Below are 144,179 nucleotides of genomic sequence, written 5' to 3' on the forward strand. Positions count from 1 at the left end.
AGATACTCCCAAAGGGAAATCATGTCTAAAGGGATGCAGACCCTGCCACTTTTCTAATTAGAGCCCTGCAAGTGCCGCAGCTGATTGATGATTATAAAACCACTCCCATACACTTGGACACAGACAAACAAACAGCTATTTCTTCAGAATGACAAAAGGTAGGAATCTGCAACAAAGTTTGTTAAAATGCTTGCAATGTACATAGATCACCCAGAGGGGAAGAGTTTTTTCTCAACAAAAGTGGAGCTACTCTTTAACCACTTGCCTACCTGGCACTTTTACCCCCTTCATGCCCAGGTCAATTTTCATTTTGAATGACAATTGCGTGGTCATGCAACACTGTCCCCATATGAAATTTTATTATTTTTTTCACACAGATAGAGATTTCCTTTGGTGGTATTTAATCACCGCTGGGTGTTTTATATTGTGCGTTAAAAACAATAAAAGAGCGAATATTGTGAAAAAAAAGTTTTCTTTGTTTCTATTATAAAATATTGCAAACGAGTAATTGTTTTCCTTCACTGATGTGCTTTGATGAGGCTGCACTGATGGGCAGAACTGATATTATTATTATTATTATACAGTATTTATATAGCACCAACAGTTTGCTCAGCGCTGTACATTATAATGGGAGACAATACACGAGACAGTACAGTAACAATGTAGTTATAGGCAGCACTGATGGACACTAATGAGGTGGCACTGATAGGCAGTACTGATGGACACTCATAAAGTGCACTGATGAGGTGGCACTGATGGGCATTGATGAGGAGGCACTGATGATGCTGCACTGATATGCGGCACTGATAGGCAGCACTGATGGGCACTAATAGGTAGCACTGAACGGCACTGACTGGCAGCACTGATAGGTGGCACTGACTGGTGGCACTGAAAGCACAGATTGGCAGCACTGCTGGGCAGCACTATTGGGAACTGCTGGGCAGCACTGTTGGGCACAAATGAGCAGCACTGTCGGGCACTGATGGGCAGCACTGTTGGGCACTTTTGGGGCTGCACCAGGGGTGGACTGACAACTCATGGGGCCCCCGGGCAACAGGGGATCATGGGGCCCCTGTGTCCTTGCCCAAACTCAAAAAAGCCTATGAAAAAGGTACCAGGGGCATCTCATGGGGCCCCCTACTGACCCCGGGCCCTCGGGCAGTGCCCGAGTTTCCAAATGGTCAGTTCACCCCTGGGCTGCACTGATAGTCAGGGCACTGATAATCACTGCCCTGATTGTCAGTGCAGATGTCTCCTTTGAGAGTTGCCTGTTATGTGAAAGCATGAGGAAATTACTGCCAAAAACAGGCAAGTGTATTTACATGGTGGTCAGCTGTGATTGGACATATAAAGTCCTCCCAGAACTGGACGACTGTGCTGTATAAGTCTCTGATCACTGCCATTACTAGTATAAAGTGTCCAGGTCCGTATCCTGGTCACCATCAGAACTATACTAGTGTCCCCAAAAATGCAGTGTTAGCAAGATTAGCTTCAGTCACTACCAGCACTTGTGAAATGTAGCAGAATACATTTTGGACTAAATGATGAAATTTGATTTTACTGGATAGGTTTTATAACAGAAAGTAGAAAATATTTTTTTCAACATTTTTGGTCTTTTTTCTTTTATATAATAAAAAATAAAAAACCCAGTGGTGATTAAATACCACCAAAAGAAAGCTCTATTTGTATGGAAAAAAAAATTAATTTGGGTGGTGTTGCATTACCGCGCAATTGCCAGTTAAATTTCACAGTGCGGTATAGCAAAAAATGATCTGGTCATATATAGTAGGGGGTCAAGCGTTAGACTGACTTTTGAGTTTACATTTATTTTAATTTACGCATATTCCTCTAGAAATGTTTTGTCATATTTTAAAAGTGTATTTGTAAAATAAATATATGATTTAACCACATGACGCCCAGCCACTGTACATATACGGCGGCAGGGCGGCACTCGCAGGCAAAACCACGTTTTAAAACTTGTGTTTTGTAAACAAATAGGGGGCGCGCGAGGCGCGCCGCCGCCCTATCTGTCCCGCGGATCACCGCCGCAGATGTCAGTCGCCGGGTCACAGCCGCTCCTTAGCGGCTATGTCCCGGCGATCGGCGGCAAACAATGACAGACAGCACAGCTGCAGTAGCTGTGCTGTCTGTCACTTCCCTGTCAGCTCGAGGATGAGCTGATCAAGAAAGAACAGTTTCTCTTTCTCCATCAGCCTTGTCCCGTCCAGCGCACACCCCGCCCCCTAGTAAAACACTCCCCTCACTCCTATAACCCTTCCCTGCAAAATAAAGTTAACCCCTTCCTCCCCATTGCCATTAGTACAGTGTTTTTTTTTTTTGCACTGATCACTGTATTAGTGTTTTTGGGGATGTCAGTGACCCCAAGTCAGTACCCCCCAATGTCAGAATGTCCGCCGCAGTCCCGCAGTCCCACCATAAGTCTCTGATCGCAGCCATAAGTCGCTGATCGCCGCCATAATTCGCTGATCGCCGCCATTATTAGTATAAAAAAACCCCTAAAAATCCCAGTATCTTTCCCGCCATTTGTAAACGCTATAACTTTCACGTAAACCAATTAATTTACACGTATTGGGTTTTTTTTTTAGCAGAGACATGTCGCAGAATGCATTTTGGCAGAAATTTATGACTAAATTAGATTTTTGCACTTTTTTTTTACTGGACATGTTTTATAGCAAAAAGTCCAAAATATTGTTTTTTTTTCCTCAAAATTGTCAGCCTTTTTTTTTATAGCGCAAAAAATAAAAACCACACAGGCGATCAAATACCACCGAAAGAAAGCTCAATTTGTGGGGAAAAAAAGAATGTAAATTTCATTTATGTACCATATTGCATGACCGCGCAATTGTCCGTTAAACTAGCACAGCGCTGTATAGCAGAAAAATGGCGTAAATTGCAGTATCTATACCATAGTTTGTAGACGCTATAACTTCCACACAAAGCAATCAATATACACTTATTGGGATTTTTTTTTACCAAAAACATGGAGCAGAATACATTTTGGTCTAAATTTATAACCAACTTTGAGTTTACTATATATTTTTTATAGCTGAAAGTAAAAAATATTGTTTTTCTTCAAAATGTTTGGCATTTTTTTGTTTATAGCGTGAAAAAATAAAAAGCGCACAGGTGATCAAGTTACACCGAAAGAAAGCTCTATTTGTGTGAAAAAAAGGCCGTAAATTTTGTTTGGGTGCAGCATTGCATGACCGCGCAATTATCAGTTGAATTAGTGCAGCGCCGAGTAGCAAAAAGAGGCCTGGTCATTAAGGGGGGTAAATCCTCTGGAGCTCAAGTGGTTAATTAAAAAAAAATCATTTATAAACATTAATAAAAAAACGTAATGATTGAACTAAAACAGTTTTCAAATCGGTTTAGGTTCAAGCCTCAAAACCTTGATGAAAACCCAAGTTGGTCGGCATTTTCCATGCCTCTATCTGTACTCTGTCTATCCAATAATATTTCCATTACTGTATTGTTTTTGTTTATTAATTATGGTGGAAAATCCCATTCTTCAAGTCTTCGGACTAAACTGGACTGTGAGCAATCAGTGCAAGTCTATTTGGTGATGGAAATCCCCAGATTATTTTGGGAATGTGAATAGCATTGTCACAATGACTGAAAAGATTTGTCAGCTTCGGTCCTTCTACTCTCCTTTAAAAAAACACGGACTGCGTGACATGGGTTTAAACAGCCACAGCAGCCTTTTAATTTTCATAACAAAATCAAACAATAAACAATTTCCACATGTAGCACTACCCCCTGGTCGCTGATGATTTGGGTCCCCCTCAGGGGCGGACTGACAACTCATGGGGCATCCGGGCAATAGGGGATCATGGGGCCCCTGTGTCCTTGCCCACACCCAAAAAAGCCTATGAAAAAGGTACCAGGGGCATCTCATGGGACCCCCTACCAGGGGCGGACTGACAACTCATGGGGCCCCCGGGCAACAGGGGATCATGGGGCCCCTGTGTCCTTGCCCAAACTCAAAAAAGCCTATGAAAACGGTACCAGGGGCATCTCATGGGGCCCCCTACTGACCCCGGGCCCTCGGGCAGTGCCCGAGTTTCCAAATGGTCGGTTCGCCCCTGCCCCCTACTGACCCCGGGCCCTTGGGCAGTGCCTGAGTTTCCAAATGGTCAGTCCGCCCCTGGTCCCCTACACAGCCAGGCAACACACATTTCCTTCTAGCCTCACACTCCAGAGACAGTAAACAGTCCTTCAATTTGTTTTTTGATGTTTTATCACAGGGTTATGAACTTGGATGCGAATGAGGGGTCCATGGGATGCCCAAGGAACTGTTTAACTGAGGACAACTTCCTGGAACTATGTACAAGTCTTCAAAAGGGTTTTCTCTTCTTGGAGAGCTCCAGCCTCTCCTGGCATACCATCTCAGACCCCAGATGAAATCTCCTCTTCACCCAGCTGCCTGAGGGAATCCCTGGCCGAGAGGAGATGTTAGAAATGTCCCAGAAGCTGCCACTTTAGATGAAAGCAGTCCCAGATGGGGGCTAGTCAGGTTTCCCACCCGAATGCCCTTTCCCCTTATCCAGCCCAGGGGGTTACTCACTCAGTCCTCTCCTGTAAACTTGTGGGATGGTGGCTGCCTTCAGTCCTTATGCTGGACTGTGTCCTTCCCTGCTTCCCAGGCTGTCCTCTCTAAGGGGACGGTGAGGCTGAGAGATCCTGCCTTCCAGCTCCTCCACCTGTAGGTAGGCCGCTCTCCTGCACCCCCTTCCAGGGGGGGCTCACTCCATTTGCCACCCAAACTCTCCCTGCTACTGAGCACGCTCAGTCACTTTAAAGGGCTGTCCTGAACAGGGGCGGACTGACCATTTGGAAACTGCTCGAGGGCCCGGGGTCAGTAGGGGGTCCCATGAGATGCTGCTGGTACCTTTTTCATAGGCTTTTTTGAGTTTTGGCAAGGACACAGGGGCCCCATGATCTCCTATTGCCTGGGGGCCCCATGAGTTGTCAGTCCGCCCCTGGCTTAGACACAATTTATTGTAAGTACAATGATATTTTTTAAATAAATTCTTTGTTATACGTTGCTGCACTATGAGTCTCTCCTCTCTTGCTTCCTGAGTACTATTCGAAGTATATGAAGAAGGGGGTGCCATACTAAATTTTTCCATATATGCTGAGAGTCATCTGCAGACCATCGCTCCCAGAGCACAAGCGCTTTTGCTGGTTTATAATTTGACCAGCATATTGCTCTGGTGAGTTTATTCAATCTATTCGGTGGTGGATTTGTACACGGTGGTTTTGTGTTTTTTCACATGAAAAATTTTGAATTAGAAGATTTTGTTTATTGATACAAATGCAACAAAAAAAATTTTCGGTGTTGGACATTTGCACACTTCATTTGGACACTATTAATAATTGATTTATACAAATATTTATGTATTCACATTATAAGTACTAATTTTTATAAGTTGTGTGGGATTATTAGTGCAAACCTGTTTTTTTTTATTTATATGCACACCATGAGTTGTCAGTCCGCCCCTGGTCCTGAACCCATGCCAATTCTCCTGCTTGGGGATTAGTCAGGATCCCCTAAGAGTGCAGACCAGCTCCTCCTCATCCCCTCCCACTGAATTCTAGAGACTTCTCCAAGTCTATAGATCAGGAGGAGGTTTCGGAGAGCTGATCTGCAGAGCTTCTCAGCCCTGGCCCAAACTTGACCCTCTGACTGTGACAGCACCCAAATATTGTAGAGTTCCCCTTAAGTTTTAACATTTCTAACAGCCTCTGTTTGCAAACCAAGGTCATCAGCTCACTTCCCCCCTCCCTTATTTCCTGTGAAATAATGAGTTCCAGTCTGTAGCTGGCACCCTTATTTTCAGCTGAAGATAATTTTTCTAGCAAGGCCATATTCTGCACTGCTTAGAAAGTCTTTTAAATGTACAGAAAGTGAAAGAGGAAATATATGCATTGTGACATCGTTTCTGATACGTATACCCTGTAAGATGCTTTTCAAGGCACTTAGCTTTGCAGACATTATTCTGGCTAGGTCACCAGCTGGTTAATAAAGCTTGTTTTCCTCAAGCTCGTGTCCAGAGTTTTACCTGGAATTCCCAAAGTTGCCATTACATGACTATTGCACAGGCTGCTATTCAGCCGCCATTAAAAAATAATTATCTAACTCTCCCTATCTTTCCTAGGAGGGTGCTACACACAATACAATCAGGAGGGGGTCTTTGGGTGTCATTAACCCCTTCATGACAGTAAAAAAACTTTTAATGTCTGAACTCAGTTTTACGACGTTGACATGTATTAGTAAAATTGTGCATATCATCACAACTACTTAGTTCTTCCAAGTGAATTATGCCTTTCTTTTTTCAGAACAAATTGGACTTCAATTCGGAGGTAAATGGTAATCAGTGTCTCCTGATTTTTTTTATTAATGGCACAAAGTATTTAAAAAAAACATTTTTTTAACCTCTTCCGGTCCGCCCATTCTACATAGATGGCAGACGGGAAGCTTTGCTGATGCGGGCTAACATACTTATACGTCATCCCGCATTGATATCTCCTGCGCAGCTCACAGAGCGCACACAGCAGATCACATTAGCGCACAATTTTTAATAATTTTTTGCTATATAAATGAAAAAAATATTTTTTTGCTTAGCTTTTGTTATAACATTTTGCAAATAAAAAATCTTTCTTCATAAATTTAGACCAAAATGTATTTTGCTACATTTTTGGGGTAAAAATAACCCAAAACAGTGTATATTATTTAGTCTGTGTGAAAGTTATAGAGTCTACAAACTATGGAATATATATTTGAAAATTGATCAGTTGAGACCCTAAAATGCCAGAGACTGATATGGCGTATGGCGGTGATTAGGACTCTGGTATGAGGTATAGTGGTGATCAGGATGCTGGTATGGGGTATGGTGGTGATCAGGACGCTGGTATGGGGTATGGCAGTGATCAGGACGCTGGTATGGGGTATGGTGGTGATCAGGGCACTGGTATGGGGTATGGTGCTGATCAGGATGCTGGTATGGGGTATGGCAGTGATCAGGACGCTGGTATGGGGTATGGTGGTGATCAGGGCACTGGTATGGGGTATGGTGCTGATCAGGATGCTGGTATGGGGTATGGCAGTGATCAGGACGCTGGTATGGGGTATGGCAGTGATCAGGATGCTGGTATGGGGTATGGTGGTGATCAGGACGCTGGTATGGGGTATGGTGGTGATCAGGGCACTGGTATGGGGTATGGTGCTGATCAGGATGCTGGTATGGGGTATGGTGGTGATCAGGACGCTGGTATGGGGTATGGTGGTGATCAGGATGCTGGTATTGGGTATGGTGGTGATCAGGACGCTGGTATGGGGTATGGCAGTGATCAGGACATTAGCATGAAGTATGGCGGTGATGATAACACTGGTATGGCAGTAGCCAGGAGGCTAGTATGGGGTATGGGGGTGATCAGGATGCTGGTATAGGGCATTACAGTGATCAGGATGCTGGTATAGGGCATTACGGTGATCAGGATGCTGGTATAGGGTATGGCGGTGATCAGAGTGCTGGTATGGAGTATGTCAGTGATCAGAACGCTGGTATCAGGTATGGCAGTGATCAGAATGCTGGTATGGGGTATGGCAGTGATCAGGATGCTGGTATGGGGTATGGCAGTGATCAGGATGCTGGTATGGTGTATGGTGGTGATCAGGGCACTGGTATGGCATATGGAGGTGATCAGGGTGCTGGAATGGGGTATGGCGGTGATCAGGATGCTGGTATGGGGTATGGCGGTGATCAGGATGCTGGTATGGGGAATGTTGGTGATCAGGATACTGCTATGGGGTATGGTGGTGATCAGGACGCTGGTATGGGGTATGGTGGTGATCAGGATGCTGGTGTGGGGAATGTTGGTGATCGGGATGCTGGTATGGGGCATGGCGGTGATCGGGATGCTGGTATGGGGCATGGCGGTGATCAGGATGCTGGTATGGGGAATGTTGGTGATCAGGATGCTGGTATGGGGCACGGTGGTGATCAGGATGCTGGTATGGGGCATCGCAATGATCAGGGCATTGATATAGGGTATGGTGGTGATCAGGGCACTGGTATTGCGTATGAAAGTGATCAGGGTGCTGGTATGGGGTATGCCGGTGATCGGGATGCTGGTATGGGGTATGGTGGTGATCAGGATGTTGGTATGGGGTATGGTGATGATCAGGGCATTGGTATGGTGTATGGAGGTGATCAGGATGCTGGTATGACATATGGCAGTGATTAGGGTGTTGGTGATCAGGATGCTGGTATGGGGTATGGTGGTGATCAGGATGCTGGTTTGGGGCTTCGCAGTGATCAGGGCATTGATATAGGGTATGGTGGTGATCAGGGCACTGGTATTGCGTATGAAAGTGATCAGGGTACTGGTATGGGGCATGGCGATGATCAGGATGCTGGTATGGGGTATCGCAGTGATCAGGACGTTGGTATGGCATTTGGAGGTGATCAGGACATTGATATGGTGTATGGGGGTGTTTTTGTGCCCACTGGGACAGATGATGGGTTTGCTGCATATTTTATTATGTATATACTGGGGAAGTATATATATTTTATAGCACCATCAATTTTCGCAGAGCTTTACATATACAGTTGTGTTTAAAATACTAGCAGTCAGACATCACTAACCGGATCAATCACTGTTTTTGGTAGAAATTATATTTCTACATGGCAAATAATTTACTAGCAGGTGTAGTAGAGTAATAGAAATCCAACAGACCCAACAGTCATGACATGCATGCTGCTGATTCTGTGTAATTCAATAACTAATTGAAAGGGGCATGTTCAAAATAATAGCAGTGTGGAGTTCTATTAGTGAGGTCATTCATTCTTTGAAAAACAGGTGGCAATTATTGCCCTTATTTAAGGAAGGAAGGCAGCAAATGTTGTACATGCTGGTTACAGTGCATTTCTCTCTGAAATTCTGAGGAACATGGGTCGTTCCAGACATTGTTCAGAAGAACAGCGTACCTTGATTAAAAAGTTGATTGGAGAGGGGAAAACATATAAAGAAGTGCAGAAAATGATAGGCTGCTCAGCTAAAATGATCGCAAATGCTTTAAAATGGCAACCAAAACCTGAAAGACGTGGAAGAAAGCGAAAAACTACCATTCGAATGGATAGAAGAATAGCCAAAATGGCGCGGACTCAGCCAACAATCAGCTCCAGGAAGATAAAAGAAGGTGTAAAGTTCCCTGTGAGGACTGTTACAATTAGAAGACGCCTATGTGAAGCCAAGCTATCTGCAAGAAGCCCCTGCAAAGTCCCACTGTTGGGAAAAAGACATGTGCTGAAGAGGTTACAATTTTCCAAAGAGCACATTGACCGGCCTAAAGAGAAATGGCGCAACATTTTGTGGACTGATGAAAGTAAGATTGTTTTTGGGTCTAGTGGGCGGAGACAGTTTGTCAGACGACCCCCAAACACTGAATTCAAGCCACAGTACACTGTGCAGACAGTGAAGCATGGTGGTGCAAGCATCATGATATGGGGATGTTTCTCATACTACGGTGTTGGGCCTATTTATCGCATACCAGGGATCATGGATCAGTTTGAATACATCAGAATACTTGAAGAGGTCATGCTGCCTTATGCTGAAGAGGAAATGCCCTTGAAATGGGTGTTCCAACAAGACAAATGTCAGGGCAGGGCTGTGGAACGGACAGGTAGGCCTAGTGGCAGGGTAACGCACTGGCTGACGACAACCACCACCAACAGACTGAAGTCCCTCAGGGCGCGGAGTCTAAGTCCCAGGCTGCCCTTCACCAGGGCCCCTGATGGTGGGGATGGACTTGACGCAACCAGGGACCAGGTCGCGGCCCCCAAGACACCCCAGCTGCGGTAATGGCCGCCGCCAATGGCGTGTAGCTGGTGAGAATGACAATAGCGTAGTCAGACAAGCCGGGTCAATAACAACGGGACAAAACAGTACAGAACAGTAGACAGAGAATCACAGGTCACGGGCCGGGTTCAGCAACGGAAGGTCAGATCAAAGGGAAACACAGAGAATGGTCTTAGTACAAGCCGAGTCAGAATACCAGAAGAGTCACGAGCGTATACACAGAGCTGTAGCAAGACAAAGACACAAGACACAAGTGCAAAGAGCATGTGCAGATCCCAGGCTTATATGTACTCAGCCACACCCCTCTGGGGGATGGACCTCAGAGACCTGAAGGCATAAAAGATTCCCATCATGCTCAGCAGAAATCCAAGATGGATGCTAGCACATGGAGTAACAAAACCTCTGGGAAAAGGTAGGACTTTGACAACAACGACCCCAAACACACCAGTAAACGTGCAACATCTTGGTTCCAGACCAACAAGGTTGACGTTATGGAGTGGCCAGCCCAATCCCCGGATCTTAATCCAATAGAAAACTTGTGGGGTGACATCAAAAATGCAGTTTCTGAGGCAAAACCAAGAAATGGAGAAGAACTGTGGAATGTAGTCCAATCATCCTGGGCTGGAATACCTGATCACAGGGGCCAGAAGTTGGGTGACTCCATGCAACACAGATGTACAGCAGTTCTCAGAAACAGTGCGACTACAACCAAATATTCATGAAGTCATTCAAAGGAAAGCAAAATCTTCAAACATTTCTCAGTTTATATAGTGAATGTTTGAGTTTGTAAAGAAGAATACAAACACTGCGATTTTTTTGAACAGTCTAATATTCACTTTTCTTCAATTTTTTTAGAGGAACAACACAAATTTGATGTATTTTTCTTCATGTTTTGATTTGGAATAGAATGTGTCGTGTTCCCAATGCATTCGTGTGGATGGAAATAAAAGCTATTAGAAGGATTTTGAGCTTTATTCACTTTTTTCAACACACTGCTATTATTTTGAACACAACTGTATATTGTACATTCACAACCGTTCCCTCACCCTCAAGGGGTGTATTTAATAATTCAAGCACTTACTGACCCCCCCAAAGACCCCCTGACCCACCTAGCTGCTGTGACTTTTTTTTAAATTAATACCTCCCCACAACCAATGACTTACGGTGAACCGCGAATCTAGGGTGGACGGGTGGGGAAACTTCCTCTTTGTCTGAACTTTCTGGAATGAATACCCAGCATCCTGGGTTTTGGTTGTTTTGGGCCACTACAAATTTATGATTTTGGTATCTTCCTCTGTCCTTCCCTTCCTTTTAGTGCCAGTTGAGCTTAGTCCTAGCTAGACCCTCCCCACTTCTTTTATGTTCCCTAAGTCAGTATTAGTTATTTGCAGAGACAGGATTTAGGAAAGTCATTGTCCTCTTACACTTCAAAAGGCAGAAAAAAACATCTTCTATAGTGCAATTACTTGACATAAAATTGTGTTGGATTCAATTTCTGCGTCCTAATAAAGCTGCCTGTGGATAGTGCCAGGTCAGTCGGTGAACCTTACTGTCCACACAGACTGGATGTTACAAGGTATGTTATTATTATTATACAGTATTTATAAAGCTCCAATAGTTCGCTCAGCGCTGTACATTACAAAGGGGGACAGAACATGTGACAGAACAATACCAATACAATGCAAAACATGAGGGGATTGAGGGCCCTGCTCTTTCGAGCTTACAATCTAGGAGGGAGGGGATGGTGGCACAGGAGGAGAAAGCTGTGGGGGATGGAGTGGTAGGAAGAGTGGAGGAGGTCGGCATGTTAGCAGGGGGTGGGGTAGGCTTCCCTGAAGAGATGGGTTTTCAGGGTGCGCCTAAAGGAGAGGAGAGTAGGTGATAATCTGATGGGTTGGGGCAGGGAGTTCCAGAGGATCGGTGACACCCTGGAGAAGTCCTGGAGGCAGGCATGGGAGGAGGAGACCAGGGACCTAGAGAGAAGGAGTTTTGTGAGGAGTGGAGTGTGCGTGCTGGGCGGTACTTGGATATTAGGTCAGTGATGTAGTACGGGGCAGCATGGTGGACAGCTTTGTACGTCAGTGTTAGGATTTTGAATTTGATCCGTTGCGCAATCGGAAACCAGTGGAGGGATTGGCAGAGGGGGGTGGCGGAGATGGAGCGGTTGGAAAGGTGAATGAGTCTGGCAGCCGTATTTAGGATTGACTGAAGCGGGGATAGCCAGCGGCGAGGCAGGCCAGTGAGGAGGGAGTTGCAGTAGTCGAGTCGTGATATGATGAGGGAGTGGATGAGCTGTTTAGTGGTTTCTGGGGTTAGGAACGTGCGGATTTTGGCGATGTTGCGGAGGTGGAGTCTGCACGAGTTTGTTAAAGATTGGACTTGGGGCTGGAAGGATAGGTTGGAGTCCAGAATGACACCAAGTACTCTGGCCTGCAGGGCGGGTTTGATGGTGGCGTTGTTGGATGTGATGGAGAAGTTAATGGGGGGTGGTGTCCGGGCTGGGGGGAAGACAAGAAACTCGGTTTTGGAGAGGTTCAGTTTAAGAAAGTGGAGCGACATCCAGTCTTATATGTCGCTCAGCAGGTGTGTGATTCCGGCGGAGACCGAGGGGGTGAGGTGGGGGGTTGAGAGATAGATTTGTGTGTCGTCGGCATAGAGGTGGTAGTTGAAGCCGTGAGTTTTGTTTGTATGCCTTGCGAGCCAAATTATATCCACCCAATATCAACCTCCCAAGATCACCAAAAAATGGACACAAACTGTCCCAAATGTAAATAGGATCGCAAACACTCAACACACAACTACCTCTGTGTCCATAAAGTTAATAATTCATAATGTGTTGCGCTCCCGGTAATAATCTCTATTGTGTTAATAATTCTATTTACCTATGGTAAACATATATATAATCAAGTGATGTACAAAAATATATGAAAATAAAATTATATATGGTGATGCAAAAAAAAAAAAAAAAAAAATTTAAATATATTATCCACTAATATAAAAAATATGTAAATGTGAAAATAATATCCCCAAAGAAATACGTGATATGATGATGTGTACTTGAAAATGAATATATATAAATCAATATAACATCATGATTGGTGAATAATCAAAAAATGTGAAATATATAAAAAAATAAAAATGAAATATATATATATATATATATACTGTAAATAAATAAATAAATAAATAAATGAAGCCGTGAGAGTGTATGAATTGGCCAAGGGAGGAGGTGTAGATGGAGAAGAGAAGGGGCCGGAGGACAGAGCCTTGAGGGACCCCAACAGAGAGGCGGAGTGAGGGGGAGGTGGTAGCATTATAGGTAACGCTGAAAGAGCATTGTGACAGGTACGATGACAGCCAGGAGAGAGCAGAATCTCTGAGGCAGAGGGAGTGTAGTTTTTTTGAGGAGGAGCGGGTGGTCGACTGTGTCGAAGGCCGCAGAGAGGTCAAGGAGTAGGAGCACTGAATAGTGGCCATTAGCTTTAGCGGATAGCAGGTCGTTGAAGAGTTTGAGTAAGGCAGTTTCGGTGGAGTGTATGTCAATGAATAAAGCAGCATTTCAAATGAAATAGCTATGGTGTGCCTTTGTGTACTGGAATGCTAGATATCTATTGATTTTAACATGACACTTAGTGGTCTATTTAAAAAAAAAAAAATGCTGTGTGAATGCTTAAACATTCACACAGCCAACACAAACAATCCCAATAGTGTGTCTATTTCTTATGTTCATTAGCCCCATCTAGTGGTTATAGCACAAAACCTCAATCTGAAAAATAGCACATTGTGGCCACAAGATGGAGCTGAAGATCATAGGACATAAGCATATTAGACACATTATGAGGACTATTCGTGATAGCTGTGCAAATGCTTAAACATTCACACACATTTTTTTATAAATAGACCCCCTAGTGTGCCAACCCCTTCTTTATTGTATTGCTTTACCTGAATGTGGCATAATTACACACTTTTTTCTACCTGTGATTTATAAAATGCAAACAATTTTTGTTGGAAAAACAGACACAAACACAAACTTTAGTCATAAATAGGTTTATTTAAAAATTTTTTAGAAATATATATATAAATGCAAACACAGAAGAAAAACAAAAGGCATAATGAAAATAAATGCATACGCAGAAATTAAGAAGGAATATGTAACATTGCAACAATGTCTGTACTCTAAAAAGACGTAGACACAGTTAAAAACAGACATAGATTTATATCCTTCATATGTGAACAAAAAACTGTAGCAGCTGCCAAAAATGCTATTTTGATCATCAAGACAACAATAAACAGGATTTTCTTTATATTAAAGTCTAGTCTACAGCTGATTTGGAACTTTCCATGATGTTTCATGAGAACCTAAGAAACACCAACGCCATGAAAGTCTGTTAAGGTTCTCATTAATCAAAGTCAAGGTATCGGTAGTTTTGGTTGGTCACACTGGACCTAATCTGTAATTCTGAAGAGATTTCGAAGCTTATTCAAGCAGCTTTTTCAGTTGGAATGCATCGACTTTAGTTCCTCTTTAGAACCAAAGAGGCTTCTTGAATAAGGTGTGAAACATCTTCAACATTACAGAACAAGTCCAGTTGTGTGTGACCAACTGCTAGTAGCAACAACACTGATCTTCACTGGTACTAGTACTGTACATCTGATACCTGCCTGTAACCAATCATGCCATTGACCATTCACATTACAGTGACATACATACAATTGATTTTTACATAGATTTTCACAGCTGCTATCTAGGGGCTTTCATTGAGCTGTGATGGGCTCTTCACTCCAAGCGCCACATCTTACACCTATTGGCCAACAAAAAAAAATCATCAATATATCTGCAACAGCAGAATGGAATAAAATTTGATAGGCTGCCGGCAGAGGGGGCTGAATGGTGCACCTACATTCTCTGACCTGCACCTAAACACTGGAGCCTCATGCAGTGGAGCTAAACTTTATCAGTCTCCCCAGTTATTTGTGTTCCCTTCAGTCTCCCCTTACATTTGTGTCCTCGTGACTCATCAGAGTCTCCCTGCACATTTGTGATACCATCAGAAATCCCCCTGAACATTTCTGTCCTCATCAGAGCCCACAACCTCTTCATTTTTGTGTCCACATTAGAGCTATCGCCCTCTTCCTGCATGTTTGTGTCCCCTTCAACCTGCCCCACAATTGTGTCCACATCAGAGCCACATATTTTCTTCCTTCCCGTCTGTCTCCCTGCACAAGTCCACAGCATATTTGTATCATTGTACTTTACAGCTGTATAGTCTACCTTGAGTACAGACCTGCTGCACCTCTTGACTCCTGCCACGCTGTGTGCAAAATCACAGCACTAAAGAACACTGATGTTAATGGCTGGGCTAGAGCTAGAACATGCAGAAGGTCTGTACTGTAGTACTTCATTGGTTGCTATGATGCTGGCAGTCCTAGCAACCAACACATCGAGGCGCTGGGAGGGGAAGTGAGAACTGCGCTGCATACTACCAGGGGGATCAGTATGCAGCGCAGGTTCTGCAACCCAACAAAGCTTGAACAGAGACTGTCCCTGCAGTGAGTCTAAGGACTCTAGCTGTGGGTAATAAAAAATGTCCTAGCAGGCTGGATGTGACCCTTGGGCTGTACTTTGGAGTCCTCCGTGCTAGTGGGAGTAATAAAAAGCTTACAACGGCATTTATGTACCGGTGCTGTTAGAAGGGATAGCTAACTCACATTAAGGAAACCCTGTCTTCCACACCATTAATTTAAACAAAAAAAAAATTTCTATAAGATTGTAGGGGCATTGAATGTATTTTATGCATACTATTTACCTGTACAATCCTCCCTTGTGTAGGCATCCAAAAGCCCTGGGGCTGCTGCAGGGATGTGATCTCAGCAGCTGCAGCAGGCTCAGAGCTCTCACTCATATTCTATAGCAGCCCTTGAAAAAATGTTCAGATTTCCGGGAACCCCTAAAATAATATTTGTATATTGTCTGCAGCACATGGACCAATAATGTGATCAGGGAATGGTATAATAACATAAAAATATTAATAATAATACACATTAAACCATACCCTATTTGCAGTTGTGTTCAGTGGAAAAGTTGAACTTTCCATTCAATGAAAAACCCATTCCAAATTGGTTTGCAGTGCAAACTCCACTCTGCATGGGCGTTCATTGCAAATACCAGTGTTCAAAGTTCAAAGCTGAATTGGGCTTAACATTTCAGTTTTTGGGCAGGACTATAATATTGAAACAAGGAAAGTATATATACAGAATCCATCTATAATCTTTTAATTAAAGGTTAACAATTAAAGGTTGAAATAGAGTATGATTACTGGGACCAGGTCACATCTACCTGTATGCATTTGAAAACACAGTTTTTGTTTTTTTTTCAAAGCATGTAAATGCATAGACTGCTCACTAACATTACTTGGATTGTTTTATTTGCATTTTATACATAAAAACTGTAAATGTTTAATATAGGAGGCATTGAAATATAGTTGTTAGCTTTTATATTTTAGCTTTACATATTATAATGATGCTTTGCAACAGTGAAATGTATATGCATTGAAATTTGGACTATATATATATATATATATATATATATATATATATATATATATATATATATATAAATATAAATAAAATTTAATATATAAAGCAGTGAATGTGACATTCATCAATACCTCACTCCAGGTGTGTCTTTGTTGTGCTTGTGTTTTATTTATAGTGATTGTATGGTGAATGCCACATTTGTCGCTTTATAAGTAATTCTCAAAGTGTGACACTATTTTACAACTCTTAAAAACAATCTACAATAAAAAAAATATATATTATGGATAGGAAATGGCAAGAAGCCAGCTGAGGTGTAAAACTTCAGTATATCGTTAAACAATAAACAATTTATATACTATAATAAACATTTTGGTCAATCACATTCCCTTTATCCCACCACCACCACCTTCTGCAGTCTATCTCAGTATTGCACATGAACCTTTCTTTGCTTTAAACCTATTTTTACCACCACCTCTTGATAGTAATTAGGAATGAGGGGAGTGATTTTAAAGAAATATATTTTGCAGCCAAATTATTGATTTTGTTGTCTGAAAATTTTTCCAGAAAACAGAAACAGTCAATTTTATGGATAATTTTCAATTTTATTTTATTATTTCCCACAGTCTGTTTTTTTTCTTTCCATGAAGGAAAAGTAAAAATAATGAGGGGCTGCTCTTTGGCACAAAAACAGATAAAAGACATTTTTTATTTGATTTTATGATCCTGGGATATGCCTAAAAGTTGATGCACGGATAAAGTGCTGTTAAAGAAGTATGTGAAGCAGATTAATTCCAGATTAATTATAAAATATTGCTAGATGATGAAAAACACATGGCTCAAATAGTTACTATAGAATGGAAAGGTAATACATGAAATTAAAAATGTGGGCAAAAATTGCCTGTGACCCCAATTGGGAAGAATTTCTCTCAATTCATGTCCCTGTGACACCTTTACAAGAAATCAGGAATCATTTGTGATCATAACAGAAAGCCATAGAAAGAAAAAAAATGCAAGTGTGCTAATCCTTCCTCAATGTTTTTATTTTTGTCAGTGTCCATTCTGGCAAGATTTCCTGATAGGAAGTGAAGGGTATTCTCCCCAATAAGGACATACAGTAGATTGCAATACATTAATGGCAATGACTCTTCCCCGCTGCATCTAAAACAAAAAGTTTAAGGAAGGAAGAGAGAGAACAGGTGCAAAAGTAAGAAAGCAAAAGGAAAAAGTAGGCTATTTAAAGGTATTTTTTAAAACTGAGGCAAGTGCCCCAAAGACACTTCTATTACTAGTTCCCAACTCCTTTCACCATTAATTGATTAGAGAAATCCACCTGCTAAATCTTGTAAAGGCAACATTTCCTGTTGAGAAGACCTGTCAACTAAACCGGCTAGCTGTGCATTGGATGACCGGTCTTCTCAAAGGCATCAACCGGCCTCCTGAACATCTAACTCCAGCTCTACTAGAGTTGGAAGATCTTCGAGCCAGATGAAGCCAAGGGATGACGTAACTAGACTAGGAAGAAGATTTTCCAGCTTCACAGGCAAGTTAGGTACAGGAACAATAACGGGGATTTCTCTACAGAGAAGAGGGGAGTGTTGGCCTGGGGGGTGAAACAACTTCCCAGAGTTGGACTTTAATACTAGGCTGTTTGATTGAGTATAGTATTTTCCTTTTTCAACACATATACTAATGGTTACAAATTTGTTCAGTAGGTGAGTGATATTTGACCAATTGCTAATTGTAATGTCACAGATAATTGCAACATTCAGGCAAGAGAACATTACCCAGAATACTGTCAGAAAGAAAGAAAGACACAAGGGAAAGCTTTGGTAATAAAAAAAATAGCTTACATATCTTTATATAGATAAAATACAGTTAATATTTTGAAAAGACATAAGTTAAAGAGTTCACCAAAAACTGGAGATGCTAACGGTTTCTTGCTTGGGAAAACAGTGGCAAGTTCTGCTTAATTCCAGGTTCTTTTCACCTCCTTTGGTTGCCTGAGCACCTTAATTAAGTTACAAATATGAAGAACGTAAAAGGAGAAATGGAGAGACCCAAAACCCCAAGGTGGGAGTGAAGAGAACGTGGAAGGGGAGCAGGAATAGTCCTTGCTACTGGAGTCTCCAATACATATAAGCAGTCACTGGGTGTATCAGACCCAGGGGCGGACTGACCATTCGGGTGTTCGGGCACTGCTCGAGGGCCCAGGGTCAGTACGGGGCCCCATAAGATGCCCCTGGTAACTTTCATAGGCTTTTTTGGGTGTGGTTTGAGTGTCGGCAAGGACACAGGAGCCCCATCATCCCCTATTGCCCGGGGGCCCCATGTGTTGTCAGTCCACCCTTGATCAGACCACTAGATTTCATAATCAAAATTTATATTTTATATGGCTGATCATTAAAAATACAATCATTATGACCATCTATATATGTCAGGAAATGGGTGATGCTTATAGTGACACCCTAGTTAAAATGGAACCTGCATCAACAGACAACTGTCAAAGTTTCTAACTCCTAGTGAAAGATCTTAAGCTGGAGGTCAGAGAGACTTTGTTATGTTGATTCATAAAATCACCCAACACCAAAAATAAAGTATTTAAAAGTGCAAAAATATAATAAAAAAGCAAACATAAGAGCAATAATATAACTGAAAAATAGCAGCTAATACAAGATAGCAGAATATAGCTATACAATGAATTGAACTTTGCCTATTATAAAGGGGCAAAAAAGGTGAGAAGGTGAGTGGGGTTGTATTGGATCACCCACTGTGCCAAAGGCACACACTGAAACTTACCCTGATTTCAGGGGTTAATAACTTTCAGAAGCTTGAAAATGTATTGTAAAAGACATTCAAGCTCACCCTTTCCATAGGAAAGGTTACATTTTATTTGGGTTAGCAGTGCTATCAGGTACACTTATCCATACAAGGGCTGCTCGAGTACTTTTTTGACCTGTTGGCTAGGAAGTAATTTTATTGGGGGTCAATATTTTAGAATGAAATTTTAACTCAAAGGTGCTCAGAGACACAGCAATTGCCTTCCAGGGTCTAATGTACTGAATGTTGGTTCAACTCACAAAATTCCTACCATGAGGTTGTCACTGGGTGCGGTAAATAGTGCTATTCCAGAACTGGAAAGGCTCATGTCAAATTTAAAGCAAATCCCTTTATCCAAATAACCCAAAGTATCCAGTTTTTTTGCTGCATGCCCATTCCCTTTTCTTGGTTCACATTATAAGTACAAGAGACCTAAACAAAAATCCCTTGGGAAATGATCAAAGTGCAGTATACAACACCTAGAACTCTTCTTTTATCTTGGCACATGATGATGATGTTGAGTCTTGGTTCCTCCTTCCACAACACCTCCATGCAAGTCTAAATCCATGAAGATGAACAAAGAAACACTCCAGAAAAATAAGATACTTCTTTGCAAATCCAGCTTATTAATGTTAACAGAACATCTCTAAGGTGCTGCTTTGTTTTTTCACAAAATTTAAAAATTTCCGGACGTCAGTCTCTTTACACACGTGGACATCCCCTGGATACGAACCAAAGAAGCTGCTTTAATAAGCAATAAATAGCCTTCAACATTACTGAACAAGTCTAGTGGAATGGGAAGAACGAATACTAGCTTCTCCTCTAGAAATGGTTCCTTTGAACTGAGAAATGTGTGCAAATTGGTGTCCCTTGACTTGTAGAGGGTCTTTGCTCAAAAATGCTTAAATATGGAATTAGAAAGTCATATGTTGTTTTGAGGATCATTTTTGTTAAGTTTCCAGATTGTCTTGCTTTCCCAATGACCCTGCAATTCCCTTTTGATAACTATGGAATATTAAAACAGAAGAATACAGCATAAAGGTTTGAGAATATTCCACAGTAAACTGCAGTTTCTATTCACTTCCAGTCTCGGAGTTTCCAGGCAGAATGGCTTTCATGAACATGTTATTTTATTTTTTTATGGAATGGTCCATAATTTGTGTGGCTCATATGTCTGCAGTGATTCCTGGAATCTCTATGAATTTGTAAAATTAATTATTGACTCCAAAGATGACGTCACAGTTCAACTTTTAGAATATTAACTGATGTTTTCCAAGACATTCCTGAAATGTAAACATACTGAGAACTAGGAAAACAAAACAAAATTGTCCTAATATGTCTTGATTATTTGTATTCATTGTTCATTAGCCAGTCGTTGCCCCGTGTTCAGTAGGCACCAGTGTGTAAATCTCCCTGAAAGAACAAAAAGGGGTTTGTAATTAATGGAAGCTTGTCATGTAGACTGCCATTGTCAAGGTCTCTTTCCAAAAATTTCTAGCACCTATTCTGACCCTCTTGAATCAATACAATTAATTGGGGGATTCATTTATATGTGCTGGTGTAGGGTGTTGAGCTACAGTTTTTCTGTCGACCTGAAGGTGATACTGTCAGGAAACTGTTGGGGACTAGTTGGGGTGTCCATTCAGCCATCTTGAGGAAGCTGGCATCTCCAATTAGATGCCAAAACCCCATGAGATTTGGGCTGCCATCTTGACACGGAAGAGCTTAAGTAGCAGTTTCTGTGTCATTCAGCTCATCTGCAACGTGGGAGTAGTTCAGGGCCCTGCTTGTTAGGGAGAGTTTATGGGCAGTGATAGGGAGCAGCACCTGAAGAGGAGGGGAAGAGAAGGTTTCCCCTTACGGGGTGTATCTTATTCTAACTTCTTGGAACAATTTCCCACCATTAGTAAAATAATCTGCAAGGACTCTGTGGATCTCATGATGACCCAATAATCTGGATAGCTCCTCCAAGGATGTGCTCCTCAGGCATTCTGTGGTCTGTAAGCTCATTTTATATTGCTGTGGAAAGGGTCCCTTGTCGATGGACAGTACATTTCTGCTTGAACAAGTGTGTAATGTGGTGCCATTTCTGTAAATTTATTTTTGTGACCATTCAATCTCTACAATGTAAAGTGATGTTTAAGATAGAACCAAAGGCAATTTTTTTTTCAAAGAAGAAAGGGAAAGTTATAAACCTCTGGGTTTTTTATTGTTTTAATTTATTTTTTTTGGGGGGGGGGTCTCATAACCAAAACAAGAAGTAAGAGGAAACTCCTGCGAAGTGAGGGAATCCCTGCTTGTCACCAGACCTGGTGTCCCCATTGGAAGATATCCTTTCAATTACTGTTCTGGGAACCACCCAAAATTTGGGATTTTCTCTCATTTTGACTAATGTGGGGTGGGGGTGGATCTCCCTAACCGGGGCACAGACAGGAGTAAAACGTGACAGGTGTTCTAATCCCTCTCCATTCTATCCAAAACTATGAAAAAAGTTTTGCCTTTAGTTATACTTTAAGCATCAACATGTATTGACTTCTTGGGTCCATTGGTTGAGCCCTGCCCACACTGGCAATTACATGCTGACAGGAGGAGGGAGTAGAATGAACAGAGGGGCAGCTCTTTCATGTTTAATCAGGCTAGGGGCGGGGAGGTGACCAATCTTTATTGTTTAACTGCAGCAGAGAAAAGGCAGGTCACCAACCAGGTCGTACAATTTGGCATGGCCAAATGGTAAAAATGGTAGAAATGGTAAATCTCAGGACTAGGTGGGTAGAATTACAAAAAAGTTGACCGATAAAACAGTTTCCCTATATGTATTACATCTGTGAATTAACCACTTCCTGCCCAACCCTTTCAATGGGCTCTTCAGCCTGGGGGGGCAGAAAGGTCTGCCTGATCACGTGACCACTGTGATGGGCAGCCACAGTGGTCATATGCAGGGGCGGACTGACCATTCGAACACTCGGGCACTGCCCGAGGGCCCGGAGTCAGTAGGGGGCCTAACATAAGGGTCATAATAGTTAATACAGCGCTACCTTACTATTATAGTAGGGGGCCCCATGAGATGCCCGTGATACCTTTCATTGGTTTTTTCATAGACTTTTTTGGGTGTTGGTGAGGACACAGGGGCCCCATAATCCCCTATTGCCCAGGGGGCCCCATGAGTTGTCAGTCCGCCCCTGGTCATATGATCAGGAACCAGCTCCAATGGATCTCGATCATTACTAGAGACCAGGAGCACGCTCCAAACATAGAAACCTCAGTTGCCCATAGACACATATGTGTGCTGTGAAAAAAAGAGAAAAAAGGAGAGAAGCGCCTCTAAGTGCAATAAGTCTTTTAATTCAAGTCTAAATGTAGAAACACTCACATGTGTGAAGTAATCATAAGCATAAAAACCGTGGTTAACAATAGTTAACGGTGGGGTGGTAACCCGGGTGAATAGCCGACATCTTACTGCGATGTGGGGAGGTCAGCTCTCGGCTGGAACAGCGTGGTGGCTAGAGGGGAACAGCGGTGAGGCCGGCCTGCATGCACGTCCTCCCTCAGAGCCGGATGGAACGCACGCTGGAACGTAGCGGCGGCGTGGCCGTGATGACGTCAGATCCCAGGGTGCACTGCAACGCGTTTCGGAGCATGCACTGGCCGTGGAAGGCGGAAGTGCACTCCTTTTTCACTGCTTGAAAAAGGAGTGCACTCCTTTGTATACAGTGTTTTATAGTTAACAGAAGTTAGCTGGAAGAACTGATTAAGACCAGGCCTTTTCTGACACTTTTTGTTTACATGTAATGATCTGTATTTTTTGCTTACTTAGAACCCCCAAACATTAGAAATTTATTTAAAGCAGCTGTCTTTAAGAATAAAATGGTGGGTGTTGCAATTTTTTATGTCACACAGTATTTGCGCAGTGGTTTTTCAAACGCAGTTTTTTTTTTAACAAATACACTTTTTTGATGCACAAAAACACAATATAATACCCATTTGTTTGGTAAAATCTAAATGATGTTAAACCGGGTAAATATATACCAAATATGTCACGCTTTAAAATTGCACCAGCAGATGCAAAAGCGACAATATACATACATTTTATGTATGAATATTTATCAAACACCAGCCAATCCCCGGGGAGGAGGTGCCCAGAAGGCAGGCTGGGGAAGCAATAAATATTTTGGAGGCGCAGAGTTTTCCTCTACCAAGAGGGTACCAGTTCTCCTGGGGCTGCTGCCCCTGGAGGCAGTTATACTGATTTAGTACCCCTCTAGTTAGCTAGAGGTTTTTAGTGAGAGTAGCAGACGGAGATAAGTCAGCCAGGTTAATTTAACGCAGGGCTGAGGGCTCTGAAGGTCAGTTCCCTGATACCTCCCCCTGCTCTAGAAGCTTGAGACGTTTCTAGAAGGCAGTGGGTGGGGGTTGGGGGCTTGGCATGGGGTCAGGGCAGCCCTTAAGAATGGAAGAGCCTGACCAGCTCTCTCTCCTTGTGCAGGGTTACTGGTCTTGTCTGCACCCCCTCCAGTAGCTTTCTACAGGCAACCTGTAATGGGTCCCTCCCACAGCTCTGCTCTGTGCACTGGCTATGTACAGCACAGAACTTATGTGACAGCTACTTTTACAAGGTTTGCAAAGGCATCTGGTACACAATAAGTGGATTTATATCACTTGTGGCTATATTTAAGTTTTTGAGCATGGAATTGAGCTTTAAACATTCATTTCAGTACACAGGAAGCAACAAGGATACAAGATTGCTATCAGGATCAACCAGTATTTTTCTGTACTTGCAGAAAGTGTGCCTAGCCTTAAAAAATAAAACTAATGCAGCTACCACCTCTATGGACTTGTAAACTGTAATATGTTACATTTGTATTCTTGGGTTTAGATATACTTTAAGATTATGAAGAGTAGCCCAAAAGGGGCTCAAAGCCCCTCCACTATAATAAAATGATCTTAGTAGAGTCTTCTTAATCTAGAATTTATGTCATACGTACGGAGGGCCTGCACTCCTGCTTTCAGCTCTTGTTTCTTGGCCTCTGCTGCGCCTAGTTAACCCTGTAAAGAAAGATATTATTAGTTGAAACAATGTACACATTATACAAGTCAGAAAACAAAAAAATACACTATAAAAATGTATTTATACAGTACGTAGGTTTCAGACTTAATGTCCTAATGAGGAAAAGGCAATCGACAAGAAAATATATTTAAATGACAGGCTTTATTCTCTGCTGTAAGTTGCAGAAATATTTTATTTTACCCAGAAAATAGGTTAAAAAGATAGGAATTAACAATTTCCCCTGCAATATATTTTCCTGCCACTAGATGTCCTCAGTTTAATGGCCAGCATCATTCAACCTTCTTCCTCTGAGCCCAGGTCAAAAAAGTTCTTAAAAGAAAAATGTACACTAACCTATCTTACGCTTTGTTCACACCTGCAGATGCAACTGAGTACTTGCTGTATGTTTCAGCGTATTTTCGCTCGTAGGGCAGTCTGTTCATTTCAATGGACTGCCCTATACAGTGGGGCAAAAAAGTATTTAGTCCCCACCAATTGTGCAAGTTCTCCCACTTAAAAAGATGAGAGAGGCCTGTAATTGGCATCATAGGTAGACCTCAACTATGAGAGACAAAATGAGAAAACAAATCCAGACAATCACATTGGCTGATTTGGAAAGAATTTATTTGCAAATTATGGTGGAAAATAAGTATTTGGTCACCTACAAACAAGCAAGATTTCTGGCTCTCACAGACCTGTACCTTATTCTTTAAGAGGCTCCTCTGTCCTGCACTCATTACCTGTATCAATGGCACCTGTTTGAACTTGTTATCAATATAAAAGACACCTGTCCACAACCTCAAACAGTCACACTCCAAACTCCACTATGGTGAAGACCAAAGAGCTGTTGAAGGACACCAGAAACAAAATTGTAGACCTGCACCAGGCTGGGAAGACTGAATCTGCAATAGGCAAGCAGCTTGGTGTGAACAAATCAATTGTAGGAGCAATAATTAGAAAGTGGAAGACATACAAGACCACTGATAATCTGCCTCGATCTGGGGCTCCACGCAAGATTTCACCCCATTTCAAGGTCCTGGAGTGGCCTAGCCAGTCTCCAGATCTCAGCCCCATAGAAAACCTTTGGAGGGAGTTGAAAGTCCGTGTTGCACAGCAACAGCCCCAAAACATCACTGCTCTAGAGGAGATCTGCATGGAGGAGGAGATCTGCATGGAGGAATGGGCCAACATACCAGCAACAGTGTGTGCCAACCTTGTGAAGACTTACAGGAAACGTTTGACCTCTGTCATTGCCAACAAAGGATATATAACAAAGTATTGAGATGAACTTTTCATATTCACCAAATACTTATTTTCCACCATAATTTGCAAATAAATTCTTTCCAAATCAGCCAATGTGATTGTCTGGATTTGTTTTCTCATTTTGTCTCTCATAGTTGAGGTCTACCTATGATGCCAATTACAGGCCTCTCTCATCTTTTTAAGTGGGAGAACTTGCACAATTGGTGGCTGACTAAATACTTGTTTGCCCCACTGTACATGAGAAATGTAGAAAAGAAGTCCCTGACTTTTTTCCAAAAGTATGCTGCGGCACTATGGGGTTTATCACATGCGGCAGGGCAGTGCGTTTCGTTGTGTGTGTTGTGAAAGTGTGCGAAGTTGTATGTGTTCTTGTCATGTACAGACGTACATCTTAGTGCTCATTCATACTAAGTGTATTGACTTGTGCTGATCAGCATTTATCAACGCAGGCTCAACACAAGGACACCAGGACAGGTAACCGTTACAAAAAAATGTAGATTTGCGTTTGTGTATCTTCTATCCCACAAGTGTAAGAAATGCGTTCCCCCTGACAGCTACAATCACTCCCATTTATCTAAAACTACACTGGAGGGGCTCCACAGAGCCAGGCCACTACTCTATTTTATGAAATCATCACTATCATCACATAAAATATAAGGTCTCCGCTCAAGCTCCCTTAAAGCAGAGCTCCACCCAAAAGGGGAAGTTCTGCTTTAAGGACTGCTCCCCCGCTCCCCATTAAGGATTGGCACTTTGGGGGGCCTAATTTGACAGGTACTCACTCCCATTTCTGATCGGAAGTGGAAGGTGTCCTCCCTCCCTGTAGTTTTTTGGGACACGTGACAGGTCCCAGAAGACTACAGGACCATTCATGAAGTGCAGCGCTACTCGCGCATGCGCAGTGGGTGCCCGGCTGTGAAACCGCAAGCTGTCACAGCCGGGTGCCCACACTGAAGATGCCGGCACCTGGAATACAGGACGGCTGGTGAAACGAGCTACGAGGGACACACCGCAGGACCGAGGGACAGGTGAGTGGCTGTTTTTTAAAAGTCAGCAGCTACCGTTTTTGTAGATGCTGACTTTTTTTTTTGACAGTGTGAGCGGAACTCCGCTTTAGGTTCATATGGTGATTCCTGCAATGGGTGCTGACTGGGCCAGAGTCCTCACATACTGTGGATATGCATAGAGAAAGATCCCAAACACCGTACCCCTAGCAAAGCCATTAGTAAACAGGTGAAAGCAACCCCAGCCAGTTACATCTAAAGACACTCTCCAACGAGTTTTACCCCACTCATGGGTCGGGCCGAGACAAGGGGTGGGCAGGAGGGGCGGCTGCCCTGGGCGCATCGGTTTACTGTAGGGATGCGGGCGCCATGTGGTGAGTTCATTTTAATACAAGGTTGACAGGAGTAGTGACAGTGGCACCACTACTCCTGTCAGCCCAGTGCTGGAAGCGGCCAGGAGAGAGCAGGGAGGAGGTGCGGGTTGTTTTCTCTCCCCTTTCCTGTCCCTGTATTAAGAAGCCAGCATCTGCGTATACGGGAATACAGGATCGTTGCTCTGGCAGGAAGAAGAAGGGAGAGAGGGAGCACAACCTGCACCTCTTCCCTGCTTTTTCCTGTCCACTTCCAGACTGATAGGGGTAGTCATGCTGCTATCACTAATAATGAAGGGGATGCAGTTTGGCATCTTTGCCCTGGGCACTGGATGACCTTGTCCCGACACTACCCACGGGGCTTAATAATGGAAGGACCACCATGATTAAGCCCTGTGGATGGGGTGAAACGCGTTGGAAGCATGGCTTTGCATGAAGCTGACTGAGGCTGCTTTCACCTGTTTACTAATGGCTTTGCTAGGGGTACGGTGTTTGGGACCTTTATATATTCATTTCATTATTGTCATGTTTCTTGACTCACCCCCATAATTTAGTGTGTTGTTTTCCTGAAAATTCACATCATTGAATTAATAGGCATGATTCAACTGATGGAATGACTTTCTTTATTTTTTAAATTCTGAAATTGAAATGGAATGCCTGGAATTCCCCGGACTTTCCCAACCTCATAAAAACAGACTGATTCTGAAGATCGTCCTTCCGTGATACTACATACCCTCTTCTACAAGAACATACAGGCTGTCAAACTTGTAAAGCAACATATATCATCAGCAGACCAATGATACTGACATTTCTCTGTGCTGCTTTGTACGTCATAGTTATACATGGTATATTGCATAGACAACTATCTGCAGATACTTCATGGGGGGTGATGAACAGCAGCACATTGTTGAAACGTATCAGCTGCAGAAACACTATTCTCTGTTTGCGGCCTCATTCACATAAATTCCATAGGGCTGCATGGATCTACAGAGATCAACAGACTCCACACCAGGGAACATGGAAAGCAATGGTTTTCTATGTGCCTTGTCTACACCAGGGGCGGACTGACCATTTGGAAACTCGGGCACTCCCCGAGGGTCCGAGGTCAGTAGGGGGCCCCATGAGATGCCCCTGGTACCTTTTTCATAGGTTTTTTTGAGTTTGGGCAAGGACACAGGGGCCCCATGATCCCCTATTGCCCGGGGGCCCCATGAGTTGTCAGTTCACCCCTGGTCTACATCATAATGTTGCATTGAGGTGTGCTGTGCTGCAGAAAAATGCATTTTTAAACAGCTCATTGCACATCACCACAGCGCTTCACAATGCCCTACGGCGCATAGACTTGAATGAAGTGTCATTATGTGACATGTCAGTAAAATTAAGAAAAGGTAAGCAAACAGCGCAATGTGTTATGACAAATCTTTGCACGGCCCCTCGTTCCTCCTACACATCGTAGAACAGCCAGCACACTTTAGCAGGTATGGATGAGCCCCAACTATTTTAAATTTTTGTGAAGCTGCTAGTAGATCCTTCATCTGATGGAAGATATGTGAGTGTATATAACCTTCAACCTTTAACCTTTTATTTAAAGCAGAAATCCCGGCAAAACATGTTTTGAACTATGCAGTGGAGCTGGGCCTGCACTGCATGGGCTAACTGCTCGTTTTTGTCCAGGGGTGACAACAGTGAAGATATACCTACTGAATCCAGAGTACAAGACTGGCCCCTGCTGCTTCTGTCCCCCTGCACACTAGCGGTCTTGTGAATGGACTGTTCTTGACCTCATCAAACCCATAGACCAGCTCCAGGCTTGGGGATGGCAGGAACAGTCCACTACTGGACGTGGGGGAGCGCGGTTTTCCGCAGCATCAGAGGACAGGGTAAGTATAGCTCTTGTATTCCATAGATGAACAAAACAGAACCAGCGCTCAAATCTTCATGCAAACCAAGGACATGTCAAAATGCCAACCGAAGAGGTGCTCCCCTTCTGAGATCAGGTAATCTGGCCACTAGTGGAAAAAAAAAACAAACAAGGGCGCACTCTCATCGTGCATTACCGTGGTAGTCCACGTATTTATTAATAAAAAAGGATTATATACTCACAAACCAACGTGATAAAAAGCAGTAGGTGGTCCACAAAAACAGTCACAATATGGCTGTGTCTAGTGATGCGGATAAGCTAACACGTTTCGGGAGCTGTACCCCCTTCCTCAGAGCTAGGGATGTGTCTGCTGGCCACAGGCCTATATACTAATGAAATGTCAGAATGAGGGTAAATGGAACCCTCCCACCACTATCCGCTGGCCAATGACAGAGTAGAGAAAAAAAAAAAAAGGGAGGGTTCCATTTACCCTCATTCTGACATTTCATTAGTATATAGGCCTGTGGCCAGCAGACACATCCCTAGCTCTGAGGAAGGGGGTACAGCTCCCGAAACGTGTTAGCTTATCCGCATCACTAGACACAGCCATATTGTGACTGTTTTTGTGGACCACCTACTGCTTTTTATCACGTTGGTTTGTGAGTATATAATCCTTTTTTATTAATAAATACGTGGACTACCACGGTAATGCACGATGAGAGTGCGCCCTTGTAAGTATAGCTCTTCCCTAAACCCCTGGACAAAACAAGCAGTTTGCCTATGCAGTGAGGGCACAGCCCCACTGCATGGGAAAATAAAAATAATTGCATGGGGTTCTGCTTTAACTTTTTATTTAATTGATTGATTGACTAATTTATTTATTTAATTTAGTTAATTTAATTATTTAAAAACAAAATTTTAAATAACTTATAACATTTATAGCATTTGATGTGTCACGTTTTGAATTCTTAGTAATATACAGAATAAAAACTTTGCCAGGGCTGGCTGTCCCCCATAGGACACTTTAGTCGGTGAACCTCAAGGAGAATGCTGGTTCTGGTTCTATGTTTACCTGGCTGCCAGGATGACAAGAGATCTTTTCAAAGGGGAATACTGTACATAGCTATGAATGTTTTCCTAAATATGGACAGACCCTTTGTTACTAGTAATTCTAAAACTGAAATGGACCATAATGGGGCAATCACTTGTCACCACCATTAGAGTGATTGTACAGTTTACAGTGACTGGCCTGGTCCCACCACTCTCCTCCTGGTATCTGTGCTCCCAACTTATGTGGCACATATGGACAACACAAGTCATTTTAGATTTGTCATTGATACTCCTGATGCTGTTCTCATGAAGCAGGTGTTTATCTATGAAACGTATAGAGAGAGATATCCTTGCATCACGGACCTATGTGCATTTACCAATAAGATATATGACTTATCTATATTAATGGCAAGTTAAGAGACATCCTTGCATCACTAATCTATCTGCATTTACCAATAAGACATATAAGATATATGACTTTTCTATATTAATGTACTGTCATGTTTCACATGACTGTCATATACCTTTAGGTGTTCTTTGTATTTTGTCTCTTTTCCTTCCTTTCCTTTGGTTTAGTTCATGCTGTATAGATAGCCCTCCCCAGGGGCGGACTGACAACTCATGGGGCCCTCGGGCAATAGGGGATCATGGGGCCTGTCAGGAATGGACTTGCCAATAACGGTGGGACTCACCTGCCTTGTGGGCTGCAGTACCAGGGCTGGCCAGCGGGTGCTCTCAGCAATCAGAGACTCACCCCTGCAGTCAGCCAAAACACCTGAAGCTAATTGCAGGGGTTGTATTTAAGGAATGGCCAGACTCACAGTCAGGGCCTTGGTGTGTGTTTTTCCATGGGCCCCTGTATCTTGTAACCTGCATTCCTGTTCCTGTTTCTGCCTGACTTGTTGCCAACCCTGCCTGATCCTGACCTCTGCTGACTTCTCCTGTTTGATCCCTGGCTTGTGACCCTGACCATTCTCTCCGCCTGCTCCTCCTGTACCTACCTGCCCGATAGTTATTGACCCGGCCTGCCTGACTACGTTGTGCTCTATATGTGTATGTACCTGTGTATCTATATCAGTTTAGGTTTGGGTTTGTTTCACCTTGTTGTATGTATTTGTGTTAGCTTGGGGTTTGGTGCACTGCGTTTATATTTGTATTGTTAGTCTCAATAAATTATATTATTTACTATATCTGAGCCTACGTTTCCCTGTGTCAGTCCACACACTTCTGGTCACACCCGCATCCCTGACAGGGCCCCTGTGCCCTTGCCCAAACTCAAAAAAGCCTATGAAAAAGGTACCAGGGGCATCTCATGGGGCCCCCTACTGACCCCGGGCCCTCGGGCAGTGCCCGAGTTTCCAAATGGTCAGTCCGCCCCTGGCCCTCCCTTTTTCCCAGTAATGCATTTCAGCTTCATGCCTCATGTCTTATGGAAGCAGATCACATTATGATCTTTTGACCTATCCGATGTTCATTGTTGTAAGATTCTCTCGGTTTATGGAATAAACTTCACAAGATCTACAAGGTGTCATCTGATCGAGTCACTGCCTGTGTTATTCAACTAAGATTGGAGTTATCACTATCTTGTCACCACTGTAAGTTACAGAGATCACACTTTCAATGCTTAGATTGAAGAGACAGAACATGTACATATAAAGTGCAGAGAGGGAGATAGAAGAAGAAAGGAGAAGGACAGCAGCCATGCTCTGGAGAAGCAGTCAGGTGTGGTGAGCCCAGAAAGAGCCAAGCTGCAATGATCTGTCTGTGACAGGGGAAAGGATTGAAGAACCATAACCAACTAAAATTTCGACAGTCTTGGGTTGGACAGACAAAAGGTTCATATGAGAAAAAGATTTTACACTATGTGGAGCAATCTTTTTTTTTGCATGCTTAATGCCATGAGCTTTGGTCTCATACAATCTATCTGGAGCAGTTAAAGCCACCTTAATTAGGGATTGGTATAGGAGGACCATCAACATCTCTCTTTTGGGGATCCAGAGGAATCCGCCTGCTAGCCTTTCTGGTTGTTACCAGGGGCGGACTGACAACTCATGGGGCCCCCGGGCAATAGGGGATCATGGGGCCCCTGTGTTCTTGTTCACACTTGCCTAGTGGAGGAGGCTGCTTCTGAGGTCTGTCATCCTGCTGTGTTACCTGGCTGTGGGGTCTTATTACAGGATCTGTGGAAAATCGTTTTATACATCAATAAAATGCTGGTTAATACCTTTTAAAATGTGAGTGGTCTGGTTTAAAGCTTACTAAGATTGAAAGTTATAACGGTATCACGCTATTGGTTTTTTTCTTCTTCCTGAATTTTGGTGGAGTCGGTGAGGGGAGTAATCGGAGGAGGTTTCTATGTCCTAGAGGAGGCAATATTTGGAGGTTTAAAGGGGGTCCAGGAGCCCTTAATAATCCTGAAAGGCGTTATACTCACCAAACATCTGGTGAGTGCAGTTCATGTTGGTTTTGCACTGGTGGATGGTGGAAGGGTTATTATTGGCACTGAAGAATTTTATGAAAATATAAGTTTGTTTTTTTTGATCACGGGACGTTTTTTTGGACATGTCACTGGACTTTTTTTTGACACATATAAAAATTGTAATATCTGTATTAATATTATTTATAGGTTGGGTATTTTACAGATTGCTTTGTGTGTTTTGCGCTGTTTTGAGTTGAAAAATAATTTTTTTTGTGGTTTTATACCTGTGTACAGCAGCATTTCACATGGATAAGTGTGTTGGGAAGGAGGTCCTGGGCGCTGAGGTCTTTTTTCTTGTATTACTATGTCAAGTTGACTAGAACCCTGAGGTGTGTGATCAAGCAGAAGAGGCAAGTTGAGTTAAAAAGTCTTCCAACAGAACATAGACTCCTGGTTGCCGTCAATGAATTAAAGTTCAAACCAAGAATATTGGTTCACAAGAGAAAATAGTTTAAACATTTGTTTGTACCCAACCACAGAACGATTGTACATGCAATTTCACTGGACATAGGCCATGCAAATGTCTTTGCTTGAATAGCAAGGTGACAGTTTTCTTCTAGATATTTGTGTATCAAGCCCGGTTCAGACTAGTGCCATGTTTGCGTGGGCATGGCAGCCCATTTATTTGAATGGGCTGCTGTGCCTGTGTTTCACACAAGAAGAATGCACCTTTTCCAAAATGCATCTGCAGGAAAAAAGGTCAAAAAGACCATGCAGTTTCTATGCGATTCCCACACCCGCGATCTCGCTGCAGGATGAGATGCATGGCTAACCATTTAGAATAAATGGCACCCCCGCGAGCCTTGCTAGAGAAATGCGATGCGGATGTGGGTGAATGCAGGCGCGGGAACAGGTCCGATTCCTGCACCTGTTACCAGCCCACAGTTGCGGGTTATGCAGGCTATACATGGGTCGAGTTCCAAGCGATTTGTCATCCGAAAATTGAAAACGTCGTTCGATCGGTAATCCGATGGTGCCACCAATGATTTTGAAAATCAGCCGACCAAGTCATAAAGTTCACCCCATATAACAGGCAAAACTTCTGTTCCTTCCAGGTCATGCGCATATTCTTTTCGGAAAAACGATCGTACAATTTGACCATCATTGAGTTGAAAATCGGTAATTTTTCACAAATTTTCCAACATGCCCGATCACCAAAAAGGGGAGGAACCACGAAAATTGGCCGGTGCCATTGACCCAGTAACAGAGCGAAAATCAGCTGATTATTCTTAGGCCTGATTTTCGGACAGAAAAAAAATCGACCCATGTATGGCTGGCATTAGTGTGAACCAGGGCTCATCAGGATGATTTCTTTTCACTTCCTGTTCTGGAGATTCAACAAAAAGTAGGGGAAAATCTTTATAAAGCAAGTGGAATTCACTTATAAGATGGTTGACACCAGAACAGGTGTCTCAATTGATAGATTTACCTGGTGACAAGGCTAACATTTTGCATTGCCCATGACGTTGCGATTATAGTCACCATGGAGAGGGTGAATATGCACACAGGGACAGTGATCAAAACCTGGCAAATGTTTCATCTCTTCCACAATGCTTCCAGTAAAAAAATAAAAATAAAAATTGTTGGCTATACACTTGCTATGGACTTTTGGATCACACCTTGTATGTCTATATACTTTGGGGAAAAAAATGATAAAGTTGATTTTTAAAGCTGGAAAAGATACTTACTTGCCCTGTTTTGCTTTCTTTTTGTGCACACTATTAATATAATTGATAAGACGAACAAGACAACAAGAAAGACGACACTGATAATGATGAGGAGGTTGTGGCCAGATGTTGGAGGTACTGTTGTATTTTTCACCCCTGTGAAGAAATGGTGATAATACTTTATTATTCTCATGGATTTAGACAGGAATCAGTTGTTAAGAAACATTCTGACAGTCAATGTTTTTATAAAAATGCATTTAATGTGTATGTAAACCCAGGATCAGGTGGGGGGGGGGGGTAGGAGGGCCACCTGCCCTGGGTGCAGAGTCATTATGTCATGGGGGGAGGGCTGAGAGCTTGTCAGCGTCCCATTTTCCAGCTTCTTGAATGGCAGGAGTGACACTGCTGTCATGCCTGTCATTCAGAATGGAAAATAGAGCAGGGGCCGTTATAGCTGCTGGAGAAGTGTGGTGATGGTGGGGGGTCAAAGGGGCGCCATTTGGCATTTTCACCCAGGCCGCTGGATGACCTTGTCCCTGACACTTTGTAAAATCCTAACAATGATCTTCTCTTTTTTGGTCTCTTTTGGACTGTTAAAAATACCATTGGAAGCATTTTACTATATCTGTTCAATAAGTACACAAAAAATACCTGTTAATCTTGGCAGAAATTTAGAGCTAACTTGTGTCCTGTGCTCTCTGACTGTGCTATCTCAAAACAGCCTTGATCAGGGGCGGACTGACAACTCATGGGGCCCCTGGGCAATTGGGGATCATGGGGCCCCTGTGTCCTTGCCCACACTCAAAGCACACTCAAAAAACCCTATAAAAAGGTACCAGGGGCATTTCATGGGGGCCCCTACTGACCCCGGGCCCTCGGGCAGTGCTCAAAAGGTCAGTCCGCCCCTGGCCTTGACATGCGCTTTTATCCCCTTTTCTGCCAGCATTGTTTTTGTGTTTTTTGCACACATTTAAAAAATCATTCTAGACCTGAAGAATCCTGAAATCAAATCTGAAATCAAACATTTCTGAAAGCAGAGGCACTGGAGAATAAAATGGTGGTAGCTCCAATTTTTATGTCCCGTGATGTTAGCACAAGTTTATCAAATGCATAAATTCAGTAAAAGATACATTAAAGTTAATTTGACCTTATGTTTTTGGTAAAATATAAAAGATGAGGTTGCAGCGAGTAAATAGATACCCAACATGACAAGCTTTAAAATTGTGTGTGCAAGAAATGGCAACAAGCATCAATACACTAAATATTCCATATTCAATGCTTTAAAGGCCGTACAGGTCATCAATTTAGAATTAGCCATGAATAATGATCCTAGAATTATTGGTCTCAGTCCAGCATGCGCATTTCGTGTAGGGCATTCAACGTCTTCAATGTGTAAAAGATGCAGTAAAAGATACACCAAATTTAATTTTAAAGTGAAATTTTACCCACTTTTTGGTAAAATATAAAAGATGATGTTGTGCCAAGTAAATGGATACCCAGCATGTCAAGCCTTAATACCCACATGGAAGAAAAATATATTTGAAATATATTTTTTAAATATTCTTCCCAAATATATTGCCATATATTTGAAATACTACAATTTTGGCCATATTCAATATATTTCAATAAATATATATATATATATATAGATAGATAGATAGATAGATAGATAGATAGATAGATAGATAGATAGATATACACTGCATGTTGAAATGCATTTTTATTACAAAATATACAAAACATATTTTTTAATTTAAAAAATATATATTTTTTTAATATATATTCTTCAACTTTCATCAAACCTGGTGGTGCCTACAGGGCCAACCACAGCTTAAAATTCCAGCTCTAAAGGGCAAGCCTTCCCAAAATATTATTTTGGCCAGTTGGTCTGAGTCAACTCCTGACCACTTTGGAATTTAGACTCCTACATGAAAGAAATATATATTTAAAAATAATCTTCCCAAATATATTGACATACATTTGAAATACTACCATTTTGACCATATTCAATTTATTTAAACATATATATATATATATATATATACACATATACACACACATATACATATATATACATACATACGCTGTATGTTGAAATGCATTTTTTAGATATTACAAAATATATGAAAAGTATTTTTAAAAATATATATTTTTTTAAATATATTCTTCATATTTTTTTTTTAACATACAAAAACGTCATTTTAACATATATTTTTAGATATATTTGTAAATGCATCCCAAAAATGTAGATTTGTATTTTTAAAGAAATACAGTATATTTGAAATGTATTTTTAAAAATATTTTTCATATATTTTGTAATAAAAACGTATTTCAACATGCAGTACATATATATATTTATTGAAATATAGTTTGAAATATATTGAATATGGCCAAAATTTTAGTATTTCAAATATATGGCAATATATTTGGAAAGAATATTTTTTTAAATATATTTAAAAAATCTTTTACTTCCATATGGGAACTGATGGCTTAGAATTATTCCTCTCACTCTAACATGAAAGCAATGAACAGCAATTGAAATTTTCTTGCATAGGCACCCCCAGCATGTATGTTGGGTGGGTGGGGCTCAAATATTTTTAGGGCGTTTTAGGTGCTTGGGTATAACCTAATTTTTGTACATTTTTGAATCTCATGGAGACAAAAAGTGCCCTATTAAATACTTTTTTGTGACAGGTCCTCTTTAATATAATAAAGGTCCTCTAATATACCCCTGATGTCTCACCTGACCTCCACTGAAGCCAATGGAGTGCAGATCATGCTTCGTTAGGTTCTTCCCCAGCCACAGCTGCTAGGGAAATTGCCAGCCAGAAGTAATGTTTTACCTGACACATACAGGTTCCTCCTAGGTAGGTGAGTGCAGCAAACAGATGTTCATTGGTCTCCTTCTACTCTACCCAGGGGCACCTGCCATTCCAATCTTGGGTTTGCCAATAGGAGCACGTGTATGCAGGTGCCTACTATTGGTGTGCTACTGTTTTACTTAGTTACTGAGCTGCCCAGATGGGAAAGGGGTTAATTGCTGGATCTGTATTTTCCTGGGTTTTTCTGAGTCCTGACCTCCATCATGTGGGAAGGCTGGGCTCAGGAGGAGTCTGCATGGGAAAGAGGTGAGGGCCTGCCTGCAAAGATGTGACCTGCAGCAACTTACAGACGGCCTGTAAGGGAATCCACCTTACAAGGACTTTGCCAATCATGGACTACCAGCTGAAAAGGTATGCCTGGGCAGCTCAAAGTCAGTTAGGTAGGAAGAATTTATTCAATATAGTGCAGCGCAACCTAAACAAATATTAATATATATTAAATCTAAATACTATAGTCCAAGTAACACAAAATCTGGTGGTTTAGTTGCAACTGAAACCAGTGCTAGAATGGGATCACATATAATAACCGGCAACATGCCAGGAAGGTAAGATGGCCATGAGATAATGTCTCCCCCCTTACTTGTTATGTTCAAATATGACTGCTTTTTCTTGACACACTTAAAGTGATGTTAAAGGCATTTTATTAAAATAAAACAACAAACATGTCATACTTACCTGCTCTGTGTATTGGTTTTGCACACAGCAGCCTCGATCCTCCTCTTTCTGGGTCCCCCACCGGCACTGGCCCCTCCCTCCTGCTAAGTGCCCCCACAGAAAGCAGCTTGCTATGGGGGCACCCAAGCAGACGCGCTTCTGAGCCGCTGCTCTGCATGTCCATTCACTAACAGAGCCCCTTTCTCTTCTCGTTGGCTCACTGGCTGTGATTGACTGAGCCAATGAGGAGGAGAGTCCTCGGCAAGCCAAGACACTCATGCACATTGCTGGATCGCGATGGGGCTCAGGTAAACATTGGGGGGGCTTGGGAGCTGCTACACAAATAAGGTTTTTATCCTTCATGCATAGAATGCATGAAAGTAAAAAAAACCTTGAGCCTTTACGACCGCTTTAAGTAGTAATGGGTAGGGCATTTTTTTTCTCAGAGAATAGCTGCAGGAACTCCTCTATTCTGAGTCATTTCTTGTCTCCTCCTGTCCACCCACCCCTGAGCAAGTCCCTTGGTTCCACCCTCTACCCACCTCCCAGTACCGCCCCTTTTAGAGAATACAGAACCAAGTATCATTTTGTAATGTGTATGGAGTTTGTTAATGACCACAAGAAAAGTAGAAAAATAGATCCCCCACAGCCAGCAGCAACAGACTCCCCCAGCAACAATGGAACCACGCAAAACAAAATATCACCCCATCAACATTAGACCCCCAGTAACAACAACAGATCTCCAAGCAGCCAGCATTAATATACTCTCCAGCAGCCAGCAACAATAGCCCCCCTCCCTCAACAGTAGATCCCTTCCAACAACCAATGGCCCCCCAAGCAACAATAGATTCCCCACCAGCAACAATTGGCTACCATTAAAAAATAGATCCCCTCCAGTGACAATAGATACCCCAGCAGCTAGCATCAATAGACCTTCCAGTACACCCCAAGACCCCTTATCATTACATAAATTCCGTGCTGGAGGTGCCGAAACTGCATTCCCCTGCATTCCTGGTAATGGCTATTCTTAACCAGTTGCCGCCCGGACTATAGCCAGATGGCGGCCAGGCGAACAGCTCATCCCTTCGGGTGGACGCCATATGGCGCCCTTTTTGGAACGTGCATTGCGCATGCCCGCAGGGCCGTGCTGTTGCGAGATCTGTCACTAGCCGTGTACCTCGGACACGGCCGATGACAGATCTGTGTTCCGGCCCCGTTGCCAGTACCATGTGACCTGCTGTGACCAATCACAGCAGGTCACATGACAGTTGTATACAATGAATGGCTTTCTTTTCATGCCATCCATTGTATACAAGTGTGTCTAGCTGTGAATGGTCACAGTGATCACATGCACAAGCTGGGCCAATCACAGCCCAGCTGTGTCATGTGATTAGCCATGGTTAAATCACAGCTAAGCACAAAAAAAAAACCCCTGAATGAATCGATTTCATTCAGGTAAATGCTTGCTTATAGCAAAGTAATTCTTTGCTATAACCAAATTGTATTAAAAAAAAAAATACTAATCACTTCCCCAAAGTAGTACAATGTTAATATCGTAACATTATACTGCTTCGGTCATAGTGAAATATGAAAAAATAATCTTAAAAAAAGAGAAAAGAAATTAATAAAAAATAATTAACAATTAACAAAAAATTGAAAAAAATAAATTTTTTTTTTGTACCGTCACCAGTCAGTGCCCCTGATCACCGCCATACCAGTTATATGATGACGCTGTACTGCACTGGTGACAGTATGTAAAAAAAATTATGAAAATCATTTTTTTAATTACTTCATTTTCCGAAAAATGATGACAAAAATTACAACTTCAAAAAACTCGCCATGCCTCTTATGAAATACTTCGGACTGTCTACTTTGCATTTGGGGGATATCTGTACTGTTCTGACATTCTTTTATCTCAAGAAATGAGATCAGCTGTCAGTACTTCAGAATTGATCAATTTTCAGATCTATACCATAGTTTGTGAACTCTATAACTTTCCTACAGACTAAATAATAAATACTAATTTGGGTTATTTTCACCAAAGACATGTAGCAGAATACATCTCAGCCTAAATTTATGAAGAACAATTATTTATTTGCAAACTTTTATAACAGAAACAAAGAAAAAAGTGGGGGTTATTTTATTGTTAATTTAGCAAAAAATAAAAACCCCAGCGGTGATTAAATACCACCAAAAGAAAGCTCTAGTTGTGTGAAGAAAATGATAACATTTTAGTTTGGGTACAGTGTTTTCATACAAAGTGTGAGAGCGCTGAAACTTGAATATTGGCCTGGGCAGGAAGGGGGTAAAAGTGCCCGGTATGGAAGTGGGTAATGATCAAGCTATAGAAATAGAGACCAAAGGTAATGAGTGTTATTGGGTTTAATAGATGTAAGATTGCTGCATGCTGAGATTTCTTATGGCTAAAATCTGCTTTTTATTATTTAAACTGTTAATGACTATTACATTTTATCCATTTTTCATCTGGAGTTCAGCTTTAAGGACTCACTTAGTTGCAAGAATGGAGAGCTGGCATTGTGATGGGCCTCCAGTACACAGGTCACGTTGATATCCTCCTTCACCGTCAGTGTCAAGCTGCTGGAAATGTTAAAGGTTTCACTGGTAGTTCCAACTTTGTAATGTGGGGATAATGTCTCCTTTGTTCCATTTCCATTAAGCACTTCCCAGAACATTCTATTCGGTTTGGGGAAACCATGCTCTGCGCTACATTTCAAAGATACAGTACTTCCATATTCTAGTTCAGCCAGTGAGGCTTCAGAACTAATTTCTGGTACACTGTAATTAGCTGTAAAAGGAAGGAGCAGAAATGTTACAAAAAGAAAGGCAAACAGGCACAATCAAACTTTTAAAGTTTTTTTTTTAGATTTTTAGAGAGTAGGGAAGGATAAGAAGTTGGGTTGGGTTTTTACTGTGATCCGGGGCTCCATTAGAGAGATTTACCCTATTTTGGGTAAATTAGTTTGGGACTCCAGAAAGCATGGAATTTTTGGGGCTTCTGCTAGATTTTAGATCACTATCTGTGTCCCTATTGGTTAAATCTCGCAGAATGAAGACAATCAACATTTGCCTTGACACATTCCATGATGATTGGATTATGGTGTTGGTTTTTACCTGTGTGAATATAAATGTTGGGAGTATCCTGACACTCATTAGAATGGAAGAAGTGAAGTAGATTTCAACATAACAAAACAAGTCCAACTGACTGTAACTAACTACTGCTAAGTACAAAAGACCCATGGGGTTGCTTTTCAAATGCCTCTGCATTTGCACGAAATCACAAAAATATTTTCAATTTTCTATTTGTTGCTTTTCACAGGGAAAATGTTAAAGTGGAGTTCCACTCACCCTGTCAAAAAATAAAAGTCAGCAGCTACAGCACTTTTAAAAAACAGCCACTTTCCTGTCCCTCGGTCCCATGGGGTGTCCACATCTCGTTTCACTGGCCGTCCTGTATTCCAGGAGGCCGGCATCTTCAGTGTGGGCACTCAGCTGTGATAGCTTGCGGCTTCACAGCCGGGTACCCACTGTGCATGCGTGGGTAGCGCTGAGCTTCATGAATGGTCCTGTAGTCTTCTGGAACCTGTCACATGTCCCAAAAGAGGGAGGGAGGGAGAGAGAGAGGACACCTTCCGGAAGTGGGAGTGGGTACCTGTCAAATTCTGGTACCCCTCCCCCACTCCCCAAAGGTGCCAATCCTTAATGGGGAGCAGGGGAGCAGTCCTTAAAGCGGAACTTCCCCTTTTAGATGGAGCTCCACTTTAAGAACATATGACCAGACAAGTTAAAACCCGAGTTTAGTAAAAAATAAAAATCAGCACAAGAGACATGATTGATCAATAATCTGATGTGTTCCTTGTGCTATTGGCTCCTTGATTCCATTAAATCTTCATCCTCTGACCCCACCCCACCCTGGCCATCATAATCTTCTGGTGCATCAGGGTTTTTAGAACTTGGGGAGCATTGAAAGGCACTCATTAAGAGTCCTTAACTACGGACACCCTTTCTGTCCAGATCCTCCATTCATAGAAGCCAGTGCTACAACGTCTACGAATGAAATGTGATGTATGAATGGAGGAGGAAGACCTTTCAAACATCCACCCATCCTCCATTCTTAGATCACATTTCATGCATGGAAGCAATAGCACAGCTGTGAATGATGGAGGGGGTGGAAAAGGCAGACATAGAGAAGACCTCTTAATGGAACATGTGTCAGGTGGCCTGGGCCCCTGTATCTCATGGGTTTCTGGTGCTCGGCTGGACTTTTAGGGCCTTATTATGGATCCATGAGAGAAAAGAAATACAAGACGTGATGTGAGTGCTCGCAAGCAAATTATGGGGTTAGTGCTGGGGTGGACCAGGGGTAGAGCGTAGAGGGGCTTTGAACCCACCATCTGTACACAAGAAGGCAGGCAGGCAGGCAGGATGGGTTTGCATTGGTGTCAGTGTATAAATAGTCAATGAGTTTGTTAGCGCTTACATAGAAGCACTGACTGGGCTAGATACTGACCCATGGGGATCAGAAAAGAACTGTCAAAAGTCCTGCGTAACAAGGTAATGGAACTTTATAAAGATGGAAAAGGACATAAAAAGATGTCCAAAGCCTTCAATATGCCAATCCGTACTGTTAAATCACCTATTAAGAAGTGGAAAGCTCAGGGATCTCTTGATACCAAACTAAGGTCAGGTAGACCAAGAAAGATTGCAGACATAACTGACAGAAGAATTGTCCGGGATTCAAAGAAAACCCCACAGGCAACCTTAAAAGAAATACAGGCTGCTCTGGAAAAAGATGGTGTGGTTGTTTTTAAGGAGTACAACACGGTGATACTTGAACAAAAATTAGCTGTTTGGTCGAGGTGCCAGAAAGAAGCTTTTACTGCACCAATGCCACAAAAAAGCCCGGTTACAATATGCCTGACAACACCTTGACATACCTAACCGGGCCTTCTTGTGTCATTGATGCAGTAAAGGCTTCTCTCTGGCACCTTGACCATGCAGCTCATTTTTGTTCAAGTGCCATCATATTGTGCCCCTTCAAAACAACCATACTGTCTTTTTCCAGAGCAGTCTGTATTTTTCTTGTGGTTACCTATGGGTTTCCCTTTGTATCCCGAACAATTCTTCTGGCAGTTTTGGCTGCAATCTTTCTTGGTCTACCTGTACTTGGCTTGGTATCAAGAGGTCCCTGAATTTTCCACTTCTTAGTGGAAGTGATGACTAGCATATTCAAGGCTTTGAACTTCTTTTTATGTCCTTTTCCATCTTTATAAAGTTCCATTACTTGTTATGCAGGACTTTTGACAGTTCTTTTCTGATGCCCATGGCTCTGTATCTAGCCTAGTCAGTGCTTCCACGTAAGAGCTAACAAACTCATTGACTATTTATACACAGACACTAATTGCAATTTAAAAAGCCACAGATGTGGGACATTAACCTCTAATTGGCATTTTAACCCGTGTGTGTCACCTTGTGTGTCTGTACCAAGGCCAAACATTCCAGGGGAGGGAAACTTTTGATCCGGGCCATTTGGGTGATTTCTGTTATCATTATGATTTAAAAAGGAGCCAAACTATTTGATAATAAATGGCTTCATATGATCATCATCCTTCAATAAAAGATAATTTGTTTGGCATGATCAGTCATATTTTCAATATCAACACCAAAATTTCTGCCAGGGTATGCAAACCTTTGAGCACAACTGTATATATATATATATATATATATATATATATATATATATATAAACACAGGAGAGGTAGTGTGGGAGTTCCTCAGTTTATTAACCTCCTCGGCGGTATGATTATTTCAGATTTTTGGTGCTGAAAGCGGTACCATTATTTTGCATGGAAATATGTAGTTTTTTATTGTAGGCTGTAATTTTTAGGAATAACTCACTGAAATCTGTCCGAACAAGAGTCTAGTAAACATTCCGGGTATGATAAAATTTGAAACACGAAATCATAAATTATAATTTAATAAATAATCATTAAAAATAATAATATAATAATACATTTAATTCAATAATATAATCAAACCAAAAACACTGAAATGTGAAATATAGCGCCAAGTTCGCACATCGCTGAGCAAAGTCGCAAAATCGTTTTCAGTGTCTGATGATGAATTCCCCCACGAATCATTATCACTCAATTCTGCAAGTGGTTCTGATTTACTATCGCTGTTCTCTAGCTGATCTAAACCCGCTTTTGACCTAAAGGGACACTTTTTGGACGCTATGGACGTTTCTCAGTTTCCAGGCAGAAAGAACAGACAAAATGTAGGCAGGGCGCCGGACAAAGCACTCGGGACAAAATGTATGTGAAATGGGTTGAAACAGCAATGTTTTACTGTGAAAAATGTGTTTTGAAAAAAATGACATTTTTTAAAATTTTCAAATTTCCCGCCGCCGCCCGTACGTCCCGATGTCACAGGGACCGGAACACAGAAGCCGGATGCCGGCATCGGCCGGAGGAGATGGCCGGGGACGCTGCAGGGGACACATCGCGGGAGCGAAGGACAAGGTAAGCTCTGCAGGGACTCCCTATGCAGCGCCGCATGGTAAGCCCGAGTGTAGCTCGGGGTTACTGCTTTTGGTACTAAAACTTTACCCCGAGCTACACTCGGGAATACCGCCAGGGAGGTTAATGTCAGGGAGTCATTGAATTCTAGAGCCCCATCTTAGAGAAAGGAAAACAATGTTTTGTATAGATACAATATTTACAACCTGCTATAGACATTTAATTGCTGCATAATAAATACAAACCTACCAAGTACATTCAGCTCAAATTCAGATTCATGGAGTTTTTCATACTGACGTATTCGGTCAAGCACAACGCACGTGTATTTTCCACTCTGTTTGAGGCTTATGTTGTACATTCTGAGGTCACCATTTGGTAGTAGAATCTTTGTGTTGTTCAAGTAATTTTCATGAATGTTCATTGTCTCCTCTTTACCATGAACCATTGCATATACAACCTCGTTGACTTTTTGCCAGTAGAAGGTCAATAACTCTTTGGAGTAGTTTTTTGCATTGTTGAAATCACATTTGAATTCAGCCATACCATTGACAACTGCTGTCCCATGCAGTGTTCCCTGTGCAGCTCCTGAAAGAACAACGTTACACAATATTGTTGGTTACAATATGGGCAGCAAAGAAGGTTGAAGCAAGATTGCAGCAGTAGCTCATAACAACCAGTAAGATCTCACAGACCCAGTTACACAGTCAAACCTGTTATGCCTACTATACAACGACTTCTCATTTTAAAAGCATGGACATTAATATGATATTGCCCTCCCCCCCACACACTTCCTTTGTGGTTATATTAGCCTCCACTGCTATGCTTTCCCCAAGAACATTTGTGAGGTCAGGTACTGATGTTGGATGTGAAGATCTGCCCTGCAATTAGTGTTCCCATTAATCCCAAATGTGTGCAATAGGGTCGAGGTCAGGGCTTTGAGAAGGCCACTCAGGTTCCTCCACACCAAACTCAACAAACCATATCTTTATAGACCTGGCTTTGTACATAGGTCATAATGGAACAGAAAAGTGCCATCCCCTAACTGTTACCACAGGGCTGGAAGGGAACAATTGTCTACAATGTCTTTATTACCCTTCCCCAATGTAGCAATACCCCCTTACGAGTTGCAAAGGGATTTTGGGTCCCCCTATAGTTCTGCACAGCCAGGCAACATGCTTTTCCACATAGACTTGCATCCAGAGTCAGAGATCATTCCTTGAGCTTTGGTTTTGTTATTTAAAGGATTTGAACTGGGATAGGGGCAGCACAGTGGCAAATGGTTAGCACTTCCACCCAGCAGTACTAGGGTCGTTAGTTCGAATCCCAGCCATGGCACCACCTGCCTGGAGTTTGCATGTTCTCCCTGTGCCTGCATGGGTTTCCTCCGGGTACGCTGGTTTCCTCCCACACTCCAAAGACATGCTGGTAGGTGAACTGGATCCTGTCTAAATTGGCTCTAGTATGTGTATGTATGAATGTAAGTTAGGGACCTTAGATTCCCCCTTGAGGGTTAGGGACTGATGTGAATGTACAATATATATGTAAAGTGCTGCGCAAATTGAAAGCGCTATATAAGTACCTGAAATAAATAAATAATAAAAATAAAACTGGGATAGGGTTAGGGGTGTACAGGCGGCCCAAGAGAATTGAGTAAGTGAGGACAACTTCTTGGAACTATTTACAAGCCTTCACTGCAACATAGTCTCTGTTGGAGAATTAACCAGTGTCTCCTTTGTGTACCACCTCAGACCCTAGATGAACTCCTCTTCCTTCACCCAGCAATCTGGAGGTATCCCTGAAATGGGGATCCAGTTCCTGGCTCTTTAAGAAATGTACAGTCCCAGGTAGCTGGTGAATCTAGTTTCCCACCAGAGTGTTCCTTGCCCTATCTGCCCAGGGGGTGCAGGGGTACTCACTCAGATCCTCTCCTGTACTGCTGATGGGTTGGTGGCTGCTACAAGACCTTTTAGCTGGGCTGCTCCTTCCCTGCTGTACAGGTGGTCCTGGCATTGGGGGCCAGTAAAGCTCTGAGCTTTCTTCCTTTCCAGCTCTGCTGCCTGTAGGTGGGCCTCTCTCTCCATCTGGGCCTCCTCCTAAGCTCCTGCCTTCAGCTTCACATCTTCCTCAGTCTTCCACCCAAACTCTCCTTTCCTGCTGAGCAGGCTCAAACACTTTTAAGGGTTGTCCTGGCCCTTTGCCAAGCCTCCTGTTGGGGATTTGCCAGGATCCCTCAAAAGTACAAGCCAGCTATGCCTCAGATCCACCTACTTCCTCTAAGCCTTCCTACAAATCTCTAGATCAGGGGTAAATTCTAGCTGGCCTGCAGAGCCTCTCAGCCATGACTAGAATTTGACCGACAGACTATTGCACCCAGGCTGCTACTCAGCCTTCCACTCTAACAATCAGGACTCTAGCTCCCCCTAGCTAACTAGGAGGGTGCTACACCAGAAACACCTGAACTCAATAATCAGAGGGGATGATATATTTTTGGTCATATATGAAGGTGTGATAGTCAGGTGTTAACACACCTTTTGCTATAGAGTGGATATTTACACTTTTTTACCGACACTAGTAATTCTGTTATGCTGGCCTTCTGATTATCATACAATGTAACCAGATGGGAAAACTTCTTTCTGTTTTTAATCCTCGAAGGTGTGCAAAAACAAAAACCTGTAAGTGAGCAAGAAAAGTTTATGTGAACACACACAAAAAAGTGCACTATTAAATAAATAGTGGCCATACATTGTGCCCTTGCTAGGACCTGAGACCTGATAGCAAAAACTGCCCCGGTCTTAGCCAAAAGGCCTAGCTCATAGAGGTGGTGTGCAGAAAAAGTATTTAGTGCTGTGGCCATGTGCCTTTTCACACAGTGAGTGGGGTCCCACACCCAAGTGTTACTAAGAGCACCCCTGGGGTGACCAACTCCCAGGGGGCACAGACACCAGAGACTCTCTTCCTTTCAAGCCCAAGATCAGGCAAGGTAGACCCATTCAAATCAGTAGGAACTGGGCCCATCCAGTCTTCCCAGGGGGAAATTACTCCCATGGCTACATTCTGTGGGCACCCCGGTTTTTGTTCCAGCCGATACAATCCTTCATAGCCCTCACCATACCAGCAGGGATACCATACAGCTACCCATTCCCACCAAAAGTTGGACCTTTGAGTAGGAGGACCCCTACTGGACACTTATAGGAACACATACACTATCATAGCCAAAGACTGCCCACTAACTATCTGAGCTTGAAGTTCTTGTGCTATCTGCCTGTTCAATGAACAATGAATTTAATCACTAAATAGCTAATTGTGAGTGTTGAGTGAATTGTGAATACTCTCCTTCTATTGGACAGAGGTAGGATTTTAATCATTAAAAATGGTCATCTAAATTCTTTTTACATATGTGCTGATTCTTTCTTTTCCTTTTTTTCTGCAAATTCACACAAAAGGGAGTGGCATTTATTTATTTTAGGTACTTATATAGTGCCATCAATTTACGCAGCGCTTTACATATATATTGTACATTCACATCAGTCCCTAACCCTCAAGGGGCATACAATCTAAGGTCCCTAACCCTCAAGGGGCATACAATATAAGGTCCCTAACCCTCAAGGGGCATACAATATAAGGTCCCTAACTCACATTCATACATACACATACTAGGGACAATTTAGACAGGAGCCAATTAACCTACCAGCATGTCTTTGGAGTGTGGGAGGAAACCAGAGTAAACTCACGCAGGCATAGGGAGAACATACAAACTCCAGGCAGGTGGTGCCATGGTTGGGATTTGAACCGGCAACCCTAGTACTGCCAGGCAGATGTGCTAGCCACATAGCCACTGTGTCACCCATTTATCATTAAAGTTGCATCAGTTGCACATATTAAGATGGCAGTATGCAAATCTGTCACAGACTTGTGACTTGTTTATCATAATGCAAAACTTGGCCCTCCAGGTTGCAAACTACAAGTCCCATGAGGATTTGCAAGGCTGACAGTTACAAGCATGACCCCCCCAAAGGCAGAGCATGATGGGACTTGTAGTTCTGAAACAGCCGAAGGGCCACAGGTTAAGCACCTACATACCTTACAGCTCTAGAACCTTAAAAACAGGAGGGTAGTTGAAGTGATTGCACAGATCATAGAGCGGAAAGTCAATAGCACTCAATTAAAGTGGAATTCCAGCTTACATCTAACTAGCATGAACACTGTCCTCTCCCCTCCTAACACCCATGCTAATTAATCTATGTAAGAAAAATGTATATACTGTACTTATGTATTTTCAGGCTGCTCTGGTCTTGTCAAGGTCCTACCTTTTCCCAGAGGCTATGTTACTCCATGTGCTGGCATCCATCTTGGATTTCTGCTGAGCATGGTGGGAATCCTTTATGCCTTCAGGTTTCTGAGGTCCATCCCCCAGAGGGGTGTGGCTGATGACATATAAGCCTGTGGTCCGCACATGCTCTTTGCACTTGTGTTGCTATTACTCTGTTCTGACTCTCCTGGAATCTGACTCGGCTTGTGACGCGACTATTCTGTGTGTTCTCCTTTGATCTGACCCTCCGTTGCTGAACCCGGCTCGTGACCTGTGATTCTCGTCTGCTGTCCTGTACCGGTTTGTCCCGTTGTTGTTGACCCGGCCTGCCTGACTAATCTATTGTCTTTTCCACCAGCCATTGGCGGTGGCCATTACCGCAACTGAGGTGTCTCAGGGGCCGCGACCTGGTTCCTGGCTGCATCAAGTCCATCCCCACCATCAGGGGCCCTGGTGAAGGGCAGCCTGGGACTTAGACTCCGCGCCCTCAGGGACTTTGGCCTGTGGGTGGTGGTTGTCGTCAGTCAGTGCGTTACTTTGCTATTAGGCCTGCCTGTCCGTTCCCCAGCTCCTGCCCTGACAGGTCTGAACACGTGATCTTCCTGTGTCCAGTGCAATTTGAGGGGGGAAGAGGACGCGCCGATAGCAGATGGGCCATTGAAGCCTATGGGTGACATCATCACTCCGGGTATTACCAGCCATTGTTGGGCGCTCTCTCCCCTCCCCTGCAACCGCCACTGGCTGAATCACATGACCGGACCGGAGTGGAGGTAAGTATATACATCTTTCTAACACAGGTTAGTTAGCATCAGTCTTAGGTGTGGGAAGGGGACAGTTTTAAGGATAGTTCGGTATAAGCTGGAATTCGACTTCAAGACCACAATACAAACACTCACCGGCCTCTTTATTAGCTACACCTGATCAATTGCTTGGTAATACAAATTGCTCATCTGCCAATCACATGGCAGCAACTCAATGCATTTAGGCATGTAGACGTGATGAAGGCAACTTGCTGACATTCAAATAGAGCATCAGAATGGAGAAGAAAGGGAATTTAAGTGATTTTGAATGTGGCATGGCTGTTGGTGCCAGATGGGCTGGTCTGAGTATTTCAAAATCTGCTGCTCTATTGAGTTTCTGCATCCAAAACACACAGAAAGTAGGTTATTTGTTTGTTAATGTCATAGTTCTGTGCTTGCAGTTTTAGTTTGTTTCGGTTGCTGAAAAAAAAGGTAGAACAGGCTGCATTTTTCCTGCACAGAACTGTACTGGAACGCGGTAAAACGCATTAAAATGCACAGGAACACACCAAAACGCACCAAAAACACACTGGAACACACATATCCCTATTTAAAATTGAAGGTAAAGAAAGGGGGGAAAATGAACCGGAAAGCATAAAAAAAATGCATTGGAAAGCATCAAAACGCATCACAAATGCACCGGAACGCGTCAAAAACGCGCATCTGGAAACACATCTGGACTGCGTTTCTATGGTGTGAACCGGCCCTAAATGTTTTCACACAAGATTCATGGCACACAGATTTACACAGAATGAATAATAAAAGTCACAGGAGTGGGAGGAATTCACAAAGCTAAAAAAAAAATGACAGTTATCTTCAACTGAGAGTTAATAACATTTGAAAATGGCAGTCACTTGGCAAAAGATCCTTACTCCTGTGTTAATTATTTGTGACTTGGACCTTATGTGGTTACAGTTTATGATGATGGCAGATCCTAGTTATGATTCAGCAATTATTTTGCATGCCTCTTCACACTTTCATGAACATAAATTGGAATTATTCTTACCCAGAAATGACAGCATACAGATGATCGCCAAAATGTTAGCCATGTTTAGTTCTCCCTGTAAATAAAACAGCAGATACTCCGGTTAGTCCCAGTGATACTCAAACTTAGAGACATGACAGCAGTCCATCCCATTGTCATCAGTTGGATTACTAAGAAGTGGATAAGGGCGAGCTCATAGTGGTCTTTTGTGAAAAAACTAAACTCTCTCAATCAACAATTATTATTTTTCATTTTTATGCTGCTAACATTAGTAAATAGATAGGAAGGCATATTATGTTCACTTGTTTTAAACTTTTTTTTTAATTTCTTCAGTTAGTTCCTGGTTTCTGGCCGAGGCCCAAATGATGTCATACATCCCAGGAGTCTTCAGGAGGGGTTTTCTCAACTAAACACATCCTCCTCCCTACATGCCTGAGCTAAAGGCAGATGGATACCAGGAAGTAAATGCTGCATGAACCATCTGCCCTTACTCAAGATGGCAGCTAGAAATGCTAGGGGGTGGGGGGTATTTTTCAAAGTGACTTTACAACAAAAAGCATGGAGACACGGATGGATGGGGGAGTTTGCTTTCATTGTTAAAATTTAATTAAACAGTATTTTTAGTTTATGGTGCTCAGATGCAGTTAAGTTCAACTTTAACCACTTCCCCTCTGCCCTATAGCAGATGTACTGCTACAGGGCGGCAGGGCTGCACAAAATCACATATATATATATATATATATATATATATATATATATGTGATTTGCATTTCCGGGAAGGGGGCACATACGTGCCGCCATTGGCAACTACAGATATCTATCACCGGGTTCCGTCCAGAGATTCCCCTCCGGCACCCGGCTATCGCCAAGAAACAGTGACAGGGGAGAGACCTGCGTGTAAACAACACAGGTCTCTCTCCTGCCAGCAAGGACATGCTGCTGTGTATTACTCTGCACAGCATATTTCCCTAGTAAAATACACACAGAAAAAGAGCACATAGTTAACCCTTTGATCACCCCAGATGTTAACCCCTTCCTGCCCAATGCCATTAGTACAGTGTCAGTGATTTTTATTAGCACTGATCACTGTATTGGTGTCACTAGGAATGTCAGTGATAGTTAGTCAGTTCCCCCCAGTGTCAGAATGCCAGCCGCAGTCCCGCTATAAATCGCTGATCGCCGCCATTATTAGTATAAAAAAATTGAAATAAAAATTCCAGTATATATTTGTAGATGCTATAACTTTCACATAAACCAATTAATATACACGTAGCAAAGACATGGAGCAGAATACATTTTGGGCTAAATTTATAACGAAATTTGATTTTTTAAAATTTTTTTATTGGATATGTTTTATAGTAAAAAGTCAAAAATATTGTTTTTTTCCCCAAAATTGTCGGTCTTTTTTTTTTTTAAAGCGCAAAAAATAAAAACCGCAGAGACAATCAAATTCCACCGAAAGAAATCTCTATTTGTGGGGAAAAAGGACATAAATGTCATTTATGTACAGCACTGCATGACCGTGCAATTGTCAGTTAAAGTGACGCAGCGCCCTATCGCAAAAAATGGCCTGGTCAGGAAGGAAGTGGTTAAATTGTTAAACCCTACAACATTTCTGTGGAATGATTTTTGCAAAAGATGCTACAGGCACAATTTTCCTGCAATGGCGAGAGAGAGAGAGAGAGAGAGAGAGAGAGAGAGAGAGAGAGAGAGAGAGAGAGAGAGAGAGAGAGAGAGAGAGAGAGAGAGAGAGAGAGAGAGAGAGAGAGAGAGAGAGAGAGAGAGAGAGAGAGAGAGAGAGGCCGTACAGCAGGGGCGTCAAACTGGCAGCCCTCCAGCTGTTGCCAAACTACAAGTCCCATGAGGCATTGCAAGGCTGACAGTTACAAGCATGAATCCCAAAGGCAGAGGCATGATGGGACTTGTAGTTTCACAATAGCTGGTGGGCCTCTAGTTTGATGCCCCTGCCGTACAGTGTTCCCCAATGGCTCTATAACTTAGGCTGTCATCTTTGAGGCAGCATAGGAAAGGCCAATGTCCCCGTTACTCAAAATCCACATACCCAGAGGCCCTTTGTAGTTTTTTGCATTTATAAAAGAGCAAGCTCAATGGGGTTTGTAGGTATTTGCCCTATAGAAACCAATCGGTCTCTTAATGACCAGATATCACTAAAGCCAACATACCCAGACCATGGTTGGCAGTTTCAGTATACTTTGGTTAACATGACAATAAATATTCATAAAAAAATTCACAAGCTGTTGCAAATAACCACCTTAATCTTACTAATATGAGTCTTTCCTATGATCACCAGCTCCATCTACTGGTCATAATGCAGTGTTTTTTCTGATTGAGGAATTTCAGGAAAATACGACCATATGGCCAGTAGATGGCACTGGCAATCATAGAAAAAAAAACCTAATAGACAAATATATGGAAGTTATCCTTATACAGGATTTATATAGTGCCAACAGTATGCACAGCACTTTACAGCATGAGGGCAGATAGCACAGTCACAATACAATGCAATACAGGAGGAATCAGAGGGCCCTGCTCATGGAGCTTACAATCTAAGAGGGAGGGTCAACAGATACAAAAGGTAATACATGTGGGGGATGAGCTGATGGAGAATATAAAAGGACAGTTATTAGGTGGAGGCAGGACAGCTTACCTCTGGGTTCGGGGCATACATATGCGCCTCACCCCCCTACTCCTGGTTGGACACAGCGTGATTTTGTCAGCAGGTGTCAGCCAATGATTTATGGCTGAGACCTTCAGATTGGCTGTGTCCAATCACAGCACAGAGTTCTGTGTTTACAAACTCAAAGGACTCTGTACACAGAGCAGCCATCTGGCTGTTTCTTCTCCCCGCAAAGCAGGAAAAAAGACAGCCAGATTACTTAGTAAAAGCAGTACCTATTACACACATTATACTTGTTAGGCACACAGTTAACCCCTTGATGTTAATCTCTTCCCAGCCAGTGTCATTAATCATTAGTATACAGTATTATATCTGATCACTATATTAGTGTCAATATTTATGTCAGTGTCAGGTAGTCAGTTAGTATACCTCCTAGTAAGGGTCTGTTAGCGTCAAATTGTCCACCACACTGTCATCAGTCCCACTATAAGACGCTGATCACTGCCATTACCAGTATAGTGTCATAGATGCGTAAATTCCAGTATATAGCATAGTTTGTAGACGCTATAACTTTCACGCAAACCACTTAATATACACATATTGGGATTTTTTTTTTATCAAAGACATGTAGCAGAATACATTTTGGCCTAAATTTATGAAGAAATTTGATTTTTTTTACTTATTTATTGGATATGTATTATAACAGAAAGTAGAAAATATTGAGGGGGGGGCGGGGTTTAAAACATTTTCAGTCTTTTCTCGTGTATAATAATAAAAAATAAAAAACACAGTGGTGATCAAATACCACCAAAAAAAAGCTCTATTTGTGTGAAAAAATTATACAAATTTCATCTGCGTACAGCGTTGCACGACTACCAAGCAATTTGCAGGTGAAGTAGTGCAGTGCTGAATAGCAAAAAAATTTCCTGGTCATGAAAGGAGTCAAATCTTTCCGGAAATCAAGTGGGTTAAATTAAGAAGAGAATGTATTCAAACTATTTAGAAAATGCAAACAAATCTATAAATGTACAGGTATTTGGTGTTTCTAAAAATATAGAAAAACAACGAAACATCTAAAAATGTTGTATCAAGATTGAAGCAATAGGTCACAGGCCAAAATAGGAATATAGATTCTGCCTGCAATATGAATACAATACAAACTCTACAGTTTCCCCCCAAAAAAACACCATTAACTTCCTGAAAATTATAGGCGACTGTGACAACCATCCGCACATCACTTGTATGTGAACTCTACGCATTACTCAGGGGAATTTCCCAGCAACCATAAAATTTGTCTGAGACCAGTCCTAAAAAAACAGGCAGTGAACCTTTGCCTCTTCATAAAGTCCCCACCATGTGTCGGGGAAGCCCACGACCCCATCAACACCCTTCCAATGATCTATGACTGGACCACCCCACCTCTGCACCCCCCATGCCTAAATCTAGTTGGGCACCAAACATCTAATAGAAAGGAACTCACTGGTCTACTACATGTGAAAAAAACTTTTGGGGGTCAGAGCTGACCTGATTGACAGGCACTTGACATCCTTGCTGAAGGACTGCTGAGATAAAATTATTATTATTATTATACAGTATTTATATAGCGCCAAAAAGTTTGCTCAGCTCTGTATATTAGAGTGGGGAACAGAACATGAGACAATACAGTAACAATACATTGTGATACACGAGGGGTTCGAGGGCCCTGCTCCTTGGAGCTTACAATCTAGGAGGGAGGGGATAGTGGTACAGGAGGAAGTGGCTGTGGGGGATGGAGTGGTGGGAGGAGTGGAGGAGATCAGTGGTTAGGTGAGGGCGGGGTAGGCTTCCCTGAAGAGATGGGTTTTTAGGGTGTGCCTAAAGGTGAGCTGATAGAGTGGGGTAGTGAGTTCCAGAGGATGGGGAAGACCTGGAGAAGTCCTGGAGTCGGGCATGGGAGGAGGAGACCAGGGAGCTAGAGAGTAGGAGGTCTTGTGAGGAGCGAAGAGTACGGGTTGGGTGGTATTTGGGTATCAGGTTGGTGAGGTAGTTTGGGGCAGTATTATGAATAGCTTTGTACGTCAGTGTTAGTAAATTGAATTTTATCCATTGGGCAATCGGAAGCCAGTGGAGGGAATGACAGAGGGGGTACAGAGTGGTTGGTAAGGTGGATGAGTCTGGCTGCTGAGTTCAGGATAGACTGAAGCGGGGATAGTCTGTGATGAGGTCGGCCGGTGAGGAGGGAGTTACAGTAGTCGAGTCTTGAGATAATAAGGGAGTGAATGAGTTTAGTAGTGTCTGGGGTTAGGAATGTACGTATCTTGGAGATGTTGCTTTCAGCGCTATCACACTTTGAATGACAATTGCGCGGTCATGCAATACTGTTCCCATATGAATTTTTTACCATTTTTTTGAGACAGATAAAGCTTTATTTTGGTGGTATTTATTTACCGCTGGGATTTTTATTTTTTTTACTATGTAAATGAAAAAGTCCAAAAATTTTGAAAAAAAGTGTTTTTTTAAAAAACAATTTGCAAATAAATAATATTTCATCATAAATCTTGGCCAAAATTTATTCCGTTATTTTTTTAGTAAAAAAAAAAAATCCAAATTAGTTTATAACCAAAAATTATAATTTTTAAACTTTTTTTTACATTTTTATTTTATTTGTTTTATATTATTATTTTTTATTTTTTTATTTACATACTGTCACCCTAGCAGTACAGTGTCACCATGGTGACACTGTACTACTTGTGGGGGGTGATGAAGATTTTTTTTTTTTTTTTACACTGATTGCTTTTACACCCATATAGGATGTAAAAGCAATCATTTCTCTTTCTCTCTGTCTGCATTCTTGCAGTCATTGAGAAGTACTGAGTGAGCTGTGATTGAGGGTGCTGGAATACATGCGATTCCTGCAACCAGCTCGCACAGTGTGAAAGGGCTAAAGACAACATTTTTGTTGTTGTTTTGGATGGAATGGAGAGGGATTGGAATCCCTGCCAGGTTTCTATTTTTTCTGTCTGTGCCCCGGTTTGGGAGAGTCACCCTCTCTGTTAGTCCTGGTGACTGTTATCACTGAGAGTGAAAAAAAAATCCCAAATTTTGGGTTGTCACCAGTACAGGAATAGAGTGGCAATCCTCCAATAGGGACACTAAGTCTGGTGACAACCAGGGATTCCCTCACTGTGAAGGGTGTTCCTCTCACTTCCTGTTTTGGCTATGGTACAGAAAGTGAGGGGAAATATCCACAATAGGTTACAGATCACAAAACAACAGAGGTTATATCCCTTCTTTACTCTACCCAAAAAGTATTGCTCCGGTACAAATCATTATTAACATCTCATCTGGAAAATGCAGTTCAGTTTTGGGCACCAATTCACAAAAAGAACATTGGGGAACTGGAGAAAGTACAGAGAAGGGCAACCAAACTGATAAGAGGCATGGAGGAGCTCAGCTACATAGTTACATAGTTAGTCTGGCTGAAAAAAGACAAAAGTCCATCCAGTTCAATCATAGAAAAAAAAAAAGTTATAATCCTACACCCACAGTTGATCCAGAGGAAGGCAAAAAACCCAGCAAAGCATGATCCAATTTGCTCCGGCTGGGAAAAGAATTCCTTCCTGATCCCCCGAGAGGCAATCGGATATTCCCTGGATCAACTTTACCTATAAATGTTATATCCAGCTATATTCTGTGTATCTATGAGGAAAGATTAGAGGAACTGAAAGTATTCTCTCTTGAGAAGAGGAGATTAAGAGGAGATAGAGGAGATGGCAGACATGATAAAGGAGATGGTCAGAGATGACAGACATGATACAGGAGATGGTCAGAGATGGCAGACATGATACAGGAGATGGTCAGAGATGGCAGACATGATACAGGAGATGGTCAGAGATGGCAGACATGATACAGGAGATGGTCAGAGACGGCAGACATGATACAGGAGATGGTCAGAGACGGCAGACATGATACAGGAGATGGTCAGAGATGGCAGACATGATACAGGAGATGGTCAGAGACTGCAGACATGATACAGGAGATGGTCAGAGATGGCAGACATGACACAAGAGATGGTCAGAGACAGCAGACATGATAAAGGAGATGGTCAGAGATGGCAGACATGATACAGGAGATGGTCAGAGACGGCAGACATGATACAGGAGATGGTCAGAGATGGCAGGCATGATACAAGAGATGGTCAGAGATGGCAGACATGATACAAGAGATGGTCAGAGATGGCAGACATGACACTAGAGATGGTCAGAGATGGCAGACATGACACAAGAGATGGTCAGAGACGGCAGACATGATAAAGGAGATGGTCAGAGATGGCAGACATGATACAGGAGATGGTCAGAGATGGCAGACATGATACAAGAGATGGTCAGAGATGGCAGGCATGATACAAGAGATGGTCAGAGATGGCAGACATGATACAAGAGATGGTCAGAGATGGCAGACATGACACAAGAGATGGTCAGAGACGGCAGACATGATAAAGGAGATGGTCAGAGATGGCAGACATGATACAGGAGATGGTCAGAGACGGCAGACATGATACAGGAGATGGTCAGAGATGGCAGACATGATACAAGAGATGGTCAGAGATGGCAGGCATGATACAAGAGATGGTCAGAGATGGCAGACATGATACAAGAGATGGTCAGAGACGGCAGACATGATAAAGGAGATGGTCAGAGATGGCAGACATGATACAGGAGATGGTCAGAGACGGCAGACATGATACAGGAGATGGTCAGAGATGGCAGACATGATACAAGAGATGGTCAGAGACGGCAGACATGATAAAGGAGATGGTCAGAGATGGCAGACATGATACAGGAGATGGTCAGAGATGGCAGACATGATACAGGAGATGGTCAGAGATGGCAGACATGATAAAGGAGATGGTCAGAGATGGCAGGCATGATACAAGAGATGGTCAGAGACTGCAGACATGATATAGGAGACTATAAGAGACTGTGAACATGTTATAGGAATTGTTGAAGACTGGAGATATGCTTCGGAAGACAGACATGGACTGGGGACATATTATATGAGATTGCTAGAAATCTCTACTATTACAGGGCAATAGGGAAACACAGAGCAATGTCTGCCGTGGCCCCCAGGGTGCACAAAAAAGTGCCAAGGGGCCAAATGTGGTCCTTAGGCCACAGGGTGAGCATTAGGGATCTAGGCTGTAGGAACTCGGCAACCTGTTCTTCCCTATGGCCAGATGTCCCCGATGTCTTCAAGATGAGGCTGTCAAGGGACAGTCCACCACCAGAGCATGGGGGAGTGCCATCTGCATGGGTAGCAGAGGATTGGAATATAAAATAGTTTTTCCGCCCCCTGGAAGCAAGCATTTAACCCTTGCAGTGCAGAGGTAGCCCTACTGTAAGGGAGAATTTTTGCTTTCCATGGAATTGGGCTTTAACATAGAAATATGGATAGAATTTCACGTTGTACTTATGTTAAGCTGTCTGCATTCTCATTTTTCTAGAAAACGAAAATTACTTTTTTCTTCACCACTTCCTCTTGTATGGCTTTAGAATTTACAGTATCTGGACGTTCCATCTGCAGGATAGGTGTACTGTCCGATCTCCAGGCAGATATACAAATCACCAATGAATGCAGCTCTGTGTTCATTAATATATCATTACATTTATTTTCTTAATACAAGTACCTGAATTTAAAATTATTGTAAAGGCACATTTTTTAAAGTTTTAATAACAAACATGTCATTCTTACCTGCTCTGTGCAGTGATTTTGCACAGACCAGCCCCTCTGGCCCCTCCCTCCTACCAAGTGCCCCCAACAACAAGCAGCTTGCTATAGGGGCACCCAGGCAGGCTCACTCCTGAGCTGCTGCTTTGTGTGTCCAATCACACATAGCATGGCTTGGCCCCACCCCTGCTCTCTCCTCATTGGCTCACTGGCTGTGATTGACAGTAACGATAGCCAATGTCTCCCGCTGCTGTCTCAGCCAGTGAGGAGGGAGAGACCCGGGACAACTGAGGCTCTTGTGCATATCGCTGGATCAAGATGGGGCTCAGGTAAGTATTAGGTGGGGCTGGGGGGGGGGGGGTTGCTGAACACACAAGGTTTACCTTTGTGCACAAAATTGCGGTAGAACTGCACTGCGTTTTTAGGTGCCCAGTAAAATGAATGGCATCTAAAACTTGCATTGTGCAATTTTTTATGTTCCCAGAGCGTTTTCAAATTGCTGGCAGAATCAGAACGCCCAGATTTTAATGGAGCCTCATCAGCAGAACATAAGCTGAATGTTTTACATGAAACATGAAGTGTTACAATAAAAGCATAAAATGCCCCTTTCAGATGGGGTGGACCTGCCAGTGGATCCATTTGCTCAGCAAGGGATCTTTCCACTGATGACAGGTCTGTGTGCACTCTTCTGCTGCAGACCGGACACAGACACAGCCCACTCTTTCTATGGGGCGGTCTGATGGAAACAGACCACCTGTCCGGTTCCACCCGACTTTCATCCAATCTGTTCTGAATAGATGGGGAACTTTTGGTGTACAGGATCGGATCAGATGCCGGAGGGTGTCAGTGGACACTTGTCCGCTGACACCCGCCAGTCCATAGAAGTGTATGTATGGTCCGATCGGGTCTGCCTGAGAAAATGACAGGTGGACCCAATCGGACAGTCAGTGTGAAAGGGGCCTAGTATGGTGAAATAAAAATCTTGCGTTGTAAGAAAAACACCAAGTGTTACAATCAGGGGTGGACTGGCCATTTGGACGCTCGGGCACTGCCCCAGGGCCCGGGGTCAGTAAGGGGCCCCATGAGATGCCCCTGGTACCTTTCATAGGCTTTTTTGGGTGTGGTTTGAGTGTGGGCAAGGACACAGGGTCCCATGATCCCCTATTGCCTGGGGGCCCCATGAGTTGTCAGTCCGCCCCTAATTACAATCAAGTGTTACAACTAGAGATGAGCGAAGAAATGAAAAATTCGATTCGACTGATTCGGCGAATTCGTGGACAATATTCGATTCGAGTCGAATAAATTCGCTGTGAATTTAACTTAAAAAAGGGTGTTTCTAGGCTTCAGAGAGACTTAATATTAGTGCAGAACACTGTACCTTTAATTTAAATGCCCTTGGAGTCTGCTGGGGAAGAGAAATAATACTGTCAGTCAGTATGACATGCAGATGAGTGCCGTCGATCTTAGAATCACCGCACACTTCACTCATTTGGGCAGTCACGGGGCCAAAACCAGAGTGTGGAGCCACAGTGTGGCGGTGGAGGCAGCAGCAATGGGAGGCCATACAGCACCCTATGACAAAAATGGAAACCACCAGCAGTGTGAGGAGACCTGAAAGTGGCACATGGCAGAGTGTGGCGATAGAGACAGCAGCAATGGGAGGCCGTACAGGGACCCATGACACACTCTGGACCTGGCAGCAGCATGAGGAGGCGGTACAGGGGCCCATGACAGATTACGGGCCTGGCAGCAGCATGAGGAGTCGGTACAGGGGCCCATGGCAGATTACGGGCCTGGCAGCAGCAATGGGAGGCCGTACAGGGACCCATGACACACTCTGGACCTGGCAGCAGCATGGGGAGGCGGTACAGGGGCCCATGACAGATTACGGGCCTGGCAGCAGCATGAGGAGTCGGTACGGGGGCCCATGACACACTCTGGACCTGGCAGCAGCATGAGGAGGCGGTACAGGGGCGCATGACAGATTACGAGCCTGGCAGCAGCAACTTGGACAGGAGGACGTTCAGCTTCTGCACCGTCGGGTGCGTGCTCGCAAACTGTTGTCTCTTGGAAACGGATTCCAAGAAAGACTGCTGACGGAATCCGTGAAGAGGAGTAGCAGGAGAAGGAGCATCTGAACGAGCGGAATATGCCAACAAGCGACAACAGTGGCCCATGACAGATTACGGGCCTGGCAGCAGCATGAGGAGTCGGTACGGGGGCCCATGGCAGATTACGGGCCTGGCAGCAGCTATGGGAGGCCCGTAATCTGCCAGCACCCTATGACAAAAAATGGAACCCACCAGCAGTGTGAGGAGACCTGAAAGTGGCACATGGCAGAGTGTGGCGATGGAGACAGCAGCAATGGGAGGCCGTACAGGGACCCATGAGAGACTCTGGACCTGGCAGCAGCATGAGGAGGCGGTATAGGGGCCCATGGCAGATTAGGGGCCTGGCAGCAGCTATGGGAGGCCCGTAATCTGCCAGCACCCTATGACAAAAAATGGAACACACCAGCAGTGTGAGGAGACCTGAAAGTGGCACATGGCAGAGTGTGGCGATGGAGGCAGCAGCAATGGGAGGCCGTACAGGGACCCATGAGAGACTCTGGACTTGGCAGCAGCATGAGGAGGCGGTATAGGGGCCCATGGCAGATTAGGGGCCTGGCAGCAGCTATGGGAGGCCCGTAATCTGCCAGCACCCTATGACAAAAAATGGAACACACCAGCAGTGTGAGGAGACCTGAAAGTGGCACATGTTTGGGGCATGATTCATGGCGGATTTAGTCAGTTGTGTCAGGAACTGGTGGTTTGAAATCCAGACTAATCCACGCCTGATTCATTTTCACAAACGTGAGTCTCTCCACACTTTGGGTGGACAGTCGTGTCCTCCGCGGAGTTGCAATACCTCCTGCCGCACTAAACACGCGCTCCGATGCCACGCTACTGGCCGGGCATGACAGCCTTTCAAGGGCAAATTCAGCTAGTTGGGGCCAAAGGTCAAGTTTCGTTGCCCAGTAGTCAAGGGGATTGTCTACCTCGGTTGGCAGGGTGCTGTCCAAGTAGGCCTAAGCCTGTTGTTTGAGGTCCTGCTCCAGGTCCACCTGATGCTGCTGCTGCTGCTGCGGCTGGTTAGTAGTTTCCTCACTGCGCTGGTGAAGAAAGCTACTCATCATCGACTGCAGACTGAGGCAGCCGCTGCTGGTGGAGCTGCCACTGCTCCTACCACCCCACCCCTCCCCTGCTGCCATGGCAGCGGAACACGAGCGCACAGGGCCCACAGTGTCTGAGGATGGACGTTGGCGCAGACAGGCAGAGACCAGCTGACTACATAGGTGTTTTTTATAGTACGTTATTTTGGCCTCCCTCTCAGCAGGTGTGAAAAAGGCCACCATTTTTGAACGGTAGCGAGGGTCCAACAAGGTGGACAGCCAAAAGTCATCCCTCTGTCTGATGGTTATTATTCGGCTGTCGCTACGCAAGCAACCGAGCATGCTATGGGCCATTTGTGCCAAGGAATGCGAGGGACTCCCTGCCTCCATCTCCACAGCATACTGCCACGGTGCGTCTAGGTCCTCTGTCTCCTCTTCCTCCTCCTCTACCAGATGCTCCTGCTCCTCCACTCCTGTCCGCTGAGTGGAAAAACCACCCATTTCACTCAATAATTCCTGAGCACCAATGTCCTCCTCTACCTCCTCCTCTTCTTCCAGTCCTGCCCCCACAGGGGCCATGTGGCGTTGAGATCTGTGCGCCACGTCTACCGCACCCTGACCAGCCATTGTTAACAGCATTTGTTCCAGGACGTGCAACAGAGGAATGACGTCGTTCATCCCATAGTCCTGCCGACTCACGAATAGCGTGGCCTCCTCAAAGGGCCTGAGCAAGCGCAGGTGTCACGCATGAGCTGCCAATGGCTGACATCTAAGTTACACAGGGAGTACCTTTATCTGCTTTTAACATCAGGAAATCTGTGATGGCCTTTTGCTGTTCGTAAAGGCGGTCTAACATATGTAGGGTTGAATTCCACCTTGTTGCAACGTCACAGCATGAGGAGTCGGTATAGGGGCCCATGGCAGATTAGGGGCCTGGCAGCAGTTATGGGAGGCCCATAATCTGCCAGCACCCTATGACAAAAAATGGAACACACCAGCAGTGTGAGGAGACCTGAAAGTGGCACATGGCAGAGTGTGGCGATGGAGACAGCAGCAATGGGAGGCCGTACAGGGACCCATGAGAGACTCTGGACCTGGCAGCAGCATGAGGAGGCGGTATATAGGGGCCTACGGCAGATTAGGGGCCTGGCAGCAGCTATAGGAGGCCCGTAATCTGCCAGCACCCTATGTCAAAAAATTCAACACACCAGCAGTGTGTGAGGAGACCTGAAAGTGGCACATGGCAGAGTGTGGCGATGGAGACAGCAGCAATGGGAGGCCGTACAGGGACCCATGACAGACTCTGGACTTGGCAGCAGCATGAGGAGGCGGTATATAGGGGCTTATGGCAGATTAGGGGCCTGGCAGCAGCTATAGGAGGCCCGTAATCTGCCAGCACCCTATGTCAAAAAATTCAACACACCAGCAGTGTGAGGAGACCTGAAAGTGGCACATGGCAGAGTGTGGCGATGGAGACAGCAGCAATGGGAGGCCGTACAGGGACCCATGACAGACTCTGAACTTGGCAGCAGCATGAGGAGGCGGTATATAGGGGCCCATGGCAGATTAGGGGCCTGGCAGCAGCTATAGGAGGCCCGTAATCTGCCAGCACCCTATGTCAAAAAATTCAACACACCAGCAGTGTGAGGAGACCTGAAAGTGGCACATGGCAGAGTGTGGCGATGGAGACAGCAGCAATGGGAGGCCGTACAGGGACCCATGACAGACTCTGGACTTGGCAGCAGCATGAGGAGGCGGTATATAGGGGCCCATGGCAGATTAGGGGCCTGGCAGCAGCTATGGGAGGCCCGTAATCTTCCAGCACCCTATGTCAAAAAATTCTACACACCAGCAGTGTGTGAGGAGACCTGAAAGTGGCACATGGCAGAGTGTGGCGATGGAGACAGCAGCAATGGGAGGCCGTACAGGGACCCATGACAGACTCTGGACTTGGCAGCAGCATGAGGAGGCGGTATATAGGGGCCCATGGCAGATTAGGGGCCTGGCAGCAGCTATGGGAGGCCCGTAATCTGCCAGCACCCTATGTCAAAAAATTCAACACACCAGCAGTGTGTGAGGAGACCTGAAAGTGGCACATGGCAGAGTGTGGCGATGGAGAAAGCAGCAATGGGAGGCCGTACAGGGACCCATGAGAGACTCTGGACCTGGCAGCAGCATGAGGAGGCGGTATATAGGGGCCTATGGCAGATTAGGGGCCTGGCAGCAGCTATGTGAGGCCCGTAATCTGCCTGCACCCTATGTCAAAAAATTAAACACACCAGCAGTGTGAAGAGACCTGAAAGTGGCACATGGCAGAGTGTGGCGATGGAGACAGCAGCAATGGGAGGCCGTACAGGGACCATGACAGACTCTGGACTTGGCAGCAGCATGAGGAGGCGGTATATAGGGGCCCATGGCAGATTAGGGGCCTGGCAGCAGCTATGTGAGGCCCGTAATCTGCCTGCACCCTATGTCAAAAAATTTAACACACCAGCAGTGTGAAGAGACCTGAAAGTGGCACATGGCAGCAGAGTGTGGCGATGGAGACAGCAGCAATGGGAGGCCGTACAGGGACCCATGAGAGACTCTAGACTTGGCAGCAGCATGAGGAGGCGGTATATAGGGGCCCATGGCAGATTAGGGGCCTGGCAGCAGCTATGTGAGGCCCGTAATCTGCCTGCACCCTATGTCAAAAAATTAAACACACCAGCAGTGTGAAGAGACCTGAAAGTGGCACATGGCAGCAGAGTGTGGCGATGGAGACAGCAGCAATGGGAGGCCGTACAGGGACCCATGAGAGACTCTAGACTTGGCAGCAGCATGAGGAGGCGGTATATAGGGGCCCATGGCAGATTAGGGGCCTGGCAGCAGCTATGTGAGGCCCGTAATCTGCCTGCACCCTATGTCAAAAAATTAAACACACCAGCAGTGTGAAGAGACCTGAAAGTGGCACATGGCAGCAGAGTGTGGCGATGGAGACAGCAGCAATGGGAGGCCGTACAGGGACCATGACAGACTCTGGACTTGGCAGCAGCATGAGGAGGCGGTATATAGGGGCCCATGGCAGATTAGGGGCCTGGCAGCAGCTATGTGAGGCCCGTAATCTGCCTGCACCCTATGTCAAAAAATTTAACACACCAGCAGTGTGAAGAGACCTGAAAGTGGCACATGGCAGCAGAGTGTGGCGATGGAGACAGCAGCAATGGGAGGCCGTACAGGGACCATGACAGACTCTGGACTTGGCAGCAGCATGAGGAGGCGGTATATAGGGGCCCATGGCAGATTAGGGGCCTGGCAGCAGCTATGTGAGGCCCGTAATCTGCCTGCACCCTATGTCAAAAAATTTAACACACCAGCAGTGTGAAGAGACCTGAAAGTGGCACATGGCAGCAGAGTGTGGCGATGGAGACAGCAGCAATGGGAGGCCGTACAGGGACCATGACAGACTCTGGACTTGGCAGCAGCATGAGGAGGCGGTATATAGGGGCCCATGGCAGATTAGGGGCCTGGCAGCAGCTATGTGAGGCCCGTAATCTGCCTGCACCCTATGTCAAAAAATTTAACACACCAGCAGTGTGAAGAGACCTGAAAGTGGCACATGGCAGCAGAGTGTGGCGATGGAGACAGCAGCAATGGGAGGCCGTACAGGGACCCATGAGAGACTCTAGACTTGGCAGCAGCATGAGGAGGCGGTATATAGGGGCCCATGGCAGATTAGGGGCCTGGCAGCAGCTATGTGAGGCCCGTAATCTGCCTGCACCCTATGTCAAAAAATTAAACACACCAGCAGTGTGAAGAGACCTGAAAGTGGCACATGGCAGCAGAGTGTGGCGATGGAGACAGCAGCAATGGGAGGCCGTACAGGGACCCATGAGAGACTCTAGACTTGGCAGCAGCATGAGGAGGCGGTATATAGGGGCCCATGGCAGATTAGGGGCCTGGCAGCAGCTATGTGAGGCCCGTAATCTGCCTGCACCCTATGTCAAAAAATTAAACACACCAGCAGTGTGAAGAGACCTGAAAGTGGCACATGGCAGCAGAGTGTGGCGATGGAGACAGCAGCAATGGGAGGCCGTACAGGGACCATGACAGACTCTGGACTTGGCAGCAGCATGAGGAGGCGGTATATAGGGGCCCATGGCAGATTAGGGGCCTGGCAGCAGCTATGTGAGGCCCGTAATCTGCCTGCACCCTATGTCAAAAAATTTAACACACCAGCAGTGTGAAGAGACCTGAAAGTGGCACATGGCAGCAGAGTGTGGCGATGGAGACAGCAGCAATGGGAGGCCGTACAGGGACCCATGAGAGACTCTAGACTTGGCAGCAGCATGAGGAGGCGGTATATAGGGGCCCATGGCAGATTAGGGGCCTGGCAGCAGCTATGTGAGGCCCGTAATCTGCCTGCACCCTATGTCAAAAAATTAAACACACCAGCAGTGTGAAGAGACCTGAAAGTGGCACATGGCAGCAGAGTGTGGCGATGGAGACAGCAGCAATGGGAGGCCGTACAGGGACCATGACAGACTCTGGACTTGGCAGCAGCATGAGGAGGCGGTATATAGGGGCCCATGGCAGATTAGGGGCCTGGCAGCAGCTATGTGAGGCCCGTAATCTGCCTGCACCCTATGTCAAAAAATTAAACACACCAGCAGTGTGAAGAGACCTGAAAGTGGCACATGGCAGCAGAGTGTGGCGATGGAGACAGCAGCAATGGGAGGCCGTACAGGGACCATGACAGACTCTGGACTTGGCAGCAGCATGAGGAGGCGGTATATAGGGGCCCATGGCAGATTAGGGGCCTGGCAGCAGCTATGTGAGGCCCGTAATCTGCCTGCACCCTATGTCAAAAAATTAAACACACCAGCAGTGTGAAGAGACCTGAAAGTGGCACATGGCAGAGTGTGGCGATGGAGACAGCAGCAATGGGAGGCCGTACAGGGACCATGACAGACTCTGGACTTGGCAGCAGCATGAGGAGGCGGTATATAGGGGCCCATGGCAGATTAGGGGCCTGGCAGCAGCTATGTGAGGCCCGTAATCTGCCTGCACCCTATGTCAAAAAATTTAACACACCAGCAGTGTGAAGAGACCTGAAAGTGGCACATGGCAGCAGAGTGTGGCGATGGAGACAGCAGCAATGGGAGGCCGTACAGGGACCATGACAGACTCTGGACTTGGCAGCAGCATGAGGAGGCGGTATATAGGGGCCCATGGCAGATTAGGGGCCTGGCAGCAGCTATGTGAGGCCCGTAATCTGCCTGCACCCTATGTCAAAAAATTTAACACACCAGCAGTGTGAAGAGACCTGAAAGTGGCACATGGCAGCAGAGTGTGGCGATGGAGACAGCAGCAATGGGAGGCCGTACAGGGACCATGACAGACTCTGGACTTGGCAGCAGCATGAGGAGGCGGTATATAGGGGCCCATGGCAGATTAGGGGCCTGGCAGCAGCTATGTGAGGCCCGTAATCTGCCTGCACCCTATGTCAAAAAATTTAACACACCAGCAGTGTGAAGAGACCTGAAAGTGGCACATGGCAGCAGAGTGTGGCGATGGAGACAGCAGCAATGGGAGGCCGTACAGGGACCATGACAGACTCTGGACTTGGCAGCAGCATGAGGAGGCGGTATATAGGGGCCCATGGCAGATTAGGGGCCTGGCAGCAGCTATGTGAGGCCCGTAATCTGCCTGCACCCTATGTCAAAAAATTTAACACACCAGCAGTGTGAAGAGACCTGAAAGTGGCACATGGCAGCAGAGTGTGGCGATGGAGACAGCAGCAATGGGAGGCCGTACAGGGACCCATGAGAGACTCTAGACTTGGCAGCAGCATGAGGAGGCGGTATATAGGGGCCCATGGCAGATTAGGGGCCTGGCAGCAGCTATGTGAGGCCCGTAATCTGCCAGCACCCTATGTCAAAAAATTTAACACACCAGCAGTGTGAAGAGACCTGAAAGTGGCACATGGCATGAGAGACTCTGGACCTGGCAGCAGCAGGAGGAGGCGGTATAGGGGCCCATGGCTGATTAGGGGCCTGGCAGCAGCTATGTGAGGCCCGTTATCTTGCAGCACCCTATGTCAAAAAATTTAACACACCAGCAGTGTGAAGAGACCTGAAAGTGGCACATGGCAGCAGAGTGTGGCGATGGAGACAGCAGCAATGGGAGGCCGTACAGGGACCCATGAGAGACTCTGGACCTGGCAGCAGCAGGAGGAGGTGGTATATAGGGGCCCATGGCAGATTAGGGGCCTGGCAGCAGCTATGTGAGGCCCGTAATCTGCCTGCACCCTATGTCAAAAAATTTAACACACCAGCAGTGTGAAGAGACCTGAAAGTGGCACATGGCAGCAGAGTGTGGCGATGGAGACAGCAGCAATGGGAGGCCGTACAGGGACCATGACAGACTCTGGACTTGGCAGCAGCATGAGGAGGCGGTATATAGGGGCCCATGGCAGATTAGGGGCCTGGCAGCAGCTATGGGAGGCCCGTAATCTGCCAGCACCCTATGTCAAAAAATTTAACACACCAGCAGTGTGAAGAGACCTGAAAGTGGCACATGGCATGAGAGACTCTGGACCTGGCAGCAGCAGGAGGAGGCGGTATAGGGGCCCATGGCTGATTAGGGGCCTGGCAGCAGCTATGTGAGGCCCGTTATCTTGCAGCACCCTATGTCAAAAAATTTAACACACCAGCAGTGTGAAGAGACCTGAAAGTGGCACATGGCAGCAGAGTGTGGCGATGGAGACAGCAGCAATGGGAGGCCGTACAGGGACCCATGAGAGACTCTGGACCTGGCAGCAGCAGGAGGAGGTGGTATATAGGGGCCCATGGCAGATTAGGGGCCTGGCAGCAGCTATGTGAGGCCCGTTATCTGCCTGCACCCTATGTCAAAAAATTTAACACACCAGCAGTGTGAAGAGACCTGAAAGTGGCACATGGCAGCAGAGTGTGGCGATGGAGACAGCAGCAATGGGAGGCCGTACAGGGACCCATGAGAGACTCTGGACCTGGCAGCAGCAGGAGGAGGTGGTATATAGGGGCCCATGGCAGATTAGGGGCCTGGCAGCAGCTATGTGAGGCCCGTAATCTGCCTGCACCCTATGTCAAAAAATTTAACACACCAGCAGTGTGAAGAGACCTGAAAGTGGCACATGGCAGCAGAGTGTGGCGATGGAGACAGCAGCAATGGGAGGCCGTACAGGGACCCATGAGAGACTCTGGACCTGGCAGCAGCAGGAGGAGGTGGTATATAGGGGCCTATGGCAGATTAGGGGCCTGGCAGCAGCTATAGGAGGCCCGTAATCTGCCAGCACCCTATGTCAAAAAATTCAACACACCAGCAGTGTGAGGAGACCTGAAAGTGGCACATGTTTGAGGCATGATTCATGGCGGATTTAGTCAGTTGTGTCAGGAACTGGTGGTTTGAAATCCAGACTAATCCACGCCTGATTCATTTTCACAAACGTGAGTCTCTCCACACTTTGGGTGGACAGTCGTGTCCTCCGCGGAGTTACAATACCTCCTGCCGCACTAAACACGCGCTCCGATGCCACGCTACTGGCCGGGCATGACAGCCTTTCAAGGGCAAATTCAGCTAGTTGGGGCCAAAGGTCAAGTTTCGTTGCCCAGTAGTCAAGGGGATTGTCTACCTCGGTTGGCAGGGTGCTGTCCAAGTAGGCCCAAGCCTGTTGTTTGAGCTCCTGCTCCAGGTCCACCTGATGCTGCTGCTGCTGCTGCGGCTGGTTAGTAGTTTCCTCACTGCGCTGGTGAAGAAAGCTACTCATCATCGACTGCAGACTGAGGCAGCCGCTGCTGGTGGAGCTGCCACTGCTCCTACCACCCCACCCCTCCCCTGCTGCCATGCCAGCGGAACGCGAGCGCACAGGGCCCACAGTGTCTGAGGATGGACGATGGCGCACAAAGGCAGAGACCAACTGACTACATAGGTGGTTTTTATAGTACGTAATTTTGGCCTCCCTCTCAGCAGGTGTGAAAAAGGCCACCATTTTGGACCGGTAGCGAGGGTCCAACAAGGTGGACAGCCAAAAGTCATCCCTCTGTCTGATGGTTATTATTCGGCTGTCGCTACGCAAGCAACCGAGCATGCTATGGGCCATTTGTGCCAAGGAATGCGAGGGACTCCCTGCCTCCATCTCCACAGCATACTGCCACGGTGCGTCTGGGTCCTCTGTCTCCTCCTCCTCCTCCTCTACCAGATGCTCCTGCTCCTCCACTCCTGTCCGCTGAGTGGAAAAACCACCCATTTCACTCAATAATTCCTGAGCACAAATGTCCTCCTCTACCTCCTCCTCTTCTTCCTGTCCTGCCCCCACAGGGGTCATGTGGCGTTGAGATCTGTGCGCCACGTCTACCGCACCCTGACCAGCCATTGTTAACAGCATTTGTTCCAGGACGTGCAACAGAGGAATGACGTCGTTCATCCCATAGTCCTGCCGACTCACGAATAGCGTGGCCTCCTCAAAGGGCCTGAGCAAGCGGCAGGTGTCACGCATGAGCTGCCAATGGCTGACATCTAAGTTACACAGGGGAGTACCTTTATCCGCTTGTAACATCAGGAAATCGGTGATGGCCTTTCGCTGCTCGTAAAGGCGGTCTAACATGTGTAGGGTTGAATTCCACCTTGTTGCAACGTCGCAGATCAGGCGATGCTGTGGAATTCCGTTCTGCCGCTGCAGCTCAATGAGGGTGTTCTTTGCGGTGTAGGAATGGCTGAAATGCATGCACAGTTTACGTGACATTTTAAGGATGTCTTGCAGTGGGATGGTGGATTTTAGGAACCGCTTGACAACCAGATTGAACACGTGAGCCATGCATGGCGCATGGCACAACCTTCCTTGACGCAGAGCAGACACCATGTTCTTTCCGTTGTCAGTCAACATGGTTCCGATTTTTAGTTTGCGCGGAGACAGCCATCTGTCGATTTCTCTGTTCATTACACTCAGCAGTTCCTCCCCTGTGTGACTACGTTCGCCAAGGCATACCAGGTGCAGCACAGCGTGACACCGTTGCGCCCTGCACATGTGATATGCCGGTCGGGTAATGGGACTTGGCACGGGGGTGGCGGCTGAGGACACGGCGGAAAAAGAGGTGGTAGAGGCGGACATGCTTGCTGGACCAAGGACGTGCAAACGTGGAGGCAAAAGCGTCGTGACCTGTCCAAGTTGCTGGTGCGGCTGTGCCGGCACCACGTTCACCCAGTGGGCCGTAAATGACATGTACTGTCCCTGACCGTAGTTACAGCTCCACACGTCGGCGCTGCCGTGCACTTTGGCAGAGACCGACATGCTCAAAGACTGGCCCACCATCTCTTCTACATGTGAATGCAGGGCTGGCACTGCCTTTTGGGCAAAGAAATGACGGCTTGGCACTCTCCACCGCGGCGCGGCACAAGCCATCATTTCTCGGAAAGGTGCTGAGTCCACCAGTTGGAAAGGGAGGGACTGCAGCACCAGCAACTTGGACAGGAGGACGTTCAGCTTTTGCACCGTCGGGTGCGTGCTCGCAAACTGTTGTCTCTTGGATACGGATTCCAAGAAAGACTGTTGACGGAATCCGAGAAGAGGAGTAGCAGGAGAAGGAGCATCTGAACGAGCGGAAGATGCCAATGAGCGACAACTCCCCTCAGCAGAGGTGTTGGAGCCTTGACTGGCTGATAGAGGGCGATTGACGACGTCGGGTGACGGAGCAAGTAACGGAGCGGGTGATGGAGCGGGGGCTGGGGCAGGCAGAACCGCCGTATGTTTATCACGGTTTTCCCAGGCCACCGAATGGTGACGCTGCATATGCTGACGCAACGCTGTAGTCCCAACATGGGCCCCCTGGCCACGCTTGCATTTCTGGCCACATAGTCGACATACGGCTACGTTTACTTCCTCGGGCGGCTTGAGGAAAAATTGCCACACCACCGAGTAGGAAACTTTGCCCCCGCTACTCTTCACTGGCTGACTGCTACTTCCTCCGTGCGCACCGGCACCACTACTGGCCGTGGTGGTAGGCTGCAGTGGAGCTGGTGCTCTACTCCGTGGACGTTTGGCTCCACTGACACTGATGCGACCCTGCTGCTGTCTCCTGGGCAACCCACCGACTGTTTTGCTCGCTGCCAAGCTGCCACCCTCTTCTCCTGATGATGCGGAAGAAATTGCCTGATGACGACGAGGCTGCCAAGTGCGATCAACCTCCTCATCATCAAGTAGGGTCTCCGCCTCACTACTAGCCCCCTCGGCTGCGTCTGGGTCAGGAGACAGACCTGTCTCTAGACCGGCTACCGAGCCACTCTCCTCGCCAGTACTTGTTCGCTTGGCTGCTGAAAAGGCCGATGTCTCCCCCCGTTCCTGACCGCCCTCTGTTAGCTCTTCCTCACTGTACAGTGGGGCTGAGCCCACAGCATGCGATACTTCGCTTGGTGAGGGAACAGCAAAGGACAGGGGCAGGTAGAGGACACGTGATTTCAGTGGGCTTGGTCCCGGGCCATGCCAACTAACGGTTGTGTCTGACGTACCCACCGACCGTTGGCTGTAGGTGTCAGAGGTGACCTGGGAAGAGGAAGACGACCGAGCCAACCAATCAATGACGGCAGGGTTGTCGGTGGAGACACGACCGCTGGATGACACCGGGAGCACTGGCCTCTGGCTGCGAATACTGCTGCCTCGACCCCTTCCTCTGCTGCCACGTCTGCTCGCTCCTAAAACATTGCCTCCTCTGCCACTCCTCTGCATGTTGTCTGACATACTATTTAATTCAACGATTAGGTGTCCCTGAGTAACAATTCTCTGGCACTCAGTAACAATTCTGTCTGTCCCTGAGTATGAATTCTGTGGCCCTGAGTAACAATTCTGTGTCTGTGCGAGTAACAATTCTGTGTCTGTGCGAGTAACAATTCTGTGTCTGTGCAAGTAACAATTTTGTGTCTGTGCGAGTAACAATTCTCTGGCACTCAGTAACAATTCTGTCTGTCCCTGAGTAACAATTCTCTGGCACTCAGTAACAATTCTGTCTGTCCCTGAGTAACAATTCTCTGGCACTCAGTAACAATTCTGTCTGTCCCTGAGTAACAATTCTCTGGCACTCAGTAACAATTCTGTCTGTCCCTGAGTAACAATTCTCTGGCACTCAGTAACAATTCTGTCTGTCCCTGAGTAACAATTCTCTGGCACTCAGTAACAATTCTGTCTGTCCCTGAGTAACAATTCTCTGGCACTCAGTAACAATTCTGTCTGTCCCTGAGTATGAATTCTGTGGCCCTGAGTAACAATTCTGTGTCTGCGCGAGTAACAATTCTGTGTCTGTGCAAGTAACAATTTTGTGTCTGTGCGAGTAACAATTCTCTGGCACTCAGTAACAATTCTGTCTGTCCCTGAGTATGAATTCTGTGGCCCTGAGTAACAATTCTGTCTCTGTGCGAGTAACAATTCTGTGTCTGTGCAAGTAACAATTTTGTGTCTGTGAGAGTAACAATTCTCTGGCACTCAGTAACAATTCTGTCTGTCCCTGAGTAACAATTCTCTGGCACTCAGTAACAATTCTGTCTGTCCCTGAGTATGAATTCTGTGGCCCTGAGTAACAATTGTGTGTCTGTGCAAGTAACAATTCTGTGTCTGTGCAAGTAACAATTTTGTGTCTGTGAGAGTAACAATTCTCTGGCACTCAGTAACAATTCTGTCTGTCCCTGAGTAACAATTCTCTGGCACTCAGTAACAATTCTGTCTGTCCCTGAGTAACAATTCTGTCTGTCCCTGAGTATGAATTCTGTGGCCCTGAGTAAGAATTCTCTGGCACTCAGTAACAATTCTGTCTGTCCCTGAGTATGAATTCTGTGGCCCTGAGTAACAATTGTGTGTCTGTGCAAGTAACAATTCTGTGTCTGTGCAAGTAACAATTTTGTGTCTGTGAGAGTAACAATTCTCTGGCACTCAGTAACAATTCTGTCTGTCCCTGAGTAACAATTCTCTGGCACTCAGTAACAATTCTGTCTGTCCCTGAGTATGAATTCTGTGGCCCTGAGTAACAATTCTGTCTCTGTGCGAGTAACAATTCTGTGTCTGTGCAAGTAACAATTTTGTGTCTGTGAGAGTAACAATTCTCTGGCACTCAGTAACAATTCTGTCTGTCCCTGAGTAAGAATTCTCTGGCACTCAGTAACAATTCTGTCTGTCCCTGAGTAACAATTCTCTGGCACTCAGTAACAATTCTGTCTGTCCCTGAGTAACAATTCTGTCTGTCCCTGAGTATGAATTCTGTGGCCCTGAGTAAGAATTCTCTGGCACTCAGTAACAATTCTGTCTGTCCCTGAGTATGAATTCTGTGGCCCTGAGTAACAATTGTGTGTCTGTGCAAGTAACAATTCTGTGTCTGTGCAAGTAACAATTTTGTGTCTGTGAGAGTAACAATTCTCTGGCACTCAGTAACAATTCTGTCTGTCCCTGAGTAACAATTCTCTGGCACTCAGTAACAATTCTGTCTGTCCCTGAGTATGAATTCTGTGGCCCTGAGTAACAATTCTGTCTCTGTGCGAGTAACAATTCTGTGTCTGTGCAAGTAACAATTTTGTGTCTGTGAGAGTAACAATTCTCTGGCACTCAGTAACAATTCTGTCTGTCCCTGAGTAAGAATTCTCTGGCACTCAGTAACAATTCTGTCTGTCCCTGAGTAACAATTCTCTGGCACTCAGTAACAATTCTGTCTGTCCCTGAGTAACAATTCTGTCTGTCCCTGAGTATGAATTCTGTGGCCCTGAGTAAGAATTCTCTGGCACTCAGTAACAATTCTGTCTGTCCCTGAGTATGAATTCTGTGGCCCTGAGTAACAATTGTGTGTCTGTGCAAGTAACAATTCTGTGTCTGTGCAAGTAACAATTTTGTGTCTGTGAGAGTAACAATTCTCTGGCACTCAGTAACAATTCTGTCTGTCCCTGAGTAACAATTCTCTGGCACTCAGTAACAATTCTGTCTGTCCCTGAGTATGAATTCTGTGGCCCTGAGTAACAATTCTGTCTCTGTGCGAGTAACAATTCTGTGTCTGTGCAAGTAACAATTTTGTGTCTGTGAGAGTAACAATTCTCTGGCACTCAGTAACAATTCTGTCTGTCCCTGAGTAAGAATTCTCTGGCACTCAGTAACAATTCTGTCTGTCCCTGAGTAACAATTCTCTGGCACTCAGTAACAATTCTGTCTGTCCCTGAGTATGAATTCTGTGGCCCTGAGTAACAATTCTGTGTCTGTGCGAGTAACAATTCTGTGTCTGTGCAAGTAACAATTTTGTGTCTGTGCGAGTAACAATTCTCTGGCACTCAGTAACAATTCTGTCTGTCCCTGAGTAACAATTCTCTGGCACTCAGTAACAATTCTGTCTGTCCCTGAGTAACAATTCTCTGGCACTCAGTAACAATTCTGTCTGTCCCTGAGTAACAATTCTCTGGCGCTCAGTAACAATTCTGTCTGTCCCTGAGTATGAATTCTGTGGCCCTGAGTAACAATTCTGTGTCTGTGCGAGTAACAATTCTGTGTCTGTGCAAGTAACAATTTTGTGTCTGTGCGAGTAACAATTCTCTGGCACTCAGTAACAATTCTGTCTGTCCCTGAGTAACAATTCTCTGGCACTCAGTAACAATTCTGTCTGTCCCTGAGTAACAATTCTCTGGCACTCAGTAACAATTCTGTCTGTCCCTGAGTATGAATTCTGTGGCCCTGAGTAACAATTCTGTGTCTGCGCGAGTAACAATTCTGTGTCTGTGCAAGTAACAATTTTGTGTCTGTGCGAGTAACAATTCTCTGGCACTCAGTAACAATTCTGTCTGTCCCTGAGTAACAATTCTCTGGCACTCAGTAACAATTCTGTCTGTCCCTGAGTAACAATTCTCTGGCACTCAGTAACAATTCTGTCTGTCCCTGAGTAACAATTCTCTGGCACTCAGTAACAATTCTGTCTGTCCCTGAGTAACAATTCTCTGGCACTCAGTAACAATTCTGTCTGTCCCTGAGTAACAATTCTCTGGCACTCAGTAACAATTCTGTCTGTCCCTGAGTAACAATTCTCTGGCACTCAGTAACAATTCTGTCTGTCCCTGAGTAACAATTCTGTCTGTCCCTGAGAATGAATTCTGTGGCCCTGAGTAAGAATTCTCTGGCACTCAGTAACAATTCTGTCTGTCCCTGAGTAACAATTCTCTGGCACTCAGTAACAATTCTGTCTGTCCCTGAGTAAAAATTCTGTGGCCCTAATAACGTTTCTGTGGCCCTAAGTAACAATTCTCTGGCACTGAGTAACAATTCTGTCTGTCCCTGAGTATGAATTCTGTGGCCCTAACTAGCGTTTCTTTGTCCCTAAATAACGATTCTGTGGCCCTCATTAACAAGTCTGTGTCCCTGAGTAATGGTTCTCTGTCCCTAAGTAACTTCTCTCTGTCCCCAATTCTCGTTTCTGTGGCCCTAACTCTGTCCCTGTCCCTAGTACAGAGCGGTCTGCCTCTGTTCAATGACTGCAGGCAAATGAAGATTTCCAAAATGGCCGCTATATATACCTCGACCATTACACAGTGCTGGCTGGCTGGCTGCTGATTGGCTGATGCGATCACATGTCGTTGAGGAATGCATTATGGGGCAGCGCGCCTTGTCTGCGCGCCTTCCCCGACATCCCCGCTCCGTCGCCGCACATGTCAGCCGCCATTTTCTGAAAAATTTCGATTCGCGCGTCCGAATTAGGCTGTTTTTCGGATTCGGCACGAATCGAAATTTTTCCGATATTCGACTCGAATTCCACTTCGGATACTTCGATTCGCTCATCTCTAGTTACAACCAAAACATACAGTAGAATATTATGGAAAGATCTCACGTTCCAAATAAAGTGTTGCAATCAAAGCATATAATACAAATCCTGTTTGAATACCTGACAATTTGGAAACGCAGGCACTGCCGAGGGCCCGGGGTCAGTAGGGGGCCCCATGAGATGCCCCTGGTACCTTTTTCAGAGGCTTTTTTGAGTTTGGGCAAGGACACAGGGGCCCCATGATCCCCTATTGCCCGGGGGCCCCTTGAGTTGTCAGTCCGCCCCTGCTCACAACGTTCTTGGAACAAGGGTACCTATCAGCAAAAGTATGTAAGCGTAGGACACACCCCGTGCCACGCCCTCATAATATATATATATTTCCTGGACCTCCCCATGTCAGCCTACCACAGGTCAGCTCTACCCTCTGTGACCCCTCCAGGACAACCTCTTTCCTAGCCCATAGGAGAGTCTGTCTCCCCTCACTCAGCGTTCTTTTTTCATCCTTGCTCCGAACACCTTGAAAAAAAAAATCTCTCTTCTATGGCCTTCCCAGATTTAGCCTCTCCTGGGTAAGAAGACCCCGCGTTTGGGCTGTAGACCTCCCTGTGTAGTGGGTTCCCTTGGTGTGGGGATTGTTATGCATGCTTTAAAAATTTCTATGTGATTATGCCACTCTACAGCAGTTACAGTTGCAAGAAAAAGTATGTGAACCCCTTGGGATTACGTGGAGTTTTGCATGAATTGGGCATAAAATGTGCTTTGAACTTCATCTAAGTCACAACAATAGAAGAACACAGTCTGCTGAACATAATACTACACAAACATTAGATGTTGCCATGGTTTAATTGCACATAACATGTAAACATTCACAGTGCAGGGAGGAAAAAGTATGTGAGTCCCTAGCTTAATGACTTCTCCCAGAGCTAATTGGAGCCAGGAGTGAGCCAACTTTGACTCCAATCAGTGTGATGATATTGGATGTGTTGCTGACAGCTGTCCTGCCCTTAAAAAACACACACCTGTTTTGGGTTTACTGGTTTCAAGGAGCACTGTCTGATTTGAACCATGCCTCGCAGAAAAGAGCTCTCAGAAGACCTACGGTCAAGAATTGTTGACTTGCATGAAGCTGGAAAGGGTTACAAAAGTATCTCCAAAAGCCTTGATGTTCATGTGTCCATGGTAAGACTTACTGTTTACAAATGGAGAAAGTTTTGCACTGTTGCTACTCTCCCTAGGCGTGGTCATCCTGTAAAAATGACTGCAGGAGCACAGCGCAGAATGCTGCATGAGGTAAAGAAGAATCCCAGAGTGTCAGCTAAAGACCTACAGAAATCTCTGGCACATGCTAACATTTTCGTTGACACATCTACAATAAGGAAAACATTAAACAAGAATGGAGTACATGGGAGGACACCACGGAGGAAGCCATTGCTGTCCAAAAAGAATATTGCAGCACGTTTGAAGTTTGCAAAAGAGCACCTGGATGTTCCACAGCACTACTGGCAAAATATACTGTGGACAGATGAAACCAAGATTGAGTTGTTTGGGAAGAACACACAACACTATGTGTGGAGAAAAAAAGGCACAGCACACCAACATCCAAACCTCATCCCCACTGTAAAACATGGCGGAGGGAGCATCATGGTTTGGGGCTGCTTTGCTGCCTCAGGGCCTGGACGGATTGTTGTCATTGATGGGAAAATGAATTCCAGAGTTTATCAAGACATTTTGCAGGAAAACGTACGACCATCTGTCCGCCAACTGAAGCTCCGCAGAGGATGGGTGATGCAACAGGACAATGACCCAAAGCATACAAGTAATTCAACAAAACAATGGCTGCAACAGCACAGAATACGCCTTCTGGAGTGGCCCAGTCAGAGTCCTGACCTCAACCCGATTGAAATGCTGTGGCATGACCTTAAGAGAGCGATTCACACCAGACATCCCAGGAATATTGCTACACTGAAACAGTTTTGTGAAGGGGAGAGGTCCAAAATTACTCCAGATCGTTGTGCAGGTCTTATCTGCAACTACAGGAAACGTTTGGTTGAGGTTATTGCTGCCAAAGGAGGGTCAACCAGTTATTAAGTCCAAAGGTTCACATACTTTTTCCTCCCTGCACTGTGAATGTTTACATGTTATGTGCAATTAAACCATGGCAACATCTAATGTTTGTGTAGTATTATGTTCAGCAGACTGTGTTCTTCTATTGTTGTGACTTAGGTGACGTTCAGAGCACATTTTATGCCCAATTCATGCAAAACTCCACGTAATCCCAAGGGGTCCACATACTTTTTCTTGCAACTGTATTTCCGTGGGGCAGTATAAGGCCCGGTTCACATATATATGGCCGCGCGGGCCACGTTTTGCACGGGCACGAGAGCCCATTAATTTGAATGGACTCCTGTGCCCCTTGACACGCAGGGAAGAAGTCCCTGCACTTCTTCCGAAAACGCAGCCTACACGGGAACCTCGGTTTCCAGTACGGTTGCGTTTTCCAGTGCGGGTGGGTGCCATTAGAAAAATTTTGTTATGGGGCCCCATGATTTGTAGGTATGTTCCTCCTTATCTGTTGCTTTGTACAGTGCCATGGAAGTTGACAGCATATTAATAATAGTTCCCCATGAGTAATGCCTTGGTTGACTCACCGTGCTGTACATTATTTGCTTTTGGTTTTGTTTCTTTACTGATAACATCTTGCATCAGTTATTATTCAACTTATTACCTGATTGCATCATTGTCTGAATGTGACATCACCCCAGCATGTGATCTACCATAATGCCTTCTATACAGATGTATAAATTTGAAAATAAGCTCAACCAAAATTTGCAACAGTGGTAGTGTGGCCCCATTCACCAGTAGCAATCCTGAATACGACCCATTCAAGCAAATAGGGCCAAGCTACAACCATTGCTAATCTTGGCTGAGCGTATTTCCAAAGGTATACAGCTGTATTGAAGGCGGTAGGGTATAGCAGGGCCAGGGGCGGACTGACCATTTGGAAACTCGGGCACTGCCCGAGGGCCCGGGGTCAGTAGGGGGCCCCATGAGATGCCCCTGGTACCTTTTTCATAGGATTTTTTGAGTTTGGGCAAGGACACAGGGGTCCCATGATCCCTTATTGCCCGGAGATCCCATGACTTGTCAGTCCGCCCCTGAGCAGGGCTTACAATTTCAAGTCCTGAGCTACTAGCCGGACGTTAAGAGTTACTCGCCACCAACAAACACACACAGAGACACCTGTACACACACACAGACATGTACATACACAGATAGAAACATGTACACACACGTACACATACAGACACATGTATACACACACAGGCACATACAGACACGCATACACACAGATACATGTACATACACAGAAGTACACACGCACAGACACATGTACATACATACACAGACACATGTACATACATACACAGACACATGTACACACAGACACATGTATGTACATACACACAAACACACACACACACATGTACATGCACACACACGCAGACACATGTACACACACATACATGTACATACACGCAGACACATGTACAGATACACACATGTACATACACACAGACACATGTACATGCATACACAGACACACACACACATGTACGCACACACACACGCACACCTATAAAAAGTTGCAGTACTTCATTGTTCACTCACAGAGCCGGGTACTGCACTCTAGGGGGAGGCAGAGAGCACAGCACACACTCCTTCCTTTGCTTTCACTGCACTCAGCTATTGAGCAGTCTGACGGCTCCCAGTGCCAATGACAGATCTGGCCTGAGCTCCGAGCCTGCTCAGCAAGACGGCCCTGGGGGACACACTTGCCTCCACCATAATTTCCACTCGCCATTGGAAATTTCAAGGCCTGGGGTAGAGTACATACTGGGGTTGATGTGACAGTGAGACCAGATGGGCCACTTTAGATCTTTTTTTCTGCCGTCACTTTTCTATATTTCTATGAGACCCTGTTGTAATCAGTTAAAAAGTTGAATAAAAACTGTTCCAAGATGTTATTTGCAGTAGCAAAAAAAACAAAACCAAAAGCAAATAATGTATAGCAGAGTGGGTCAACCAAAGTATTACTCATCGGGAAGTCCTATTATTAATGTGCTATCACGTTCCATAGAAATACCCATAACAGCAGTTTGACGGGAAGGGTCATATCTGCTGCTTCTAAGAAGCAACGTTTTGCAGTTTCAACATGTAAACCACCTCATCTGCTGCTTTGCAGCTTAAGGGGGGTGGTTGAGGCAGTAAAGACGCACAAGTCTAAAGGAGCTCTTCTTGTTGGAGCAGAGACGAACAGAGAAGTGTGAGTGGCCAGTTAGTGCAATGGCTCATAGAGTGCAATACTAATAGCAAAAATATTAATAGGGTATATTGGGTTGATATGGTCAGGGGCGGACTGACCATTTGGAAACTCAGGCACTGCCCGAGGGCCCGGGGTCAGTAGGGGGCCCCATGAGATGCCCCTGGTACCTTTATCATAGGGTTTTTTGAGTTTGGGCAAGGACACAGGGGCCCCATGATCCCCTTTTGCCTGGGGGCCCCATGAGTAGTCAGTCTGCCCCTGGATATGGTTATAACATAGATTGTTACTCTGCATATTTATTTATTTCAGGTACTTATATAGTGCCGTCAATTTACGCAGCTATATTTAAATATATATATTGTACATTCACATCAGTCACTAACCCTCAAGGGGTGTACAATCTAAGGTCCCTAACTCACATTCATACATACACATACTAGGACCAATTTAGACAGGAGCCAATTAACCTACCAGCATGTCTTTGGAGTGTGGGAGGAAACCAGAGTACCCAGAGGAAACCCACGCAGGGATAGGGAGAACATGCAAACTCCAGGCAGGTGGTGCCGTGGTTGGGATTCAAACCAATGACCCGAGTACTGCCAGGCGGAAGTGCTAACCACTAAGCCACTATGTCGCTCCAGTATATTGTTCTGTAGTTAAAGAGGATCTTCAGTTGGTTTGCAAAGAATGAAAAGTCAGCAGCTACAAATACTGCAGCTGCTGACTTAATAAAAGGACACTTACTTGTCCAGGGATCAAGCACCGTCCTCACCTGCGCCAGTACTTCTTGCAGCTTCCCAACCTGCTTCCCACTGCGTATGTGTGAGCCATGCTGCACTTTGTGAATGGTCCCGCAGTCTCCTAGGACCTGGAACTTGTCCCAAGAATTTGCAGGCAGGGGAAGGGAGGGGAAAACTTCCTGTGGAGTCGCTCAGGCGATTGCAGTAGAAGTGGGAGAAGGTGCCTGTCAAAACTAGGCACATCAAAAAATAAAATGTGCCAAAAATATTGAGGTGGGGGGGACATAAAGTGGAACTTCCCCTTTAGGGTGAAGTTCCACTTTAACCACTTCCAGTCCGGACACTTTTACCCCCTTCCTGACCAGGGCAATTTTCAGCTTTCAGCGCTACCACACTTTGACAATTGCGCGGTCATGCAACACTGTACCCAAATGAATTTTTTACCATTTTTTTGAGACAGATAAAGCTTTATTTTGGTGGATAATTATTTTTTTTGCTATGTAAATGAATTCCAAAAAGTTTGAAAAAAAGTGTTTTTTTTATAAAATTTTGCAAATAAATAATATTTCATCATAAATCTTTGCCAAAATTTATTCTGTTATCTTTTTAGTAAAAAAAAAAAATCCAAATTAGTTTATAACCAAAAATTATAATTTTTAAACATTTTTTTTTTACATTTTTATTTTATTTTTTTATATTTTTATTTTTTTTACATACTCTCACCCTAGCAGTACAGTGTCACCATGGTGATTTTTCTTTTTTTTAAACATTGCTTTTACACCCATATAGGATGTAAAAGCAATCATTTCTCTTTCTCTCTGTCTGCATTCCTGCACTCATTGAGAAGTACTGAGTGACCTGTGATTGGTCACAGCTTGTCACATGGTACAAGGCTGTTGTGAATAGCCTTGTACCATGTGACCTCTGTGATCATTCACAGATTTCACACGTAGTAAGCAATGATGTCACAAGTGACATCTTGTTTACTACTTTGCATGTGATCACTGATTGGCCAATCAGTGATCACATGATCGGGACCTCGTACAGAGGTCCCGTCCGACGATCGGTGTTTCACTGTGTCCGGAGGTCACAGCGGGCACCGGATCACGGTGCTGCGCGCTCCCAGGGAGCGCGCACAAGCAGGGTGCGGGGAGGCCGTTTATAAACACCCACCCGACCCTGCACTACCACCATCCAGCCGTTTATATGCAACGGCCGGTCGGGAAGTGGTTAAATAAAGCCCAAAAAAGCCCTCAGGAGGCAGTCAGGCTGCATTTAAAATGTTTTACAGGCGCTATATAAGCACCTGAAATAAATCAATACTACTGCAGCGACCAGTTTCCTGGTAAGGGTATTTTTTTTAAATCCCAGCGTTCAGCTGTAACTGGACATGAAGTGATTTTATACATCTGTGTCATTTACTGCTTGCCATGTGATATTTAAGTAGTTGCATTTTGCAATAAAATTTCAAGGAATTCTCTGCTGCTAGTAAGGCAAGGGTGACATCACCGACTTATCTTAAGGTGACAGCACTGTACTATATGTAGAGAATGTTTCCTGATATAATCAGTAATAGTTATATTGCTTGAGGTGATTGTAGCCATATTAGTGCACTTATTATTATTATACAGGATTTATTTAGCGGCAACAGTTTGCTCAGCACTTTACAATATAAAGGGAGGAAAGATTAGAGGAACTGAATTTATTCTCTCTTGAGAAGAGGACATTAAGGGGGGGATATGATCTCCATGTATAATACATAAGGGGGGGATATGATCTCCATGTATAATACATAAGGGGGATATGATCACCATGTATAATACATAAGGGGGATATGATCTTCATGTATAATACATAAGGGGGATATGATCTTCATGTATAATACATAAGGGGGTATGATCTCCATGTATAATACATAAGGGGGGATATGATCACCATGTATAATACATAAGGGGGATATGATCTCCATGTATAATACATAAGGGGGATATGATCACCATGTATAATACATAAGGGGGATATGATCTTCATGTATAATACATAAGGGGGATATGATCTTCATGTATAATACATAAGGGGGTATGATCTCCATGTATAATACATAAGGGGGGATATGATCACCATGTATAATATATAAGGGGGGATATGATCTCCATGTATAATACATAAGGGGGGTATGATCTCCATGTATAATACATAAGGGGGGATATGATCACCATGTATAATACATAAGGGGGGATATGATCTCCATGTATAATACATAAGGGGGGATATGATCTCCATGTATAATACATAAGGGGGGATATGATCTCCATGTATAATACATAAGGGGGGATATGATCTCCATGTATAATACATAAGGGGGGATATGATCTCCGTGTATAATACATAAGGGGGGATATGATCTCCATGTATAATACATAAGGGGGGATATGATCTCCATGTATAATACATAAGGGGGATATGATCTCCATGTATAATACATAAGGGGGGGGTATGATCTCCATGTATAAATACATCAGTGGTTCATACAGTGAACTCGGTGTAGAGTTATTCATCCTGAGGTCATCACAGAGGACAAGGGGGCGCTCTTTACGTCTGGAGGAAAAGAGATTTAATCTCCAAACACGGAAAGGTTTCTTCACAGTGAGAGCTGTGAAAATGTGGAATAGACTCCCTCAAGAGTTGGTTCTGGCCAGCTCAGTGGATTGCTTCAAAAAAGTCCTGGATTATTTCTTAGATACACAGAATATAACTGTATAAAACATTTATAGGTAAAATTGATCCAGGGAATATCCGATTGCCTCTCGGGGGAACAGGAAGGATTTTTTTACCCTGCAGGAGCAAAATAGATCACGCTTTGCTGGGGTTTTTTTGCCTTCCTCTGGATCAACTGTGGATATAAGATTATAAGGTTTTTTTTTTATGGTTGAACTGGATGGACTTTTGTCTTTTTTCAGCCAGACTAACTATGTAACTATGTAAATACAGCAACAATACAGTTCAATACAAGAGGGTTAGGAGGGCCCTGCTCCTTGAAGCTTACAATCTAAGAGGGAGGGGCTAGTGGTACAAAAAGTGGGCAGAGTAGGCGATAGATAGATTGGGGTAGAGAGTTCCAGAGGGTGGAGGAGGCTCTGGAGAAGTCCAGAAGACAAGCATGGAGAGGAGACAAGGGAGCTAGAGAGCAGGAGGTTGTGGGAGGAGCGGAGAGGATGGTTTGGGTGATATTTAGAGACAAGATGTTTTGAAATTTTTTGTTGGGCAATGGGAAGCCAGTGGAGGGATTGGCAGAGAGGGGTGGCAGATATGGAACGGTTAGTAAGGTGGATGAGTCTGGCTGCAGCATTCATGATAGACTGAAGAGGGGATAGCCTGTGATGAGGTCGGCCAATGAGGAGGGAGTTGCAATAGTCAAGGAGAGAGATAACAAGGGAGTGAATAAGTTGCTTAGTGGTTTCCGAGGTTAGGAACGGGCGTATCTTGGAGATGTTGCCGAGGTGAAGTCTACAAGATTTGGACAGTGAATGGATTTGGGGCTGAAAGGACAGATGGGAGTCTAGGATTACACCTAGTACCCTGGCATGAGGGGGAGGGACTGATGGTTGTATTATTGATCTTGATGGAGAAGTCAGGGGAGGGGGCACGGGCTGGGGGGAATAGTATACACATTCAACTGGACTTGTTCTATAACAACCTCACAGCACAAGCACAAGTCCAGTTGACTGCAGCTATTACTAGATGTATGTGGTGTGATAATTCAACCAACAAAGCAAGAAAGATATTTTCATGCAGTTTGATTGCTGGAACAGCTTAGCCACCTCCCGTCCGGCCATTGTATATAAACGGCCGGACGGTGGCAGTGCAGGGTCGGGTGGCCATTTATAAACGGCCTCCCCGCACCTGCTTGTACACGCTCCCTGGGAGCACGCAGCACCACAATCCGGTGCCTACTGTGTCCTCCGGACACAGTGAAACAGCGATTGTCGGACGGGACCTCTGTACGAGATCCCGATCATGTGATCACTGATTGGCCAATCAGTGATCACATGCGGAGTAGTATGCAAGATGTCACTTGTGACATCATTGCTTACTACGTGTGAAATCTGTGAATGATCACAGAGGTCACATGGTACAAGGCTATTCACAACAGCCTTGTACCATGTGACAAGCTGTGACCAATCACAGCTCACTCAGTAGTTCTCAGTGGCTGCAAAAATGCAGCCAGAGAGAAGGAGAAATTATTGCTTTTACAGCCTTTATGGGTGTAAAAGCAATCAGTGTAAAAAAAAAAAAATCTTCATCACCCCCCACAAGTAGTACAGTGTCACCATGGTGTACTGCTGGGGTGACAAGTATGTAAAAAAAAACAAAAAAACAAATAATATAAAAAAATAATAATTTAAAATTATAATTTTTGGTTATAAACTAATTTGGGTTATTTTTTTTTACTAAAAAGATAATGGAATATATTGTGGCCAAGATTTATGATGAAATATTATTTATTTGCAAAATTTTACAAGAAAAACACTTTTTTTTTCAAAATTTTTGGACTTTTCATTTACATAGCAAAAAAAATTAAAATCCCAGCGGTGAATAAATACCACCAAAATAAAGCTTTATCTGTCTCAAAAAAATGCTAAAAAATTCATATGGGTACAGTGTTGCATGACCGCGCAATTGTCATTCAAAGTGTGATAGCACTGAAAGCTAGAAATTGGACTGGACAGGAAGGGGGTAAAAGTGTCCGGGCTGGAAGTGGTTAAAGCAGAACTTCATTCAGCTCCTGCTTTTCTTGCCTCTGCTCCCCCCTTCACGCCACCATTATGGTGCATTGCCATATACAGTATGCCGGAGGGCTCTACCTGGCCGGCGGGCCCTGGCAAAGCTCTTGGGCACATCTATGCATGGTAGGGTATTACTTGCACATGTCCAGAGATGGGAACATTTTGTCAGTTCCATGCTACCTGATTTTGCACATGTGCAAATGTACAGGGGAACCTGCGGGTGCGCACAGGTGCCACAGGGCTGTCAGGATGCATAGTCCTGTGCAGGGGCGGACTGACAACTCATGGAGCCCCCAGGCAATAGGCGATCATGGGGCCCCTGTGTCCTTGCCCAAACTCAAAAAAGCCTATGGAAAAGGTACCAGGGGCATCTCATGGGGCCCCCTACTGACCCCGGGCCCTCGGGCAGTGCCCAAGTTTCAAAATGGTCAGTTTGCCCCTGGTCCTGTGGCACATTTGAGCAGGCTCAGAACCTGGGAGGGGGGCTAAGATGTCATTCTGGTCTAGGCGAAAGTTGCAGAAAAGCTGCTTCCTGAACACAATAAATGTTTCAACAATAAATAAAAGAAATATATCTACTTTAAAGCAGTAATGAACCTAAAACCAAAAATGTAATATATTGCAGCTTACCAATCATTAGATGTGGTGGCTGCATTAGTTTTCTTGTCTTATTCCCCTCTGTTTTCACCTGGTGATCTGTCCAGTAACACACCTCCTGTATTAGTAAGACACAACTCTGGAGGAAAGAGCACAGGAGGCACAACATACAGCAGCATTGTCAGTCTGGAGAGAGGGTAGTAGTAAATGTATTAGCAGATTTGAAAACAATAACAAATTGAAGCTAAACTGCAGCTTACACTTTATAATCAGTTACAGCACATTTTTGTTCCTTTTGAGATAAAGGTTTTGTATGAAGAAATAAATCAATAAATCAGCCCTGACAGTGTTAAATGGTCTGCCTCATCCAAATCAACTGATACATTCTGCTGGAGAGCGTGTGCTTCTGAAAAACAGAAGACTTGCTGGCTGGATCACCAGATGAAATAGAAGAAAGAAAGCCTAAAAAAAGAAAATGAATGCAGCCATCCCATTGGCAAGCTGCAATATAATAAAAGTTTCCTTTTTGGTTTAACCGCTTTCACGTCGCCCTATAGAAGAAATACTGCTACAGAGCGGCAGGAGTATGCAAAATCACGTATATATATATGTGATTTTGCATTTCAGGGTAGGGGGCGTCCGCCCGCCGCCATTGGTGGCCTCACCTGTCAATCGACGGGTCCCAGCCAGTGATTCCCCTCTGTCACCCAGTGATTGCCATTATCACCAACGGGGGAGAGACCTGTATGTAAACAATACAGATCTCTCCCGTCAGCTCCAGCACACTGCTTTGTATGGCTCTGCATAGCAATTTATTTATTGAAATATATTTTGAAATATATAGAATACAGCCCAAATTGTAGCATTTCAAATATATGGCAATATATTTAGGAAGAAAATTTTTAAAATATATTTCAAATATATATTTGTTCCATATGGGGATACTAGAGGGAGAAATGGTGTCTCCCTGGAACCTAAAAGCTATTTCGCACTGCAATCCCAAAACCCTCCCTGCTGAATTACAAAAGGGACTAATCCTCCGCATCGTGTAAAAAGATTGTTTGTTCCTGATCGCTCTGTTCCTCCCTTTGTTTAAGCGACCATTTCTTATCTCCTGGTAAGACAGAGTGAACGGTAGGCATTTTGCACATGCTCAGTTTGGTGTGTATTGCTAGAGAGGTTTTTTTTTTTTTCTTGAGAGAGTGCATGTGATCAGCACCGGGCCAATCAGCACTGTCCAGACAGCGGTCAGGGATTCTGCATCCTCCTAGTGCTGAAAGAAAAGTCCTCCTGCAAGCGTTAGCTAGTGCTTGGCTGGACACTGATAGAAGTCACAAGACTGCTATATATTGCTGATGAGAAAAGGTATTTAGCAGTTTATATTTACTAAAATAATTCTATTTCCATGTTCTGTGTACTGTGGGAGACCAGATATAGTGAATGCGGGGTCCAGAGAGACCAGATATAGTGAATGCAAGGTACAGGGAGACCAGATATAGGGAATGCAGGGTCCGGGAGACCAGATATAGTGAATGCAGAGTCCTGGGAGAACAGATATAGTGAATGCAGGGTCCGGGGAGACCAGATATAGTGAATGCAGAGTCCAGGGAGAGCAGATATAGTGAATGCAGGGTCCGTGGAGACCTGATATAGTGAATGCAGGGTCCAGGAGACCGGATATAGTGAATACAGGGTCCGGGGAGAGTGGATGTAGTGAATGCAGGATCCGGGGAGACCAGATATAGTGAATGCAGGGTCCGGGGAGACCAGATATAGGGAATGCAGGGTCCGTGGAGACCTGATATAGTGAATGCAGGGTCCGGGGAGACCAGATATAGTGAATGCAGGGTCCAGGGAGACCAGATACAGTGAATGCAGGGTCCTGGGAGACCGGATATTGTGAATGCAGGGTCCGGGGAGACCAGATACAGTGAATGCAGGGTCCGGGGAGGCCGGATGTAGTGAATGCAGGGTCTTGGGAGGCCAGATATAGTGAATGCAGGGTCCTGGGAGACCAGATACAGTGAATGCAGGGTCCTGGGAGACCGGATATTGTGAATGCAGGGTCCGGGGAGACCAGATACAGTGAATACAGGGTCGGGGGAGACCAGATACAGTGAATGCAGGGTCCTGGGAGACCGGATATTGTGAATGCAGGGTCCGGGGAGACCAGATACAGTGAATGCAGGGTCCGGGGAGACCAGATACAGTGAATGCAGGGTCCAGGGAGACCAGATACAGTGAATGCAGGGTCGGGGGAGACCAGATACAGTGAATGCAGGGTCCTGGGAGACCGGATATTGTGAATGCAGGGTCCGGGGAGACCAGATACAGTGAATGCAGGGTCCGGGGAGGCCGGATGTAGTGAATGCAGGGTCTTGGGAGGCCAGATATAGTGAATGCAGGGTCCTGGGAGACCAGATATAGGGAATGCAGGGTCCGGGGAGACCAGATACAGTGAATGCAGGGTCCGGGGAGACCAGATATAGTGAATGCAGGGTCCGGGGAGACCAGATATAGTGAATGCAGGGTCCAGGGAGACCAGATATAGTGAATGCAGGGTCCGGGGAGACCAGATATAGTGAATGCAGGGTCTGGGGAGACCAAATATACTGAATGCAGGGTCAGGGGAGACCAGATATAGTGAATGCAGGGTCCGGGGAGACCAGGTATAGTGAATGCAGGGTCCGGGGAGACCAGATATACTGAATGCAGGGTCAGGGGAGACCAGATATAGTGAATGCAGGGTCCGGGGAGACCAGGTATAGTGAATGCAGGGTCCGGGGTTTAGTAACACTTTAAGACTTGTACATGTACATTTCTTGTACTATATATTTCTTTTGTATATTTCGTTTTTCTGAAATTATTAGTTTTTATTTTGTAACATATAAGTTGGAAATATCCAATAAAAATATAAAAAAGAAACCGCACTGACACTGTACTAATGACACTGGCTGGGAAGTGGTTAAACATGTAGGGTGATCAAGGGGTTAACTGTGTGCCTAGCTATGTGTAATGTTTACTGTGCTGCTGTTTTCACTAGGTAATGTGCTGGATTCTGTTTCCTGACTTGCATTACCACTGACAGAACACAGCTCTGCCTTGTTTACATAGGTAGAGCTATGTTCTGTCAGTTCACTAGACCAATGGTCTCCAAACTGCGGCCCGGGGGCCAGATGCGTCCCTTTGCTTGCATTTATCTGGCCCTTGGGGCGCTATTTCATCCACTGATACCATAACTCCCCCCACTTAGACCAATAAAGGGTGCACAACTCTTTCCAATGATACCAATGATGAGGCATGATTCCTCCAAGTGACACAAATGATAGTGTCCAATGACACCTATGATGAGGCACAATTCCTCCATGTGACAAAAATGATAGGGCCCAGTGACACCAATGATGAGGCACAGTTCCTCCCAGTGACAGAAATGATAGGGTCCAATGACACCAATGATGAGGCACTTTTCCTCCCAGTGACAGAAATGATAGAGTCAAATGACACCTATGATGAGGCACAATTTATCCCAGGGACACAAATGATAGGGTCCAATGACATCAAAGATGGGACAGAATTCCTCCCAGTGACACAAATAATAGGGTCCAATCAGGGGCAGACTGGCAACTCATTGGGCCCCCGGGCTATAGGGGATCTTGGGGACCCTGTGTCTTCGCCCACACTCAAACCACACCAAAAACAGCCTATGAGAGGTATCAGGGGCATCTCATGGGGCCCCCTACTGACCCTGGGCCCTCGAGCAGTGCCCGAGTGCCGCAATGGACAGTCCGCCCCTGGGTCCAATGACATCAATGATGGGGCAGAATTCCTCCCAATGACAGAAATGATAGGGTCCAATGACATCACTGATGGGGCAGAATTCCTCCCAATGACAGAAATGATGGGGTCCAATGACACCTATGATGAGGCACAATTCCTCCCAGTGACACAAATGATAGGGCCAATGACATCAATGATGGGGCAGAATTCCTCCCAATGACAGAAATGATAGAGTCCAATGACATCAATGATGGGGCAGAACTCCTCCCACTGATACCAAAGGGGCCTTATTTTTGTTCCCATTGACGTCGGGACCTTTTCTACTCCCGCTGGCTGCAGTCCGGTCCTTGTAAAGTCTGTAGGACAATAAACTGGCCCTTTAGAAAGGTTGCAGACCCCTGTACTGGACGATTGGCAGGTGCTGGCACTCATGCATTGGCCGGCACCAGCTGATTGGCTTCTGCTGTGACCAATCACAGCAGAAGTGGCGCAGAAGCAGCGCGCCAGTGGCACGCAATAACTCCCACGACCGAGATGTACAGAAATACATTTATGTACGTGATTCTGCGCAGCGCGGCTGCCTTGTAGCAGTATATCTGCTATGGGGAAGTTGGCACATGATTAAAAAAGTAAAACTAAAAAAAAACACAAATAAAAAAAACCTGATTTTGAACTTTTTCCACTGAAATGTCTGCATTAAAGCAACTCTGTATGTCCTGATGCTCTTGCCATAATATACAAATATTGTATGCACAGAATACATCATAGCAGACTCACCCCCTGTTTGCCCTACTATAGGACTTTCCTCTGCTGTCCTTCGTTACTCTTCTGGGTCCCCTTTGCTCCTCTCCAGCCAATGATCAGCCACTTGTGACGTAACTCCTGTATGTGCACAGTGGATTATCATCTTCCCGGAAGCTAGCTCCGTTCCTGGCTTGTTACAGATGGTGGTGTACACTGCACTGAGCATGTGCCACAAGCAATGTACATTATATAAAAAATTCGCTAGAACACAGGAAAAAGGTTTTTGTTTTTTTTTCGTAGAAGAGATATGCAAAGTCTGTTCTTATTTTAAAAAAGGTTTCATTTCCTTCTATTTTTTTTAACTTACGTGCACCTTTAAAGTATAACTTGCCATAAGAGACATTTTAGGTGTGCCACTGACTACTGATTGCTGTTCTGACTCATTGACATTTGTATTCTCTGAGCTGCTGACTCACAGCAAGTAGACAGATCAGGAAAGACAATCAGAGTACAATTAAAAGTCCCCATCTGCATGTTGGTTCTGTGTCAGTGATTCTCAAGAGTTGATTTCTATTCTATTAGCAAAATGTATTTAAAAACTATGTATTCCTGCTATGTGCTTGTATGAAAAAGTCTCCTGTTCTCTTTTTATTGCTTCCTTTGTGGGCAAACCCTGGTGTTCCTGACAGCTTTCCTATTAAAAACTGACCACAGTGGGCATGACAGCGCAGCATGGTCAGTTTTCTGGCTGTGCCTGCTCTCCTCCAATGATCAGACTTCTGCTGACATCCCCTCCCTGCACAGCCCCATTTATTGTGAAGTACAGTGTAATGCTGTTTCTCCTCCCCCGGCTCTCTGTTCTAAGCAGCATAAGGAGCTTAGAAGGTAAGAGATCATTTATAAAAAAGGGATAAAAGGTAATTCTAATTTTCTTTGCGTCCTCATGCGCAAGGGATGTTTTGAGAACGCTGGTAACGTTAGCTGTGTAAAGTCACGTCAAAAACTTGAGTTTTTCAACTTTTTTTAGCGTTTTTGCATTAGCATTTAGCAGAGTTTTCCTGCGTTTTTCCGCATTTGCTGTTTTTAGCATATTTTTTACCACAACTTCCAAAAATGCAGGTTTGCTGCGTTTTGCCGTGTTTTTCAGCATTAGAGTGTTTTTACAGCTAAAAAACTCCTCTAGAAACACACCAGTCCTGGGTTTTTTTCCAGCCAAAAAACGTTGATTACAGTCTGTGTGTATGGACACCTAGGATAACATGCTGGGGGGTTTACTGGCTGTAGGAAAAAATGTCAAAAGCCGAAAACAGCCGCTGTAAAAACATCCCGTGTACATGAGGACTGATAGCTATACACACATTTTTTTGCCTTTCATTTCTATTTTAAAGGGTTGTTTCACAAGGTGAGGGTTTACTGTACATATACTTTAAAGTGTTACTAAACCCCGGACCCTGCATTCACTATATCCGGTCTCCCCGGACCCTGCAGTCACTATATCTGGTCTCCCCGGACCCTGCCTTCACTATATCTGGTCTCTCCGGACCCTGAATTCACTATATCTGATCACCCCCGGACCCTGCATTCACTTTATCTGGTCTCCCCAGACCCTGCATTCACTATATCTGCTCTCCCCGGACCCTGCATTCACTATATCCGGTCTCCCCAGACCCTGCATTCCCTATATCTGCTCTCCCCGGACCCTGCATTCCCTATATCTGCTCTCCCCGGACCCTACATTCACTAGATCTGGTCTCACCGGACCCTGCATTCACTAGATCTGCTCTCCCGGACCCTGCATTCACTATATCTGGTCTCCCCTGACCCTGCATTCACTATATCTGGTCTCCCCGGACCCTGCATTCAATATATCTGGTCTCCCCGGACCCTGCATTCACTATATCCGGTCTCCCCAGACCCTGCATTCCCTATATCTGCTCTCCCCGGACCCTGCATTCCCTATATCTGCTCTCCCCGGACCCTGCATTCACTAGATCTGGTCTCACCGGACCCTGCATTCACTAGATCTGCTCTCCCGGACCCTGCATTCACTATATCTGGTCTCCCCTGACCCTGCATTCACCATATCTGGTCTCCCCGGACCCTGCATTCAATATATCTGGTCTCCCCGGACCCTGCATTCACTATATCTGGTCTTCCTGGACCCTGCATTCACTATATCTGGTCTTCCTGGACCCCGCATTCACTATATCTGGTCTCCCACAGTACACAGAACATGGAAATGTAATTATTTTAGTGAATATAAAGTGCTATATACCTTTTCTCATCAGCAGTGTATAGCAGTCTTGTGACTTCTATCAGTGTCCAGCAGAGTACTGGTTAACCACTTTCCTACTGCGCACTTTTATTCCCTTCCTGCCCAGACCAATTTCAGCACTGTCATACTTTGAATGACATTTCCTCGGTCATGCAACACTGTACCCAAACTACATTTTTTATAATTTTTTTTAGACAAATAGAGCTTTCTTTTGGTGGTATTTAATCACCAGGGTTTTTTTTATTGTTTTCTAAACAAACTAAAAAAGACCTAAAATTTTGAAAAAAAAGTTTTTCTTAGTTTTATAAAGTCTTGTAAATTAAGTAATTTTTCTCCTTCACTGATGGGCACTGTTAGGCAGCACTGAAGGGCAGCACTGATAGGTGGCACAGATGGGCGCTGTTAGACAGCACTGATGGGCACTGATAGGTGGCACTGATGGGCAGCACTGATAGGCGGCACTGATAGGCATTGATTCAACTGATTGTCACTGATTTAACTGATGGGCATTGATGGTCACTGATTCAACTGATGGTCACTGATTGCCAGCACAGATGGGCACTGATGGGCACTATTGGCCACACTGAAGGGGCTACACTGATCACCAGTGCCCTGATGATCAGTGTAGATTTCCCCCTGCAAAATGCTGCTTACCGGCTCTCCTCTCCTCACATGCTGTCAGTATAAAGAGAGGACTGCCGATAACTGGCATTTTCTATTTACCCGGTGATCAACTATGATTGGACACAGCTGGTCACATGGTAAAAGCAGTTGTGATTGGCCCATTCCTTAGTCATGTGATCAGCTGTGTCCAAGGGGGCGCGCGGGGTGTGTGGTTCAGGGAGGAGGTCCATAAATGCCCTCCAAAAACTAGCCAACTGCTAGCGTGGTCAGGAATTGGTTGAAGCTTGCAGGAGTTTTCATTGTGCTGTAGGAGGATGCAGAACCCGTCACCTCTGTTTGGACTGTGCTGATTGGCCCTGCGCCGATCACATGCACTCTCCCAAGAAGAAAAAACCCTCTCTAGCAATACACATCAAACTGAGCATGTGCAGAGTGACTCCACTTGATTTGTCTTCAGGGGCGGATTGACCATTTGGAAACTCGGGCACTGCCCGAGGGCCCGGGGTCAGTAGGGTTCATAGGCTTTTTTGAGTTTTGGCAAGGACACAGGGGCCCCATGATACCCTATTGCCCGGGGGCCCCATGAGTTGTCAGTCCGCCCCTGTTTGTCTTATTAGGAGATAAGAGGGGGGCACTGGAAGAAGGGGAAGATCAGAGAAGACAGGATCAAACATTTGCAAACATGCCACAGGTATTATCAATGACCCCAATACCAGACACCATTGGCCCCTGTGCATGTGCAGATGAGCTGCAGGTCTCTGCTAGACCCCATAGACATGCAGCATATCTCTGCACACATGGGACACTTAAACATGGCAGTGCGGAAGAGAAGCGAGGGGACAAGGACATCATGGGAGGGAAGTTCTGCTTTATGTACAAATAGGCAGAAAACATTTCTCTATTTTTCTGTTCCTGGCTTTAAATTAGTGTTACTAAACCCACAACAGTACAATCAGTCTGTATATGCAGTAAAGCGTGCTTGTTATACTCACTGTGGAACCTAAGGGGTTAATCATCTGCATTGTGTAAAAACCCTGTTTGCTCCTGTCTTCTCTGATCCTCCCCTTCTTCCAGTGCCCCCCTCTTATCTCCTAATAAGACATATTGAGTGGAGTCACTCTGCGCATGCTCAGTTTGATGTGTATTGCTAGAGAGGTTTTTTTCTTCTTGGGAGAGTGCATGTGATCGGCACAGGGCCAATCAGCGCTGTCCAGACACTGTCCGGACAGAGGTTAGGGGTTCTGCATCCTCCTAGAGCAGAATGAAAACTCCTCTCCCAAGCTTTAACCAGTGCTCCTCTGGACACTGATAGAAGTCACAAGAATGCTATATACTGCTGATGAAAAGAGAAAAGGTATTTAGCAGTTTATATTTACTAAAATAGTTGCATTTCCACATTCTGTGTACTGCGGGAGACCAGATATAGCGAATGCAGGGTCCAGGGTTTAGTAACACTTTAACTGAACAACCTGAAGTTAGGAGCTGATTGGCTACTGTGCAGATTCTGAGTGCTCCAGTTTTAGTAACCCCCCCCCCATGTCTTTAATGAGACTCTATCTGTGTTGAACAATAGCAAAGTGTGACCACACTTGTTGGAGCAGAAATTGAGTTTGCAACATTACAAAATAAATAAAAAAAACAGCAGCACCTGCATTTTAAGTGACCTGAATCTGGATTATCAGCTATTGGCATTTCTAGAAATACATTTGTTAGGGAGTACTTCTGTTTGTTAAAGAAAATGTATAATGCTCATCCATTAGCAAATATTTGGTGATATTAAAGTTTTGTTTTCTTAACAAATATTTGTCACTATAAACCAAGCAATAGTTGCAATACATCTATGGCCACTATTCTTTCATTGCTTGAAAAAAAAAAAAAAAATAAAAAATATATATATATATATATACTGTTTAAAAAAATGAAAGGAACGTTTTGAAAACACATCAGATCTCAATGGGGAAAAATCTCCTGCTGGATATCTATACTGATATGGACTGGGTAATGTGTTAGGAACGTAAGGATGCCCCATCGTTTGATGGAAATGAAAATGATCGACCTACAGAGGACTGAATTCAAAGACACCCTGAAAATCAAAGTGAAAAAATGATGCAGCAGGCGAGTCCATTTTGCTGAAATTTCATTGCAGCAACTCAGAATGGTCCTCAGTAGTTTGTACGGCCCCCACGTGCTTGTATGCATGCCTGACAACATCTGGGCATGCTCCTAATGAGACCACGGATGGTGTCCTGGGGTATTTCCTCCCAAATCTGGACCAGGGCATCACTGAGCTCCTGGACAGTCTGAGGTGCAACCTGGTGGCGTCGGATGGACCGAAACATGATATCCTAGAGGTGTGTGTTCTATTGGATTTAGGTCAGGCGAGTGTGGGGGCCATTCAGTGGTATCAATTCCTTCATCCTCCAGGAATTGCCTGCATACTCTCCCTACATGAGGCCGGGCATTGCTGTGCACCAGGAGAACCCTAGGACCCACTGCACTAGCATAGGGTCTGACAATGGGTCCAAGGATTTCATCCCGATACCTAATGGCAGTCAAGGTGTCATTGTCTAGCCTGTAGAGGTCTGTGCGTCCCTCCATGGATATCCCTCCCCAGACCATCACTAACCCACCAGCAAAACGGTCATGCTGAACGATGTCACAGGCAGCATAACGTTCTCCACGGCTTCTCCAGACCCTTTCATGTCTGTCACATGTGCTCAGGGTGAACCTGCTCTCATCTGTAAAAAGCACAGGGCGCCAGTGGTGGACCTGCCAATTCTGGTGTTCAATGGCAAATGCCAATCCAGCTCTATGGTGCCGGGCAGTGAGCAGAGGGCCCACTAGAGGATGTCAGGCCCTCAGGCCACTCTCAAGAAGTCTGTTTCTGATTGTATGGTCAGACTCATTCACACCAGTTGCCTGCTGGAGGTCATTTTGTAGGGCTCTGGCAGTGCTCATCCTGTTCCTCCTTGCACAAAGGAGCAGATACCTGTCCTGCTTATATGTTAAGGACCTTCTACGGCCCTGTCCAGCACTCCTAGAGTAACTGCCTGTCTCCTGGAATCACCTCCATGCTCTAGAGACTGTGGTGGGAGACACAGCAAATCTGGCAATGGCACGTATTGATGTGCCATCCTGGAGGAGTTGGACTGCCTGTGCAACCTCTGTAGGGTCCAGGTATCGCCTCATGCTACCAGTAGTGACACTGACCCTAGCCAAATGCCAAACTGGTGAAAAACAGTCAGAAAAGATGAGTAGGAAAAAAATGTCAGTGGCCTCCACCTGTAAAACCATTCCTGTTTTTGGGGTTGTCTCATTGTTGCCCATCTAGTGCACATGTTAATTTCATTAACACCAAAGCAGCTGAAACTGATTAACAACCCCCTCTGCTACTTACCTGACCAGATCAATATCCCAGGAGTTTCATTGACTTGATGCTATACTCTGATTAAAAAGTGTTCATTTAATTATTTTGAGCAGTATATACAGTTGCAAGAAAAAGTATGTGAACCCCTTGGGATTACGTGGAGTTTTGCATGAATTGGGCATAAAATGTGCTCTGAACGTCATCTAAGTCACAACAATAGAGGAACACAGTCTGCTGAACATAATACTACACAAACATTAGATGTTGCCATGGTTTAATTGCACATAACATGTAAACAATCACAGTGCAGGGAGGAAAAAGTATGTGAGGCCCTAGCTTAATGACTTCTCCCAGAGCTAATTGGAGCCAGGAGTGAGCCAACCTTGACTCCAATCAGTGTGATGATATTGGGTTCACATACTTTTTCTTGCAACTGTATATATATATATATATATATATATATATATATATATATATATATAAAATATACTGTATGATATACTGTATATACAAGTAGCACCTGTACATCTTTGGTATTTTAGTATGTCCACAGCAAAAACCACTGCTGAGTCACCTGCTTCAAACTCCTTTTGTATGGTAATCCATCTAACAGGAAATAAGTAGCAGAACAGTTTTGACCAACCTTACTGACAAAGAGCAAGTCTCTGTTTTACTTATTTCCTTTTGGATAATATAATGACAAATCAGAGCCCATAGGCGTGATGGAAAAATTAATCTGATGCAACCACAGACTTTATATATAGTCACTTTGCCACTTGAAATGGCAGAGCAGTGGCCACAGATGTAATGTAAACGCCAAGATTTATTAATAACTTTAGCAGTGTTCCATTACAAGTGACAAGCTTTCTGCGACTCGTCCTTTTTCAGGTAGGAAGCACTAATGACACAAAATAATCACTGTACAGCTATATAGAGAAAACCAACAATTAGTTTTTGTCACTAGTGCTTCCTGCCTAAGAAGGGCAAATATTTCCTGAAAGTTTGTAATGGTACATGACTTATTTATGTGGAAGTTATTAAACTTTTCAGTGTTGCAACCATTGACCTTTTCTCTATATTATATATATTTGGGGTTGGCTCATTAGCACTGACTTTACAGAACTTGGCCTCATACACACAGGGTATTTTTACAGCTGCTGTTTTTTTATCTACAGCCAGTAAACTCCCCAGCATGTTATCCTACACTATATAGCCAAAAGTATTGTGCCAGCCCTCTAAATCATTGGATTCAGGTGTTCCAATCACGTCCATAGCCACAAGTGTATAAAATCAAGCCCCTAGGCATGCAGACGGCTTCTACAAACATTGGTGAAAGAATGGGTCGCTCTCAGGAGCTCAGTGACTCCAAGCGTGGTCCCGTGATAGGTTGTCACCTGTGCAATAAGTCCATCCGTGACATTTCCTGGCTACTAAATATTCCACGCTCAACTGTTAGTGGGATTATAACAAAGTGGAAGCAGCTGGGAACAACAGCAACTCAGCCACCAAGTAGTAGGCCACGTAAAATAGCATGCTGAAGTGCACAGTGCGCAGAAGTCACCAAATGTCTGCAGAGTCAATAGCTAAAGACCTCCAAACTTGGTGTGGCCTTCAGATTAGCACAACAACAGTGCGTAGAGAGCTTCATGGAATGGGTTTCCATAGCCAAGCAGCTGCATCCAAGCCTTACATCACCAAATTCAATGCAAAAGTCGGATGCACTGGTGTAAAGCACGCCGCCACTGGACTCTAGAGCAGTGGAGACATGTTCTCTGGAGTGACGAATCACACTTCTCTGTCTGGCAATCTGATGGACATGTCTGGCTTTGACAGTTGCTAGGAGAACAGTACTTTCCTGCCTGCATTGTGCCAAGTGTAAAGTTTGGTGGAGGGGGGATTATGGTGTGGGGTTGTTTTTCAGGGGTTGGGCTTGGCCCCCTAGTTCCAGTGAAGGGAACTCTTAAGGAGTCAGCAGACATTTTGGACAATTTCATGCTCCCAACTGTGTGGGAACAGTTTGGGGATGGCCCCTTCCTATTCCAACATGACTGCACACCAGTGCACAAAGCAAGGTCCATAAAGACATGGATGAGTCAGTTTGGGGTGGAGGAACTTGACTGGCCTGCACAGAGTCCTGACCTCAACCCCATAGAACACCTTTGGGATGAATTAGAGCGGAGACTGCAAGCCAGGCCTCCTCCCCCGACATCAGTGCCTGACCTCACAAATGTACTTCTAGAAGAATGGTCAAACCTTCCCATAGATACCCTCCTAAACCTTGTGGACGGCCTTCCCAGAAGAGTTGAAGCTGTTATAGCTGCAAAGGGCGGGGCCAACTCAATATTGAACCCTACGGACTAAGACTGGGATGCCATTAAAGTTCATGTGCGTGTAAAGGCAGGCGGCCCAATACTTTTTGGCAATATAGTGTGTGTGTCCATGCACACATAGTCTTTTTTCATCATTTATTGGCAGGGGCGTTTTAAGGGTGAACCCCCCCCCCAGAACTACTGCATTTGAAGAGTAGTTTATCAGCTGCTGAAAAACGCTGCAAAACACTGAAAATCGTGGTTATCTGGCATTTTTTAAAAGCTTTTTGAGCCTCAAGATATTGTGGGAGTATAGTTTTGTTAAAAAACACTGTAAAACGCTAAAAAAAGCGAACTCAACAAAACTTCCATTTTTTAATGAGGCATTCTACAATGAACGCTACTGGCATTTTATAATGTCCAGTGTGCATGAAGCCTTAGGGGCGTCAGGCGTTTTTTTAACAGCTTCCAAACACACATTGTATCCTATGTGTCCATGCGCACATAAACTTTTAAAAGCTTTTAGTGGCAGGGGCTTTTAGGAGCTCTAAAAAAACCCCACTGCCAGTGCTTTCAGGAGCAGCAGCATTTTGGCAGAAAAAAATACTGAATGCGTCTAAAGGCACCTAAATGCACGTTTAGCACTTGAGTGTTAATTCATTTCAATGGCCAGAATGCATTATTAGTTTGACAAGTTTAAAGGAATTAGCTCCAAAACAAATTTTATCCTGAGATTTATCTTGTTTACCGCTTCGCGCCGCCCTATATCACACATACTGCTACAGGGCAGCACAGGTGCACAAAATCACGTATATATATATATACGTGATTTTGCAGTTCCAGGTAGGGGACCTACCTGCGCTGCCATTCCTGGCCTCGGCTGTCAATCACCGGGTCCCAGCTTGCCGACACCCAGTGATCGCCGAGTATCTCCGACAGGGGAGAGACCTGTGTATAAACAACACAGATCTCTCCCCTGTCAGCTCCTGCGCACTGCTTTGTATGGCTCTGCATAGCAGACCAATACAACGCAGTGTGCTTACAGTGTAAAGCACTTACACAGCCCACACAGTAAAACAGCACACAGTTAACCCTTTGATCGCCCCACATGTTATCCCTTTCCTGCCCAGTGCCATTAGTACAGTGTCAGTGCTTTTTATTAGCACTGATCACTGTATTGGTGTCACTGGGGATGTCAGTGACACCAAGTCAGTTCCCCTCAGTGTCAGCACAGAATGCCAGCCGCAGTCCCGCTATACGTCGCTGATTGCCACCATTACTAGTAAAAAATAAATAAAAATCCCAGTATATATACCATCATTGTAAATGCGATAACTTTCACGTAAACCAATTAATTTACATGTACTGGGTTTTTTTTTAGCAGAGACATGGAGCAGAATACATTTTGACCTAAATGTATGAGGAAATTAGATTTTTTATATGTTTTAGAGCAAAAAGTAAAAAATATTGTTTTTTTCTCAAAATTGTTGGTCTTTTTTTGTTTATAACTCAAAAAATAATAACCACAAAGGCAATCAAATACCAGTGAAAGAAAGCTCAATTTGTGGTGAAAAAAGTACGTAAATTTCATTTGGGTGCAACATTGCATGACCGCGCAATCGTCAGTTAAAGTAACACAGCGCCGTTTATCACAAAAAATAGCCTGGTGAGGAAGGGGATCCTCTGGAGGGCAAGTGGTTAACAATGTGTTTTTGGGACAAAGCATACAAAAACTTGTATATGTTTTTTTTAAAGATGTGATTCTACAAAAACAAGCAAAGGAAATGCATAGAAAGGGGGTTAAAAATAACTTGCATATAAACAGTAAGAAAAGGGAAAAGGTCATGCTAAGGAGCAAACGAGGGATCTGCTAATTCAGGCAAAGTAGGGTTAAATAGGGTACCTTTTATGAAAAAAGTAAAAAAAAACTAAACATAGGTTTGCAGAAATTGAGATCAGATCAATGGATTCCTCTGGTCTGCTCATTCACGTAAAACGAAATGTATTATTATTGTTACAATAAATAGATATCATAATATAACCGCTCTTACAATGTAACAAATATAACATAGTAGCAGTTCATTTTATTAGTACATTGATGGGGTTGATGTACAAAAGCTGGAGAGTGCAAAACCTGATGCAGCTCTGCATAGAAACCAATCGGCTTCCAGGTTTTTTTGCCAAAGCTTAATTGAACATACTGAAGTTAGAAGCTGATTGGTTACCATGCTGCACCAGATTCGGATTGCTCCAGTTTTAGTAAATCTCCCCCATTGCAACATTGTAACAACCATTATTATGTAACAAATTTAACATCCTTTAAGCTCGGTTCACACTTCTTCGACTTAGGATCCAATTTGTGAGACCCAAATGCCATGTATCTCTATGAGAGCTGTTCCAATTCACATTACTGAAGTTGCTGCGACTTCCAAAAAGGTTCCTGCTCTATTTTGATCCGACTTTGATACGGCTTCACTGCCACAGAGTGTAAAAGTATCAAAGTCATGCACATCAAAGTCGGACTCCAAAGTCGCACTGAAAATCGCACGACTTTGGAGATGGCTAGTGTTAACCATGCCTTACATGCTTTAATTTATAAATACGTTGTAATAATATAAAAGCCAATATTATGTAACAAATTAAATTTCCTTTGCGCTCTTCATTCAAACAGTAGCACAGAGAGGGGCCCAGCTGTCCACATGTCCAGGGATTCCACCTGTCTCAATGGACACAATGGGGGATTCGGGGGAATCACTGGTAACTAAAACCTATTAGTCAGTACCAGGGGCGGACTGACAATTCATGGGGCCCCCGGGCAATAGGGGATCATGGGGCCCCTGTTTCCTTGCCCACACTCAAAGCACACCCAAAAAAGCTTATAAAAGGTACCAGGGGCCTTTCATGAGTTCCCCTACTGACCCCGGGCCCTCGGGCAGCGCCCGAGACCTCGAATGGTCAGTCCGCCCCTGGTCAGTATCCACGTAGAAGAAAAATATATTTAAATATATTTTTAAAATATTCTTCCCAAATATATTGACATATATTTTAAATACTACAATTTTGGCCATAGTCCATATATAAAAAAAAAAAAAAAAAAAATATATATATATATATATATATACTGTATGTTGAAATGCATTTTTTATATATTAAAAAGTTTATTAAACATATTTTTACAAATACCTTTTCAAATATATGTCTTTGAAAATACATTTAATCTACTTTTTTTTAATGCATTTACAAATATATGTAAAAATATGTTAAAATGTCTTTTTTATATGTTAAAAAACTGAATATTATAATTAAAAAAATATATATTTTTAAATATATGACTTTAGAAAATATACGTTTTAAAATACATGTTAAAATATATTAGCGTAGGCCAATATATTGTAAATATATGTCACATATATCATTTTTTTTTTCTAAATATATTGGAAATATATTTCTCTTCCATCTGGGTAATCAATAACATAGACCAACAAGTAACTCATCATACATTTAAAATATGAATTATCCCATTTTTCTGAACAGGTGTCCTTAATGAGTGACAGTTAAAAAGTTCTTTGTGATAAATCGACTCTTTTGTTTTAGGGTTGCTGATCCATTAGTCTTCAGCTTCAGCAGCTATTATGTATTATTATTGTTTTGATTGCACAATAAGTGGGAATGCATTCAAAGTGCAGATAAAAAATGCAAACCTGTCACAAAGCGTGTGCTAGTAAAACTTGAAATTCTGGTTCATAGAATCAATTCATATATCAATAGGAAAGATTAGAAGATACTTACAGCTCTCGAGTCCTAGTTGTTAAAAAATGAGTATAATCCAAATGAGCTGCGATAGAACTTTCCTGGCTGGTGTCAAAGTGAGACTGTCTTCTGAGTGTATGGGTGAAGAGTAAAAAGGGAAAAGGAAGTGTAAGGACTCAGTGACGTGTAAAAGTGTAGGAGGAGATCTTCCTCTTATCAAGCAAAATTCCCCTTTTTTTAATGTTTACTATTCTTTCATAAATCTACACAAGAAACAAGAAATAGATAACAAAAAGTGGGGGTAACAGTTATCACAATCAGGGGCGGACTGACCATTTGGAAACTCGGGCACTGCCTGAGGGCCCAGGGTCAGTAGGGGGCCCCATGAGATGCCCCTGGTACGTTTTTCATAGGCTTTTTTGAGTATGGGCAAGGACACAGGGGCCCCATGATCCCCTATTGCCCAGGGGCCCCATGAGTTGTCGGTCCGCCCCTGATCACAATACACCTTTAATAAATAGCAATGCATGTTTTTTGTGTTTGTTTTGGGTTTTTTTGGATATGTGCTCAGTCTGTGTAGGGCAAAGCAACAGGTACACTTTAAAGTTGGACCCTGCAGCAGCTTCCCTTTCTCCCCTGGCATGCTGCTCAACAGCAGAGAAGAACAGAAGAAGACTTATCTTGTCCTTGCTGGAGCTTACATAGAGTTGAGGGTTGTCGCTAAACCTTTGTGAAAATGATGATTTCTGAGTGTCCAATCAATAATCACCAGCACAGTCACATGGAAGGAAGGGGAGTGAGTCATGTGTTCCCCATACCAGGAAGTACCTACTTTCATTACTCTTTGCTCTCAACAGCCAATGGAGTGATAACTGATGTGTGTGTGATAGCACTGGACCGATAGAAGTGAAATTTGGTTGTGATGGATGTACTGTAATCTGATTTTACGTTCACAAAAGTAGATTCGTGGTTGAGATATAATATAGATGAACCCTGTTTTGGTCCTATCACAATACTCCCAACACACATGTTCCTGAAGATGGCTGTTCAGTATTGATAGGTGCTGCACTGACCACATTGACCACAGGCTAGGAACCATAGACACTCAATGCAAATACAGTGAAGGAAATAAGTATTTGATCCCCGGCTGATTTTGAATGTTTTCCCACTCACAAAGAAATGATCGGTCTAAAAATGGTAGATGTATTGTAATGTGGATGGGTGTTCCAGCATTACAATGACCCAAAACACATGGCCAAGGCAACAAAGGAGTGGCTGAAGAAGAAGCACATTAACCTCCCTGGCGGTATGATTCTTTCCGATTTTTGGTGCTGAAAGCGGTACCATTATTTTGCATGGAAATATGTAGTTTTTTTATTGTAGGCTGTAATATTTAGGAATAACTCACTGAAATCTGTCCGAACAAGAGTCTAGTAAACATCCCGGGGATGATAAAATTTTAAACACAAAATCATAAATTATAATTTAATAAATAATCCTAAAAAATAATAATATAATATTAATACATTTAATTCAATAATATAATCAAACCAAAAACACTGAAATTTGAAATAGAGCGCCAAGTTCGCACATCGCTGAGCAAAGTCGCAGAATCGTTTTCAGTGTCTGATGACGAATTTCCCCACAAATCATTATCACTCAATTCTGCAAGTGGTTCTGATTTACTATCGCTGTTCTCTAGCTGATCTAAACCGCTTTTGACCTAAAGGGACACTTTTTGGACGCCATGGACGTTTCTCAGTTTCCAGGCAGAAAGAACAGACAAAATGCAGGCAGGGCACAGGACAAAGCACTAGGGACAAAATGTATGTAAAATTGGTTGAGACAGCAATGTTTTACTATGTAAAATGTAAAAAAAAAAAAAAGACATTTTTTAAAATTTTTAAATTTCCCGCCGCCGGCGGCGCCCGTACATCCCGACGTCACAGGGACAGGATACAGAAGCCGGATGCCGGCATCGGCCGGAGGAGATGGCCGGGGACGCTGCAGGGGACACATCGCGGGAGCGCAGGGTAAGGTAAGGGAAGAACAAATGCCGGAGCAGCGCCGCATGGTATTCCCGAGTGTAGCTCGGGGTTACCGCTTTTGGTACTGAAATGTTACCCCGAGCTACACTCGGGAATACCGCCAGGGAGGTTAAGGTCCTGGAGTGGCCTAGCCAGTCTTCCTCCTGAGATGTGTGCAAACCTGGTGGCCAACTACAGGAAATGTCTGACCTCTGTGATTGCCATCAACGGACTTGCCACCAAGTACTAAGTCATTTTTTGTGGGGATCAAATACTTCCCTCACGAACATGCAAATCAGTGCATAATTTGTTAGACATGCATTTCTTTTGAATTTTTTGTTGCTATTCTGTCTCTCAGTGTTACAATACACCTACCATTCAATTTTTAGACTGATCATTTCTTTGTGAGTGGGCAAACATTCAAAATCAGCAGGGGATCAAATACTTATTTCCTGCACTGTATATGTCCCCGACGCATCACGGATTCCCCAAACAGGTCCAAAGCCTTAATTCGTGGTCACATGCTACATACTTGTATGCACCACAGGACCACAAAATAAAGCTTAGAACCAGTTTGAGGAATCCTTGGTGCAGGGGTTGACTGACAACTCATGGGGCCCCTGGGCAATAGGGGATCATGGGGACCCTGTGTCCTTGCCCAAACTCAAAAAAGCCTATGAAAAAGGTACCAGAGGCATCTCATGGGGCCCCCTACTGACCCCGGGCCCTTGGGCAGTGCCCGAGTTTCCAAATGGTCAGTCTGCCCCTGCCTTGGTGTGTTGGTGACATTTCTTCACATTGACTGCTTTGGTACCTCTCAGATGGTGACAAATGAAGTGTTCTTGGATGTGTACAGAGGAGCACCTGGTACAAAGGTCTATCTCACATCAAGGACTTTTTTAAAAATATAATGTTTTTTTTAGAGCATAAAACACATCCAATGTGTTTCGGGGGCAAAAATCTTCTCTCTCCTTCAGAGCATGTACAGTTAATTAAATCAGAAGACAATGCACTAGGGGACATGTGTTAAGGCCTTATTTAGAATAAAATCTCCTGATAACACTAAAGGCATTTGATGCTCTTAACCTTTAAATGTTTCAAAAAGTCCTTCAAATAAGATGAGCTTTTGTACCAGGAGCTCCTCAGTACACATTCAAGAAATGGAGTGGTAAGGAATTTAAGCAAATGAGAGTATACCATATAGGCAAAAGCAGGTGGACATCCAAATGACTGAATTCAAGTATTTTAAGTAAAGGGAATTGTTAATACTACAACATACAAAGACATTTTAAACAATTGTGCTTCTCCAACCTTGTGGGAACAACCTTGTAGAGCGCAAAGCTAGCTCTGCAAAGACATGGTTTGATGGGTTTGGTGTGGAAGGTCTTGAGTGGCCTTCACAGAGCCCTGACCTCAACCCTACTGAACACCTTTGGGATGAATTGGAATGCCGATGTTGAGTCAGGTCTTTTTACCTTTTGCTGAATTTGTGCAAATTCTCAAGGCACACTCCAAAATCATGAGGAAAACTTTCCTAGGTGAGTGATGGTCATTAAAGCCACACAGGGGAGCAGGCCAACTTTCCTATTAATGGTTTTGGAATGGAATGTCCAACAAGCTCATATAGGTGTCATGGGCAAGGCATCAGTTCACTTTAAAGAGAACCTGTCAGGGATTAACATTTGTAAGAATCTAAATCTCTAAATCTTATTATAATATTTTAGACCCATGGGGGTTTATTTACTAAAGCTGGAGAGTCCAAAATCAGACTCCCTTCTGCATAGAAACCAATCAGCTTCTAACCTCAGCTTGTTCAATGAAGCTTTGGCAATGAAACCTGGAAGCTGATTGGTTTCTATGCAGAAGGGAGTCTGATTTTGGACTCTCCAGCTTTAGTAAATAAACCCCATGATGTCTCCCCTGCACTGCGCTAAAACCAAAGGAACACAGATCACCCTCCATTAGCTCTTTCTCCAACCAGCACTCCCACGGATTGACAGCTCTGAACCAGAAAGTGATGTAATACACCCTGGGGCGGACTGACAACTCATGGGGCCCTTGGGCAATAGGGGATCATGGGGCCCCTGTGTCTTTTGCCAAACTCAAAAAAGCCTATGAAAAGGGTACCAGGGGCATCTCATGGGGCCCCCTACTGACCCCAGGCCCTCGGGCAGTGCCCGAGTTTCCAAATGGTCAGTCCGCCCCTGAATACACCTCATATCCTGGTTCATTTACCAGAGGGAGTGGTTTCAGGTTAAATCTATTAAATACATTCCAGATGGATCCAACACACCCCACTGAGTCAGAGTTAGAAACCCCCCAATCCGCATGAAGCATGAACTTTCCTGATTGGGGAGCTGTAGCTCTGACTTAGCAGAAGGCATGTTGTACTTAAGTAGAGAGACCACTGTTTCCATGTAAGAAGCAAATGTCCTCTTCAACAGATGTAGGGGACAGGCTTTTCTACTCAGACTGTGGCTGCTTTCTAAAGAAATAGATCTGTAAGCCTTTTGCACACCATTTGTTTTGAAGCCCCTGGAATGTATTTAGCCAAAAATAAACTTGGAGTCGAAAGGTATTGCACTTTAATTAACTTATTTTAAGCAATTTAAGAAATTATTTTCTCTTTTTAGCAAAAAGAAGCAAAGGAATAATTGTTGAGGATGGCATTGAAATATTTCCTCCAGTGAACCGACCCATTCAGTACGGTCAAGAAGGTTTTATCTCTTCTGGAGAAAACAGAATTCACTCTACTGAAGTTAAATGGGTATCCAATGGATTCTGATTGCTATAGTTAAAGGTATTTTAGTAGTAAAAATTATAAATAAGAGCTCCTATTTTCTTTGTTGTGTGGCAAAACTACTGATTTCACATTTCACATATGACTATCAAAAAGAAAATATATAAATCTATAAATATATAAAAAAAATTTGAAACAATAGATGTAAAATATGAAAGTTATTTCAATAATGACTCACAATAATACACTAAAGTTGGCCTTCAGGAGGAGGAAGCTGTTGGGCTGAATCACTCACTGGCTTCTATAGTTATTCAGGACTCCAGCGGAGAGATCTCTGTGCTGGAGTTGTCAGCTCCACCCACCTACTGAGGCAATTACAAAGGGACAGGTGAGCTGGTCTCACTGTTGCCGCTACATTTGGAAACCATTTGGAAACTCGGGCACTGCCTGAGGGTCCGGGGTCAGCAGGGGGTCCCATGAGATGCCCTTATACCTTTTTCATAGGCTTTTTTGAGTTTGGGCAAGGACACAGGGGCCCCATGATCCCCTATTGCCCAGGGGCCTCCTCCTGAACTTCTGGCGCTGTGGGGGTTAACAGCTTCAGATCTCCAGACTCAGCTGCACTAAAAATGATCTGAAGGGGACACGCCCCCTCCTGCCCTCTCCTCCAATGAGAAAATTCTTTCATTCATTACAGTGCCCATAACAGTATCTGTGAATGGTGGAGAGAATCCTGTGACATCAGACTCTATTCGCCGATAGTGTTACTGGCATCGTGATCAATAAAAACATTTCTCATTGGAGAGGCTGGAGGGGCAGTGGTCCTGTAGGATCATCTTTACCGCAGCTGAGCCTGGAGATCCACAGCTTTTAACCCCCACAGCACCAGAAGTTCAGCAGCAGGAAGAGGACAGGGCAGCCCTGCAGTGAAAAGTTCTACAGAATCCAGCAGACTGCACATTGTAAGCAGGGCTGCTGTTAGAAATCATTGGGCCCCATGCAACCAATTTGACAGCCCCCCCCTCCCCCAAATATACAGAGTTTACTATGCATTAGTTATGAATAAACACAGTGAGCAATCTGTACCGATCACTCATTGTGTTCATTCAGGAAAGGAAGGGGCTGGTAAATGTGACATATTTACTGGACCCTTCCCGCACTCTCCATCCTGAAGGATCCCATTGTGTGCTTGCAGCTGCTGGTGAAAAGGAGAGGAGGGAAGATTGCAGCACTGCAGGAGGGGCTGGGCAGCAGGAGAAAACATATGGTGCACAGGGAGGATGATTGGTGTGGCGAGGAGGCAATTACTGGAACCAATTCCCTGTATGGCTCTCTGCAGGAGCTGAAAGCTGGTAGGAGGGGGAGAAGATAAATAAAATATACCTTCAGCTGCTGCAGGGAGAGTCATACAGGGGATCGGTTCCAGTAATTGCCCCCTCCCGCTGCACCAATCACCCTTCCAACCCACATCTGATTCAGCTAGCTACCTGGGCCCCCTTTTGGCTTGGGCCCTATACAGGGGGTCCAGTGGTACTCCCTTATCCATGACCCTGATTGTGGGTCATACTTCATTAAAAGTAAGCCATGTGATTAAGCTGCAGAGAAAAAAAAAACATTACTGCTTGGCAACTGTAATATTTTTAGCAGGTGTCCAACAATGACACAGCAGACCTTCTACACCTACAAATACTAATGATGATGTTACTTAACAGGAATTTCCCAGGGATAACATATTTAAAGGACTGTGTTTCTTGTGCAACTAGATTAAATGCTAAGTACATCTAAAGATATCCAGAGCAATTTAATCCAACTAACAAACAAGAACATCTCCTATATCCATTACATGAGGAGCTCACGTTAAACGGTGATTTGCATTTTGCAAGCTCAGGATTTTGAAAAGAGATCTGTAAAGAAGGAAGAAACTGCCACACTGGTCATACATCAGTCCTCAGAAATGTTATCATTCCCACTAATGTATAACCAGGGGCAGACTGATCATTTGGAAACTGGGGCACTGCCCGAGGGTCCGGGGTCAGTAGGGGGCCCCATGAGATGCCCCTGGTACCTTTTTCATAGGCTTTTTTGAGTTTGGGCAAGGACACAGGGGCCCCATGATCCCTTATTGCCTGGGGGCCCCATGAGTTTTCAGTCCGCCCCTGTGCATAACAATTTTGCATGTATTTTTTCAACTTTATTATTGAAACTTTATTTTCAAATTTATTATGACCAGAGTCTAAAATTAGAGTAAATTGAAAAAAAAAAAAAGGGTTTCACTTATTGATCATCAGAACTTGCGCTCCAGAAGATTTACCTACCCCCCCCCCCTTCCTGACCAGGCCATTTTTTGCATTACACCGCTGCGTTACTTTAACTGACAATTGCGCAGTCATGCAATGCTTTACCCAAATGAAATTTGCGTATTTCTCCCCCCACAAATAGAGCTTTCTTTTGGTGGTATTTGATTACCTCTACATTTTTTTATAAACAAAAAAAGAGTGACAATTTTGAGAAAAAAAAATATTTTGGACTTTTTGCTATTAAACATGTCCAGTAAAAAAATTTACAAAATCAAATTTCATTATATATTTAAGCCAAAATGTATTCTGCTCCATGTCTTTGCTAAAAAAAATCTAAATACGTGTAAATTAATTGGTTTACGTGAAAGTTATAGCATCTACAAATAGCGGGAAAGATACTGGGATTTTTGGGTTTTTTTTTTTACTAGTAATGGCGGCAATCAGCAGCTTAGGGACTGTGGTAGGCATTCTGACACTGGGGGTAAGTGACTTGGTGTCACTGACAGCCCCATTGACACCAATACAGTGACCAGTGCTAATAAAAAGCACTGACACTGTACTATTGGCACTGGGCAGGAAGGGGTTAACATGCGGGATGATCAAAGGGTTAACTGTGAGCTGTGTGTTGTTTCACATTATGTACTGTGTGTGCTTTCAACTGTAAGGACACTGCTTTGTATGGCCCTGCCATGCGGAGCCACACAAAGCAGTGTGCAAGAGCTGACAGTTGTCTCTAAATATCACCCAAATCGTACTCTCTGCCCCTCGCAAGACCTCCTACTCTCTAGCTCCCTTTGTCTCCTCCTCCCATGCTCATCTCCAGGACTTCTCCAGGGCTTCCCCCATCCTCTGGAACTCTCTACCCAAATTTACCAGACTATCGCCTACTCTGCTCACTTTCAGGTGATCTATGAAAACCTATCTATTTAGGGAAGTCTATCCTGCCCTCAGCTAATACTGGAATCTTCTACTCTTCCAATCATTGCATCTCCCACAGTTACTACCTTTTGTACCGCTAACCCCTCCCTCCTAGATTGTAAGCTCCAAGGATCAGGGCCCTCAAATCCCTCTTGTATTGAACTGTATTGTTACTGTATTGTCTCCAGCTATAATGTAAAGCGCTGAGCAAACTAATGCCGCTATATAAATCCTGTATAATAATAATAAATAATAATCAAAGGGTTAACTGTGTGCTGTATGTTGTTACACATTATGTGCTGTGTGTGTGCTTTCAACTGTAAGGACACTGCTTTGTATGGCCCTGCCATGCTGAGCCACACAAAGCAGTGTGCAAGAGCTGACAGGGAAGAGAACTGTATTGTTTACATACAGTTCTCTCCCCCGTTGGTGTTAGTCAGTGATCACCAGGTGCTGTCGAGTAATCACCGGCCAGTGATTGCCAGCCGAGGCCGCAAATGTTGGCGCAGGTACGGTGCACACACTACCCTTACCCGGAACTGCAAAATGACGTACAGTATATATACATGATTTTGCGCACCTGTGCCGACCCCTGTAGCAGTATTTCTAATATAGGGCGGACGGGAAGCAGTTAATAAGAAATACTACATATTCAAAATATGTAGTATTCTGCTCAGCCAGTAGATGGCTCTCTTAGCTCCTTTTCACTGATTCATCAACTTCAACTTTCACCTTTGCTAAAACAACCCCTTTTTAAATTATTTTTATACAGGATTTGCTGTATATAGAGCCAACAGTTTGCTCAGTGCTTTACATTATAAAGGGACAGTACAGTTACAATAAAGGAGGGTTAGGGATGCCCTGCTCCTCAGAGGATACAATCTAATACACAGAATTCAAATTTATTTCAGGTAATTATATAGCAGCACCAATTTACGCAGCGCTTTACATATATATTGTACATTCACATCAGTCCCTAACCCTCAAACAGTTCATAAAGTGCTATGGAGGTGAAAATTCATCCAGGGTATTCCCAGGTCTGTGCACCTTACAGCATTCTGGTGAAATATTAAGAATGCGCACTCACCAGATGCGCAACCTTTAATTGCATATGTATTAAGCTCCTGGAAACCTCCTTCAAAACCGGGTCAGCCAGGTCTGGTCTTAAATCTGGTCATAAATCGCTATGGATCCCCTTCCCCTGGGTATTAAGCAGCACCTATGGCCTCTCTCCGGGATGGGCTCTGTACAAGTATCCGCTCACACAGCTAACCTCTTAGTAGTTGCTAAGCTGGTAGCTGTGTGAGCGGATACTTGTACAGAGCCCATCCCGGAGAGAGGCAATAGGTGCTGCTTAATACCCAGGGGAAGGGGAAGGGGATCCATAGCAATTTATGACCAGACCTGGTTGACCCAGATTTTACGATTTTAGATTTTAAGATGAGAATATTTGTAAGAAAAGTTGGACGTTCAATAGAAACAATTGAGTACTGTCTGTGATACTTTTTTTTACTTGCACTAACATACAATTTTGAGGACAAGCTTTCGAGGAATGTCCCCTTCTTCAAGGTCCAAGCAGTACTATACAAATACAAATCACAAAGTTTATTTCTATAGTACTGCCTGGACCTTGAAGAAGGGGACATTCCCCGAAAGCTTGTCCTCAAAATTGTATGTTAGTGCAAGTAAAAAAAGTATCACAGACAGTACTCAATTGTTTCTGTCGCAAATGCACTAATACGGCTACAATCACCTTGAACATTCGATGAATGGACGAATGTCGTTAGAAAATTGTCTTGTGCTTTTAACATTCGACTTTAAAATTAAGGCAATTTCTGAGCAATAACTACATACACTATTTGAAAATTCATTTGATCGAGAAAAGTTTTCCTTCCTGCCCCTTCGCAGTTTCCCACCACTGCTGATAAAACGAATTTAACCCAACTAATGATTAGAAAATCAAACAAATATTATTGAACCGAAAATTCGTGAACAAAAATATATAGGGCTACTTTCACAGTTTTTGAAGCACTTTTGTGTTAACAAAAAGTGCCTGAAAAACTCAAGAAAAATGCTTCCCTATGTATGTGATTGTATATGTATGTATGTATTCACACTGAGGCGTTGTGCTTGTGGTGTGGTGCAAAAACTCCTGCTTGCAGCATCTTTGGGGCATGTTTTGTGAGTTAAAAAAACACTCTAAGAATGCCTCTTCCCATTGAAATCAATTAAACCGCCTGAAAAGCGTATCAAAAACACCTCTGAGAAGCGTTTTTGGTGCAGTTTTGTTTTTAAGTCACGTATCCTTTAAGAAATGCTCAGAAAGTGCAGCAAAAGTGCAGTAAAACGCCTATGCATTTTTGCTGTGTTTTTGCGGCGGATCAGTGTGAAAGTAGCCTTAGTGTATAAGTAGCCTTAGTGTATGACCAGCTTAGGTCCGAGAATTCATTTAACCACTTGCCCTCCTGAGGATTTACCCCCCTTAATGACCAGGCCTCTTTTTGCTACTCGGCGCTGCACTAATTCAACTGATAATTGCGCGGTCATGCAATGCTGCACCCAAACAAAATTTACGTCCTTTTTTTCACACAAATAGAGCTTTCCTTCGGTGGTATTTGATCACCTGTGTATTTTCACGCTATAAACAAAAAAAGGCCAAAAATTTTGAAGAAAAACAATATTTTTTTACTTTCAGCTATAAAAAATAATAGTAAACTCAAAGTTGGTTATAAATTTAGGCCAAAATGTATTCTGCTCCATGTTTTTGGTAAAAAAAATCCCAATAAGTGTATATTGATTGCTTTGTGTGGAAGTTATAGCGTCTACAAACTATGGTATAAATACCGCAATTTACGCCATTTTTCTGCCATTTTGCGCTAGTTTAATGGACAATTGCGCGGTCATGCAATACGATACATAAATGAAATTTACATCCTTTTTTTCCCCACAAATTGAGGTTTCTTTCGGTGGTATTTGATCGCCTGTGCGGTTTTTATTTTTTGCGCTATAAAAAAAAAAGGCTGACAATTTTGAGGAAAAAAAAACAATATTTTGGACTGTTTGCTATAAAACATGTCCAGTAAAAAAAAATGCAAAAATCTAATTTAGTCATAAATTTCTGCCAAAATGCATTCTGCGACATGTCTTTGCTAAAAAAAAAAAATACGTGTAAATTAATTGGTTTACGTGAAAGTTATAGCGTTTACAAATGGCGGGAAAGATACTGGGATTTTTAGGGTTTTTTTTATACTAATAATGGCGGTGATCAGCGAATTATGGCGGTGATCAGGGACTTATGGCAGCGACCAGCGACTTATGGCGGGACTGCAGTGGACATTCTGACATTGGGGGGTACTGACTTGGGGTCACTGACATCCCCAAAAACACTAATACAGTGATCAGTGCAAAAAAAAAAAACACTGACACTGTACTAATGGCAATGGGGAGGAAGGGGTTAACTTTATTTTGCAGGGAAGGGTTATAGGAGTGAGGGGAGTGTTTTACTAGGGGGCGGGGGGGGTGTACTGGGCGGGACAAGGCTGATCCAAAAAGAGAAACTGTTCTTTCTCGATCAGCTCATCCTCGAGCTGACAGGGAAGTGACAGACAGCACAGCTACTGCAGCTGTGCTGTCTGTCACTGTTTGCCGCCGATCGCCAGGAGATAGCCGCTAAGGAGCGGCTGTGACCCAGCAACTGACATCTGCGGCGGTGATCGGCGGGACAAATAGGGCGGCAGCGCGCCTCACGCGCGCCCCCTATTTGTTTACAAAACACACGTTTTAAAAGGTGGTTTTGCCTGTGAGTGCCGTCCTGCCGCCGTATATGTACAGTGGCTGGGCGGCATGTAGTTAAAGAGAACTGGGCGCAAGCTGCTCATGACCCATAGTGCTTACAGGATCCTTTTTCATGTATTGGATGTTTATAGATAAAACTCTATATATAGTCAGCAAAAAGTCTAACCTTTAAAAATAGTTAAAATAAATGTAACCCGTGCTATTATAGTTTACCTTTATGTATATCTAAACCTAACACTTAAACTATGTTACTGCAGATATTCTTGTAATGTCAAAAAACTCAATTCTCTTTTTATATATTCCCTGCTTATATTTAACCACTTCCTGCCCCTAGGATGTCATATGACGCCGTGGACTTTAAGTGAAGATACCGGGATGACGCCTGCAGCTACAGCCATCATCCTGGTATCTTCAGCAGCCAATTCTGTGTAATGTAAAAGCAATCCTAGCAGATAATTAGCCACTGGATTGCTTTGACAAGCAATGGGAGGGGAACTTCTGGTGCCTTCTCGGGCTCTCCCATTGGGGAGCCCAAAACTGAAGTCGGCGCTGTCACTGGCTTACCATTGAGCTGAATTGGGACTGAAATGTCCTCAATCATCTCTATGGTATTAGAAATCAGACGAGTATTTTGTCCGGATGAAAACAAAGCCATTTTTGACCTGGGAAAGCTTTTGATCATACCGATTTTGGTGTGATCAGAAGATTATAAAGGCAGAGGAGACATTTGGGGTCTGATCAGGGGCGGACTGACAACTCATGGGGCCCCCGGGCAATAGGGGATCATGGGGCCCCTGTGGCCTTGCCCAAACGCAAAAAAGCCTATGAAAAAGGTACCAGGGGCATCTCATGGGGCCCTCTACTGACCCCAGGCCCTCGGGCAGTGCCTGAGTTTCCAAATAATCAGTCTGCCCCTGGGTCTGATAGACTCCAGATCTCTCAGTAAAGAGTACCTGTCACTGCTTATTGCTATCACAAGGGATGTTTTCATTTCTTGTAATAGCAAGAAAAGTGATTTAAAAAAATTTAAAGGGACAGTGTAAAAATAAAACAAAAAAATAAATAATTAATTAAATTTTCAAGTGCCCTCGTCCCTCCATGTTTGCGCGCAAAGATGAATGCCTACATAGGTCACGTATGCATATGTCAATGGTGTTCGCTCCGCACATGTGAGATATCGCTGCAAATTCTTTAGCAAGAGCAATAATTCTAGCACCAGACCTCCTGTCTAAATCTAAAGTAGTAACCTGTAAAGCAGGGGTGTCAAACCGACGACTATCCAGCTGTTGCAAAACTACAAGTCCCATCAGGAATCTGCTTGTGGGAGTCATGCTTTTAACTGTCAGCCTTGCAGGGCTTCATGGGACTTGTAGTTCCACAACACCCTGGACTGGGGTCTCAGGCAACTGGCAAGCAATTCCCCCTGGACTGGGGTCTCAGGCAACTACAGGTAAATACACTAAAATCACATAGTATAACATTCCTGTATCAAACCATTTCACATACATTTTGTCCCGAGTGCTTTGTCCGGCGCCCTGCCTGCATTTTTACTGTTCTTTCTGCCTGGAAACTGAGAAACGTCCATGGCGTCCAAAAAGCGTCCCTTTAGGTCAAAAGCGGTTTTAGACCGGCTAGAGAACAGCGATAGTAAATTAGAACCACTTGCAGAATTGAGTGATAATGATTCGTGGGGGAAATTCGTCATCAGACACTGAAAACGATTCTGCGACTTTGCTCAGTGATGTGCGAACTTGACGCTATATTTCAAATTTCAGTGTTTTTGGTTTGATTATATTATTGAATTAAATTTATTATTATATTATATTTTTTATGATTATTTATTAAATTATAATTTATGATTTCGTGTTTCAAGTTTTATCCTACCCGGGATGTTTACTAGACTCTTGTTCGGACAGATTTCAGTGAGTTATTCCTAAAAATTACAGGCCTACAATAAAAAAAACTACATATTTCCGTGCAAAATAAATGTACCGCTTTGAGCACAGAAATACTGACATAATCAGACCACTAAGGAGGCTACTAAATCACAGCTCTCAGCAATTCAGTCTTATTGGGGTTTACTTACTAAATCTGGAGAGTGCAAAATCAGGCTCATTTCTGCATAGAAACCAATCAGCTTCTAACCTCAGCTTGTTCAGTTAAGCTTTGGCAATAAAACCTGGAAGCTGATTGGTTTCTATGCAGAAGTGAGCCTGATTTTTCCCCTCTCCAGCTTTAGTAAGTAAACCCCACGATGTCTGGCTACCAATCATCATGCACTATGCTATTTTCAAGAAGCCGAATATTAGGGTGAAAAGGGCCATTTTTCTGATCATAGATAATTAAAAATGATACATACAAAACAAAAATTACTAAATTATCCATACTAATGAGATGTTTTACTTTAATGTAATATTTTACTCATGTATTATTAAAACATGAAAACACTAAAGTCTTTTTTTAAGCCGACCATAGACGGTTCATGTTGCAGCTGGTTCAGCAGGGACCGGCCGAGATTTGAGCCATGGGCAGCACAGTGGCTAAGTGGTTAGCACTTCCACCTAGCAGCACTAGGTTCGTTAGTTCGAATCTCAGCTACGTGCACAAAGTTTGCATGTTCTGTGTGGGTTTCCTCCGGGTACTCTGGTTTCCTCCCACACTCTAAAGACATGCTGGTAGGTTAATTGGCTCCCGTCTAACTTGACCCTAGTATGTGTATGTGAGCTTGGGACCTTAGATTGTACGCTCCTTGAGGGTTAGGGACTGATGTGAATGTACAATATACTGTATATGTAAAGTGCTGCGTAAATTGACAATACTATATAATTACCTCAGAAACAATTGAGTACTGTCTGTGATAGTTTTTTTATTTTCACTAACATACAATTTTGAGGACAAGCTTTCGGGGAGTGTCCCCTTCTTCAAGGTCCAAGCAGTACTTTACAAATCACAAAGTTTTAGCAGAATGTTAGAACAGATGAAAAAAAAAAAAAGAGGCTAGAGATAAGACACAGCAAAAGCAAAGGGGGGGGGGGGGGGGAGAGAACACTCACACAGAGGGAGTCAAGCTTGAGCTGATAGACATAAAACTGTTGGATAATGATTGAGGAATCCCATGTCCAAATTAAGGCCATTATCTCATGTGTCAAATAGAATTATCATTCTTAGTTCAAAAGTTTTTCTTTCCTGAATGGATTTGAAATTTCCTTTAAGAACTAAAATATTGAGGTCTCCCATTGTGTGGTCCGGTTGTGTGAAATGGTGTCCCACAGGTGTGCAGAGGTCATCTTCTTTATGTTCCTTGATGGTATGTCTGTGCAAATTCATCCTTGTTTGCAACTTCTGTCCTGTTTTGCCAACATAAGATCGTTTGCTGCATTTTCTGCACTGGATAAGGTACACAACATTACTGGAGGTGCAGCTGTATGATCCGGAGATATTGGAGATCCCTTTTGAGTGTCTGACACTTTTTGATGGATTGATTTGGTTGCACGGTTTGCAGCGTTTTTTATTGCAGGGTTTGCTTTGATTATTTGTGACATCTTGATCAGAAGGAAATTTCCTACTGATTAGTTTATTTCTGAGGTTGGGGGGTTGTCTGAAGGCCAGTATTGGGGGTTGCTGGAATATTTCTTTCAGAGTTCCATCCTGTGTTATGATGGGTGTAAATCTTTGATTATTTTTCTGATCCCTTCTAGTGCTGGGTTGTATGTGGTTACTAGAGGTACACGGTTGTTTGTTATTTTCTCTTTGTACTGAAGTAGATTTTCCCTTCGTGTTCTCAAGGCTGTGTTTATGCTGGTGTTGATAGTTTTGTCCTTGTAACCTTTCTTATGGAAGGCGTCTGCTAGTGTCCTGAGATGTTTATCTCTGTCTCTTGGGTCAGAACATATTCGGTGGTATCTAATGGCCTGACTGTGTATGATGGCATGTTTCATGTGTTGGGGGTGGAAGCTGGAACTGTGGAGGTAGTTGCATCTGTCAGTGGGTTTCCTGTATATTGAGATGTGAAGCGTATCATCCCTGATGTATACTGTGGTGTCTAGGAAGTTGACTTGTGTGTTTGAGTATTCCATTTTTAGTTTGATTGATGGATGAAGAGTGTTGATCAATGAGTAAAATTGTTTTAGGTTTTCTTCACCTTCTGTCCATATGATGAAAATATCATCAATATAGCGATAGTATCTGTATGGTTTTTGTTCCATGCTGATCAGGAATTGTTCCTCCAGGTCAGCCATAAATAAATTGGCATATTGGGGTATAGTATAGTACTGCTTGGACCTTGAAGAAGGGGACACTTGTCCTCAAAATTGGATGTTAGTGCTAATAAAAAAAATTATCACGGACAGTACTCAATTGTTTCTGTCGCAAATGCCTCAAGCATATAATTAATTACCTGTAATAAATGTATGGGCACGTTGAATGTACCGAATTCTTTCAACTTGGGTACAACCAGCCTGTTCAATTTTACATGCGATTATTGCTAGCAGCTATTATAGTAATTACTGTGTTATCCTTTCAGGGATGGCTTTTTATTCCCCCACAGGGAGAACACAATGGCTCAGCAGGAGGGATTCCCCCATCAATGCTGACTGTGGTTGAAGGAAAGAAAAGTGCTCCATCTATGGCCGGCTTTAGCCCTGTAACTTCCATACAAGATTTGTGGTATTGGTTACTCTAGGTTGGGTATGAGCTTATATCCATGTGGCAGCTCTACTCAAATTTTCTACTGTACCCTTTTTAGGCCTGCCAGCCCAACAGAGTTTAGAGATAACAAGGTGAAGTATGTTATCCTGACTCCATGTTATGATGGTAGACATGTGACATTCTCTCATGGGCAAAGTTTTTTGTAATGCTCAAAATATATGTTTTATAGACATTTCTAACCTAAGCCTAATGTGAGTGTTGACTTTACTAATTCTCTGGGGTGGATATTGAGGAGCACACAGTACAAAGGTTCATGGCATGACAATGTCAAACCAAAATGTTTATTGAACAAAGTATCAGATGAAGCCATCGCGTTTTGGAGAAATTCCTCCCCCTTCCTCGGGGCTGAAACCATGGGTATGAATGGGCCAATTAGGAGACTTATGCAAGGGCTTGATCCAAGCTGTCAAACCTGGACTTAATGCAAGCTGTGGGCATAGTCCAGAACAAGACAGACCAGAACACTTTCTACACAGTACATTCACTGTACTGTAGCCTTTGTGAAGGAGGTCTGAATTCTGTAATATATCAAAATATATCAACAGTTCACTCTTATTAGTCCAGTGCTATCACACCTACACATCAACTTTACTAATTCTCATGGATACTCCAGAGATACGATATGGCCAAATATGTCACCCAGTGATGAGAATAGATCTTAGATCATTCTGTCTTCTATGAAGAAGGGTCAACCCCGTTGACTCAAAAAATCTGTCCAGTACTTATATAATTTTACAGCCATTGAGAGAATTTTGGAAAGGTCTTGAAAGTCTTCAACGTTTTTCCTTCTCTGAATTTAAAAATGTTGTATCACAGACTATGTTCTTTTAAAAAAAATGACATTTATGGCATGGCTCAATAACTACCTCCTAGCATAATTTATCAATCAATAATTCATTTATCTCTTTCAGAACCTTTAGCCTCTTCTTGGAGTAGGCCAAAGGATCTCCAAAGGGTAGATATGTATGCAAATACATATCCCATACTGCTATTTCCCATTGTCTATACTTTTTTCTAAACATCTCCCATCCTTTTCCTTTTCCTTTCCTCTTCCTTTTTTTTCCTTTCCCTTTCCTTTTTCCTTTCCCTTTCCTTTTTCCTTTCCCTTTCCTTTCCCTCCCTTTTTCCTTTCCCTCCCTTTTACCTTTCCCTCCCTTTTTCCTTTCCCTCCCTTTTTCCTTTCCCTCCCTTTTTCCTTTCCTTTCCTTTCCCTCCCTTTTCCTTTCCCCTCCCTTTCCTTTCTTTTCTCTTCCCTTCCTTTTCCCTTTCTCTTGTTTTCTCTCTTTTCCTTTCCCTTTCCTTTTCCTTACGATTTCCTTCCTTTTCTTTTCCCTTCCTTTTCCTCCTGTTTCCCGAACCTTCCTTTTCATTTCCCTTTCTCTTTCCCTTACCATTTCCATTTCCTCCCTTTCCTTTCCCTTTCCCTCTTTTTAATTGAAAGTTTGTAGATGCCTGACACCTTTCTGAGCTTGTTGACTCCTCATTCGAAAACCATGGGCATTTAATAGGGAGCTGGTCCTCCTTGAGGTTATAAAAGGCCTCACTCTTCTGGGAAGGCTTTCTACAAGACTTTGGAGTGTGTCTGGGGGAATGTGTGCCCATTCAGCTAAAAAAAGCATTTGTCGGGTCAGGTACTGATGTTGGATAAGAACTGACTCATAATCCTTTCTCCAATTCATTCCAAAGGTGTTCAGTAGGGCTGAGGTCAGAACTCTGTGCAGGACACATGAGTTCCTCCACACCAAACTCACCAAACCGTGTCTATATGGAGCTGGCTTTGTACACAAGGGCACAGTCAGGAAAGGATCTTCACCAAACTGCTACCACAAAATTGGAATCACAATTGTCTAAAATGTCTGTGTATGCAGTAGCACTTGAACTCAATCAATTCTATGCATGTTTGGCCATATAGAGAGGAGAGATGGTCAGGTATCCACAAACATTGGCCATATCCTATATGTACAAATGTGGACAGAAGAAGGTATTACACAAAGAGTTATCACAGTTTGGAAACATTGAGTCTTGGTGGTACTCTTTTAACCCTGTTGATCTAGACACTGGCCCACAAATGTCATGTTAATTACAAACCTGCAACAAAGAATAGATGTGTTGCCTTCTGATTAAAAAAATGTTTCAGATGCTTTATGTCACTTGCTGCTCTCATGTCTTTCACATTAATATTACTGACAAAGCATATCGAGTTCCTCTATTCAGTTCTTCAGTTTCCTTTTAGCGTATACTACACAACTGCCTAATAAGTATTTTGATGAGATAATTGAAACCAAGGATCCCTGGATCATCTTCGTTTTTCAATCAAGAATTTAATTTGGAAATCCCCACAGTGCCCAACCTACTAGAATGAACTAAAATAGTAAATACAAACTTTCCATTCAACAACGGCACATAACACTGCAAAATAGGTTTTCCTAAAGCAATGGAACCCCCCCCCAAAAAAAAAACATTAGTTTTTACCCCACCACCTACTACCACAGGGCGTTTAATAGATGTAGCTGTATGTAGATGTATTTTTGGCTATTATGTGTCTCATTGGTTGCTGGATTGGCCCCTGCTTTCTGAAGGGTTTTAGAAAGTAGTGGGCTGGGAGCAGGGGTGGACTGACAACTCATGGGGCCCCCGGGAAATAGGGGATCATGGAGCCCCTGTGTCCTTGCCCAAACTCAAAATAGCCTATGAAAAAGGTACCAGGGGCATCTCATGGGGCCCCCTACTGACCCCGGGCCCTCGGGCAGTGCCCGAGTTTCCAAATGATCAGTCCGCCCCTGGCTGGTAGAGTCAAGTCAGCAGCTGAATATTAGTGCAGTCTTAGCAAATCCCTGGGCAAAGGTGCCCAGATGGTGGCTGGGAAGGAGCATAAATAGGCAGAGGCATAGAACAGAGGGGTTCTTGTCCAGGAAGAGGAGATCCCAGCCTGAGGGGCTGCTGCCCTTCTGGGCAGTGCAACTATGCTTTCTACTGCTTATCGAGGTCCAGGCTTTGTGAGCTCGGGTGCCTACTTTGCTAACTGACTGAGGGACATCTTTTTGGCATCTGGTTTGAAGACTTCACAGGAGATATGTTTGGCAGATATTGAAAGGAGGCATCCAACCAGGGGCGGACTGACCATTTGGAAACTCTGGCACTGCCCGAGGGCCCGGGGTCAGTAGGGGGCCCCATGAGATGCCCCTGGTACCTTTTTCATAGGCTTTTTTGAGTTTGGGCAAGGACACAGGGGCCCCATGATCCCCTAATGCCCGGGGGCCCCATGAGTTGTCAGTCCGCCCCTGCATCCAACCATAAGAAGAGTGACTGAACCAGAAGAGTGACTGTGACAGTGTGCCTAGTTGCTAGTGCACCCACCTTAATATATATATATATTGCAATACACTGTATATTTTATAGGGTGACAAAAAACCTTCTGTAGTACTTTACAGCAGGTGTACATTGTAATAGAGTATAGCAAGAGAGCATGTAAGAGATCTATAGATAAGAAGTATAACGGAAGGCTAGATTCCTACTTCCTATATGAGTATTTCTACTCTGCATCATTGTTAAAATGCTTAGTCTTCCAGTATTATATTGAACAATGGATGAACGATTATGTTTTGCTTTGTCAATGACACTAAACTCTGGTTTAAAAAAAAAACTATTTAAGTATGTCATTTACTTCAGAACACTTCCCCCTATTGCTCTCAGCCTCCTGCAAATCTCCAAATTCCTTTTTTTAGCTGACTTCCTGTTAGAGGATGGCTACATTCAGTCTCCATGGTCCCACTGTATGTAAGAATGTAGCCACCCCTTTACTAAAGGCAATTAGACTGTGCACTTTGCAAGTGCAGTTGCTCCAGAGCTTAGTAAATGAGGTAAAGCTTCCCTTTGCCAAGAATACCCAATCACATGCATGGAAAATAAAAAAAATGCATTTTTGCTTGCACATGATTGGATGATGCAAGTCAGCAGAGCTTCTGCTCATTTACTAAGCTCTGGAGCAACTGCACTTGCTAATTGCCTTATTAAATCAACCACATATTGTACATAGAGCAGTTTGCATGACCACAACTAATGTGCACTGCTCATTGCAAACCAATGGATGTGAGAGGGGAAAGGAGAGGTTTGGGAGCTCATGGAGGAATGTTACAAGGAAGCAGAATAGCACAGTAAGAAACAATTTCATGAAATGGATTATTTTTGAAGAATAAGGATATCGTTTAGTGTCACCGTAATGGGCCATGCAAACCTCTGGCAGAAATAGTGGCATATATAGAATGCCCATTGTGATATTTGTTTTCTGCCTAAAAATGCAAATATGCCTCTAACTGCCCTTACGTGCATTGTGTTGATTGACTGAAACTGGAGAGTGTACAATCTGGAGCAGCTGTGCATAGAGACTAATCAGCTTCCAGTTATTTTTTTTTTTTTCAAAGCTTAATTGAAAAAGCTGAAGTTTGAAGCTGATTGACTACAATGCACAGCTGCCCCAGATTTTGCACTCTCCAGTTTTAGTAAATCAACCCCATAGGGGGAGATTTACCATAACTGGAAAATAAAGAATGTATTGTACCTGTGCATAGTAACCAATCAGCTTATCAATTTTATTGTCAAACCTTATGTCACGGATCCAACCCACATGCACACGCCCACAGCGACTAGCTAACCGAGGCTAGCACATGCGGACGTGACTTGGGGTAAGAGGGAATAAGGGGGACTTAATCTGAATATATATAAGACTAGCTGTGATATACTTTCACAGCCCGCACTACCTCTGGCCACCACTAGAGGGAGACTCCACTCCAATCCAGCTGGCCGACCACACACAGGCAGATACAAATTATATATACAATCTGGTGCACGCTAAGGGTTGAGGACCAACCTAGCAATCAGCACACCCTTCTAGGATTCCACCAGCTATCTTACAAGCTAGAACCCCGGGGTTAATCACTCTTCCACTGTCCACACACCCCCGCACCAGACACACAACACAAACGGTAGCTTGCCACCACCCAACAGTTTTATCCGCAGACTGGCCTGCTGGGCCACCACACACACACAGATCTAATCTCTCTGGAGATATGAGCCCGAGCTTTAGTACCCAGAAGTCACTTATTAATTTTATGATTTAATATCCCAAAAGTGGGCAGTGCATAAAATATGTACATAGTATAAAAAGCTACAGAAAATACAAAAAATACAAGAAGACACACTATTAGCTATTGACTATATAATAAAAGGGATTAAAACTAAAATAAAACATTTACCAAGAGTTATCCTGCGGCTGGAGCAAGTCAGAGAGAGTCCGCAATCCGTCAGTCAATAGAACTGGCTCCGTATGAATCGCAACGTCCATATCCCAGGTCCTCGATTAATGGGAATATTAATGTAGGCTTGGCCAATCGACTCTGGGGGGTGTTCCTGTACCAGCCCACAGGACATCCTGGGTACTAAAATGCCCAAAGTAGATTGGGCCAGGAATGGTTTGAATCACCAAGTCAGGTATTGAATTTCCGACACCAGCGCATCAGTCCGATCGCGACAGTACCAATCACTGTTCAGCTGTTGCAATCAGGTGCCATATAACCATTTTCTGTATTTCTCTGGGATTCTGCATAGGCTATAAATACAGTTTTACATGCAGGTGTAGCCTACAGTGTGTCCAATCAGAAGGAAGTATTTTCATCTCTCTGCAACTAACATTTTAGCTTTTATGAGAGATGAAATATATTCCTTTGATCTGCTGATATACTTTAGAGCTCCTAGACAGATCTCTTGGTCTCCCCCTGCCTCTGAAGCCAAAATGTCTAGAAGTAGGTGACAATTCTTATTGGCATCTAGGTGTCACCTCCAGTCTAGAGGAAGCTCTGTCCCTTCAGATGCTAATTGGTGACCTTATGTCTCTGACTTAATTCTGAACACATCTTATATTAACATGGAATGAGCTAAATCTACAATGTCATATTTCTATAGTTCACATCTCAGCTACTCAAATCTTACATGTACGTTACATCTTATGTAGCACCCCTATAGTTGGCTAGGTGGAGCTAGCTAGTTTTTTAGGTAGAAAAGCTGAGTTGCAGCCTGGGCAAGAGTCAGCTGGGTCAACTTTAGGTTAGGGCTGAGGGCTCTGCAGATCAGTTTCCAGATGCCTTCTCATCTATAGACTTGGAGAAGTCTATGGAACTCAGTGGGTGGGGGTGAGGAGGGGCTGATCTGTACACTTAAGGGACTCTGGCCAATCTCCAATCAGGAGGATTGACATGTGACCAGGGCAGCCTATAAGTGCTACTGGGCCTGCTCAGCAGCAGGAGAGTTCGGGTAAAAGACGGAGTAAGAGGTTGCGATGTAATAGCCTGGGGGGGGGGCCCAGTAGGAAGGGGCCTAACTACAGGCTGGGATCTGAAAGAGCAGACCACGTGGAAGGGAAGAAGCATGGAAGAAGCCAGCCCAGCAGAAGGCCTGAAGGCAGCCACCAACCCACGGGAGAGGACTGAGTATGTAATCATACACGCCCTGGGCCAGATAAGGGGAGAAGACATTCTTGTGGGAAAGCCAACAAGCTACTTACCTGGGACTGTTTAACTTTAAAGTGGCAGCCACTTGATCCCCTTGCCCAGGGATGCCCTCAGGCAGTTGGGTGAAGAATAGGATTTATCTGGGGTCTGGGGTGGTACACCAGGAGAGGCTGGAGAGCTCTCCAAGAAGAGATCTGCTGTATAGAGGCTTGTACATAGTTTCTAAGAAGTTATCCTCAGTTAAAGTTTCCTTGGGCATCCCATGCATTCCTTACCCCATCCAAGTTCAATACCCCTTAATAAAACCTAACAAAACAAACTCAAGGACTGTTTACTCTTTCTAGAATGCAAGTCTGAGAAAATGCATATTACCTGGCTGTACAGGACTGTAAGGGGACCCGATAAGGAGGTTCACCATCCAGCACGACAACAATCCTAAAACATCCAGCCAGAGCTAAATTGGAATGGTTTAGATCAAAGCATATTCATGTGTTAGAATGGCACAGACAACGTCCAGGCCTAAATCCAACTGAGAATATGTGGCAAGACTTGAAAATTGTTGTTCACAGACGCTCTTCATCCAAACTGACAGAGCTTGAGCGATTCTGCAAAGAAGAATGGGCAAAAATGTCCCTCTTTAGATGTGCAAAGCTGGTAGAGACATCCCCAAAAAGACTTGCAGCTGGAATTGCAGCAAAAGGGGGTCCTACAAAGTATTGACTCCGGGGGGCTGAATACAAATGTATTCCACACTTTTCACAAAAAATTTTCAAATTTCAAAAAATTTCAAAAAATGTTTTACAAAATTTTGAAAACCATTTCTCATTTTCCTTCTACTTCACAATTATGTGCCACTTTGTGTTGTTCTATCACATAAAATCCCAATAAAATACATTTACTTTTTCGGTTGTGACATGACAAAATATGGAAAATTTCAAGGGGTATGAATACTTTTTCAAGACACTGTACTTCAAAGGATAAATAGATTTAGACAAATTGTGCTGTGGATGCCAACAGCAGCCCAAACGCAGATCACATATGCAATGCGTTTGCAGGTGCAGATCACATGCCACCACAGTATTGTGTGATTTGGTGCAGATCGTTTTTCAAATGTAGTTCATTCACTACTTTTTGTGCGTTCTGGGGTGATTTGCAGCCCTTTTACATGAATAGGCTGCCAATTCGCACTGCAGGGGAATGCGCATGGATTGCGCAGGAATGTGGACCGCATTCCTCTGCGATTCTAGTGTAAACCGGCCCTTACATGGGTGCTGAGACCTATTCTGTAGATGGGCCATGTGTTCTTGCAGCTTGAGCCACTAGGTGTTGTGTGCAGGCAGCCCATCTGAGATTATGGGGCTGCTCGGACACAGCCGCTCATCCCAATTTGACAGGCGACCAGGAACGCACACAGTCAATGTTCATTACCATTCACCCGCACCTGTGCCTGTCAATTTGGAACCAGCATCTGTGTCCATGTAGCCAATGCATCCCTATACGCTTACACAGACTGCCTGCATGCAACAGCGGCCCATTCACGGACTACGTGGCTCTGTGCCCTTGTGAATGAGGCCTTACCACCTTGCTGTTTTCTCTTGTTGAGTTTGCAGTGATGAATGTAGATGTTCCTGTTTTGGACGGAATTTTTCTCACTGACATCCCCCTGTGCCAACTCCTACACACTGTTTTACATTCAACTTTCACATGTCCTTTTTTCTGTCATTTATTACATTTAGCTTCATATCAACCAAATCAACATTTTCATCTTCAGTTATGACTAAACCTATGATATCATTCTATCATACTCAACAAAAGTCCCAGAAATCCCACCAATGACCCCATTTCCAGCAGCTGAGAGGTGAAGCTCTGCCTGGAACTCGGAGGTGCACAGCATAGAACAGGGACTGACTTTGATACTCTGTGCTAGCAAATGGTTTAGGGTTAGTGTTAGGCTTCATTAACCAGTTCCCCAATACAGCTATGTTTTCATTTTCATCAAAATTGGTCAAAAATTACTTAAAACCTATAGACCAGCTTTTATTTTCCGAGGCCCCGTAGAATAAAAAGATAGTAGTGCAATATTTTATGCTGCAGGATATTTGTGCAACTATTTATCAAACACCTATTTCAGAAAAAAAATATAATAAAAAGAATTTTAGTGCAAACACACAGAATATAATACCCATTTTAGGGTAAAGTTTAAAAGACGAGGTTGCATTGAGTAAATAGATACCAAACATGTCAAGTCTTAAAATTGCATGCCATAGCAAAAACTACGGTGCCCAAAAATCTCCATAGGCAATGCTTTAAAAGCCATTACTGGTCATCAGTAAAAATGGTAGTAAAGTCGTTTTTTTCACTTGTAGCTACAGGTAAGCCTATAACAAGGCTTACCAGTAGGTACTGTAAATATTTCCTGCTCCGTTTAGGAGATATTTACTCGTAAAGTCGCACTGGCGGAAACGCTCTGAAGGAACAGTATGCAGTGCCGTTCCTGCAGAGATGTGTGCCGTAAAAAGTGACTTCTGCGCACATGCGTGGGAGTGACGTCATTGCGGCTCAGCCCTTCAAGGGGTTGTAAAGACAATTTTTTTTTCTACAATAACAAACATGTTATACATACAACGGTATTGCACAACGCGGCCCTGAACCTTCTTTTCTTGGGTCCCCTGCCTATGCTCTTGGTACCTCTTCTACTGTGTGTGCCCCCATAGCAAGCCGCTTGCTATGGGGGCAGGCGTGCAGGCTCAATCCCAAGGTGGGCTGTGGGCATCCATAGACACACAGCGTGACTCGGTCCTTATGCTCACACAATAAAAGTTTGGAAATACAAAATTGCAAATAGTGGCTGGATGTCACTGCAGGGGATGGAGGTTGCTGAGGACGTTAGGGGACACTGCGGTAGACTTGAAGGGGGCCCTCTAAGGGATGAAGTTTCTGAAAGGAGGTGGGGAAAACTATGTGTCTCTTTAGGAGGCTAGAGGGACATTGTAAGGACTGTAGTGCACTGTGGGACACTGTAGGAGGTTGGTAGCACTATGGGGGGCTGGAGGCCAGGGCCAGGACAAGTGGTGGGCAGGAAGGGCAGCCGCAGCAATGGTAGCGAGAGCATCTCTTCACCACGCACAATCCTGAGATCAGTGACTAGTAACCAGCAGGGCAAAGATTCATGTCTATTCTGACAGCTACTGATGACACACATGTGGCAACTTTCAACCGCATCTACCCACAGCTGGCACAAAAAACACACCGGGTATATGCAACTACTATGTATTTCCTAAAAACAAGCAATTGGCCAAAAGTGTAGTGAAGACTCCATGCCAGCCACGGGCAGCTGGTGCAAAGGGGGCTGGGATTGGGCACAGGGTGGTTCACCCATTCTTCTGCATGTATTAGGGGTGCAGTACCTTGCCTTGGTACTGCTGGAGGCACTGAAGCAAGGTAGGCCATGTGGCCGGTTGGGGCAACACTGTGGAGGCTCATGGCTCTCAGGGGTCTGGGGGTACTGTAAGAAGTTGAGGAGCACTGCAACCCACTGTGGGAGGTTGGGTGACATTAAGGGAACTAGAAGGCACTGTAGCAGGGTAGAGGATCTGCAGCTGGCTTAAGGCCAGGATAGAGGAAGGTTGTGGCCCAGAAGTGGGAACCACTACCTTAATGTAGCATGAGCAATTGATATTCTATTCTTTACAGCATCTCAGTTTCACTGATCTTTTCCAGCCTTTCACCACCTTTGGTCTACCTGCACTGGCTCCAGTGTTGGCTACACATCATTGCTGTCAATTGGACTGACAACCGTGGTGACAACTGTGGCCCATGTCTGCATCATGTGTGTTGGCACAGGTGGTTTAAGTCTTTACCAGGCTTGCATGTGACAAGGTGATGGCAAAGAGTAAATCTTAAGAAATACCTGGACACGGGCCTTCATGGCAGATCATCAGGTATTATTGTAATGATAGCTGCAGATTTATGTATTTTTGTATTCATAAGATTGAATACAACTTTTACAACATTAACACGGTATATCTAAAGATAAAACATTTTTGGCAGTTTTAGACTGACTACTGATGGATAAGAACACCAGTCAGGTTTTTATTGCCGCCTGTGTCCCGAATGGGGAGATGCTTGTCTTGGAAACCATTGTCTCTAGAACTGAAAGTGATGGGAAATCCAAAATGCTGAGTTGTAACCAGGACAGGAAGAGAGGGAATTCTTCCAATAGGCACATTTGTCCTGAAAACAACTTTCTAAGAAGGGATTTCCTCACTTTCTGTTGTTTCTACAGGGCATGACTAAGGGATTGCAGACACTGAGGATTTCCAAATTCACCTTCAACACCCAAACAAGAACCAGATGCAGTGAAAGGAGCATGATAGCTCTGTGATTAGAACAGCTGCCCCTGCTGCCCCCCTACCTTGTCCTGATCCTGCCAAGACCCACCCAACATAACCCTACCCTTCAAGTAGATAAGCACTTTCCCCTTCTCTACCGTAAGCTATGCCTTTCCTACAAGCTCCAGTCATGTTGGCCTTCCAATTAGTTTCACTTTTCAGCTCAAAGACTGATTCTGGAAATGAAGGGAAATCACCTTTATGGGACTCCGATTATAAAGCAGGGGATTTATCCTTTCTCTATTCTATCCAAAAATAACAAAATTTTGGCTTTAGATACACATTCAAGCTTCTATGAGAATACATTCAGATTAACTTTAATGGTTGGGGTCAGGGGCAGACTGACAAATCATGGGGCCCCCAGGCAATAGAGGATCATGGGGCCCCTGTGTCCTTGCCCACACTCAAAAAACACCCAAAAAAGCCTATAAAGGTACCAGGGGAATATCATGGGGCCCCCTACTGACCCAGGGCCCTCGGGCAGTGCCTGAGTGCTCGAATGGTCAGTCCGCTCCTGGTTGGGGTGGATGTATAAGAGGGGCTTCATGGTTGGCTAGGACTGGCGCCATGAGCACAAGCTCCTACCCCTGCTCCTGTCCTGCTAGAACAGCGTCCCTTCTGCTGAAGCCGAGCCATACATGCCATCTTGTACCCTGCTTCTTGCCAGAGGCCTCCACATGACATTCCAGGCCGTTACTTTTATATCCCCAAAGGAAGGAATGTCCACACATAAAAGTAGTTTGCTGCACTTTATCTATGGAATTCAGGACATGGCATAACAGTCACATCACATCAACATACATTCCCAAGTACAGATCCTTGAACTCAGTGTAGAGATGGTGGAAACCTCTCCTGCAGGTGTGCAGACTTGATAACTCTGTGTAGGGATTGTGAGAGCCATTCTTAATGGGCACAGCAGGTGTGCAGACCCAGGAATCCAACAATGGGGTTGGTGTGAGCCAACCTCATACCCGACAAAGCAGGTGTACAGACCCTCAAACTCAGTGCAGAGAGGATGAGAATCCCTCATAAAGGGCTGCCGCAGGGGTGCAGACTCATTTACTCAGTGCAAGGATGGGGGGGGGGGGGCTGCTCATAATTAGCACAGCAGGTGTGCAGACTCAGAACCTAAGTGCAAAGATCTCACTAATAGAGTCCATAAAAGACAGAAGAATCTGGTGGTTTTGATATCCAGCATCTGTCAAAAACTGAAATATCAGTATTTGGGTGGACTCACCCACAAATCCTTCTGGTAGATGATGTTGCCAGGAAGACAGTTGGGGCCTACTTGGTCTATTAGATGATTGGGGCCTGCTTTGTTAATTAGACAGTCGAGGCCTATTTGGTCTATTAGTTGGCTGGAGTCTAATTAGTCTATTAAATGGCTGGGCCCTGCTTGGTCTATCAGAAGGTTTGGGTCTGCTTGATCTATTAGACGGTTTGGGTCTGCTTGGTCCATCAGAAGGGTGGGGTCTTCTTAGTCTATTTGATGATTGGGGCTTGCTTGTTCTATTAGATAGTCGGGACCTGCTTAGTCTATTAGATAACTGGGCCTGCTTGGTCTTTTGAATGCTTGGGGTCTGCTTGGCATATTAGATGACTGGGGTCTGCTTGGTCTACGAGCAATAGTTGTTTTGTCTCTGCATGGGCTATTAGAAGATTGGGAACTGCTTGGTCTATTAGATGGTTGGAGTGTGCTTAGTCCATTAGATGATCGGGGTCTGCTTGGTCTTTTGGATGGTTGGTGCCTGCTTGGTCTATTAGATGGCTGGGGTCTGCTTGCTCTTTTGGATGGTTGGGGTCTGCTTGGCCTTTTTCATGGTTGGGGCCTGCTTGGTCTATTAGATGGCTAGGGCCTTCTTGGTGTACGAATATGAGATGGTTTGGGTCTGCATGGGCTAGTAGAAGATTGGGCCCTGCATGGTCTATTAGATGATTGGGGCCTGCTTGATCTATTAGACGATTGGGGCCTGCTTGGTTCATGAGACCATTGGAGCCTGCTGGCCCCAGAAACCAATCAGCTGCCAGGTTTTTTTTGTCAAAGCATAATTGAAGTTAGAAGCTTAAATGTTACTTTGCACAGCTGTACCAGATTTTGCACTCTCCAGTTTTAGTAAATCAACCCCATTGTATTTAGGGAGTTCTGTCACTCACCCTTCATCGGGGTTATAACACAAATGAAAGAGCACAAAGTTCATAGGAAATACAGTAATATCATTCATGTTATAAAGGATCTATTATAAAACATCTAGGAAACAATACGTCTATTTTACAATGGAAAAAAAAGCCTATCTTTAACATCAGAATGTTGTCAATAAAAATAGACTTTTTTTTTCCATTTTAAAAATAGAATTTTTATTTCCTTTTAAAAATAGATTTTTTTATAATAGATTCTTTATAACATTAATTTCACATTTTCAAAAGAACTTTAATATTGTGTCATTGTATTTTATTAATAGGAGTTCTATGGCCTCTTATGTATGTACCCCTTTATATTGTAAAGTGCTGAGAAAACTGTTGGTGCTATATAAATCCTGTATAATAATAATATAATAACTAGAAAATCTACAATTTCTGGGGAAATTGTGTGAAGTGTTCTTGGCTCCACCAGTAGTCTACAACTAGAGTGGGCGGAGTAACTGGGTGGAGTGGGCGGAGTAACTGTTGTGTGGTTGGAGTGGCTGGAGTAACTGTGAAAAGGTTGGATTGGGCAGAATAACTTTATGGAGTGTTTGGAGTGAGTAAAGATAGTAAACATTACACTAACTAATTGACTGATCAAATTTAAAAAGTGCACATGGCAAGCTTGATAGAGTGAGAAATGCATTTCAACTTTTATTTTTCAGCTCACACTGTAGCTTTTGTCACTCCGCTGCCTGCTCACACACCTGGGTTCCTATGGCAACTCACTCTACAGCAAGGGCAGAGAAGAGCGGTTAAAAACAAACTGCTCCAACTTGCTCACTTCACTGGCAGTTGCCATCTTCAAATGGTTGTAGTTTAAAAATTATAAATCCTACACCAAAGAGCTTTACATTGTAAGATTCACAAGACCCAGATCTACATTTTGATGCATAGTATTTCTCTGAATTATTAAAAATGAAGGCACAGTCACAGTTTAGAAATTGCCCTTCAAATTTGAGGTGGCTAGAGTGGAGTTTCAATGAATGTCATTGGGCGCATGAGTTGCAAACAAATGGTCATATTGTGAAAACTCTCAGGACTATGGCTTAGCCGTGGACATTTTTAGTGGCAGCAGGGATAGCTGAACGTTTTGATATAAGATTTGTGTAGGTGGGCTTGAAAATGAGGGAGTGATGGCAGTTTAGAAATCATGTCCTGATTTTTCAGCTCACATTCTAGCTTTTGTCAGCTCCCACTTTAGTTTTGAACATTCCGCCATTCATTCCTATGGGACTAATTTCACCACAAAAACACCGATATTTTGTGAACCATTTGGCGAAACGTTCCACAAAGTAATAGCACACCAATCAGGAACAATCCGCACGTTTCTGTATATTACTGTCAATGTAGTGTAAAAACTGTGGGAGGAGTTAGGGTGGTAAATTTGGCTATAAGAATAAGAATATATATGTGAGATAACAATAAATGCTCTTGCCATGCAAGAACACTTAAAAACCTGACAAGGATTCCAGATCCTCACCAACACAAGGAAATAAAAATACATTTGGCTACACTTTAATGTAAGTTACAATACAGATTTCAGTTATTTTTAATCTGAAACTTTCCATAAAATTTTACTTGGTGATTCAGCCATGGAGATCCTTGATAAGTCATTCCCTTTTTTCTGTTATCATCCTGTTACTTGTGCTTTCTAGGTCAGGGGTCTCCAAATGTTCTATACAAAGGGACAGTTTTCTGTCCTTTAGACCTTAGGGGGGCCGGAATGTGGCCAGTCAGAGTAGAAAATGTCCCGGCATCAGTGGAAGGAATAGAGCCCCATCATTGGTGTCATTGAAAGGAATAGAGCACCATCATTGATTTCAGTGGGAGGAATAGTGCCTCATCATTGCTGCCAGGGTGGGAATAGTGTCCCATCATTGGTGTCAGTGGGAGGAATAGTGCCCCATCATTGGTGTCAGTGGGAGGAGTAGTGCCCCATCATTGATGTCAGTGGGAGGAATAGTGTTCCATCATTGGTGTCAGTGGGAGGAATAGTGTCCTATCATTGGTGTAATTGAAAGGAATAGTGCCCCATCATTGGTGTCAGTGGTAGGAATAGTGCTCCATCGCTGGTGTCAGTGGGAGAAATAGTGCCTCATCATTGGTGTCAGTGGGGGAATAGTGTCCCATCATTGTTGTCAGTGGAAGGAATAGTGTCCCATCATTGGTGTCATTGAAAGGAATACTGTCCCATCATTGGTGTAATTGAAAGGAATACTGTCCCATCATTGGTGTAATTGAAAGGAAAAAAACCCCATCATTGGTGTCAGTGGGAGGAATAATGTCCCATTATTGGTGTAATTGAAAGGAATAATGCCCTATCATTGGTGTCAGTGGGAGGAATAGTGCTCCATTGTTGGTGTCAGTAGGAGGAATAGTGCCTCATCATTGGTGTCAGTGGGGGAATAGTGCCCCATCACTGGTGTCAGTGGGGGAATAGTGTCCTATCATTGGTGTTAGTAGGAAGAATAGTGCCCCATCATTGGTGTCAGTAGGGGGAATAGTGTCCCATCATTGGTGTCAGTGAGAGGAACTATGCCCCATTGTTGGTGTCAGTGCAAGCAATAGTGCCCCAAGAGCCAGATAAAGCCAAGCAAAGGGCCACGTCCAGCCCCTTTGCTGCAGTTTGGAGACCACTGTTCCAGGTCAATATCTTAAAACTGTTTACAGCCATTTGATTAGCTTGGCAGCCAGCAAATTAGCATTTTTCAGAAAGAGTCCAGCAAGAGAAGTCTATTTTTCACAATGTTCTCTTGCTGATTCTTTTTTTTTTTTTCACTCAGATCACTTTAGAAACTGAAGGTTGAGGTTGTGAGGTTTGTACATTTCAGTTATTTAGATTGGAACTGAAATGACATATCAAAAGTACACAAAGCTCTCTTCAGGACACAGCAATACAATGAATGAAGGGCAGCCCAGAGAAGTCTATGCAGATTCCCAGTGTAGGCGCAATACAGACCGCCCTGATGTACACAGAGCTGTCCCACTGGGCTACTGAAATTGGAAATTTCTTAAATGCAATTTCAGTTCCTCCTAAAGTGTAGAAAAGTCAGTAATCCAAATCTCCTATAAACTTTAAAATGGTAATTTAATTTCAAGCTCCTTTCAATATCACATATACAGTTCTGGGACACGGTCATCTAGCGCCCAGGGTGAAGATGCCAAACGCCAATCCCCTCCCCAAAAAAATGTATGAGCATTATGTGCCAGCAAGAACTCACTCTCCCCCCAAAAAAAAAAAATCAAGCAATAATCTGCACACTTAACCCCTAAGCGTAAATTCCTTTTGCAAACCAGAATTCTCCCCAAACAAAAATTCCCCCTCTTTCAGTACACATGTACAAATCCCCACCCCCACTGAAATCCCCAACCCCGTACAAATCTTTGCCTCATTCACCTCACTAAATCCCCCCTCCTAGCACAAATCCTCTAACCCTCAAAGTACCTCTCTGAGCATAAATCCCCCCCCCCACCCTCCAAGTCTCCCTTTCCCAGCACAATTCCCCAAATCCCCAGTCTCCCAGCTGAAATCCTCCCTCCTTAAATTCCCCTTCCTAACACAAATCCCCTCTCCCTGCACAAAACCCGCCTCATAAACCAAATTTTACACCACTGTAGCCCTTATAAACCCCCCCCTCCATCCTCCTCCTTGCACATATCCCCCCCCCAACCCCCGCTCCTAGCAGTAATCTTTTATTCCTCCCTCCTCCTAGCTCAAATACTCTCGTCCCCAGCATAAGAGTTTGTTACTCTGCACTAGAGATGCCACTGATCGCCACCACTTGGAGTTTGTGTAACCACCCCTACACACATTTCTTGCACTTCACAGTAGTTATTGGGTTGTCGTAATACAGGAGAGCTGCAGTGGCAGGATGAGGAGCTGAAGAGGAGAACACAGCCAATTGGCTCTCTCCTCCTCTCCAGAACTGGCTTGTCTCCTCCAGTGCTAAACTGACAGGAGTAGTTAAGGTGCCATCACTACTCCTGTCAGCTTGTAGGTATGAACTCTCCATGCACTGCTCCCACCTTGCTTAATACCATCGTACTCAGGGCAGCCACCCCTCTCGCCCAACCCTTGTCCTGGCCCTATATCTATCTATCTATCTATCTATCTATCTATCTATCTATCTATCTATCTATCCTCCAAATTTGAATGTCAGTGCTATTTTTGGCAGAATCCCAAAAGGTTGTTAGGAGAAAGTGGACCAATTGCTCCTCAAACGTTCTTTTCTATCTCATATCTGCTCCTGCTTTTGCTTGGGCACCATTAGCATGGCTTATAGTACCACCCTTTTGCCTTAGTATTCTGGTAGAATTTTTGAGCTCTTTGGACATGCCTGGTACGTCCAGGATCTCAAGTAGATAAAACAAGTTCTAGCCAAAGCAGTTGTGGGTTTGAGTCCCTTTTGTGCAGCCGGCTCCTGGATATTTTGTAAAAGTGATTAGGTGTCAAACTGCCTGATGGTTTTCACCAGACGCCTCCACCTCCTGTGGTTCCTGAGCTCTCCTGCTCCACCTGGAAGACCAGAGCCCCAGCATTTGAGGTCAGGATGGAGAGCAGAAGGACATGGAGGAACTTTAGTTCCCTGATGTCCTCTGTCCTCAGCACTGAGCACTTCTGGTTCAGAGATATCAAAATCCTGGTAAACACCTGATCAAGGACAAGTCTGTTTTAAGTCAGTTGCAGCAGGCAGCAGGGAAACATTGGGCATCTAATAGATTCTGGATGTCTCTATAAGGAGGACCTGTCACCTGCCCAAAGTTATCACACAAGGGGTTTGTGGGGAGGTGCAGCGTGGTGCAGGTAGTAAACACACAAAGTCTGGTTGCAACAAAAATTAGAACTTGTATTAAACAGAATGCCAATGTTACAAACACCCAGGCAGGAGAGCACCTTTAGGAAAACAGCTCACAGTTCAATGCAGTTAGATGCAAAGGAGGAGTGATGCCAACAGTGTCTCTTGCAGAGGGTGAAGGGTAACCTGGCCAGTCTAAACCCAAGAGGAACCGTTCCCTACTGCTAGTTCTACTAGTTATTTTCTCGCACATGCGGGGTCTCTCTCTCTACACTAGCCACACGCAAGAAGCTCACCAAAACCCGGGGGCAGGGACTTAAATAGACCCTGCTGTCAGGGCTCCAGGTATGACCAGAGGTGTGTGGACTGACACAGGGAAACGCAGGCTTCAGATATGGTATAAACAATATAATTTATTAAGACTAACAATACAAAACGCAGTGCAAAACTAAACATAAACACAGTGCAAACAAACCAAACCAAACCACCCACCAATAACAATACATACAATACAAAGAGTAGTCAGGCAGGCCTGGTCAATAGCAAATGGGCAAACGGAGTACCAGGAACAGGCGGGAGAGTGGTCGGGGTCACAAGCTGGGTTCAGTAACTCATGGGCAGCGCGGTACAGAGGGTCAGACAGAGAATGGTCAGGGTCACAAGCCAGGGATCAAGCAGGAGAAGTCAGCAGAGGTCAGGATCAGGCAGGGTCGGCAACAAGTCAGACAGGAACAGGAACAGGAATACAGGATACAAGGTACAGGGGCCCATGGAAAAACACACACCAAGCCCTGACTGTGAGTCTGGCCATTCCTTAAATACAACCCCTGCAATCAGCTTCAGGTGTTTGGCTGATTTCAGGGGTGAGTCTCTGATTGCTGAGAGCACCCGCTGGCCAGCCCTGGTACTGCAGCCCACAAGGCAGGTGAGTCTCACCATTATTGGCAAGTCCATTCCTGACACCTGCTGACCGAAGACGGCCATCGTCGGTCTCATGGGTGCAGCATAGCCAACCAGAACGCTGCTCCATTGACTCAGGAAACCATAGAGCAAGGCTGTTTCCCTTGGGTTTCTTCGCCAGGCTGTGGTGCTAATCAGTTGAGCGCCACCTACAGTGGAGAAAACAAACCGCACCTGCCTACAGGCTTATTAGCCCTCTTGTAACAGCAATAAAGTTAAGTAATTACAAAAAAATTGTAAAAAAAAAAAAATTAATAATTGAAAAAATGAAAACCACAATCACAGCACATGCTAGAGTGGGAGCATTCATTCTACATTTATAATTCCTTATTTATACTTTGTTCACATGGGTGTAGTGTATTTGCCTGTGTGAGGGCGTACGCCAGGTGTTCCGTGTATCCCCGTGCAGGCAATCTCATTCATGTCAATTTGGATTCAGTGGCTGCTGGACACAGCCATACGGGTACATTTTCTGTGCTGCATACCGGCATTGGCACGGCTACCAAATTGGGAGCAATGGCTGTGTCTGTGCAGACATCCATCCCAACTGACATGTATAGGGTCTCCTGCATGGAGATGCACAACACTCCTCCCATTGTGCCTCCCCATGGCAAACATGGCTCTTGCACAGGCATACCCTATAGTACTGTGTATAAAGAGACAAAAAGAGGGCGCACGGGCCTAGTGCATTACCCTTAAAAGATGAGATTTATTGATAAAAAAGTATAATACTCACAAGAGAAATAAAATGGAAAGCATGTCACAGGGAATGCAATGTGGTCCAAAAAAACCCTGAAGGTGTTCTGGTGGGGGACTGTAGACCTCTGGATAACTGGTGGCTTACGCGTTTCGAGGTTGTACCTCTTCCTCAGAGCCAGTGTCTACCAGCCTGTGTCCTTGAGGACTTGCCTCTTTATACACAGTTCTCTTTGGATTTCCCTGGTCCGTAGAGGACAGCAAGGCTTGCATTCTTTTCATATACATGTGGGGATATTGACATTGTAGAGTCCATTGTCCAGCGCAGGAGCTCAGGCATTCGGTTGCTTTTTTCTTCGTACCCTATAGTACACCCATGTAAATGACGCTTTACAGTTAAATCTAAACTGATGAACTGCAGATGTATTTAAGGCGTCACCTATTGCATTCACTTTAAAGCTTGACATGACTGTTGGACTTGCAGAATCCCCGAGGCTAATACATACCTACTCCATAAAACCACCACCCCCCTTCAAAAACCTTCCCCAACCAAATAAACACTCAACTCTCTTTCTGGTGTAAAACCGGCCATAGCAGCCATTTATTTACCATAACTCAAACATAAATTTCTTACAGTAACTTAATTGATACCTGACAGTAAGATCCCAAACCGGGTCCAAGGTCTTCGAAGGCACCATTACTCCCATCACAAACTCGGCTGTATCTGACACCCAATGAAAGGCCCCCAGCCGCTACTACACCGCCTCGGGGACAATACTACCGTTACTTAGCCCAGATACAGCCAATGAACTCCCACATTACCAACATGACCTTTTATTGGGAAGGGACACCCATACCTACGATGGGCCCAACCCATAATTCAGCAACTTGTCACTCCAACACCGCCTTCAAAGACCCATCGACCCCTGCCGGCTGCCATGACAAAACGAACAAACACTTCGGGACACAACAGCTGTCCTGAACACTGAACAAACACAATGAACCCACATAAAACAAACACCACGAACAACAAACCAAACAGCAAACCAACACCAGGACAAACACAAGGACAAAACTATAACCAACACAACAAACAGAATACAAAACCAACTCCAGGGTGAGAGGGCGGGAGAAACCACCTCCGTGATGGCACAAGCTCCGACTGACTCCGACAAGACCCAACCCCCCTTTTCAAATCCTGCAAGACCACCCCACACTGATGCGTACTCCAATCAAGTAAGTAACCACCCCCACCCCCCTTTTCTCTTGCTTAGACTCCCACCCAAATTACACTCTCCGCCTCGTCTGCACGCCCCAGTCATGCTGGCCCTCCCTTATAGCTTCGTTCAGTCCAGGCCTTGACTTATTTGATAACTATTTACTTGGCACAACCCATCTTTATTTTTGTACCAAAAAATTGGATAACATATTGTGTTTGTGTGCACTAAAATACATTTTATTGTATCTTTACTAAAAATATAGTTGTGCAAATGTCGTGCTATATAATAAAATTGCAACTGCCATCTTTTTATACTAAAAGCTATTTCCAAAAAAATTAAAATATAGCTTCCAAGGAGAAGTAGTAGAGGTTTCTTTTCTTGTGTATATTATATAGGGCGCTTGTTGGAGCCCAACTTCTGTAGCTGTAAGATAAAGGTGCCAGATGGATGTCAGGGATGGATGGATGGATGGGAGCAGTAACACTGAGGCAGCTCTTCTTAGAGTGGAAGCAAGGCTCTAATGCAGTAACAAGAAAAAGAGAGGAAGGCGCCTCTAAGTGCAGTATTAACAATTTATTAGTAGACAATGGAAAATTTGCACTTACAAGATAAACGGTTAAAAAGACTCAATGTCTGGTAATTAGATCCAGGTGGGACATCCAGCCGTCTAGCAGCAAACTATTCCTATATGATCAGGAAGTAGAGTCCAGGATGTGCCTGTGCATCAGAAATGAAGCTTGGAGAGCAGAGTCAGGTCTGAAGAAGGAGCCTATTGAGCATGCTCCGAAATGCATTACCGCCCCTTTCACCTGCTACATCTGACTCTGCTCTCCAAGCTTCATTTCTGATGCACAGACACATCCTGGACTCTACTTCCTGATCCTATAGACAGAGTTTGCTGCTGGACGGCTGGATGTCCCACCTGGATCCAATTACCACACGATGAGTCTTTTTATCCGTTTATCTTGTAAGTGCAAATTTTCCATTGTTTACTAATAAATTGTTAATACTGCACTTAGAGGCGCCTTCCTCTCTTTTTCTTGTTTCTTTTTTTGTCCCCATCATCTTATCGGTCTGCTTGGAGCTTTCCAAACCATTCTTCTCAAGTTTGCCCTTTTTGTTGCTCTAGAATTCTTTTTTAGGCCTGGTTCAGATTCCACTGACCTCAATGGGACTTATAGTTCAGAAATTCCAAATTTCAGAGGATTGTGAATTTTTAAAAAGTCCTGCTGGACTGCAACTTATCAAATTTTTCAGAGGTTTGTTCAGCTCTAATTTCAGTATGATAACACTTGGTGAATCTGCCATGAAGGCACTTGTTCAGCCACTTCCTGTTAGGCAGTACTAGGGTCGTTGGAGTTTACATGGAGTTTACATGTTCTCCCTGTGTCTGCGTGGGTTTCCTCCGGGTTCTCTGGTTTCCTCCCACACTCCAAAGACATGCTGGTAGGTTAATTGGTTCCTGTCTAAATTGTCCCTAGTATGTGTATGTATGACTGTGAGTTAGGGACCTTAGATTGTACACCCCTTGAGGGTTAGAGACTGATGTGAATGTACAATATATATGTAAAGCGCTGCGTAAATTGACAACGCTATATAAATACCTGTAATAATAGTGACAACGCTCTGCCCACTCTCCAGATTGTGCTCCCGCGTTGTCACCCTGAAGTTAAAGAGACATGGCTAAAGGATTGCAGATATTGAGGCTTTCCAAATTTACCTTCAACACCCAAACAAGCCCCATACAATGACCAGGCAACTACCAACCTATGTTCCAAATAGCATCATCCTCACTTGCCTGATGAAGGAATCCTGCGTGGCCCTGGAACGTCACAATTCTTTGCTGTGATGTGATTGTTTTAATACATTTTTGAACACTATTTAGAAGATATATGCTGTGATCCCAATATACGCTTTAACTTCGGGGGGCATACCGATCCCCAGCACCCACTTACTACAAGCCATCTTCAGGAGCGTGTGCAATGGAAATATTCTATTTGACCTGCGTTGTCACCTTGTCACGTGGACTTCTGAAGGAGACTGCAAATATGTATTATTTATTTATTGCAGATACTTTATATAGCGCCGTCAATTTACGCAGCGCTTTACATATATATTGTACATTCACATCAGTCTCTAACCCTCAAGGGGCGTACAATCTAAGGTCCCTAACTCACATTCATACATACACATACTAGGGACAATTTAGACAGGAGCCAATTAACCTACCAGCATGTCTTTGGAGGGTGGGAGGAAACTGGAGTACCTGGAGGAAACCCACGCAGGCACAGGGAGAACATGAAACTCCAGGCAGGTGGTGCCGTGGTTGAGATTCGAACCGACGATCCTAGTACTGCCACAAATACCCATTTCAACAAACAAAGTATGGTGCACTGTCATCACCATTTGGAAACCCCCTCTTATGCAATACCATGTAATCATCTCTGGAGTGCATATAGAAATGAAGTGGCCACAAAGCGGCACACGTAGATCAGTAGCAATGAGATGCAACGTAGAATGAAAAAATAAAAAGAAGTATTTTATTTTATTTTTAAAACGCCAGTGGTTTATCGTATACATATATATCGTTTTAGCATACTAAGGTGGATATACTAAAGGTAAATAGACTGTGCACTTTGCAAGTGCAATTGCACTCATTTAGTAAATGTAAATGTGGTAAAGTGTCACTTTGTATATCCAATCAGGTGCAGGGAAAATTAAAAAAACAGCATTTTTGCTTGCACCTGATTGGTTGATGGAACTCAGCAAAGCTTTTCCACATTTACTAAGCTTTGGGGGAAACGAGTGCAACTGCACCAGCACAGTTTATTTGCCATTAGTAAAACCACCCCCTCCCAAAAAAAACTTTTTTCGTTTGACCTTTTGTTTTTGTCTTTGCAGTTTACTAAGTACGGCGACACCCCCCCCCCCTCCAAAAATAAGCATTGTTTACTAGGCTTCAGTTATGAGTGAACACAGTGAGTGATCGGTACACATGTACTTACCTTTTTAAGTCTGGCCTGGTCACACGATTTATCTGCTTCATCTCCCCATGTCATGGAGCGCTTGGTAACAACTGAATTCCTAGAGCCATCATGACATTCATATGCTCCCATTGTCCAGCTGCTGTCAGTGCTGCCTTCTTTCCCTGCAGCAGCTGCTCACTAACCTCTCACCTGCAGGAGCTGCTCACTGACCTTTCCTCTGAAGCAGTTGCTCATTGACCACT

The 144,179-nt window shown here is 44.1% G+C and overlaps 1 protein-coding gene across 2 annotated transcripts; it reads right to left on the reverse strand.

Moving 5' to 3' along the window:
- Positions 1 to 19,977: 19,977 nt before the first annotated feature.
- LOC149450484 (T-lymphocyte activation antigen CD86-like) lies at positions 19,978 to 103,857 on the reverse strand. Of its 2 annotated transcripts, none has more exons than XM_089691929.1 (7): positions 103,756 to 103,857; positions 50,166 to 50,220; positions 44,300 to 44,635; positions 40,024 to 40,320; positions 34,000 to 34,134; positions 24,222 to 24,282; positions 19,978 to 20,652 (listed from the first exon to the last, which is right to left on the reverse strand). In XM_089691929.1, the coding sequence occupies exons 2-7, from the start codon at positions 50,206 to 50,208 to the stop codon at positions 20,604 to 20,606; spliced, it is 921 nt and encodes a 306-aa protein (XP_089548055.1). In that variant the 5' UTR covers positions 50,209 to 50,220; positions 103,756 to 103,857; the 3' UTR covers positions 19,978 to 20,603. The 2 variants fall into 2 exon arrangements, with proteins under 2 accessions (XP_089548055.1, XP_089548056.1); XM_089691930.1 differs by lacking the exon at positions 103,756 to 103,857 and adding an exon at positions 81,491 to 81,608.
- Positions 103,858 to 144,179: the final 40,322 nt, after the last annotated feature.

This window comes from Staurois parvus, unplaced genomic scaffold (assembly GCF_062004578.1).
Source record: "Staurois parvus isolate SC_StPar_1 unplaced genomic scaffold, SC_StPar_1.0 ptg000574l, whole genome shotgun sequence".
NCBI lineage: Eukaryota > Metazoa > Chordata > Amphibia > Anura > Ranidae > Staurois > Staurois parvus.

Excerpts from the sequence above, each read along its gene's own strand:
- LOC149450484 (XM_089691929.1), bottom strand. The coding sequence starts at position 50,208 with ATGGCTAACATTTTGGCGATCATCTGTATGCTGTCATTTCTGG. Across the intron at positions 40,321-44,299 it reads ATTTGAGCTGAATGTACTTG|CTAATTACAGTGTACCAGAA; the intron begins GTAGGTTTGTAT and ends TTCCTTTTACAG. Across the intron at positions 34,135-40,023 it reads CTCTCCATTCTTGCAACTAA|GGGTGAAAAATACAACAGTA; the intron begins GTGAGTCCTTAA and ends ATTTCTTCACAG.